The sequence below is a fragment of the Equus przewalskii genome, chromosome 6 (genome assembly GCF_037783145.1).
Source record: "Equus przewalskii isolate Varuska chromosome 6, EquPr2, whole genome shotgun sequence".
NCBI lineage: Eukaryota > Metazoa > Chordata > Mammalia > Perissodactyla > Equidae > Equus > Equus przewalskii.
The window spans coordinates 3,388,998-3,504,079 of NC_091836.1; the positions used below are offsets into that span (position 1 = coordinate 3,388,998).

General features: G+C 57.7%; 5 protein-coding genes and 4 long non-coding RNA genes across 17 annotated transcripts; 6 read left to right on the forward strand and 3 right to left on the reverse strand.

Annotated features, from left to right (window-relative positions):
- The first annotated feature begins 3,233 nt into the window (after positions 1–3,233).
- On the forward strand, positions 3,234–5,561 carry LOC103544329 (uncharacterized). Of its 4 annotated transcripts, none has more exons than XR_011540736.1 (7): positions 3,234–3,326; positions 3,453–3,520; positions 3,782–3,925; positions 4,038–4,089; positions 4,436–4,500; positions 5,035–5,253; positions 5,376–5,561. It is a non-coding gene; the product is annotated as an uncharacterized lncRNA (long non-coding RNA). The 4 variants fall into 4 exon arrangements; XR_011540737.1 differs by having other exon boundaries at positions 3,235–3,326; positions 3,429–3,520; positions 4,162–4,500; XR_011540735.1 differs by having other exon boundaries at positions 3,235–3,326; positions 3,429–3,520.
- Positions 5,562–14,286: 8,725 nt separating this feature from the next.
- On the forward strand, positions 14,287–21,379 carry FEM1A (fem-1 homolog A). Its single transcript, XM_070622672.1, has one exon. It carries the CDS (start codon positions 17,476–17,478, stop codon positions 19,459–19,461), a length of 1,986 nt encoding a protein of 661 aa, XP_070478773.1. The 5' UTR covers positions 14,287–17,475; the 3' UTR covers positions 19,462–21,379.
- A 7,143-nt stretch (positions 21,380–28,522) lies between these two features.
- On the reverse strand, positions 28,523–39,071 carry TICAM1 (TIR domain containing adaptor molecule 1). 2 transcript variants are annotated; one of them, XM_070622673.1, is made up of 2 exons: positions 38,969–39,071; positions 28,523–31,057 (listed from the first exon to the last, which is right to left on the reverse strand). In XM_070622673.1, the coding sequence occupies exon 2, from the start codon at positions 30,922–30,924 to the stop codon at positions 28,783–28,785; it is 2,142 nt and encodes a 713-aa protein (XP_070478774.1). In that variant the 5' UTR covers positions 30,925–31,057; positions 38,969–39,071; the 3' UTR covers positions 28,523–28,782. The 2 variants fall into 2 exon arrangements, with proteins under 2 accessions (XP_070478774.1, XP_070478775.1); XM_070622674.1 differs by lacking the exon at positions 38,969–39,071 and adding an exon at positions 36,001–36,221.
- LOC139083796 (uncharacterized) lies at positions 31,537–34,469 on the forward strand. Of its 2 annotated transcripts, XR_011540740.1 has the most exons (3): positions 31,537–31,982; positions 32,078–32,256; positions 33,404–34,469. It is a non-coding gene; the product is annotated as an uncharacterized lncRNA (long non-coding RNA). The 2 variants fall into 2 exon arrangements; XR_011540739.1 differs by lacking the exon at positions 31,537–31,982 and having other exon boundaries at positions 33,205–34,469.
- A 5,020-nt stretch (positions 39,072–44,091) lies between the features above and the next one.
- Positions 44,092–60,074, reverse strand: PLIN3 (perilipin 3). Of its 2 annotated transcripts, none has more exons than XM_070622677.1 (8): positions 59,844–60,074; positions 57,755–57,836; positions 54,396–54,594; positions 54,158–54,240; positions 52,318–52,603; positions 48,138–48,337; positions 46,613–46,738; positions 44,092–44,899 (listed from the first exon to the last, which is right to left on the reverse strand). In XM_070622677.1, exons 2-8 carry the CDS (start codon positions 57,818–57,820, stop codon positions 44,555–44,557), a joined length of 1,305 nt encoding a protein of 434 aa, XP_070478778.1. In that variant the 5' UTR covers positions 57,821–57,836; positions 59,844–60,074; the 3' UTR covers positions 44,092–44,554. The 2 variants fall into 2 exon arrangements, with proteins under 2 accessions (XP_070478778.1, XP_070478779.1); XM_070622678.1 differs by having other exon boundaries at positions 44,092–44,896; positions 59,844–60,055.
- LOC139083797 (uncharacterized) lies at positions 60,036–67,546 on the forward strand. Of its 2 annotated transcripts, none has more exons than XR_011540741.1 (4): positions 60,036–60,175; positions 60,415–62,020; positions 62,299–62,667; positions 66,180–67,546. It is a non-coding gene; the product is annotated as an uncharacterized lncRNA (long non-coding RNA). The 2 variants fall into 2 exon arrangements; XR_011540742.1 differs by having other exon boundaries at positions 62,611–62,667.
- A 4,793-nt stretch (positions 67,547–72,339) lies between these two features.
- ARRDC5 (arrestin domain containing 5) lies at positions 72,340–81,739 on the reverse strand. The gene is made up of 3 exons (XM_070622679.1): positions 81,359–81,739; positions 79,631–79,836; positions 72,340–72,906 (listed from the first exon to the last, which is right to left on the reverse strand). Exons 1-3 carry the CDS (start codon positions 81,609–81,611, stop codon positions 72,379–72,381), a joined length of 987 nt encoding a protein of 328 aa, XP_070478780.1. The 5' UTR covers positions 81,612–81,739; the 3' UTR covers positions 72,340–72,378.
- Positions 81,696–82,412, forward strand: LOC139083798 (uncharacterized). The gene is made up of 2 exons (XR_011540744.1): positions 81,696–82,041; positions 82,133–82,412. It is a non-coding gene; the product is annotated as an uncharacterized lncRNA (long non-coding RNA).
- A 2,119-nt stretch (positions 82,413–84,531) lies between these two features.
- UHRF1 (ubiquitin like with PHD and ring finger domains 1) lies at positions 84,532–114,865 on the forward strand. 2 transcript variants are annotated; one of them, XM_070622676.1, is made up of 17 exons: positions 84,532–84,770; positions 86,061–86,227; positions 94,658–94,924; positions 95,534–95,688; positions 97,870–98,085; positions 101,548–101,648; positions 101,767–101,953; positions 102,684–102,807; positions 102,902–103,009; positions 103,269–103,373; positions 104,398–104,504; positions 106,793–106,955; positions 107,027–107,164; positions 108,516–108,657; positions 108,725–108,882; positions 110,611–110,715; positions 113,341–114,865. In XM_070622676.1, exons 2-17 carry the CDS (start codon positions 86,075–86,077, stop codon positions 113,485–113,487), a joined length of 2,376 nt encoding a protein of 791 aa, XP_070478777.1. In that variant the 5' UTR covers positions 84,532–84,770; positions 86,061–86,074; the 3' UTR covers positions 113,488–114,865. The 2 variants fall into 2 exon arrangements, with proteins under 2 accessions (XP_070478777.1, XP_070478776.1); XM_070622675.1 differs by lacking the exon at positions 84,532–84,770 and adding an exon at positions 85,293–85,393.
- Positions 114,866–115,082: the final 217 nt, after the last annotated feature.

The window sequence follows — 115,082 nt, forward strand, 5'->3', positions numbered from 1 at the left end:
GCCCCTTCCTGTCTCTGATACTCCTGTCACTTCTGTAAAATGGGGCGTATCGTGTATGCTCTGCAGCCTAGAAGAATTGGAAGGCGAACCTTGGAATCCTAGGGGTAAAGGCTTTCTGTGCTCTCCTGGGGGTGCGCGGGGGCCCCCCCCCCAGAAGGCGATGTTGGAGGGGCAGCCATGAGGAGCACGAGCTCTGGAGCCACGAGACAGCTGTGTTCCAAACCCGGCTCTGCCGCTTGCTTCCTGGGCGGCCTCGGGCTGGTTCCTCAGCCTCTCTGAGCCTCAGTTTCCTCATCTGTAAAATGGGAACAACAAGAGTCGCTATCTTAGGGGGTTGCCCCGAGGCTTTAGAAATATTCAGCCTGGAGAGGGCTTGGCATGGAGCCCAGCACAAAAACAGAAGCTCTAGGAGGGAGAGAAAGAGAAGGGGGTAGTTTTCCTGTGTGATCTGCTCCTGGACTGGCCGCCTCTCTCTGATTGTGTATCCTGCCAGTCCCCCCCACCCTTGATCTTGGTCATCCTCCAACACGCCCGTCAGGGCCTGTCACACACACACACACAGGGCTTTTACGCTAACTGTTCCTTTGGCCAATATTTGCCCTTTAAATTTTCCCATCTCCTCCTCGCCTTTTCAGGTCTCCACTCACACGGCTCCGCCCCAGAGAGACTTTCCTTCCCCAACCACCCAGGCAGCCAAATGTTGGCCCTCGGGCCCAACGAGCTGCTGTTTTTATCAATAAAGTTTTATTGGCACACCGTCACACGCATTCACTCGCACATTCTCCCGGGCTGCCTTGGAGCCAAGACATCCGAGCGGAGTCGTCACGAGAGAGACCGGCTGGCCTGCAAAATTGAAAATATTTACTTTCCGGCCCTTTACAGACAAAGTTTGCCGATTCCCGCTCCACCATGTCCCCCTGGGCTGTTTCCTTCAAAGCAGGAGTCACTGTGTGAGATCTTCTTGTTCCTCTGTCTGTCCATTGACTATCTTCTGCACTAAATGAAGGACGAGAAACACAGCAGCTTTGTTCCCTGCTGTGTGTGCCCGGCACATAGCGGGCATCCAAGAATATTTTTGGGGGAGAGGATGTGTGCATAAAGTAGACTTGAGGGTGCACACATCTGGCCATGCTTTCTAGAATGCTGGGGACGTAAGAAACCCTCTGGACAAACGCTGGGTGTAGTGCACACCCTAGCAGAAGACAGTGGGCGAGCTGGATCTCAGGGTCAAGAAGAGAATCCTGGGGTCTAAGAGTCATCTTGTTACTACAAAGCCCGCCTCTCTGCAGAGGAGATGGGAAACATGGGACAACGGAATGCGACGCGTGACCCTGAGTTGGATCCCACCTTGGGAGGAAATGCCATAAAGGACGCTACTGGGATGCCTGGTGAAACAGGGATGCGGACTGGGGATCAGAGAGTAGTGCTGTAACAGTTTTAACTTCTTGGTTGTAATCAGCATGTTATGGTCACATAGGAGACTGTCCTTGATCTTGGGGACGCGCGCTGAAGTCGTCAGGAATGAAGGGGCAGCTGTGCGTGCAACTTACATGATTGGAACAGAGACAGACAAAGAGACACGTAGAGAAAGAGATAAAGATGCAGTAAATGTGGCAAAATGTTAACAATCGGGGGTGAATCTACGAAAAGATGATACGGAAGCTCGTTGCAGTATTCTTGCAACTTTTCTGTGGGTTTGATCTTTTTGTTTTGAAATAAAAAGGTTAAAAGAAAAAAATTAACAAACAAAGCGGCCATCCTAGGCTTCATTCCCGTTTCTTCCTCTTCCTTTTGCAGCCAGCTCCTTGCCCCTCCTTTGGACTATAAAGCTAGGACTGGCCTCTGAGCAGGAGGCAGAATGAAGGAGCTAGACAGTGTCTCAGATGAGCTCCCACAAGTCAATTTATTGAGTACCTACTATGTGTCACTCCCCCATGGGTTTGACTCAACTTTTCCCCAGGCCATCAATGGAGTTACCCCTTGGTTTGGGCATCTCTATGGACAAAAGCTAGGTGCCTTAGCTGACACTCCCGGTTCCCTGGGTGCTCTGCAGGCAGCCCACTTGTGGGCTCAAATTCCACAAAATGAGCAGCCTTTCAGGGGACTTTCGTACCAGAAAGAGCTCAAGCCAGGACACAAATCTCTCTATTGTCACAATACTATATTTGAGTAGAGTTATATTTTCATGTCTTCATGGTGGGCTGCTGAACTCATGTATGTGCCCCCATTGCCTAACACAATAAAAATCTATTGAGTAGATAAATGGGTGCAATGTCTCAGAAAGTAAGAGTAGCTATGTTATTGGAAAACTTACAAAGTCCAGACATCGTTTCTAGTGCCGTGCCGAGCTGCTTCAGAGCCTGACGCAAAAGAGAAATTCTACAATGTGGATCCTGTCTTTATTTAAAACTCTGATATTTTGTTCATCATGGATTTTTTTGCATTAATTTTGAATTCTTAAAACATTGCATTGAAATATTGCTTATCTTGACTCCTGAGTCTTTTTGGTGCCCCCTTAAGTTTTTCATGTGCCTCACTCACCATGGTCCTGATTGTTTCCAGCATGCAGTCCACACCATGTCATTAATTCCTCATCACAATGCTCTGAGACGGTGCTACCATGATCACCAATTCACAGCCGAGGAAACTGAGGCACAGAGAGGGTCGACTGTGCCCAAAGTCCCACAGCGGGGAGGAGAAAATCTGGATTTGAACTCAGGTCTCTGTGTTTTTTGGCTCAGAGCCGACTCAGTAAAGCAAAACAATAAACTGACTTATGAGTTGGGTTTTGGGTCAAGTAACAAAAAGATCTAGGCTGGAGCCCCACCTCTGCCCCAGGCTCCTCAGAGCCCTCCATCACCACGGACCTCAGTTTCCCTATCTGGAACCAGACTTCCATATTCTGAATGTGCCCTGTTTCCCCCAGCACAGTTTACTAGCTTTCTCTCTCCTGATCCAGCAATAGCGCAAGCTTGGGATGGAGAGAAGCAGGTACTGGCCAGGGCTTCTGAGCCAACCCAGAGCTCAGAGACCTAGGAGGGGTTTGGATCAAGTGGGGAAACCCTGGGGCCCACAGTGAGTGTCCCCTCCTCCTCCGGAAAACCCTAACCCAGTTTTTGGGCACATGCCAGACTTTTATTCTGAAGCCGAGGCCACAGCCTATGAGGTAATCTTTGGAGCTGCATTCGAGGCAGAGTCCCATTGGCTGGCTGGCAAAACCCCTCCCCGGGTTCCCGGCGCCCCGCCTTCCCCAATGCCCATAAAAGCGCATGTCCCCGTCTCGGTAGCCACTGGACACCTGCATCTGCCAACAAGACCGGAAGCAGGTGAGGCACACAGGGGAAGGACCGCGGCCGCGTGGGGGGTGGGGGGAGGGAGGAAGGGTGGTCTGAGGGCCCCGGGGCCCCGGGCATGGGGCTGGTTTGCAGGTCAGCGCATGGACGTCTTCCCAGAAAGTGACAAAGACGGCGAAGTTTGACAGTCTGGAAAGCGGAGACCAGACGGGCTGACTACCTGAGAGGTAAGTTCTGGAGACATGACGCGAGGTGGGGAGCAAGTATGAGTCCTGGTTGCTCCCTCTCCGTGTCTCCCCGCCTTGCCCAGGAAGAGGAAGAAATTCGGGGATTGGGGGGGGGGGTTCCAAAAAGTCAGAGGAACAAAGAGCAGAGGGCAGGGGGTGGGGCGAGCCGGGGTAGAGGGGGAAGGAAGTCAAGTTTTCTTCAGCGCAGAGGCTAGGACCGCCGGCCGCCGGCCGCGGAAGGAAATTGCTAATTTATTTCAGCACCGCGACTCCGGACAGCGCCTCTCGGGGTCCGGGATGGGACCCGCGATCTGCTTCAGCACCGGGGCTGCGGACAGCTCCTGGCGGAGGCCCGGGGCCCCTCCGACATCGTTTCAGCACCCGGACAGCGGACAGCTCCCCGAGGTACCCAGGAGCCCTTGTGCCTTGATGGGTGGTCAGAGGGTGGTCAGAGGTGCCCGGCGCTTTTGGAGACTTGCCCCTCATGGAATGGATTTTTCCACGAATTATTTTCCAGATAATAAGCAGGCGCGATGAAACCGCACGTAGAAATCTGTAATTCCCAGCAGGTGAGATGTCCAGTCGGTAGGAGTGTGGGTGAACGGGCGCCTGCCAAGATGACACTGTTGTGCTCTTTCCAGACTTCCGTGAGAAGCATTGTGCCAAGCGTTTTGCATAGATTCTATCATGCCATCTGCAATCCTAGGACACGGGTGTTACGATGCCCAGGTGACAGTTGAGAAAACTGAGACCCAGAGAGGGGCAGGGAATTATTAGCCCAAGGGCTCTCAGCCCAACAGTGAAGCTGCAAGTCAATCCCACATGCAGCCACTCCGAATTCCGTGTTTCTGACATGCCTGGGGGGGGGGGGTGGAGTTGGGGCCTTGGAGATCAGACCCTGCCTCTCTCCAAGAGGACCAGGAATGGAAAACAGGAGGCGGTGGAGAAGCAAGAAGCCCGGGTGTTCCGGCTTGGCTCAGGTGAGGGGAAAGGGCTGCGTGGGGCACCTCAGACACGGGCAGAGGGTGGCGCAGAAGACTGGAGCGGTTGTGGTCTAGTGCTGTGTGGAAGACTAGTGATTTTGTTGTTTTGACGTACTATGACAACAAATCACGGCTTCCTCACAGCGTAGGCTCCCGTCGACCTCCACTCAAGACGGACAGGCAAGGGTGTGGGACAGAGGGTCAGGGAGGAATCGTTTCCACCCAGGGGGCGGGTTGGCTAGTTCCGCGGGACAAGGGCAGGGGCGGGAATAAAACAAGGGCATGCACCCCACGAACACACGGCAATGTGCCACGTGTGGTGTTGGCCATGTCACTCGCATGCCCCCGCAGGCCTGGAATACAAACTATCTGACTCTGAACCCAGGGCCCTTAACATCTTACTACACTTTCCTGGGGGATCAATGAGGGAGCGGCATTTGAAGTTCTCTCCAGACCAGGATTCTACCGAAACTTTTCAATAAAAGTTCCAGCAGTGATCTTTTTTCTCCCCCCCCCCCACCCCACCATCAGTTCCAGGGGCCAATTACAGGACAGGTGTCCACTCGTGCCTGGTAGTTGTGGCATCATCAACGCCCACCCCAAATTCTCTGTGACATCCTAATGAAGTCAGAGACACCACGTCAAGCTCGTTGCAGCCTCAGAGTCCTTGCCTTTGCTGTTCCCTCAGCTTGGAATGCTCTGCTCCCCAAGCACCCCAAGGCTCCCTCCGCCTTCTTATCCAAGCCTCAGGTCACCAAGAGAATCTTGTCTCCCACCCCCCCCCCCCATAGCAAGTCTATATTATACATTCTCATAGACACGGGAAATCTCTCTGGCACCTAGTCCAATTCTTTTGTCTTATCTGTTTACAGGGCTGTCTGTCTCCCCCCACTACACTGTGAGCCCCTTGAGGACAGAGACTGTGTTTGTATTTTCCCAGCACTCATGCATGGCCTTGCACACAGCAGGTGCTCAATAAATGTTTGTTGAATCAGTAAAGGCATCAGAGGATAAAACAACGTATCAGTCAATAAAGGAATTTATCGTTTCAGTATGCACATGAAGGTCCTACTTCTTTCTCCTCGACGTCCCCCACAGAGATGCCACAGGGTGATGGTGGCCGCGGGTGGTTATTGGGGAGTATAATTAAATTTGTGGGCACTCAAGGGCCAGCCAGCCAACGAATAGCCCCAGGAGAGAGCCAGGCTCGTTTAATTAGCAATTACGAGGCATTGATTCCTCATTAGTTCCGGCAACCCCGTCTCCCTCCCCAGCCCCAGACAAATGAAATCTTTCTCTCCCCCAGGAGTACTGCCTCAGTGGGTCCATTAACAAGCAGAGAAAATATGATTATAAGACACCTAAACGCCAGAGGCTCTTTGTCAATGGGGTGGGGAGAATGGGGTTCAATGTCTGGGTTAAGGCTAATTGTGAGAGATTTTCCAGTATATTTAGAATCGCCCTCTGGGAATGGGAGAGCTATCAGAGAGGAAAAGGGACCAGGATACTGCCCTCTGGGGACCCCAATGAAAGAAGAGATTCTGCTCTGGTATTTCTGTGAAAGTTTCCCCTGGGTGTCTCATAATCACTCAAATTAATAATTTCAAGTTGAACACCCAACCCCCCCAACCCCCAGCTTGCACTTCCCGCCACGTCCCCATCAATGTGGCAGCCCCTCCACCTCCCAGGGGCCCCCCCCTCCCCATCCACCCTCCATATTCATCAAGGCAAGTCACTCTGGTCAGATTCATCCTCTTCTCCAGGGCTCTGCCTCTGTCACCGTCACCGCCTGGGCATCTCACAGTCTCTTCTCCCCTCCCCTCCAAACACACACACAGCCAGTTCACCCTCCACATACAGCGAGGGGTCTTTCCAGAACACAAATCTGGTCCAGTCCCGCCCTTGCCTTCAACCCTTCCAAGACGCACCTTGCCTGCATGCTAAAATTCAAATACCCTCACACACCCTGCGTGGTCCAGCCCCTCCCCGCCGAGAGCGATCGCTTATCATTTTCCCACCAGCTACACTAGACAACCAGCCCGTCCAGGAGCACCTCTCGCTCGGATTCTCAACTTTGATGTGAGGACGGTTCCCCTGGGAAGCTCAAAGAGAATGCAGATTCCCAGGACCCTCCAAGTTTCAATTAGCCAGAGCCAGGCTCTGGTATCTGAATTTTGGCTAGCTTCCCCACTGATTCTTATTTAGAGGAATCTTTCCTTTGATTAAAAAAAAAAAAAAGAAAACCCTGGGGCCGGCCCTGTGGCCAAGTGGTTAAGTTCTCACGTACCTGCTTCGGCAGCCCAGGGTTTCTCTGGTTTGGATCCTGGGCACAGACATCGCACCGCTCATCAAGCCATGCTGAAGTGGCGTCCCACATGCCACAACTAGAAGGACCCACAACTAAAAATATACAACTATGTACCGGTGGGCTTTGGGGAGAAGGAGGAAAAATTTTAAAAATCTTTAAAAAATAAAAACCCACCAACATTTTGTTTCTCCCAAAGACCTCTGGTGGGGGGCACCTCTGTTAATCTCACCAGTTACATATTTGTACCCCCGCATGCCCAGTTAGTGCTAGCACCCATAAGTATTCAGTTGAGCCCTTGTCACCTTCACCAAACACAGAAGCATAGAGGACACGCACACCTATAAAGATGAGCCATCTCCCAGAGAGGTGATGAGGGCATCAAACAACCTATTAAGCTATCTTATTATATTTGGTGAGGTCCAGTTACCTTAATTTGGGAATCCATGAAAGGAGAGTGTGTGAGACAAGTGTGGTTTATTTGGAAGGTGGTCCCAGAAAGCGGGAATGAAGGCACCAGAGAATGAGGCAAAGAAGTAGGGAAAGCCAGTCTAGGGGGATAGAGCCCAGTGAGTCTAACAGACCTGAAGTGACAGTGGCTTAAACAAGGTGGAAATTTATTTTCTTCCCATTGACTCAGCAATTCCATGTCTAGATTTACATAAAAGAGAAATGAATATTCATTTCCACGGAAAGAATTTTACAGAAATACGTACAACAGCTTTATTCGCAATAGCCAAGAGCTAACTGGTGAATGGATAAACAGACTGTGGTATAAGCAGACCGTGGGTTACTACTCGCAAAAAAAAAAAAAAAGAGCAAATTGATGATACAAACAGCAGCACAGGCGACTCGAAAAGTCATGCTAAACAAAAGGAGTTGGACACAAAAGGGTCGATACTGCGTCATCCCATCTATGTGACATTTTAGGAATGGGCAAAACTAATCTATATTGATAGAAATCAGAACTGTGGGTGCCTCTGGGGTGGGTAACAGGAATCAACGGGGGGGGGGGGGGGGCCCATTGGGAACTGTCCAGGGTGCTGAAAATATGATCTATCTTGATCAGGGTAGTGGCTCTATGGGTGTACACAATTGTCAAAAAATCACTGACCCATACACTTAAGGTCTATGCATTTTATTATATGAAAAATCCAACTCAATTCTTTTCAAGTAAAAAAAAAATTTAATTTATTTATTTTATATCACATGACTATCTGAGCAGTTCAGCGCTGGCTTGGGGGCAGCGCCCAGACTCCTTCTACATCATTGCTCTGCTATCCTTAGTGTGTCAGATTCATTCACGTGGCCCAATGTGGTGCACTAATTATTAAAATGTTGTCTGTTTTTTATGAGGCCAGATGCGCTCAGCTAAAAGTTGGGGGATTTAGGGTTGTGAGAGAGAAAGGAAAAACAGTGTTGACAACAGCTAGCGACCTCTGCTACAGATACATCAAACAGTTGGAAATATGTTGTGCACATTTTCCAAGCCAGTTTCCACCTGAGACCACCTGTAAGTCTGTATCTCCAGGATCGTATTTCAAAATAGAGCTGTAAGCTCCTGAAGAAGAAAGGCGTATGAATGAGCAACATGGTGGATCTGGTGGGCAGAACCACCTGAAAGGGACACCCATGTCCTGGCAGCTGCTTCAAGACCCTGGAGCGATAGACAAGGACAGAGCAAATGAAACAGACAATCCAGCCCACGGTGGATGCAACACACTTCCGAAAGCTGGGCTCAGATGGTGGACGACAAGGAGTTTGAAAGATGGAGTTATCTGCTTAGGTAACATTGAAGGAATGAACTGCCCGGGAGACTCATGGAGAACATTTGAGACCTTGCCTTTGAGGCACTATGTGGGTTGAAAGTTAAAATTAGTCAACCTTGGTGCCTGACTGTTTCTCAGAATTATAAGAAGTATTTGCAGGATGGGAAGAGCGAGAGACCCACATGCAATGTCTTGAGCACCAGGCAAAGTGGGTGCAATAAATAACTTCTAGTTTCATGATGGGCCTAGACACCTTTCCACGGGACAATGGGGCAAGGAGGCGAAGGCCGCTGAGCAGGGATATTGGGCTAGTTTTTCTCCTCTGTCGGCCTCAGCTTCGCCATCTGTAAAGTGGGGATTATGGCTTCTCTCTTCAGGCTGCTGTAAAGATGAAGGAGACAACGTATATAAATGCATGGCACCACGCCCAGCACACAGTAAGTGCTCAATAAATAACGATGATGCCAAGGACAACGGTGACAGATAAGTAGGTAGATAGGAAGAAAAATATAAAGGTGGATAAATAATGGGTTGCTAGATAAGTGGAAAAGGAGGAAGGAAGGAAGAGAGGAAGGAAGGCCGGAGGGAACAAGTCACCTCCATCCAGCGCCGGAGAGGGGTGGCGAGGGCAGAACTCAGGCGTTGCATCGTCCAGGGGCCGCTGTTTCTCTTGGCTCCGGTGGTGGTCGCCTCCCACCCGGGAGGGTGGGGGTAGAGAGAGCTCTGATTATATCCTGTTCCTTAATGGGTCCTTCAAAAGAGAGTGGCTTGGGTTTCCATGACAACAGGCAGGCAGCATCACGAGGAGATGGCTGAGTTCCCCCCCTACACACACATCTGGCTCTGGAATCTGGCCCCTTCCATCCTTCCTTTTCTGGATCCTGGGAGCCCAGCCTGTGCCCAGCCCAGCCCCGAGCGGGCAGCCGCGTGGGTTTTGAGCGCTCATTCACACTGGGACACTCAGAGCTCCTTCTCTTGGGCCCCAGCCCGATGAGACAGGACAGACAGAAACAGCACATGCCGGGCGCACGTGCAAAGCGAGGCAAAGGGGAAGGGCGCAGGGAGGGGGTCCCAGGGGCCTCCGGCTCACCCCCAGTTTTCCCCGTCACAGGTCCAGCCCGCCGAGGAGACGGGAAAGGCTCTGAGGTGGAAACAGGACTGGACACGGCGAGACTTCAACCGACAGTGACCACGCAGGTTACGGAACGTGCTCCTCGGGGCAGAGCCGGGGACCCTGACAGACGGCGGGGGAAGCCACAGTCGGAGAAATTCGTCCTCGTTTTAGCCCACCTGGTTCGGATTCAGCGATAGATAGTTGTCCAGAGAAGGAATGCGTGAGGGGCTTGCAAACGTTGCCGGGGAAAGGAGCTGCAAAGGAACCATGGAAGGCACCGGAATCCGACGGCGCATTAGAGGCTGGTGCAGCTCAGTGTCAAATGTCCCGATTTTGATCGGTGAATTGTGGTTCTGTAAGAGAACGTCCTTGTTCCTAGGAAACGTGCACCGAACTATTTAAGAGGAAGGGTTGTCAAGATTCCAACTTAGTTTCTCCAATTGTCCAGAAAAAAATTATAAATACGTTGTGTCTATATATTTTTATAATATATTATATTTTATTTATATAAAATATTATTTACAATATATTGTGCTTTGTATATGCTATATGATTTATAATATATTTTATACATTATATATTTTATATATTGTATGCATATGTAACATATTAATAATACATTATTGTATCTTGGTATAAATTATAAATATATTAGATAATATAAATATTATGTATCATATTATATACTTATGTACCATATTTATATACTTATATGTAACAAATATATATTATATAGACGATAGTTTATATAATTAGACTATACAATATGATAGTATATATGTGTATATATATATAGAGAGAGAGAGAGATGAAGCAAACGTCACAAGTTGCAAACCACTGAGGGATCTGGGTAAAGAATATGCAGGAGGGGCCGGCCTGGTGGCGCAGTGGTTAAGTGCACACGTTCTGCTTTGTCAGCCCGGGGTTCGCCAGTTCGGATCCCGGGCGTGGACATGGCACCGCTTGGCACACCATGCTGCGGCAGGCGTCCCACATAGAAAGCAGAGGAAGATGGGCACGGATGTGAGCTCAGGGCCACTCTTCCTCAAAAAAAAAATTTTAAAAAGATGACAGGCTCAAAGAAAAGTCTCTCTCTTCCTTGTTGTCATAAGGGAGCATGCTCTCTTGCTACTCAATAACACTTCTGTTAGACAGTAGCAGGGGGTCACCTCTTTTTTTTAATTATTGTGGTCATAATAGCTTATAATATAGTGAAATTTCAGTTGTACATTATTCTTTGTCAGTCACCATGTATAATGTGCCCCTTCACCCCTTGTGTCCACCCTCCACCCCCCTTCTCCCTTCCCCTGGTAATCACTGATCTGTTCTCTTTGACCATGCGTTTATCTTCCACATATGAGTGAAATCATCTGGTGTTTGTCTTTCTTTGTCTGGCTTATTTCACTTAACATAATACCCTCAAGGTCCATCCATGTTGTTGCGAATGGGACAATTTCATCTTTTTTCTGGCTGAGTAATATTCCATTGTATATATATATATATATATATATATATATATACACCACATCTTCTTTATCCAGTCACCCATTGATGGGCACTTGGGTTGCTTCCACATCTTGGCTACTGTGAATAATGCTGCAGTGAACGTAGGGGTGCATGAGTCTCTTTGAATTGTTGATTTCACATTCTTTGGATAAATACCCAGGAGTGGGATGGCTGGGTCATATAGTATTTCTATTTTTAACTTTTTGAGAAATCTCCGTACTGTTTTCCATAGTGGCTGCACCAGTTTGCATTCCCACCAGCAGTGGATGAGGGTTCCCTTTTCTCCACACCCTCTCCAACACGTGTTCTTTTTTGTCTTGGTGACTGAAGCCATCCTAAGGGGCATAAGGTGATATCTTAGTGTAGTTTTGATTTGCATTTCCCTGATGATCAGTGATGATGAGCATCTTTTCACGTGCCTGTTGGCCATCCGTATATCTTCTTTGGAAAAATGTCTGTTCATATCCTCTGCCCACTTTTTGATCGTGCCTTTTCTTTTAGTTATTTGTGTGAACTCTTTATATATTATGGAGATTTGAGGGTCACCGCTTAAGGCCCTCAACAAGAAAGAAGAAAGATATATCATGGCTGCCACTGACGTCAACCATCTCTGCTTGGAGAAGCAGTGACTAACATCGCTCCACCTCGCTCTCCCACCGGAAACTCCTCTCTCTTTCCCCAAACCTCAAATTGCGAGGGATGGATGTCTTTACAGTTCAGACGTCTGTAACAAGAAACAGAAAAACACTTCACCACAGACAGCGCAGGAAGCCGTGTGGACAATGTCTGTGTGTCCCTCAGCAATGTCCTATCTTGAGGGGGAAATTAAGAAGACTTTGTTGGCATGTCCTTTGGGTCCGTGTGTTTGGGTCTGGATCCCTCATCCATTGTGCTATAAAAAGAACCATTTGTGTAATTAATTTAGGGACTTGTAAAGAGAAGGGAGAGGCCCTCGTCTTTGGTAGAGAATTTTCCTAAAACGCTGTCCTGTCGGCTTGGAGCGACTCAGCGATGGACTGAGTGTGTCGTGTCTACACTGTGGTCCACCCTCCTGGCCTTTGCTCCTGCGTGTGGTTTTCAAACCTATCCACAAACTCATGGATATCCCTCCCGCATGGGATTCTCTCCCCTAGAAGTGGGCCACTCTTAGCAACTTTCTTCCAGCAAAGAGGATGGGGTGGAAGTGACACTGCGTGGCTCCCGAGGCTGCGTGACACCTCCTGACGTCTCCATCTGGAAACACAGTCACCTTGGAAGTTAGGGTTTCAATATATCAATTTTGGGCGGGCACAATTCAGTCCCCAGAAGTCACTAAGCTCGGGGTCATTGGTGAAGCCAAAGTAGACAGATAGAATGATCTGGAACACTGCTTTCATGCAACAACTCTGAAAAATCCCCGTCCGGGAAGAAAGCATCTTCCCACTTGCTCCTTCCCTCCCCGGCCAGGCCCCGTCCATCCGTCCCCCAGGCTGGCTCCTACGTGACCGCACGGCCCGTCTCGGGTGAGTTCCTACTGTCAGATTCCAGGCTCTTAAGAACGGGGTCTGCTTGCTCCCCGCACGTCACAGGTGCTCAGAATATCAATAAACACGGCTGAACGATCGAGTGGACGGGAGCCCGCATGCCAAGGACTCAGGCTGTGCCAAAAATCATGAATTCACCCGGTGGTCCCTTCGGGGACGCACGGAGGCTGTTTCTTAGAAACTAGAGCACAGCATATCTCTCCAGCGAACAGCCAGTTCCCCGGAGAGGAAACAGCCATAGTAAACACGCGCCGGGGGAGCCGTGCCATCGGGTTAGTCATTACAGACCCGAGAATTAAAGCCGGGAGCTGCATCGAACGCCGTTCCAGTCGCTGAGGCTGCATCGCGAGCTGCCCCAAAGCAGACGGGCTGGAAGCAATCGCCGGCCGGGGAAATTGGGCGGCGGGGCTGGGGGCTTCCTCTGTTGCATGCAGGTGGCGTCCACTGGTGGACGGCCGGTCTGGAAGGTCCAAGATGGCTTTTCTCACACGGGGGGAACACCCCAAGTGGGTGGCTGGGAGGCTGTCCCAGAGGGTCTACACGTGGCCTCACGAGCACGATGGGCTTGGCTGGGGGGTGGCGACCCCAGAGAAGCAACGGGAAGCTGGTGACCTTAGTCCCCTAGCTTCAGAAATCTCAGTGCCTCACGTTACTGAATTTGGGGGTGACACCCACCTCTGGGGGACGCAGCCCCAGCAAACGAACACCCTTGTTTGATTCCTTACCAGCCTCCCTTATGCCAGATTCCAGAGTGAAGGGGGTTTTGTCTATTTTTCTCTCGAACCTCATGAATCTGCCTAATCTTTGCCATTGCTCTCTCAGGCTCCCTTAGAACGTTGTCTCAGTTTTTCTGAATGTTTCACCTGTTTTTTCATTAAAAACAATTTCAAGTGCCCCGGGATCAGAGCCCCCAGCTGGGGTGTGGTGCGTCCCTGGCGGTCTCGGTGGCCTCTCGGTTCTCGGTGCCCCAGGAGCGCAGCGGCGCGGGCGGCCGGGCCTGTGCCCACACTGGCTGCCGCGCTTAGGGACGGAAAGGCCGCAGCTCAGGAGGAGGAGGTGACACGGGCCAGGACCAGGGCATCTCGGCCACCATCCTTCCGCGGGGCGGTGCTGTGTTAAAATGTGCTTCCTGGAACGGTCCCTTTATCCAGTCCCTTTATTGAGTACCTACTGCATGCAGGGCACTGTTCTAGAAACTGGGACGCAGCAGTGAGCGGGACAGATAGAAATCTCTGCCTTGCCCGAGCTGACACGGGAAGCAGGTGGGCTGAGAATAAACGTCAAACTATGTCAATTTGCTAACAGGCGATGTTGCAAAGCGATCTGGGCTCTGGGGAAAAAAAAAATAAGCAAGGCCAGGGGGTCTGGGGAGAGGGGGCGCTGGATTTAGGGTTTGCCCATTTCCGGGGTGTAAATGCTGCCACCAAGGGGGGTTTCAAGCTACGCCAGGGGAGTCACAGAGCGGGAATGGGGACGACACGGGCAGAGCGGCACCGCCATGTGGTATTTCCAGCATGTGGGTGCAGGGGGGTGTAAGTCACCTGGAGAACGAGGAGGGGATGGGTTTTGAGTGTTTATCACCTTTGTTTCTGTATGACCTGTTACGTTTTCAGTCTATGTGAGTTAATTTTCAATACTGGCTGGGGTTAACGTCTGGTTGCCGAAAATCCTGGAGATTTAACAATCAACTCTAGGGGCCAGAACACGCCAGCTCCAGCACGGCCCGGATGGAGGATCCTGAAGAAGATTGAGGTCCTGATACCCAGCGGGGACGGTGACGTGGAAGTTCAGTGGGCGCATGTCCTTACTCTGCTCTACAGCTGAGCACAGTGGGGAGCTCGGTGCTCTGGGTCCCCCCAGATCTCTCCATTTCCCCTCTGTGCTCTCAGTCTTCCTCTGGAAGGCAGATGAATCCCAGAGAAGCTCCTCCCCCTTCCTGGGGACCCCCTCCCTCACCCCAGATTCCTCCGCTGTGTCATCCTGTCAATTCCCCCCCCAATGTCATTCAACCCCGCCCTTCCTCCCCTGGCTGTCCCCTAGAACCGGGCCACTTAGGATGCATTCCCATCGCATGGCAGAAGATCCAACATTATAGCGGCGGAAAGAAGATAGAAGCTACGACGTGGATGGACAACATGGATGTCGGTGACGTGAGCCAGACACAGAAGGACACACACTGTGTGGTCCACTCACAGGAGGTCCCCAGAGGAGCCACAGCCACAGAGACAGAAAGTGGATGGGGGGCCAGGGGCTGGGGGAGGGGTGGGAGTCAGTGTTTCATGGGGACAGAGCTGCAGTTTGGGGAGATGGAAAGTTCTGGAGACGGATGGAGGGGATGGTGGCACATCCGTGTGAATGTGCTTCATGCCGCTGAGCTGTGCACTTAAAAATGGTTACAATGGTAAATTTCCTGTTATGTATATTTTACTCCAATTAAAAAAAATAATTAGAGAAAACACACAAATATTTAGTTACCAGTAAGTGCACTGGAGTAGGGGTTTTAACAGCAGGAGATTATCTACGTAGAACACGGTACAATTCCACCCTGTGGAATACTATACAGCCATGAAAAATATTGTTGGAAAATGCATGTCATTAGAATGTCACCTTCACCAGGTCAGAAGTTTTTGTCTGTCTTGCCCACTATCAGTACCCCGGTGTCCAGAGCAGGACCTGGCCCCCAGTGGGCAATCTATAAGTGCCCACCCACAGGAGATTTTCTACATAAAATGTGGTGCCTGTTGAACGAACGCAAAAACATTCAAGCTAAGTGCAAAAGAGCAGGCAGCATAGCACCTGCATTTCCTCGATCCCCAAGTGGCCACTTTTCCATATGTTAGTGTTTCAGGAATGAGAAAAAGCCTGAACTGCACTTAACACAAAACCATGCGCATGTTTAGGACGGTGTGGGTGTTTGCTTTTTTTCGTTTTTGCCGTGGAAGAGCTGTAATTAAATCGAAGTTGTTCTTTTCCACCATCTACGGCAGTCAGGGATGGAGGAAATTCAGATATGCGCGCAAAAAGGATGGGAGAGTCAAGAAATGCTCGGAGATCACCAGCAGGTCTGTCTCGGCCTCCAGTCCTCATATTCACGCTCACTCCCATTTCCAGAAGAAACTCACCCCCCCAGCCCATGGGAGGCAATCTGTCCCCGCCTCTCCCTTCCTGGTGCTCTCCTTCCTTCTCTCTCCGTTACGTGCATCGATTCTGGGACTCCACCAGCAGGCCCTGCATCCCAGGAAGCCATTTCGGAGTGGGTTATGGACTAAATGTTTGTGTCGCCCGGAAATCCATACGTTGCAGCCCTAAGCCCCACGGGATGGAATTCGGCCGTGGGGCCTTTGGGAGGTGACGAGGTCACGACTGGACATCACAGCTCCTGGTCCTCGGGCCGAATGACCCCACCAGCCTCCCTGAGTCTCCAGTCTGCAGACGGCAGATCCTGGGGTTTCTCAGCCTCCATAATTGCACGAGCTAATTCCTACAACATATATTATATATTTTATTTACATATATCTCCTCTTGGGTTCTGTTTCTGCGGAGACCCCTGACGGACACAGCCACCCAGGCTGCGGCACTTGTCACAGGAGCCCGAGCTGACTCATACGGAGCGCTTCCCGAAGATCCACCAAGAAGAATGTCCGTGGCGCCAGGGAGGGCGCCCAGGAAGCGCCGGGTCAAGGAATCATCCAGAAGGACCTGAAGTCTCGGCTGAGACCTGAAGAAGGTCCAAGAGGTGGCCAGGTGAAGCAGGTGCAGAACGGGAGGCGTAAGAGAACACCGTGGGTTTCTAGAACATTCCGGGGCATGCCAACATGCTTCAACTTTCCCATGATTCTCAGTAAATCTGGGGCAGGCAGAAGCCAAGTGGAGGCGGGAGAGGGTTGGGGGTGAGGTGGGACCCCTCGACCCCCAACCTCAAGTGGTGGGGTTGGGGCTTTGCCCAGGACCCCGCGCTCCCAGGGGCCTCACAGTTGCTCTAATGCCCTGCTGTCTGTCCCCTTTGAGAAATTCCTAATCATTTTTGGACAGGCAGCTCCACATTTCCCTCCTGCGCTTCGCCCTGCAAATGACTCAGCCGATGCTGCGCGGGTTCAAATCCCGCCCCCAGCTTTTCAATTGCTCCAACGTGCTCGCCCCACCGGCTTTCCAGCCTCTCCCGAGCGCCCCCTGCCGGCCGGCGGCTCGGCCACGCCGAGCCCAAATCAGGCCTTCGCCTTCGTTCTCGCTCCTGATTGGCTCCGTGTCCCTCGCGAGGCCTTTGGGGGAATGTAGTCCTTTGGCCCGCGCCTGCGTGTCCCGTTGGCTCGAGCGCTCTGACAGCCACAGGAAGTACGTCACCCAACCTCCCCGGCTCCCACAAGCCACCGCGCTGGCATTGCGCGACAGGAATTGTAGTCCTCGCGATGCCCGTCTGCGCCGCCAACCGCCGCGATCGGAACAGCAATTCCCACCCTGCACCCTGCTCCCAGCTAGCGGCGACGGATCCCGCTCCCTTCTGGGAGTTGTAGTCTCCACAGCTCCCCGTTCCATCTCTTTCCTACGGAAGGTGCCGGCTCAGAGAACTACATTTCCCCGCACGCTCCCCTTCGCCCAGGGCGCCGGGCCGCGGCGGCCATTTTGTTCCGCCCGAAGAAAAGCCCGTAAGATGGCGGCCGGGGAGACGGTGAAGGTTGCCGCCGGCCCGTCCGGGCTCTAGCCCGCCGTCTCTCCGCGCCCCGGCAGCCGGCGCATGGCCCGGCGGAGGCCCGGAGCATGGACCTCCGCAGCGCCGTGTACAAGGCGGCCGGCGCCGGCAAGCTGCAGCTGCTGCAGAAGCTGCTGAGCGGCCGGAGCCGGGAGGAGCTGGAGGAGCTGACGGGCGAGGTGGCGGGCGAGGGGACGCCGCTGCTCATCGCCGCGCGCCACGGCCACCTGGACGTGGTGGAGTACCTGGTGGACCGGTGCGGCGCGAGCGTGGAGGCGGGCGGCTCGGTGCACTTCGATGGCGAGACCATCGAGGGCGCGCCGCCGCTCTGGGCCGCCTCGGCCGCCGGTCACCTGGCCGTGGTGCGCAGCCTGCTGCGCCGGGGGGCGTCGGTGAACCGCACGACGCGCACCAACTCGACGCCCCTGCGCGCCGCCTGCTTCGACGGCCACCTGGAGGTGGTGCGCTACCTGGTGGGCGAGCACCAGGCCGACCTGGAGGTGGCCAACCGGCACGGCCACACGTGCCTCATGATCTCGTGCTACAAGGGTCATCGCGAGATCGCGCGTTACCTGCTGGAGCAGGGCGCGCAGGTGAACCGGCGCAGCGCCAAGGGCAACACGGCCCTGCACGACTGCGCCGAGTCCGGCAGCCTGGAGATCCTGCAGCTGCTGCTCGGCTGCCACGCGCGCATGGAGCGCGATGGCTACGGCATGACCCCGCTGCTGGCGGCCAGCGTCACGGGCCACACCAACATCGTGGAGTATCTCATCCAGGAGCAGCCGGCCACCCAGGAGGCGCTGCCGGGGCGCGAGCGAGGCGGGCCCGGTGGCGCGGCGCAGCCCCAGAGCGGCCTCCGCTCCCGCCCGGAGGAGCCTCCTAGCGGCGAGTCCTACGAGAGCTGCTGCCCCACCAGCCGCGAGGCGGCGGTGGAGGCCTTGGAGCTGCTGGGCGCCACCTACGTGGATAAGAAGCGGGATCTGCTGGGCGCCATGAAACACTGGAGACGGGCCATGGAGCTGCGGCACCAGGGGGGCACCTACCTGCCCAAACCGGAGCCCCCGCAGCGCGTCCTGGCCTACGACTATTGCAAGGAGGTGAACACCGCCAAGGAGCTGGAGGCGCTCATCACCGACCCCGACGAGATGCGGATGCAGGCCCTCTTGATCCGCGAGCGCATCCTGGGTCCCTCGCACCCGGACACGTCCTATTATATCCGGTACAGGGGTGCCGTGTACGCCGACTCGGGCAATTTCGAGCGCTGCATCCACCTGTGGAAGTACGCCCTGGACATGCAACAGAACAATCTGGAGCCCCTGAGCCCCATGACCGCCAGCAGCTTCCTGTCGTTCGCCGAGCTCTTCTCGTACGTGCTCCAGGACCACGCGGCCAGGGTCAAGGGCAGCGTGGACACGCACATCGGCTTTGCAGACCTCATGGGGGTGCTGTGCAAAGGGGTCCGGGAGGTGGAACGGGCCTTGCAGCTGCCCAAGGAGCCCGGGGAATCGGCCCAGTTCACCAAGGCCCTGGCCATCATCCTCCACCTGCTCTACCTGCTGGAGAAAGTCGAGTGCACGCCCGAGCAGGAGCATCTGAAGCACCAGACCGTGTACCGGCTGCTGAAGTGCGCCCCCCGCGGCAAGAACGGCTTCACCCCTCTGCACATGGCCGTGGACAAGGAGACCCAGAAGGTGGGTCGCTACCCGGTGGGCATATTCCCCTCCCTCCAGGTGGTCAAAGTGCTGCTCGACTGCGGGGCAGACCCGGACAGCAGGGACTTTGACAATAACACCCCGCTGCACATCGCGGCCCAGAACAACTGCCCGGCGATCATGAACGCCCTCATCGAAGCGGGGGCCCACATGGATGCCACCAACGCCTTCAAGAAGACGGCCTACGAGCTGCTGGACGAGAAGCTGCTGGCCAAGAGCACCATTCAGCCCTTCAACTATGTCACCCTGCAGTGCCTTGCCGCCCGCGCCCTGGACAAGAACAAGATCCCCTACAAGGGCGTCATCCCTGAGGAGCTGGAGGCCTTCATCGAGTTGCACTGACCCCGTCCTGAAGGGAGAAACCGGGAGGGGTGTAGCCCACACCGGTCCTCGTCCCCTCTTGGTGATGTTTCATGTGGCGCGAAGTGAGAACGGCTCTCCCGTCTCCAGGGCCCTTCACCTCTGCAGAGAGCGGGAAGGGAGTTAGCGAGCTGCTGGTGCTAGGAGCCTTCCAGATCTCGTGCTTGGGGGTCTGTCTTTCTCTGGAGTACACGCACCCGTCCTTCATTGGGAGGAGACGCTCAACTTTGCACACATCCCGTCTGCCGTGGTTTGGGGGAATTTGGCCTTCTCACCTCGAGGCAGAGGGATCGAAACCATTGCCTTCCTCCCCTCCTAGACACAAGAAGAAGCCGGGAATCAAGTCCGTCCTCCTTTGCCCTTTACGTGGCTGGATTGACGTGGCTGCCAAATGCAGTGTTAGGACTGGGGGCTCCCAAGGTGGGAAGTTAGAGGCTCAAGAAACAAGACCAGCTCTCACTTCATCCGGCACCATCTGGACTGTTTCCCTCCCTCGTTGCCGTGGGCACGGCTGCGTGGGCAGGGCTCGCTGCCTGGGCAGCCTGCCACTTAACGTAGCTTTTGGCTGGTTTGGTGTTTCGTTTACTTCATAAGTGGGCAGGTTACAGGCCTTGCGCGGGAGTCCTGAGGTTTTGCTGCCATTTTGGTTTTTTTTTTTTAAAAGAATTTTGTTTGTCAGACTTGATCAGTTAATGTCACCCAGCGAGGGTTTGCTGTGCCTGAGGTGGCCGAGGCCATCAGGAGTGAGCTTTATGACATGAAGAATTTGGCGAGGGAGGTGGACATCCTTGCCATCGGTCCCTAAAACACAGGTGACTGCGTTTCTTAAAACTTCGTGTGGGCTTCCTGACTCCCTGTTCTCGTAGGAAGAGAAGTATTTTCCAAACAGCAGAGGAGCCAGGCTTGGCGCGAGTTGCCCTCCAAGCAAGAGCTCGCATGATTGGCTTGGGGGTCGGTTTTCACGGTCTCTGAATTAGAACCCCAGGCCGCTTCAGCCTCATGCGTTGCATATAAATGCACGGTTTCATGATGGGCGTATCCAGCCCAAGTGACTGTAGCCACTTTTTTTTTTTTTTTAGCTGCTCAAGGACCCGAATCCAGGTCTTCCTGAGAAAAGCCCAAGGACAGCATTAACTCCATAACCGAGCTAGAGGAGACAGTGAATGTGGAGAATGAGTTGCCAACAAAGGGGTCACAAAGTCTTGATTTTCTGTCCCCTGGGGTATAACATGCCCGCACTAGGGAACCCGACTCGGTGAGATTTTTCTTAGGTGTGATACTGCATCCGTCCTGGCAGGCCAAAGGAGACTGTTCTCGGCCTGCTTGGAGAGCAGCAAGTCGCAGAAGGGGACGGAAGCAGCGGCCCCCACAGCTCAGGAGAAGGGTCACTTTCAGGACAGCAGCATTCGAATCCCGTGCCTCTCATGCGGCCACACCATGGGGCAGCTCCATGGAGGCCCTCAGAAGCCACAGCGGGTCCCCGATGTCCTGCCCTAGGAGGAAACGAGGTCTCGTTTGGATTTGCAGTGTTAGTTAGCACATTATTTATTTACAGGACCAGGTTTTACCTCCCACCGAGGCGGGAAACGCAGCCGCCATTCCTCCCAAAGCACGGAAGGAAGGAACGAGGCGGTTCCAATGGTGAGTCTCAGGCGCCGAGGTTTAAGTCGATAAAAAGACGCCATTGGAAGAGAACCGCCTGACAGTTCCTTGCTGGCGTGGGTCGGGGGAAGGCGGCGGGAGGGGGCCGTGGGGAGTAAGAGGCCCTGGGGCTGGTCCGTGGAAGGGACCGTCCCTCAGGCCACCGTCTCACTGGAGGAGTTTGCTTACATGCTGGGGCTTCGTGTCCGAGTCCTTTCGGAAAACGTGTTACTGCATTAAAAGAAAAAAGTGAAAACCACCGACTTAGTCCAGACCCCAGCTTTGCGGGAAGGTCGCCACGGGAAGGTGGTGGCGTGACCCACCTGGAAGGCAAGGAAGGGCTGAGGGAACAGCGTCCTGGCCCAGGAGGTCCCTCCGTCACCTTGGTGGGCTTCCTGGGGCTGGGGAGAAAATTCGGCCCCCCTTTTCCATGCCCTGCCGTGAGGGGCGTGAAGTCCTGGTTTTCCCCACGTTGGCGCAAACCCCTCCCCCAAAAGCATCACCCCATTAGTTGGTCCTTGAGTAGTTGAAGTCCCAGGGGCCCGTGTCACCAGCATGTTCCGAGGGGTAAGGATTGAGCGGTAACCCCCGAGGCTGATGATCTCCCCACGTCCTCACCCCCGTTGTGATGGGGACGTGTCGCCTCCTGTAGCACATTGGGTTGGAGCGTCTCCACCTCCTGGTGTCATTGGGGACCCAGCATCTCTTAACAGCCGACACCCAGCAGTGGGAATGTGTCCCTGCCTCGAAGGAGTGGAGTTGGACTCAGTAGGTGCCCTCAGAGCCGTCTCCCAGGAGACTTGTAACACTAGCGAGCTTTTATTGAGCTCTGACTGGATGCTGCCACCATCTTTTATGGTTCCGTGGGCCCCCTCATTTACTGCTCACAACCGCTCGGTGAACTAGGCATTATGATTATTCCAGTTTTGCAAGTGGGGGAAACTGAGGCTATTAAGAGTTGTTATGGGACCCGCCAAAGAGGAAAACTGATCTGAGCCAAACACTCTTTACAAGCCCACACCTGCAAATTGTGACTTTAGCCTCAGATTTCAGGCAAAACCATCTTAGAACAAAGCCCAGGTGGGTTTCAAGTGAGGGTTGATCCAGCAGGTCAGGACTGTTCAGAATGAGCTGGTTCCCAGGGGATGTCCTGAGCTGGCAGCCAGCAGAATGGAAGGCATCTTTCCGCCAGCCCGAGGCCTGAGGTTCCCTCGAATTGGACCAGTCACAGGAGCCTGGGAGTGCAGTGTGCTGATAGGCCCAACCTGGGCCACCTCGGGGGTGGGGGGAGCCCACCTCCCCAGGCATCTGCACTCCGGGTGAAAGTGGAGTTGCTGGAAGATGGGGGAGCAGAGGCCCTGGAGGATGGCAAAAAACCCTCCGAGGGTTATTGCCTGCCATTTGTCAGTGAGAAGAACAAGCTCAGAGAGGCTGCGTGGCCTGCCCAAGGCCACACAGCCAGGATGTTGGCCCACGTCACTGACAGATGGGCAAACCGAGGCTCAGAGAGGGCAGAGGTCTGCCCAAGCTCACCCAGCTAGGAGGCCTCGGGGTCAAGGCTGAAGCCCGAGGTTGGGGGTGTCCAAGAGCGAGCCACCCACCCCCCAGTGGGAGCCCCCACCCCACGCACTGTCCCTTCACACACACTTCCTGCTGCTGCAGAGCTGACCCCAGCCTGAGGTTGTGCCCCCTCCCTCCTCTGCTTGCTTAGTGCCCCCCGGCCTTCTGGAGCCCCCGGGGTGGGGCCGTCTGTGCTGGTTACCCCCGAGGGACCCCCGTGTGGAGGGAGCGAGTGAATGAGTGAATGCCACTCGCCTCCAGGAAACCCAGGCCCGCGGCCTCCACAGCCCGGGCAGCAGCCGGGCGGGGGGAGTAGCCCTGGTGGCCTCGTGCCCCAGGGGATCCAGCGCTGTCATCTGAGCAGTGTTTACGGAGCGCAGCGTCCCCGGCCGAGGTTAAAGATAGCACCAGAGTCACGTCCCCGCCAGGAGGCCGGGCACTTGGGGCGGGGGGGGGAGTCCAGGGGGCCCTGCCTCGTCCCTGGAGGGAGGCTGGGGGTGCGGATCCCTCTGGCACATTCGGTGGGGACACAGGGCAGGCCCACGGTTGCCACAACACACGTTAGGCCAGCGCCAGCCCTCCGGCGGGGGCGGGGACGGGGACGTCCCCTCCCGTGACCCCAGCACCTGTGTTTCTGCTGAGTCACAGAAGCGACACCGGACCTCAGCGTGGGACGGGACCCTAGAGACTCCCCAGGGCAGCCCCCGCCCTGCCCTCTGCCCTCATGCCCTCTAGTCAGAGCGCATCAAGCAAGGATCGTCAGCCAGTGTCGCCTCCTCCATGAAGCCCTCCCAGATGGTTGGAAACGCAGCCCCGGCCATCCCTCCCCCTCCACGTCCCCACTGTGGGTTCCCTTCTCAACCCTCATAACCTTAACCCCTATAATTACCTTTTTCTTTACCTCCTGGTTCCTTCTTCCGAATGGCAACTACACCACCTCCTTCCCTCCTGTGTCCCCGGCGCCTCGCAGAAGGCCTGATGCACAGTAGCTCACTGAGCGTTTGTTGAATGACTAAATGAACTCACGTGGCTTGTTCACAAAGCAAGGAGGCCGGTGTGGCCGGATCAGAGTAAGCAGGGGAGAGGGCCGGGGTGCAGGCTGACCGGGTGCGCCCTTGAGGCCCCGGGGAGCCCGGTTTGGGTTTTCTCTTTGGGGCGATGCCGAGGAGGGGCCAGCGCCAGCCTCCTGTTTTGTGAGTTAAGCTGTATCGACACTGTATCACGCTCACCGACCGACACCCATCGGGCCCGAAACCTCCAGAATTTCTACTGATGGAAAAAGCGCGTCCACCCCAATCTCAAGTTTCACCCTCGGGAGCTAGAAAAAAGCGCAAATTCAACCCAAAGCGAGTGGAAGCGAGAGTGGCCCCCAGTGAACCAGAAACGGGCAAATGGAAAGCTGGTTCTTTGAAAAATGGGATAAAATGGAATGAAACCCACGTTGGGGGGGGGGGGGGTCCGGATTCGCGCTCATCCAGAGACCGCGCATGCGCACTGGGCTGCGGGTGGGGAGGGGAGGATGGTCAGGACGCCGCGCACGTGGCCTCGGGGGCATCCCGCCCCCTCCGCTGCCTCAGTTTCCTCCTGTGGGCAACGGGCTTCACGTCCCATTCAGGGGCTTTCAGTCCAGTCGCGGGGTCCCTGCGACCGTCACCCCCGCTGAACTCCGGGAGAGAAGAAGAGGGTTGATTGACAAGCCGTCTAAGGGGAAATGGGAAGGGGCAGCAAACACCCCGAGGCCGGGGGACAGGGGGACACAGGTGGGGCTCGGTGGGGGGACCCCGGAGGATGTCACACGGCCCCACGTGACAGCAAGGGATGGGGACGGGGACCCCGCACCTCTCCCAGCCTGCCGGCCTCCGGCGTCCAGGCGGCAGCACAGAAGGGGACGGAGAGCCCGTGGGGGGGCGTCTCAGGGGGACCCCCGGGCAGGACAGGAGATGGGGCCAGGCCCCCCCGAGAGCTCAGGCAGCTCCTTGTCGTGGGCAGACGACAACTTTCTTAACTTCTCTGGGAAACGGGGAAGTCTGCGCGCGTCCCCGAGGCCGCGCGGGGGGCCGGGCATGCGGAGGGCTGGCTGTGTGACCTAAGGCGAGCGGCCGGCCTCTCTGGGCCCTGGTCCCGCACAGCAGCAGACGGAATGGGTTCCGGAGACCCGGTGAACCGGGATGTTTCTAACGAAGCCCCTGTCGCTGTCACGGAGGCCGGCAGCGGGGGACGGGGCGTTGACCTGGCCGGGAACTCGGCTGTCTCGGGGGTCCCTGCCCCCCGCCCCGGGCTCTCGCGGGAGGACGTCCCTCCCCAGCCCGGGGCTGAACCCGCGGTCCCACAGCGCCCCCTGGTGGCGCGCGCGCTCATCGCAGCCCCGTCTGGGTCCCCAAGGATAACGGAGCGTCCTGTCCCCGGGGTGGGGGGTGGGGGGGGTCCCCACCGCCGAGCTGTGCACCCCAGGAAGGGCAGGACGGAGTCTGCGCCAGGCAAGCCTGTGTCCCCCGAGTCTGGAACCATCCCCGGCATACAGTAGGCGCTCAAGACATACTGCTCAACGGAGGAATGAATGAATGGATGTGGAAGGAAGGGAGGGAGGGGACGGTCACCAGCGGGCGGGAAGCGAGCAGGGCCCGGTGGGTGCGACTGTAAGTGAATTTGAAATAGGGGGCTCCGAGAAGCCCCCGTGAGAGCCAAGATCTGGAGGAGGCGCGGAGGGAGCTACGTTGGTGTCTGGAGGAAAAGCATTCCAAGCAGAGGGCACAGCCCGTGCAAAGGCCCTGGGGCAGGCTCGGGCCTGGCGTGTTGGGGGAAGAGCGAGGAGGCCATGTGGCTGGAGCAGAGGGAGGAGGCGGAGGGAGGGCAGGGAGGGGACAGGGCAGGTCGTGCGGGGCCTGGGGGGCCGCGGAGGACTCGGGTGCCTTTTAAATTTTGACCCACGGGAACGTATTCCTCGGGATGCCACATTGCTTGTGGGGAGGGGGGTGGGCTCTGCCACCTCCTCCGTGTCCCGCCAGGCAGCGGGACAAGCAGACCGTGCCGGCGATGCCGATTTGCAAGATTCAAACGCAGCGCCCGCCTCAGTTCTGCCCGGGCCAAGCCGAGGCCGCGCCTGTGCTGTGCGACACTGGGCCAAGCGCTACCCTCTCTGGGCCCAGAGACGGGAGAACGTTTGTCAAAGCTCTCACCATGTCAGAAGGCCCTCAGTCCAGGCAGGGACACCGCTGTTGACCTCGGAAAAGAAATCCTCTGTCACCCAAGCACGTTTCACGGCTTTTAAAGACGGGGAAATTTTTCAAAAATTCTCCTCCTCTTTTTCTTTACACTGTTTGGCCCAGAGTGGACGCGGGGCTTCCCCAGGAAACACCCCAGTCCCACGTGGCCCCGGGGGGTTGCTGTCCCGGGAGCAGGTGGCGGCCACCAGGGGGCACTGGGACCACAGGAATTGTGGCTCGAGCCCCCGACTCGGGAATTGTGGCCCCACCTGGAGTTGCCCTGTCCTCCAGGCCATCGCCCATGCTGTTCCCACCTCCAGGAACACTGTTCCTTGCCCCTGGCTCATTCCAACTTATGTCTCTGGGCTCGGCTTACTCCCTCCTTCCAGAAGCTTCTCTTAATCCCCCCGGGCTGGCCGGGGTGCCCTGTGGGCCCGGCAGCCCCCTGCCCCTCCCGGCTACAGCCTTGATCACGCCGTCACTGTCTCTGTCTCTGCCGCCGGGCCACACACCCTGAGGGGACAGAACGAGGTTGTCTCGGGTCACCTCAGGGGGGTGACCAGGCATCACCGTGCCCACAGGGCCTGCACACAGTAGGAGCTCCATAAATGCTGGTTGGCTCAGTGGATGGATGGATCCACACCCTCCCCACTCGCTGCCCGTTGAACTTCCCCAGGGACAGGGAACAGGTCTGTGTCCCCAGCGCCTGGCACAGGCCCGCACACAGCAGGCGCTCCATAGTTATCTGTCTGAAGGATTCACTCATTGAGTGCTTGCTGCATGCCGTGCCCCATGCTCGGGTTCCGAAAACACCGCAGTGACCCAGGCGGACCCCTCCCGGGCCCCTCGGGGTGGGCGCTTGATAACAAAAAGAACAAAAATACTTCAAAGAATTGAGAAATCGGTCGACAGACGAGCAGGCTGCACAGGCTCGGGCTGGGCTAGAACCCAGCAGAGACGCCTGGCCCTTCCACCTCCCTGCGAAGCCTACTGAGGCGCTGTGTGACCTTGGATAAGTGACTTCACCTCTCTGGGCCTCCGTTTCCTCCTCTGTGAATTGGGAGGATGCAATGAGCTCATCTGGCTTAGGACTTTCAAAATGACCGTCCTTTAAAGATGCCGGGGTGATGCAGGGACATGTCGGTCTCCCCTCCCTGCCCCCCGCCCTGTTCCCTCTGTTCCAGCCACACCAGCCCCCTCACTGTCCTGCCCCAGGGCCTTTGCACGGGCTGTTTCTTTACCCAGATCACCCCCCCGCCCCAAGCTCTCCCAAGCACGGCCATTTCCTTCTCTTCCTCCAGGTCTTGGCTCGAATGCCATGCCACCTCCTCCAGGAGGCCCTCCCTGGCCTCCCGGGACACCCCCATCCCCTGCCCTGTTTAGTTCCTCCCAAGTCCCTTCACTTTCCGAGATGCTCTTCCTTCCTCCTCGCATGACTCATTCGCGGCTCCCTCCGGGCCCACGTGCGCCGCCGCCCCCCCCGCTGCACCCCCGCTGCCCGGGACAAGCCTGGCACACAGTAGGCGATCAAGAAATGGTTGGGGGGGGGGGGGTCCCACGGCCGGACCCCCGGTTCTCTGCCGCTGGCGGTGGCCTGGAGGACCCGACACCTGCCGTGGCCACGCCCCCAGCCCCCCCTCCCCGCCCGGAAGCCCGGCCCCGGGGCTCCCCTGCCGGGTTTCGTTTCAGGGCGCCCGCGTGAGTCAGCGGCTCACACAGCGGGCGGTGCTGGCGGCGCGGGTGACTCAGGTCGGGGCGCCGCGGGTGGAGGAAGGGCCATGGGGCATCCGCGCGCCCCCCGAGCCGCCCTCCTTGCAAGTGGGGCGTCTTCAATGACAACGTCCTTCGGGGACCAGGAGTCACCTCCTTGAGCCTCGCTCCGCCCCTTCTGTAAAATGGGCCCAACTGGCAGCCGCTTCCTCCTGGGCGGGGGGGCGGGGGACCATTTTTTGAGGATTCCAATCGATTCGGATATTTAAAGGAACCCCCAGCATCGATGACTGGCGAGTGTCCGCCAAGCCAGGCTTAGTTCTCTTCTTCTGCAAAGGTCCGCACCCCTGAAACAGATGCCGCCCCCCGCCCCGCCACGCCGTGCCGAGCACGCGCGGTTCGCGAGCACCCACACGGTCCCTGCGCTTTATGGCGCACGAGGCGCTGACGCCCTTGGGACACCGGCCTCGTAAACCAGCTTGTCCCATGAGACAGCAGAGGCTCAGAGAGGTGAGGACGCTTGCTCAAAATCACACAGCGGGACCTGAGCCCAGCCTTGGTGGGGGCGTCAAAGCAGATCCTCCTCCCAACCCCCGCCCCCCAAAAAAAGGGCTGCAGCCGAAACTGCTAAATGTCCCCCGTGTCATTGCCCTTCACCTCTAGGAACCGAGTATGAGAACCAACAACTTTAGCCGAGCGCACAGCTCATCCGAAGACTACATTTCCCAGCGTCCCTTGCAGCCGGAGAGGGGCCATGTGACTACGCCCTGACCAATGAGGTGAGAGCAAGCGGCGTAACTTCCGGCTCATGCCAATCAGGGTAGGGAGCGCGTTTCTCCATTCCGGTTCCCTTTTTGGGAACAGTCATCAAGTTTTTATCTCAAGACGTCGCCGGGCAGAGGTCTCCCAGGAGAGAACGGCGCTGGAAAAGCAGTCAATAAATATTTATTATAATTAAAACACCGTCACCCTATCCCCCAGCCCCTCCCCCCATCCAGGGAGAGAGGATCTGGGCCCCCCAGCAAGTCATCGGGGTCATTGCACTCTGTCCTGAGAGATGGAGGTCTTCCCGCCAACGTCCTGGAAGCGGCGGACGACCCCATGTTGCACTGCGCCCCCGGAAAGGGAGGAGAGGGCCTCTGAGGTCCAGCCCCAGGGGGCCCGAGGTCATCAGGCCCCAGTCACTTGGTCACTCCCCCTGCTGAGTGTTGTCCTCGGGCGCCTGGGTCCCCCTCTGGCTCCACATGTGGTTGTTGAGCCCCAGCTGCACCATCTGCGCGTGGTGGATGATGAGAGGCTGCAGCCCCGGGCTCTGGGGGGGCACAGGTGGGGGCTGCGGGAAGGCGGGGGGCTGGGGGAAGGCGGGGGGCTGCATGATGGTGGGGGGCTGCGGGAAGTTGGGGGGCTGCATGATGGTGGGGGGCTGCGGGAAGGCAGGGGGCTGCGCGAAGGGTGGTGGAGGGGTGCCCGCCAGCCGCGGAGGCGGCTGATGGCCGGGCCAGGTGGGAAAGGCTGGGAAAGGCTGGGCTCCCCCGGGCACCTGGCCCCCAGAAGGCCCCTGAGTCCCCAGTGACATGTGGCTCCCAAAAGCTGCCTGCAGCTTCTCCATCTGCGCCTGCCAGGACAAGCAGCTCTGGAAGTACGTGGAGTAGGCGGCATTCAAGGCCGCCAGCTGCCGCCGCTCCCCGTCTAGCTGCTGGCTCTGCGCCCGCAGGGCCCGGGCGTCCTGTTCCCTCCTCCAGTTGGCTCTGCGGGCCCGCAGCTGCTGGAGCTTAAAGGTGCTGGCCACCTTCCTGGGGAAGATCCGGGAGTGCTCGTCCAGCCACACCAGGCCGGAGAGCAGGCTGGCGGTGTCGGGGCTCAGCTGGGCCTGGGAGCTCTCCAGCGGCAAGAAGGGGACCACGCAGTCCTGCCAGCCGTGCCGCGTGAGGCTGCTCATGAGCGCCTGGCTGACCTGGTGCAGGCTCATGCGACAGTCGAAGTTGGCGGTGAGCAGCAGGATGGTGAAGGCCGAGTGGTCGATGGCGTCCTGCAGGCAGCGCAGCGCCCCGCGCCCCGGCACCTGGAAGTCCTCGCAGAAGGTGGCCCCGTCGGGCACGCCCAGGGCCTCCAGCCTCTCGCGGACGCGCAGGGCGATGGGCTCGTCGGCCCCCGCGTGCAGGACCACGAAGTTATAGAACTTCTGCTCCGACGGCTGGGCCTCCGGAGAGGCGGGACCCGGGTTGGAGGGGGCTGGGCGAGCGGAAGGAGGGGTGGATGGAGGAGGGAAGGAGGGGGACGTGGTGGGGGCCGAGGGAGTCGGTGGGCACGGCTTGGGGGGTAGCCGAGCGGCGTCTTCTGCAGGAAGCTGGGGTGGCGTCGGGTCCCTGACGGGCCTGGAGGGCGAGGCGAGAGACGGGGGTGCCGCCGACACTTCCGTGCACTCCACCGGGTAATGGGTGCCGGTTTCTGGAGCTTTCGGGGGGTCGGCCAGGCCAGCAGGCACATCCGGGGTGTCCTCAGGAAGCCGCAGGGCTGGGTGGCTTGGCAGCACCGGGGGGCTGGCGGGCTCCCCCGACGGGGGCCAGCTCATCTCCTCGGGCTCCTGGCAGCCCGTGGGAGCGGGCTCAGGTTCCACGCTGGCCCGGGGCTCGTCACACAGCCTGCTGGGCCCGTGGGGACCGTGCTGCAGGCTGAGGATGCGCATGGTGGGCGACTGGCTGATTTCCAAGGCGCTGGCCAGGGACACCGGGCTGCCGCCCGACCTCAGGGGACACCCTCGGCTCCAGGCCGACAGGTCCTCGATGGGCTGCGGGAGGCTGCGGGTCCCGGAGGGCGACGCCGAGGCCGGCGGGAGGCAGCCCATATCGGAGTGCAGAGGCCCGAAGTCCACGGGGTCCTCAACGATGTCCCACCCACACCGGTCCCGGGCCTCGTCCTGGAGCTCCCCGAGCCGGTGGTCATCTCTGGAGCTGAAAGCACGGAGGGCTGCCAGGTAGGCAACATCCCGCAGAGGCTCCGGGCACAGCTTCTCCTCGCTGAGCAGGTGGTACAGCCGGGCGACGGCCCAGGACAAGTCCGGGGGCTCCTCCAGGTCCTCGGCGCCGGCCATGCCGGCCCACCGGCGGGCCACCAGCCGGGCCACCGCGTCGGCCTTCAAGGCCTCCAGGGAGATCCTGGCCTCGGTCTCCTGGCCCAGCTTCAGCAGCACCATGGCGTGCAGGAGCTCGGCGCCCCGGCAGCCCGGCCGTGGGCTCTTCAGCTTGTGCTTCAGATACAGGAGCTTGTCGTGGCCCGCAGCGCCGAGCAGCTCAAAGGCGCCGGAGAGCGACGGGCCCGGGCCGGCGGCCATGGGCGCGGGGGGTGGCGGCCTCGGGCGGGAGAAGCCCCCGCTGGGGGAGGCATGTTCCACGCGGCCCGCCGCCTTGTACGCCTGGCGCCTCCTCCCCGCTCACCGGACAGGTCCCGGGGCCACTGGAGCAGATCTGCAGGGAGCAGGAAAGACAGTTACCAGCAGCTCGCAGGGTGACTTGGGAAGACGTGACCCCACCCCCCCGAAAGCCTATGTGTCCTCCTCTGCAAGAGGATGGCAGCCGACACTTGCCTGGTGTCACCCAAACATCCACACTCCTATTTTCCCCGTGTATAGATGAAGAGAGAGAACAGAGAGGTCAAGGCACTTAGCCAAAGTCACACAGCAGTGAGGGACAGAGCTGAGATTTGAACCCAAGCAGCCTGGCTCCAAGGCTGTGTGCCTGATCACTAGTCTACACTGCCCACAAGGCTAATAATAAGCCCATTTATGGGGTGGTTTCAGGGAATTGTGTTGTGTTAACATAAGAAAGTCCTAAGCCTGATCACTGGAGACAGTAGGTACTTAATATGTGTTTGCTGGCCAGGCTCCCCAATGGCCCCCAGGGACCCTGCGTCTATATTCACAGCCTTTGCAAATTCCTTCCAACAGCGTGCCGGAGTCAACCTACGGGATTGACAGAATACGGCAGAAAGGACGAGGTGTCCCGGGTGACAGTATAAAAGACACCGGCTTTCTTCTTGGTGACTCTTCCTCTGGGTGACTCTGACCACGATCCCATGAGAGACACGTAGCAGAACCACCCCATCCACCTGGCCCCAGATTCCCGTGGTTTTAAGCCACGAAATTCTAGTGTCATTTGTTACGGAGTAATAGCTGACTGATGTAGGTGGCGTTATCAATAGGGTGCGCTAACCATTGCCGAGTGCCAGCTATATGCCCAACAGTGCTGCCAAGAGGCTATTTCCTCTTGTCTCCATTTCTCATGCCAAGTGGGTTCCTACCGCAGGCCCTTTGCATGTGCCATTCTGTCCACTTGGAGCGCCTTCTCCCCACATCTTGGCCTGGGTGACCTTAATCTCATCATCAGCTCTCGGGTACGAGGCCACCACCTCAGGGGGGCCCTCCGGGAGCACCCCGGTTCCCCAGCTCAGTCCATCCACCCCACGTCACCCTGTTCCCCCTACAACAGAATCTGGCCCCAAATATGGCTCGGCGCTGACGTCAAGGCCTCCTGGACACAGAGCTGATTCATGGTTGATCCGTCACGGAGTTTGTGGCACAAATGACTCAGCGTTTTTAACACATCGTGTTGAGCCGATGTCCTGTGGTCCCCTGGGGCCCCGGGCCCAGGGGGATGATTCCAGGAAGGTCAGAGGGAGCCCGGGGGGAGCTGGTGTCGGGGGCCGGGGTGCGAGGGGGACCTGACTGCGTGGACCGGGGAGCGGGGCGGCAGTGGCGTGGCCCCGGGGTGAAGGATGTAGGGAGGCGGGCGGCCGTCTGGCCTTTTCAAAAATGGAAGCGGCCTGGTTGTGCTGAAATTCGGATGTTGGGGGCGGGGGGCGACAGCAGAGACCCAGGAACTGGAGGTGACTTTCTGGTGTGGGGAACGGATGAGCGACAGATAAACGGGAGAATTGAGTCTGCCGGCGGGTGACAAGTGCCACACAGGAAGCTGAGGAGGGGAGGAGGGCCGGGAGCACCAAGAATGGGGGTGGGTGTTGGCAGTTTCCAACAACGGGGTGTGAGAGGCCTCGAGGAGAAGACAGGTTTCAACAGGACCTAAAAACGGACAGAGTGACCCATGGGGACATCTGAGGAAAGAGTTCCAGGCTGAGGACACAACAAGTGCAAAGGCCCTGGGGCAGGCCTGGGCCTGGCATGTGGGAGGAGCAGCGAGGAGGCCCGTGTGGCTGGAGCAGAGGGAGGAGGGAGGGCAGGGAGGGGACGGGGCAGGTCGTGCGGGGCCTGGGGGGACCTGACCTTGGACCTGTCTAGATCCGACAGCCACGAGGAGAAGAGCTGGTGGGGACCACAGCTGCTCCTTTTGCTAGAGAAACCAGAAAGGCTGAGTTTCAGGAATTGCTACGTTTTGCCGAGTTGGCGATCCAATTGTTCTTTTCAATTCAAATATTTTTATGAGAATTTGTGAACTTAACAAAAAAACCATGGGCCCCCCCGTGGAGCAAAAACTCAAAACGCGTTTGTTGTCCAATAAAGAAACGAAGGGTGTGAGGGGGAGGAAGGGACGCACAGGGAGCACTCACTTATTCATTCATTCATTCATTCATTCATTCATTTGAGAAGTAATTTTTACAGATCTGAACAGACCAAGACAGAGAGAAAAAAAAACAGCAAAAAATAGAAATAGGAAGAAATGTGGCAGCGTGGCTTTCCTGCTATTCTTCAAACTCACCAGGCACGTTCCTGCCCCAGGGCCTTTGCACAGGCTGTTCCCTCTGCCTGGAACCCAGTCTGCCCCAGGGATCCCCTCGGCTCACTCCCTACCCTCCTTCAGGTTTGCAGTCGAGCCCGTCCTGACGACACTGTGACAACTGCCTAGGACAGGGAGTCCCAAAGTCCAGCCCGGGGGCCGTTTTTGTCAATAAAGTTTTATCGGCACATGGCCACACCCACTCATTGACGTATCCCTTTCCACGGGCCCCTTCCAGGCTACAGCGGCCACAAAATATCCTGAAAACATTCATTTTGGGGCCGACACCTGGGCTGCGAGGCAGGCACGTGACTTTTCTCCATGCTCAGAGGGCCAAGCGTGACTGAGATCGCAGCACGGGGCTGGTGTCTGGCAGCGCAGCTATTTGGCGCCAAAGGTCTGTAACCCTAAGAACCAGAGGCCTCTCTCTCTTGAGCCCAGAGAATTCTTTGGGGACGTAAATTGTGTCTTCCTCCAAATTCTGATGCGGAAGCCTGACCCCAGGACCTTAGAACGTGACGGTGTTTGGAGATGGGTGTTCACAGAGGTGATTAAGGGGAAATGAGGTCACTGGGGTGGGTCCTGATCCAAGAGGACTGGTTCCCTTGTAAGAAGAAGAGATGGGGACACAGACACGCACAGAGGGACGACCAACGAGGACACAGGGGGGAGCCGCCGTCCACATGCCACGGAGAGAGGCCTCGGAGGAGCCAGCCCTGCCGACACCTCGACAGCGGACTCCAGCCTCCGGCCCCGGGACGACGATAAATTTCCGAGCTTGGAGCCCCCCCAGCCCATCGTCCGTCCCCTGTGTGGCGGGTGGCCCCCGGCCACGCGTGCCTCCCGCGCTTTCAGATGCGGCTGCAGCAACCGAAGAGAAACGGAATTTTCCGTCCCACTCATTTTTCATTCGTCAAAATCGAAATGCTCGCTGTCGAGCGGTGACATATTTCTCCCCCTTCAACACGACTTCGGCGGCATCGAATTTCACTTTGTCGAAAACACGGCGTCTGGGTTGAGTTTGGGTAAAATGCAGGCCAGATTTTGACGAATTCATGCCCAAAAGGGGCAGGGACGATGCCCCCAGGGGGAACGCAGGACGTGGATCCCACGGTGACATATTAGGATCAATAAAATGGATCAGAATTAATTCCTGATGTTCGATTCTCCTTTTGTCCATGTGACCGCTGGGAACTTTTAAGGGACCCACTCGCGTCCTGTTCTATTTCCGTCATGCGGCCCAGGTTTCCATGTCGGCGCCACAGTTGGTAACACTGGGGTCGTCGGCATTTTTTTGGCACAAGGAAATGGAGGCACAGAGAAGTTGTGGGAGCAGCCTGGGGTCACACAGCTTGTCAGGGGCCCAGCGGGACTGGAACCCAGGCTGCCTGGCTCCGGAACACCCTGAGCCCATGGTCCCCGAAGTGAGTCACCACACACTCCAGCCTCCAGGGACCTAGTTTGAATTGAAAGAATCTTCCGGAAAGGAGGGCAGCCGGGGGAGTGCCGGGGAGAAGCGGGAGATGGAAGCCGCCGCCCATAATCCAGGTGCAAGGGAGTGACAAGAGAAAGGCGGATATACAGCCTCTCGTGTCTCCAAGGGGACCTCACTATCAGCCACATAAGGGGATAAAAATGACGATGATCTTGGGGCCAGCCCGTGGCCTAGTGGTTACATTCCATTCACTCTGCTTTGGTTCAGTTCCCGGATGCAGACCTACACCGCTCGTCAGCAGCCAAGCTGTGGCAGTGACCCACATACAAAATAGAGGAAGATCAGCACAGATTTTTAGCTCAGGGCCAATCTTCCTCAGCAAAAAAAAAAAAAAAAAAGATGACGATCTTATATTCAGGTGGGACCACAAGTTGGCCACATATTTTGAAAGTGTCAAGATATGTATTGGAAATACGGTCTGACGGCCGCTCAACAGCCATGGTCCTCAGATCAACTATTCTTTCTACCTCCTGGCAGCTCCTGAGAACAGCTGTGTATACAACTTAAAAAAACAGACGTGTGTTGGCACACGCCCTCCGATTTTTAACGCATAAAGGGCACAGCAGATCAAGCGCCCGGGCCTGGCTGAGTGGGGCTGCCCGCCACGGCCGGCTTCACGCCACGTGCACCCCAAAAACCCATCAAGTTCAATCCGTAGGATTCGCGTGTGATTCTGGGCTCAGCTTATCCACCAAGAAAATATGAAAAGGAAAAGAAATGGCTGCAAACTCCCACCTGCCCCCCGGACGGCGAGGGGATCGCGAATCCAAATAAGCTGCCGGCACCGAACATGGGGGACCCCATGGGGAGGACTCAGGGTGGGGGCTGGAAAACGAGGCCCCAATGGGCGGGGTGGCCCCACCCGCATCCCTGCAAATCTCAAATGTCCCCCCGTCTCTCCTCTCCCCTCCCTGCTGACCAGCTCGACCTCTGACCCCTCCGCGGACTCTGTCCCCGAGTGTCCCCCACCCGCTCCGCCCAGCTACCACCCCAGCCTTCCGGAAACACGGCTTCCACTCTGCCCTCCGCCCCCAGGGACAAAGTCTGCCTGGCATCCCGGGGGAGCGGGCGCCTGGGGGGGTGGGGGAGCGAAGGCATCCACCTGGGTGGGGCCGGCCTGTGGGTTTCTCAGCCTCAGTTTCCCCATTTGTCCATCGCCATGGGTGACGAGCTCGGCAGGACATACCCAGGGCTGTTGCAGGTGCCAAGACGGGCAGACCCCTGTCCTCAGGGCGCCCGGCCCCGTGGGGGCGACCGATAATAGACGACAGAGGAAGCCATCGTGGAGGACGGAAAGTGCTGGCCAGGAGACAGCCAGGGTGTGGGGTGGGGCCACGACGGAGGAAAGTTCCGGAGCCTGGAGATCAAGGGTGGCCTCTGGCAGGACGTGACACGTGAGCTGGAGACCTGAAGGAGGTGAGGGGGCCATTCGGGCGGATGTCTCGGGGAAGGGTGTTCCAGGCAGAGGGAGCAGCCTGTGCAAAGGTCCTGGGGCAGGACTATGTTGAAGGAACAGCGAGGAGGCCCGGGTGGGGCAGGGGCAGGGCATGCAGGGCCTGGTGGGTACTGACCGGGAGGACTTCGGTTTTTACCCTGGAGGGCTGCGGGCAGAGGAGGGCAGGCCCTGACTCAGGGGCTCCCGGGCACCCTCTCCAGGTTGCGCGGGGAGGACAGACCGTGTGGTGCGAGGTGGGGGTGGACGAGGGTGGAGGTGGCCATCGGCTCAGGTGAACGATGACGGCGACTGGAGCAGGTGGGAGGGGAGGGCGTGGCGGGTTTGTGGGTAATCTGGAGACTGGGAGCAGCAGAAGCAGGGGCACCTGGGAGAATGTGTGAGCGGAAGGATGTGGGAGGAATGGGGTGGGGCCAGGAGGGAGGGATCGGGAGCCCTGGGCATGATTCACTCGATCCGGTCCTTCCAGAAAGCGGTCCCCTCCCCACCGTCCCCTCCTCCCACGCTCCCTCTCCTTCCAGCCTCCCTGTTCCTCAAACACACACGCGAGCTCCTGCCCCAGGGCCTTTGCACTGGCTCTTCCCTCAGTCCAGAACACCCTTCTCCACACAGCCACACCGCCGGCCACACCGCCGGCCCCCGCCTCCTTCAGGTCTCAGCTCAGAAGTCACCTTCTCATCAAGAGCGACCTTGGCCGCCCCGTTTCAGGCAGCAGCCCACGCCCACATGCTCTCTGCCTGATTTTTCTCCTTGCAAATTCGCGCCACCTGACTCGACTGCCGTGTCCCTTAACGACGGGGATGCGTTCGGAGAACGGCGTCGTTAGGCCACTTGGTCACGGTGCAAACATCACAGACAGGACTCACGCGAATCTCGATGGCACAGCCTCCCACACGCCTGGGCTCTAGGGCGCTCCTCTGACCAGGCCACCAGCCCGTAATGCGGTCCGGCATTGACCGACACGTCATTGTGCGGCGCACGACTGGACCGACGGACCTGCTAATGATGCTGACTGTGCATCGCTCCACACAGAGTGAGCACCCCTGAAACAGGGATGTTCACCCGGCTTGTTCACAGCTGTATCCCCAGCGACTGGCACACAGTAGGTGTTCCATAAATGCTCAGGGACTGAAGAAATCAAGGCTCGGACAGAGTGGCGCCTGGCACACAGTGGGCACGCAAGAAATGCTTCCTGTTTCTGAATCCTCCCTCCCCAGCAGGACAAAACATGTCCTGTCTTCCACCAGAGCTGGCACACAGTAGGGGCGCAAGTCGCTCCTTCCGGCTAATTAGGAAATGTTCCAACGGGACGTGGAAGGCAGGCAAGCACAGCCAGACCGTCTCTGAAAACTGTGTGGGAGCCTGAAGGGGCTTTATTCACTAAGTGTTTAGTGGGGACCTACTATGTGCCAGGGACTGTTCGAAGCAATTGGCAAGCCTGTGAGTTAGGACTGTTTGCCCGCTTACAGATGAGAGAAGAAGGCACAGAGAGGTGGAGTGACTTGCCCCAGCTAACGCAGGAGGAAAGTAAAGGGGAGAGATTTAGACCAGGCAGCCTGGCTCCGGGCCCCCGCCCTGACCCACTGAGGGCCTACTGTGTGCACGCCCGTCCTTCCCATGCCTGGATCCAAGGACTCCTGGAGGCAGGCTGGATACCCGCCTCGGCCTGTGGCACACATGTGGCCTTTGACCATTCACACTGTGGGCGCTGTGGGCCAACACACTGAGCAGCGGCTCCTGGCATACAGCAGGTGCCCCATAAACGCGAGCTGAAGAATGAATGAACACCCCTTATTCGCAGGACGAAACAGAGGCCTCCGGCAGTTGGGGGAGCCTGTCCCACCCCCCACCCCGCCCCCAAACTCTGGAACCCACACCCCAGACCTCCAGCCGGCCTCGGTCACAGCGTGGCGCCCCCTGCACCCCACCCCCAACCTCCTGCTCGGCCACAGGGACAGGGAAGAAACGGGGCGCCAGGACCTCCGCACCCCGGGCTCTGCGTGGCCCAGCGGCCAGGACCCAACCAGCCCCAGGCCCCAGCGGGGAGGGTGCGGGGAGCCCCTGGGAAAATGGGGGCCTGGGGAAGGGGGGTGGGGCGGCGGGGCGGGAGGAACCCGGGCTGGGCAGAGACAGGCCGAGAATTGGGCAGAAATCAGAAAAGAAGGGGAGGAATGGGGGTGGAGCTGGGGAGGGATCGGGGTGTGTGTGGAGGGATCGGGGTGTGTGTGGAGGGATCCGGGGTGTGTGTGGAGGGATCGGGGTGTGTTTGGAGGGATCCTGGGTGTGTGGAGGGATCCTGGGTGTGTGTGGAGGGATCCTGGGTGTGTGTGGAGGGATCTGGGGTGTGTGTGGAGGGATCCCGGGTGTGTGGAGGGATCCCGGGTGTGTGGAGGGATCCGGGGTGTGTGTGGAGGGATCCGGGGTGTGTGTGGAGGGATCCGGGGTGTGTGTGGAGGGATCCGGGGTGTGTGTGGAAGGATCTGGGGTGTGAGTGGGTACCCAGGGTGTCGGCGAGGCCCTGGGCCACCGGGGCGGGGAGCTGGAGCGTTAAGGGGCCCCCGGACACGCGGCGCGAGGACGCCAGGAGCCCGGAGTGGGCAGCTGGCCTCGAACCCGGCACCCTCGGGCCCCCCGCAGGCCTTGGGGTCACGCCCCCCGCACCCCCGGGCCCCCGGCCGGCCGTGGCCCCTTCCCCACCTACCGGGCTCCGGGGCGGCCGCGGCGCTGCAGTCGCGGGGCTGGGGCGCAGCGCGGGGCGCACGGGCGCAGCTCCTCCCCCGGCGCCGCCCGCCCCTTCCGTCCCGGGGCGGAGGGAGGAGGTGAGGTCACAGCGCCGCCGGTCCCGGGAAAGTCCCCTCGGCGCCCCGGGCGACGCCCTCCACCGGCTGCCACCCCCAGCGCCCCCGGGCGCCGCACGCGGGGGACCACGACGGGGACCGGGGCCAGGCCTTTCACAGTCTAGGGGGGACGCAGATGAGAAAGCAATTTCACAATTAGAGGATCTCAATTAGTGATCAGTGCTTTCCAGGAAATAGGACCGGCGTGGGGGTGGGGGGGTCTCCCCAAAATTGGGAAGCAGGAGAGTGGGGGCCACCGTGGGGGGGGGGGGCTTGGCGACGCCCGCGGGGTTGGAACAGGGGCAGCCAGCCCGACTCGGTGTTTGCAGATGCGTTTAAATTCGCAGGGGTCCTGGCCATTTTTGGGGTCCTGGACCCCGGGTGGGCACAACCACTAAGCAGAGTCAGGATACGGGGCCCCGGGCCCATCAGAGTTTTGGGGGCCCACGAAAAGGTTTTCATTTCCTTTAAAATCAGAAAGAAAAAAAAAATCCAGCCTGCATTATGTTCGTCTTTGTACCAAGGAAGTCATAAAATGTCATTTTTGTTATTATTTTTTTTAATGGAGGAAAAGGTCCAGGAAAATCGTAATGTTGGGTCCCCTTGTCAGCCTGGAGCCGCCCAGAAGTTCTTCTCCAAATGCCATTTGTTAGACGCAGAAAACGGGAGGCGGGAGGTTCCAGGGAAATCCCTTATGTCGAAATACATTCGTTAAGCGACTTTTTAAAGACCGTTTGAGGATCCATTGTTGGATGAATGGATAAACAAATCCGGGATATGGATTCAGCGGAATATTACGCAGCCGTGAAAAGGAAGGAAATCCTGACTCCTGCTCCAACGTGGATGGACGTGATGCTCAGGGACGTGAGCCAGACACAGAGGGACACACACTGTGTGGTCCACTCACAGGAGGTCCCCAGAGGAGCCACAGCCACAGAGACAGAAAGTGGATGGGGGGCCAGGGGCTGGGGGAGGGGTGGGAGTCAGTGTTTCATGGGGACCGAGCTTCAGTTTGGGGAGATGGAAAGTTCTGGAGACGGATGGAGGGGATGGTGGCACAACCGTGTGAATGTGCTTCATGCCACTGAGCTGGGCACTGAAAACGGTTAAAAGGTAAGTTTTATGTTATTTTACAGTGAAAAAAAAATTTAAATACTCATAAGACAATCACTTTAAAAATACTTTTGAAATTGAGCGATCCAGGAACAAACAGCACTTGGGGACAAATCTTTAAATTTATCACCACTTTCAGCAGCGAGATCCATAAGGACGGCGATTTTGCAGTGGCGACAAGTGGCCGCCATATTTCGAGCCACCTGCAGCCATGCCATCGATATGAAGATATCTGTGGCTTTCTATGGGGGACCACATCCTGCCGGTGCCTTCCTTCAGAACTGAGGAAATGGCAAATATGGGTCAGAGTCAGTGAAAACAGAGATGTGGGGTTTTCCCCCCGTCAGTTCACAGACACCCCGAATTCCATCCTTAGGGCCCCTGAGAGGTGCGTGGACCCCAAGCCAAAGCTGGCACCCAGGTTCATGGGACGGCGGTGCAAATGGAAGTTAGATGGAATGCTAAGAGCCCCCCAACCCCACCTCCCCGCCACAGCCTCTGACTTCGTGTCCGTCTCCACTGAGGGAGAAATTTTATTGAGTACCTACTGTGTACCAGGTGTGTCTAGGCTCTGGGGATAGATGGTGGCGGTGGGGGCAGTGGGGGAAGTGGGCCCTGCCTTTGGGGCCTCCCGAGCTGGCGGTGGAGAGGGCATTAAATCCATCTTCCCCAGGGCGGGCCCCGTGGCCCAGCGGTGAAGTTCTGCTTCATCAGCCTGGGTGTTAATAATGACATCATGCCACCTCGCACAGAAGTGGGATGTGGTGGCGTCCCACATTGAAGGACTCACAACTGGGATATACAACTATGTACTGGGGCTTTGGGGAGGAAAAAAAAAAGAGGAAGATTGACAACAGATGTTAGTTCAGGGCCAATCTTCCTCACCAAAAAAAAAAAAAAAAAAAAAGTAGTGCATCCCTTTAAATCCATCTTCCCGTGCCTCTCTCCGCATCCTGCCGGATCATCAGGAATTTTGGGAGCGTTCAATCGGGGCCTGTCCCCACGACAGACAGATCGTGGTGGTCATCTTTGATCCCCAGAGAATAAATATTGTTGGCATTTCGGGCCAGATCATCTAGGTCACAACTACTCACGCTGCCAGTTGTAGCTCGAAAGCGGCCCCAGGTGACGCGTCAATAAGTGGGCGCGGCCGTGTGCCAATAAAACTTTATTTACAAAACCAGGCGTGGTTCAGATCCGTACTCTGACACTCACCAGCTGTGAGGTGGGGCGGAGGACGAGCCCGCGGAGCTGTGCCTCAGTTTCCCCCCCAACACAGAGATGACCACAGCAGCTGCCTCCTGGGGTTGAGAAAAGGATGAGGTGACTTTTCTCTGGGGCGTCTGGGGAAGGGGGAACTGCAGGGACTGACTTCTCCTCGGCCGTGGGGAAGATACAGTCTCGCTCTTAATACGTCCTTCTGGATTGTTCTCCAAATTTGTGTTCCCTGTTCACCGGCCCCCCCGGAAGTGAATGAACGGGCTCATTTCCCGCCACCCTCCCCCCCATCCCCACCACTCGCACTTTCTCTTTCTTAATTTGTGTCGTGGGATTGTTCAGAGGCACCAAACCAAACAAATCTTAAATAAACAGCTCAGCGGACTTTCGGGTACGTAACCCTCTCCGTGGCCAACGCTCCCAGGAGGACAGAGGTCACTTCCTGCCCCTTGGCCGTCATTACTCACCAGAGCCGATTTCTCCCGTCACGGTTTAGTTTCACTCGTTTTGAAACTTCATCGAAAGGCCATCAGACCACAGAAGGCTTCTGCTCGCAAAACATCACGCCTGGGAGTTTCACCCGCGTTGTCGCGACGATCAGTCACTTATCCTTGTTCTTCGCTGTGTAATATTCCGAGGCGTGACCTCTACCCTGATTGGTTTATCTGCTGGCTTCTGGATGCACACTTGGGTTTTCCCCCAGTTTGGGGCTCTTTGGAATGAAGATGCCATGAACATTTGGGGGCAAGTCCCTGTGTGGACATCTGCGCACGCTGAACTTGGGGATAAACCCAGGAGTGGGAGGATTAGAACATAGGGGGGCTGTCCCATGCGGCTTTGTCATACAGATTTATAAATTCCTGCCCGTCAGACCAAGGGTCCCCAAGAGAAGGTGACATCGCCCCGCCCTTGCTAATGAGAAAGAATAGAGGGTCATTGCTGCTCTCCAGGGGGCCTGGGGGTGAGCCAACGTCCCCCTCTCGCCTCCGAGTCTCAGTTGGGGACAGACATCGCTGGCCCATCCCATCGCTCCAGCAGCGACACCTGCTTCCCTGACCCGCCCCCCCCAGAACCGCCATCATCATCCACTGGAGATGTGCCCACGCACAGGACGGGACCGTGGCTTCCAGAAGGACCTGCCAGCGTTTCCTGTGACGAGTCAGACGGTGAATAGGTCAGACCTTGCAGACCACAGATGGTCTCTGCTGACAATTTCTCTCTGCTTTAAAACGCTTTCAAAACGTAAGGGGCTGGCCTGGTGGCACAGCGGTTGAGTTTGCATGTTCCGCTTCGGCGGCCCAGGGTTCACCAGTTCGGATCCTGGGTGTGGACATGGCACCGCTTGGCAAAAGCCATGCTGTGGTAGGCGTCCCACATAGAAAGCAGAGGAAGATGGGCATGGATGTGAGCTCAGGGCCAGTCTTCCTCAGCAAAAAAAAAAAAAAAAAAAAAAAAAAGGAGGATTGGCGGCAGATTTTAGCTCAGGGCCAATCTTCCTCAGAAAAAAAAAAAAAAGAAAAGCCTGTGATGTCTCATCTCTCAGAACCGGAACAGACACAAGAGTAGTATGGATGCTGTGACAAATCCAGTTGCCTCGTGACATCGAAACGGACTTAACAAGATATGGGGAGAAAATCAGCTTAAAACCACCAAGTTAGTGCCAACATGTTAACACGGCAACGGCCGACTGATACACCCCGTTTTGTGGATGGACCAATGAAGGGCCAGAGAGGGCAAGCGGGGCCAGACAAGCTCCCCAGCAAGTCGGGGTGCATGCCGAAGGACGAGCACCCAAACCCGCCCTCTGGGCCCTCTAGGTTTCTGGGGCCGGCACCCCAGGGTCTGAGTCCAGTTCCACCACTGACTGGCTGGGAGACTTTGAGCCGATTACTTGATTTCTCCCTGCCTCAGTTTCCCCATCTAGAAGATGGGCACACGAGTAGCACCCACCCCGGATGGTTGAGATGAGGATGGAGCTGACATCCACCAAGTGCTCAGGACAGCAACTGGCTCGTGGTGACGCTGAAAGGAACGGGCCCATTCGGGGACCTCAGGGACTCACTGAGTCAGAGGTAAGAAAACAAGAGTTTGGGATGTGACCAGCTAACGCCGTGGTTCTCACCTGGGGCAATTCTGTCCCCGAAGGGGCACTTGCGGATGTCCCAGACACTTGTGGTTGTCACAACTTGGGAGAGGCGGGGCACGCTCCTGGCACTGAGTGAGTGGGGGGCCAGGGATGCTGCTCAACACCCCACAGCACCCAGGATGGCCCCCCACAGAGAATGGTCCGGCTCCACAGTGCTGAGGGGGAGACCTCCTGAGATAAGGCAAGTACTAGTCTTTTTTTTTTTTTTTTTTTTGGTGAGGAAGATTGGCCCTGAACTAACATCCGTTGCCAATCTTCCTCTTTTTTTTTCTCCCCAAAGCTCCAGTGCATCGTTGTATATTCTAGTTGTAAGTCCTTCTCATCCTTTTATGTGGGACGCCGCCACAGCATGCAAGTGCATTTCTGACAACTGAGGCGCTGGGGGCCAAACGTCAAGCCCAGTAGCAGGGCCGGCCCTGTCCTGTTCACACTGTTGTGCGCAAAACAAGGCAGGTGCCAAGAAGGCCAACACAGAGATGCCAGAAAAAACCAGACACACATGGCCTGCGCTGGGCTGCAGGTAAAATTTATTAAGGCCACTCTGGAGTTGCACCCATGGCTCACGGGGAAGGGCTGAGCCCCGCTCTGTTCTGGAGCACGTCTTGCCAGCTCAGCCTCCACCCCCTTTGCAGACCAGAAGTGCAAGTCCGCTAGCTTACGGGGGCCTGGTGTAGAAAAGGAACTGAGATACAAGAATCATATCCCTGACTTTTAAGGAAGGAAAAAAAAATTTTTTTTCTTTGGAACCTTCTAGAAAAAAATTTTTCCCAGAAACCTCATCGCAGTGACCGAGGAGGTGAGGTTCCGAACGCGTTTCCTCCGAGCTCAGAGAGGCTGAGGGCCTGGTCCTCCGTGCGGAGGACGTCAGGGTCCCGCGGTGGCAGCTGAGATGAGCTGGGAGGACCAGCAAAAAGGCGCGGCGGGCGAGGGGTCAGGGCTGCTCGCGGCCCCCCGGGCCCCCTTCCCGGCTCTCCTACTTCTGCTCCTCCGGGGCTCTCTCGACGATTCCGGGCGCAAAGGGTCCCACCAGCCACATGATGGGGACGTTCTGGGCCACGTACTCCACCATGCGGTCCAGCGCCTCCCGGGCCTCGGCCACCCGCTCGCGGCTCTGTGTCAGGACGCCACTGGACAGGTCCTGGAAGGAGTGGACGCCCGAGAAGGTGGCCTGCAGGTCCTCGACGTGGCAGCGGGCCTGCTGCAGCTGGTCCTTCACGTGGGCCGGCAGCCCCTGGATGCTGGAGCCCAGCGACGCGCAGGTGGCCTGGAGCCGCTGGGCCGCGTCGCGGAGCATGGCGAGCGTGTGCGACTCCACCTGCTGGCACGGGAGGGTGGGGACCGTGAGCGCCGTTTGCGGGTCGGGGGGTGACTAGATCCCAAGCCAGGGAGGAAAACGGGGCCCCACCTCCCACCTCTGGGAAAAACCTTTCCCTGGGGGAGGCCGTCTACACGGCGGTTTGGAATACCAACTCTCTGAGGTTCGAACCGGGTGACGTATCTACGGGCCAAACGGAAAGCCAGGCAGAGACATTTCTCCAAAGATACGCCGATGGGCAGGAAGAAGGGGAGAAGGTGTCCGACTGGTCATTAGGGAAACGCGGCTCAAACCCACCGTGAGCCCCACTCCACCGCCCCCCCTGGGATGGCTAAATTCAGAACAGACAGTAGCAAGTGTTAGTGAGGACGGGGCGACACTGGGAGCCTTGGGGACGTTGTCAGTGGGACGGTCACTTTAGAAGACAGGCTGGTGGGTCCTCAAAATGTTAAACTATAGAGTTACCACGTGACTCAGCGATTCCACTCCTCGGTGTCGACTCAAGAGAAATGAAAACTCACGTCCATACAGAGACGTGAACACAAACGCTCACAGGGGCACGATTCACAGGGCCAAGGGTGGGGACACCCCACATGTCCATCAACAGATGATGGATAACATGAGGCAGTCCAGCCACACTGGACTGGACTATTATATTAATATGCTGGAATATTACGCAGCCATGAAGAGGAGCGAGGCCCCGACACAGCCGCACGTGGACGGACCTGCACACACGACGCTCAGGGAGAGAAGCAGACACAGAAGGACACGCGGCGTGTGACCCCATTGACGGGAAACGTCCAGAATAGGCCGATCCACAGACAGAGAGCGGGCTCGTGGGGGCCAGGGGCTGGGGGTGGGCTGGGGGTGATGCTGATGGGGACAAGATCTCCCTTTGGGGGATGGAACGTTCTCAGTGGATTCAGGTGATGGTTGCACAACTCTGCGAAAATACTAAAACCCCCTGCATTCTACACTTTAAAAGGGTGAATTATACAGGACGTGAATTACATCTCGACGAAACTGTTTCTTAAAAAAAGTACAAGATACTGAATGTTATATCTCAATAAAATTGTCTTTTTTTAAAAAAAAAAAGGAGAGGGAAGGTTTGGAAGAGCTTTCTAGGCAGAAGCGGAGAGCGGTGGGGGAGCCCGCGGTCTAGACGGGGCCTTGAAGACGCCCGGGCCGGGAGGAGGCAGGGTGGGACCTTGTCCTGAGCCATCAGCTGAGGGCTGCGGCCTCAACCCCGGGGTTTGGGGGGAGACGGCTCGGGTGGGTCTGGACGCTGAACAGTCATGCGTTGACAGAGACACTCACGCCATCTTTATAAACATCACCTTTGTCACCCTTGCTTTACGTGTTGACTCTCTGATACACATCTGACTCCCATACCAGGACGGGTACAATTCAGTGACTTTTAATATATTCACGAGGTTGTGCAAATACTGCCTCGATTTAATTCCAGAACATTCCATCTCCCCCAAAAGAAACCCCCATCAAGCATCGCCACCAAGCACCCCGTGGTTCAGAAGCAACATCCACACCCAAGTGTGGGAATCAAGGCGGGCTTCCTGGAGGAGGTGTCACTGCATCCTGAAGTCACGAATAGGGGGCGAGGCCAGGGAAAGCGTGCCAGGCAGGTCAGCCCACCCAAGCAGAGGTGTGGGGAGGGAAGTCGGGGTCCCAAGAACCCATGCCACCCCCCGCGGTGGGTACCTCCGGCTGGGCCGGGTCCTCCTCCGTGCCCGGGAGCTGCTTCTTGTTCCAGTTGAGCCACATCTGGTGCAGTTTCTCCTGACCCTCCACCAGCTTCTGATCAACTCCCTGCTTGACCGTTTCCATCTGGAGCAGGAGGGAGAGGGAAGGGCTGGCTGGGCACCCACCCACGGCCGCCACCCCCCCGCGCAGCCCCCCACCCCCCGGGGGAGGCAGCATTCCAGGGGGAGCCGGGGGATAAGGTGGTCTACAAAGGGGAGGGAGGGACACTGTTGTCACACGAGGTCTCTGTCGCTCTGGTGACACCGGCTGTGAGCTTTGGCTTAATCGACACACTCACGGCCTGTGCTGTAGTTGCAAAAAAAAAAAAAATGCGGCCACAAATTCTGTGGCTCCTCTCATTTTATCCGTTTCTCCTCCTCCTGATCATAAATTTTAGGTCACGCATAGTTTACTACAATCAAAAAAAAAAAAAAAAAACAGGGCGAAGATAGTACTTAGAGGAAGCGAAGCAAAGAGGAAAAAAACTAGGAATGTAGCTCTTCAGAGAACAGAATTAAAAAAACCCTCAGTGGGGGGATTGGACCACAAAGAGGCAGGAGGGGACAACTTGGGGTGGTGGAAACGTTCCACATCTTGACTGCAGCGCTGGCTACGTGACTGCTTATATTTGTAAAATTCCTCAAACTGCACATTTTTTAAAAGGGGAGGGGCCGGCCTGGTGACGCAGCAGTTAAGTTCACACGTTCCGCTTTGGCGGCCCAGGGTTCGAGGGTTCAGATCCCGGGTGCGGACACGGCACTGCTTGGCACGCCATGCTGGGGTAGGCGTTCCACATATAAAGTAGAGGAAGATGGGTATGGATGTGAGTTCAGGGCCAGTCTTCCTCAGCAAAAAAAAAGAAAAAGAAAAAGAGGGATGTTTATTGTATGTAAATTATACCTCAATAAAACTGACTTGAGGCAACAAAATAAAGTGCTCATGCCTCTCGGCTGGGTGCTCTCGTGCACCTGGACCCCTCAGAGTCCACTAGGGGGGAAGAGACCGAGCTGGCTTCCCGGAGGAGGAGCCCACCTGCCATGGGCTGAATCGTGTCCCCTCAAGTTCCGGTTTTGGAGCCCTCAGCCCAGCCGCACAGGATGTGGCTGCATTTGGAGAGGGGTCTTTGCAGAGGTGATTAGGGGAAAATGAGGTCACTGGGGTGGGTCCTGATCAAACAGGACTGGGTCCTTATAAGCAGAGATGAGGACGCAGACACGCACAGAGGGACAACCACGAGGGGACACAGGGAGGAGCTGCAGTCCACACGCCAAGGACAGAGGCCTGGGAGGGTCCAGCCTCAGTGACACCTGGGTCGTGGCCTCCAGCTCCGGTCCCTGGTCGGGGGCGCTCTTTCCAGCAGCCCCTGCAGGCCCATCGGGAGAGGCCCCTGGGGTGGGTGGGGGTGGGGGTGTGGGGGTGCCCCGAGGGAAGGTCCCCCCAATGTCCCCCGGGTCACCCGCCCCCCCCCCCCCCGGGGCCTCACCAGGCTGAGCGCCTGCGCCAGCTGCTGCAGGGTCTCCTGGGCGCCCAGGCGCGCGGCCCGCAGCTTCCCCAGCGAGTGCTCGTAGGCGCGCATGCGCAGCCGCTCCGACAGCGAGCCCAGGCGCACGTAGTAGGTCTGCTGCTGCCGCTGCTGCTGCACCGGCGCGATGTCGCAGCCGTCCAGGGACGTGGCCAGGCGGGCTGCGGGGACAGCACGGCTCAGGCTCAGGGGTCCCGGGGTCCCCGGAGCCCCCGGAGCCCCGCGTGGCCCCGCCCTCGGTTCGCTCCATCCGCGAAATGGGTCTGAGGCCCCCCAAACGTCCCGGGACCACGAGGCCTCAGCCCAGCGGGAGGGTCTCAAACTCCGGCCCGTGGGCCGCGGGCGCCGCCCGCCTTTATAAATAAAGTTTTATTGGCACCAGTCACGCCCACGCCATTGACCTGCTGTCTGCGCTGCAAAGCCGAGCGGTCGCAACAGAGACTGTGGCCCCAAAAAAAGCCAAAAATATTAATCACCCGGCCCATTAAGAAAACGTGTCCTGCGCCCGGCTGTACCTGGAAGAGATTTTGCCAGCAAGCCTCAGTTTCCCTTTCTGTGCAACCCTCCAAGTCAGAGCTGCGTGGACTGTGAAATTTGGGCTACCTTGCGCTCAAAATGAACTTTTGGCCGCTTTTATGATCTATTTATAGTGGGCAAGACGGCTTTCTGCTTCTGGTGAGTGGTCAAGTTTCTTTTCTAAAAGGATGTGCAAAAGTCACGTTCAAGCACAGGGACGGGGACGCATGACATGAGATAACCCAGGCGATGGGCTTTGCCCGGGCAGGAACAGCAGTGCTCCGACGATTAAGCGAAATCTCCCTTTTCAGCCACATATTTGCGCCTCCCCTCGGGTCGGGCACCGTTCCGGAAACAAAAGACGGGGGGGACAGAGAGCGACAGAATCCCACACGCAGCCATCAACTGGGGGCTCAGTCAAGGGAAGCCTCCGATCGGGGGATTCTAGTTGTTTCTACGAACCTAACGGAATTCTGGGGTCATGTTCTTCTGTGTGGGGCCAGGTCATGGCCATTTTGGGCTTTGCAGGCCAGGTCGTGCCTTGACCACTCAAACTCTGCCACTGTCACAGAAAAGCAGCCACAGGTGCAATGCAAACAAGTGGGCGTGGCCACGTGCCAATAAAACTTTATTTGCAATCGCAAGTGGGAGGCCGGAGGGACGTGGCCCGCACGGCGCTCTCAGGGGTTGGACACCAAGGGCAGACGCAGGCCCATGTTCCAGGCCTGGCTCATGTCCCCCCTTGCTCCCAGCAGCCCCTGCTTCTCCTCCTGCCTTCAGGGGCTGGGAACCGCCCCCCCCAGCTGCATCTTACGGGGTCTGGGCACCTACTCTGCGCCAGCAGGTCCAGTGGCATCTTGAAAACACCGAGGACCCATGACAAGCTATGCTCAAGCCACATGCTGTGGGGCTCAAGGTCGCACCAACCCCGCCTGGATCACCTCGTCCCTCCAGAAAGCAGGGGACACCACCTGCCCCCGGGGATCCCCAAGAAGCAACGCGGGACTCAGAGCCCACGGACGGGGGCTCCCAGTGGCCGAAAATAATGCGACAAAGGACGCATGCATAAAATAACGCATCAGACTAGAAAACCTTCCCGCTGGCGCCCGGAGGATGCTGGTGAACCGGCCAGGATGCGGTGAAAATAAAAAATGGACCAACCCGGAAAAGGCCCTGAGCAGACAGAGCCCGTCTGGCGACAAAGTTGCATTTAGCGTCTTTTGCAAGAGACCCACTTGGCCTGCGTCCTTTCTTGCTGAGGCCTCTGAAAGTCAGAAGCCAGACTTGAACCATTTCCAAGGGCGCTGGGAGGCGACCGCTGGAAACTCTAAGATTAGACGCGGTCGCCGTGCGGCAGAGACAGCCACCGCCTCTCGCGACAGCAGCCGCCTGGTCAACAGGTTTGGACTGGGGCCCCAGGTCTGCAGACAGTCTGGCGTCTGCACCGCGATTCCCATTCATCGTCCCGCTGTTCCCGAACCACCTGCTCCTCCCCACAACCTGTGCCTCGGGGCCACCAAAACAGCCCAGAACTTTCTCCAAGGAAGCTGCCCACTGAGAGAGGAGGAAGCGAAAGCCACACGCGGCAACCCCGGCAACCCGGCAACCCCGGATGGAGGGAGAGGAGGAGAGGAGGACGCGGAGCCGCTCACCGCCCCTGGGGGACCACGTGACCCCATTTATCGGAACTTCTAGAACAGGTCCAGCAGCCTGTTCTCCCCGGGGCCATTCGGCCCCTCCCCCACAGGGACGTCTGTGGCTGTCACACCTGGGGGAGCTCCTGGCATTGAGTGGGGGGGGGGGACCAGGGATGCTGCTCAGCCCCCCACAGCGCCCAGGACGGCCCCCCAGAAAACGAGCGGGGCCTGAATGCCCACAACGCCGCACCTGGAAAACGCTGATCTCGTCCAGATTCAGCTTTTCTCAGTTGTCTCCTATGTTTGGCTTTTTTGTTTTTTTCCCTTGGAAGATTAGCCCTGAGCTAACATCTGCTGCCAATCCGCCTCCTTTTTTTTTTTTTTTTTTTTGCTGAGGAAGACTGGCCCTGAGCGCACATCCGTGCCCATCTTCCTCTACTTTATATGTGGGATGCCTGCCACAGCGTGGCTTGCCAAGCGGTGCCATGTCCACACCTGGGATCCGGGCCGGCGAACCCCGGGCCGCCGAGAAGCGGAAGGGGCGCACTTAACCGCTGCACCACCGGGCCGGCCCCCATATGTTTGGATTTTCATTCAAACAAACCAGCCCTGGCCAGAGTGGTCAAGAGGCTCCTGTACCCGGGCGGAGCATGGTGTCTGGTGACACTTGACCCTCGGGGGCCATCACTGCAGGGGACAGCAGCATCTGTGACCTTGAAAGCCCCTGGCACATGGGCAAAGGATGGCTGTCTCTAGACGGCAGGGACAACGGCCACGGGTGGGAGGACAAGCACAGACCACGAGGAGGACTGGCAGCTTTGTCCCCCGTTTGTCTATTTCTCTTCATTCCTGCCGTCACCCGGGGCCCCCCAGCGGCGCTCCCTGGACCAGCACCCTCACCTCTGCCCTGGTCCCTGGCTCCTGCCCCTGCAAGACTGTCCTCCCTGCAGCTGCCACCAGAGGGCGCCCGGGAGCCCCTGAGTGGGTCCCGCCTCCTCCACCTGCAGCCCTCCAGGCTCCCCTCCCTCAAGGAGAAGCCGAGTCCTCCCTGCGGCCACCAGGCCCCACAGCACGACCTGCCGAATCCCCTCCCCGCCCTCCCTCCTCCCTCTCCCCACCTCCCTCTGCTCCAGCCACAGGGACCTCCTCACTGTTCCTCTCACACACCAGGCCTGGGCCTGCCCCAGGGCCTTTGCACTGACCTCAGCTCAGCTCACTCCTTCCCTCCTTTCACGTTAGGATCAAACGTCACCTCCTCAGAAAAGCCTACTCAACCCCCCTCCTCGAATTCTCCCCTTTAACCTGATCTCTATCTCCTCTAGACTGTGAGTCCTACAAGAGCAGACTGCCTGGGCCCCAGAAGATGCTTGGCACACAGTCGGTGCTCAAGGGACAAACGGATGCCTGGGGGTGAAGGGGAGACAGAGAAGAGATTCCCAGTGACTTTATTCAGGGATTTGAGCACCCGCTGAGCGCCAGGCCCCATTCTAGACACGGGGACAAGTGCCGAAGAGAAAGAAAGAGCCAGGTTAGGGGGGCAACGGGGGGTCAGGACACAATACGTCCTCGTTCAGGACGAGGGAGGTTGCAATTTTAGAAACAAGAGGCCTCATCGAGGAGGTGGCATTTGAGCACGGAACTGGAGGTAGGCAGGGGCAAGCCATCTGGGTGTCTAGGGGATGGAACAACCCGTGCAAAGGCCCTGGGGTAGGAACATGGTCAAGGATCTGCAAGGAGGCCAATGGCTGCAGTAGAATGAAGGAGGGGAGGTGGGAGCCCTGGAGGGCTGCAGGCGGAGGACGGGGGACCGACTCAGGGGCTCCCGGGCGCCCTCTGGTGGCGGCTGCAGGGAAGACAGGCATGGTTGGCCAGGGAGGAGGGGACGGTGCTGGTCACGGCCATGATAATGGATGGGAGGAGAGGTGGCAGGAACAAGACGGCCAGCTCCAGGTGGCCGAGAGGAGCCCCAGGCCGCGGGCCGCACTCACCCAGCTCGGCGTCCGTCATGGGCAGGTGGTTGTCCACCCATTCCTCCGACTTGCCCAGCACCGTGTCCACGCCGCTGAGCACCATCTGGCCCACGCGGGAGCCCAGGACCGACTGGACGCCGCTCGTCACCACGGACTTGGTCATGTCCACGCCGCTCTGCACCGCGCCCCGGGTCGCGTCCACCGCCTCCGTCACGCGGGTGGCCACCATGTCCTTGGCGCTGGACACGGCCTCTCGGGCCCCCGACACCTTGGACGACACGAGCTCCTTGGTGTCCGCCAGGACCTACGGGACAGGCCAGCATCACCATGTCCATCCTCCTCTATAGCTGGGGAACGCCCCCCCGACCTTCCACCTCCAGGGAGGCCGAGAGGAGGAGCGCCAGCTCCCGGGTGACCCCAGGGGGTCAACGTCGAGTCCAGGGTCACAGTTAAGGCCGCGTGCTGTGTAGCCAGAGGGCCTGGGCTGAGTCCCTGGCTTGATACGTGGTCGCTGTGCAGCCTCAGGCAAGTCACTGCACCTCTCTGTGCTGCCACTTGGTTCCATGCTGTTATGGGCTGAATTGGGTCAGAATGTGACTATTTGGAGGTAAGGTCTTTAAAAGAGGTGATTAAAGTAAAAGGAGGTCATTAGGGTTGGGCTCTAATGCCATCCGACTGTGTCACCGAGGGGAGACCCTGTGAGGACACAGCGAGAGGACAGCCATCGACAAGGGAGATGCGGCCCCAGGAGAAACCTGCTGGGCTGACCCCTGGCCGGGACTTCGAGCCTCCGGCACCGTGAGAGCAAAGCCCGTCATCTGGGCCGCCCGGCCCGCGGCCCTTGGTCACCGCGGCTCCAGCTGCCCACGGCATGGGGTCAGCGGGGCAGCTCGGGCACGTCCGCGTGACCACGGAAACGAAAGACGCTCCGGACAGTGACCGTGCCGATCGTGCACCGAGAATTGCAATCCCGGCCAGGCAGGGAGTCCGCGTGCTAATTAATAATTAATAATTAAGTCCCTCAGGACGGGGGTCCTCAACTGGGGCTGGTTCTGTCCCCCAGGGGACATCGGGGGACGTCTGGGGACGTCTGTGGCTGTCACATTGGGAGGGGCTCCTGCGTCGAGTGGGTGGGGCCGGGGATGCTGCTCCGCCCCACACAGCGCCCAGGACGGCCCCCAGAGGTGCCCCAGCCCCCATGTCGCTGCGCCGAGGGGGATCCCAGTATTAGAGATGCTGAGACTAAGCAACACAAGGACTTTCCGCAGGTGTCCAGACATTCTGTCCCTGACGTAAGGTGCCAGGTCTGTGCTGTCGGATGTGGGAGCCACGACCCGCGTGTAGCTATTTACGCTTAAAATCATTAAAATTGGCTATTTGAAGTTTAAAGTTAGACGTTTCAAATTTAAAGCCATTACCTAAAATTTTCAACTAACGTTAACTATTTAGAATCTAACATCATTACAACCAGTAACTGAGTTCCTCAGTCCCACCAGCCACATTCTAAGGGCTCAGAAACCACATGGGGACGGGTGGCTTCCATATTGGACGGGACAGAGAATGAACACGTATTATCGAGGACGTCCTACTGGAAGGCCTGAGCCAGCACGACCTTCTTTGAGTGGGATGGGAAGGCCTCTGAAGAGGTGACATTAGGGCAGAGACTTTGAAAGCCTGGTCCATGAAGGAGGAACAGCACGTGCAAAGATCCTGGGGTAGGACTGAGGTGGGTGTGTTCGCTGTATTTGTTTCCCCCGCCTGCTGCTCTGGGCAAAGTGGGAGACACGAGGGGGTTCGGGGGTGAGCCCCCTGCACCCCCCACCCTCGCTGGGGGTTCCCGATGACGGAACTTGGTTACCTTCCCTGTCTCTTGCTGGAGGATGGGCAGGCTCTCCTCCAGTTTGTCCAGGCCCCTGTGGGCGTACTCGCTGGCTGACGCAACTGCAGGAGACGGGGCAAGATGGAAATCGGACGGTTGGCACACGTGAGCATCTCTCGGGGGCCCGGGAGGGCCAGCCGGTGCTGGTTTGGGGGACCAGAGCTAGAGATGGGGCAGACCCCCCACCCCGAGCCACGCTGCCCGGGCCCCCACTCACTCTGGGGCTCCAGCTTGGAGAGGATGGGCTGGGCCCCGCTGACGGCAGCCGCTGTGAGGGTCTTCACGCCCTTCTCGGCCGCGTCACACACCGTCCTCACGTGCGGGTGGCTGTCCTTGGTGGAGCCGTAGGCCGCCGACACCATGTCGCAGGTGGAGCTGACGAGGGGCAGGCTGGCCACACGGTCCACCACGCTGGGCTGCACCGGGGAAGTGGCTCAGGAGGGCTGGGCCCGAAACCCGGGGTGTCCCGGGGTTTCAATCGCACTCCCACCCGGCTCACCCTCGTGTCGCATCCACGCGGTTGCACAAGCCGGGAACTTCGGGGCCTCCGCTGGGCGCTTCCCTTATGTCACCCCCGACCGGGCACGCGACACCCCCTGTGTGGCAGGCGTGACCGAGCCAAGAACCGCACCCGGACGGAGCCCGGGGTCTAACACTGGGGTCTGCAGACTCCGGCCCCCCAGCCATGGGCCACCCAGCGTCTGACATTTTCCTTCTTGCCTGGTTTCCTCCTCATGGCTCGACCGAGACCCCGTCCACACGGCGGAAGTTTCACCACGTTCAGAGCGCACAGCGAGGCGGTTTTTAGCGTATTCGCCAGGTTGCACAACCGTCACCACTGTTTCCAGAATTTGCATCTCCCCAAAAAGGAACTCGGGACCCACGGACGGTCGCTCCTCGTTCTGCCCCCCCCTCCGGCCTGAGCTAATTGCTGTCTCCGTGGCGTGGGCTATTCTGAACCTTTCATTAAGTGGAAACATCCGTGGTCTTTTTCGTGTGGCTTCTTTCACGCAGTAATGTTTTCAAGGTTCATCCACGTTGTCATGTGTTTGGGCTTCTTTTTTTTTTTAATTGTCTTAAAATACATATAACATGAAATTGACCATTTTCAGGGCACAGCTCAGTGGCATGAGGCCCAGTCACGTGGTCGTGCCACCATCCCCTCCACCCATATCCAGAACTTTCCATCTCCCCAAACTGCAGCTCTGTCCCCATGAAACACGGACTCCCGCCCCTCCCCCAGCCCCTGGCCCCCCATCCACTTTCTGTCTCTGTGGATGTGGCTCCTCTGGGGACCTCCTGTGAGTGGACCACACAGTGTGTGTCCCTCTGAGTCTGGCTCATGTCACTGAGCATCATGTTCTCCAGGTCCCTCCACGTTGGAGCAGGCATCAGGATTCCCTTCCTTTTCAGGGCTGCATAATATTCCACTGCTACCTACTTTTACAAATGAAGTGTTCTTGGCACATGGCCACCCCCACTATTTACATGTTGAATGTGGCTGCTTTCATCCTGCAGCAGCAGAATGGAGTAGTCAGAGCAGTGCATCTGAGCCTCAGTTTCCCCATCTGTAAAATGGGTAGCTCACCCTCATCCTGAAGGAGTTGTGAAGATCATGGGCGTGCAGGGGAGACCCCGGAAGAACAGTCGACTCTCATGTGCAACTGTTCACAGTTTTAACTCCCTTAATTGCCAGTCCTGGGCAAGGGGGAGTGTTATGCCAATTTGACAGAAGGGTAAACTGAGGCACGGAGGGGCTAAGTCAGTCACCCAAGGTCACCAAACCAGCCAGTGGCAAAGCCGGGCCTTGGTGGCAGCCTGCCTCCACGGTTCATCCACGAGGCCTCTTTGGAAGTTAACCACAAATTTACCCCACGATCCAGCAGTTCCGCTCCTGGAAACCGACCCTTCTGATGAGAAGACCCGCCCACAAGAGACTTGCACACGAACATGCACAGAGCCTCCTTCACAATGGCCAAGAGGAGGAAACAACCCAAATGTCCTCAACTGGTGAGAAGATCAAGAAAATGTGGTATAAAGTACATTTTAAAAAACATATGTGACGGCCGGCCCGGTGGCATAGTGGTTAAGTCCATGTGCTCTGCTTTGGCAGCCCGGGGTTTGCCGGTTCGGACCCTGGGTGTGGACCCACCTGCTGCTCATCAAGCCACGCTGTGGCAGCATCTCACATAGAAGGACTTACAACCAGGATATACAACTCTGTCCTGGGGCTTTGGGAAGGAAAAAAAAAAAAAGAGGAAGACTGGCAACAGATGTTAGCTCAGGGCCGATCTTCCTCACCAAAAAAAAGAAAAAAGAACTATCCTATGACTCAGAAATTCCACTTCTGGGTAGATACCCAAAAGATTTGAAAACAGAATCTGGAAAAGAAATTTGCACACCCACGTTCACAGCAGCATGATTCACAAGAGGTAAAATGTGGAAGCAACCCACGTGTCCGTCAGTGGATGACAGAGAAACACAATGTGGTCCATCCAGACAATGGATTATTATTCAGCCTTAAAAAACAAGGAAATTTGGACCCAGGGCACCACATGGATAAACTCTGAGGAAGTGATGCTCAGTGACATGAGTCAGACGCAGAGGGACACACACTGTGTGATCCGCTCACAGGCGGTCCCCAGAGCAGAAGGTTTTACTTTTATCAAATGATTTCATGACTCTATTTACACGAAACGTCCAGAACAGATGAATCTATAGACAGAGAGCAGATTAGCGGCGGTCAAGGGCTGGGGAGAAGGAATGGCAGTGAGTACGCGTGGGGCCCGCGTTTCCACCTGGGCCGATGGAAAGTTCTGGAATTCAGTGGTGGTGATGGCTGCACACCGTGAATGGACTTAATGCCCCGGAACCGTACGCTTCAAAGCGGTTAAAACAGTCTATTTTCCTGTTATGTGTGTTTCACCACAATTTTAAAAAAGGAACGAAGCAGAGACGCATCGCACCACACGGACGAACCTCAAAAACGTCACGCGCAGTGAAAGACGCAGACACGGGGGTCTCGTGTCGCGTGTTCCCGTTTCGGCAAAACGTCCTCAACAGGCAGATCCAGAGACGGAAACTCGATGGACGAGTGGGTGCCGAGGAGGAGGCGGGGACGGGGGGTGACCGCTAATGGGGTCTCTTTCGGGGGAGACGAAAAATGCTCTAAAATGGCGCAACTCGATAGTTTACTAAAAACCAGAGTTGTCCCCTTCGTCGCGGTGAATTTTAGGATACGTGAACGGAACCCTAATAAAGCTGTTTATTTCAAGGGGCCTTTATTTAAACTGGGGAGGGGGAGGCGGATTAGGGACTGAGTTCCCAGAAGGAGACCCCTAACAGGACATCCAGGGACAAGGACCATTCAGCTGGGGGGCGGCCAGCCAGTTTCAACCAGAGCCGAACCCCAAGCAAGAGCCATTGGGATTTCCAGTTGTCCCCACCTGTTACGGGGTCCCATTAGGGGTTTTGGCGATGGCGCTCCCCCACCCCCTGCTCAGGAGTGATCCACATGCGCTGCCACGGCACCTCGGTGTGGCCAGCCTCACCCCACGGATCCCAGAGCTTCCTCACCTGCTGGACCGGTTCCTCTGCCGTCACCTGGGGGCTGGCAGTGGCTTCCGTCCCGTTGGCAGACATTTCTCGGAAGCAGGCACTGTGGACAGACGGACGGATGGACTAGTCAGGGTACAGCCCACTCTGCCCCTCCCTCCAGGGGCAAGTCCAGGTTCACACCTGCCGTCTGACCGCCCCCCTTTCTTAGAGCCCTACCTCTCAGCCACTAACGCGCTCCGGTGGGCCTGTCCTAAGCAGGTGCTGATTCGGCGGGGCCGAGAATCTGCGTTTCTAGCAGGATCACCTGACGCAGCTGATCCCGGGCCACACCTCGGGAGGCCAGGTCTGGGCACATCCCCCCCAAGGGCTCCCAGAAGACACCTGTGGTGCCAAAGCTCTGGGGATGGCCATTTGCCAGTCGCTACCAGCCTTCAAGAGCCCTCTCCCCTTTGACCCAGAAACCTCCCCGTGAGGACAGTCCCACACGTGCACTGCCAAGTAGGCAGAGGTGTGTACCTGTGTCGGCCACAGGACACTGGAAACAACCTGGTTGCCCAACGGAAGGGGACTAGAGAAAATAACAGCTTGGCTCGGGGCAGCCGCTCAAGACACGTAACCGACACGGACCAAGATAGTGTCAAGACCCAAAAGGCGCGAGTGGGGCTCGTTTTGCTGGCATTTGCACAGAATCTTTAGAGACACAGGGAACTGTTAACAATGGCCAAGGACAATCAGGCAGCCCGGGCAGGCCCCTGACTTTCGAGCCAGGTAGATAATATTACCCGTTCAAAGCAAAGATAAGCTTTAAAAAGGAAAAAAAAAAAAGTTAGAGAGACGGTGCCTGGCCCCACTGCAGACCAGCCAAGTCAGATTCTGGCCGGGGGCTCCTAATGCACAATTGCAGGTGCGATGGGGGCCACAGGTGCGCCCCATCTCCCTGGCCAGGTGCGAGATGGGGTCTAGCGCTGGGACTAGTTTCCAGGAGGCGGGTGACAACCATTCCCAGACTGGAGGAGAGGCTCTGCCGGTGGCGCTGAGCTGGGCCCCCGGCACACAGTGGGTGCTCAATCAAGAGACCCATTTCACGCCACTCTGGCTGCCTCGGACAGACGGCTGAAGCCAGCCAGGAAGGCGCACCTTGCTCGTTACAAAGGTCCCCCGAGTGGGAATTGGGGCCTGGAGGCACACGTGCCCCGGATGAGCATCACCTAAGTCGCCTGCAGTTCCCCGGAGCCTGAGCTCACCTGGGCGCCTCAGAGATTCTCCCTCCCGCCCCTTTTATCCACCACCCCCTCCTGGAACCGGCTGAAGCAAGGGCTGCGGGTGTCAGCGCATCCTTGGGGGGCTAGCGGCCCGCCTGCCGGTGGCCCCAGGGGCCGGAGCAACAGCTGGCTGGCCTCATGGGCGCGCCCAGCTGCAGCCAGGAAAGTTCCCGGAGACGGAGGCCCCAGGCCGGGCCCCTCATCTCAGCCCCGACAAAGGTCCCAAGGACTCTGATCCGGGACCGGGCATCGCCCCCGCCGGCTTGCGCGACCCACTGGCCACGCCCACCCGGGAAGGGGGCGGGGCTTCCCAGAGCGCCCCAGGGTGGGCGGGGCGGCAGGGGGCGGGGGCGGGGCCGAGCCCCCAGGCGGCTAAACCATTTCCAGGGGAGGGGGCTGCCCCCTGGTGACAAGGGATGGAGGGGGCTCTGAAGACCCAGGGAGGACGGCACCAAGGAAGCTGGCCTCCAAACGGCGTTTCCAAAGCGAGCCCACTTTTTGAATTTGGAGACGATGCGGTTTGGGACCGAGCATTGGCCCCCGACCCCGCCGAAACTGCCACTCCTGGGGGAGGGGCTCTTTCACTACCCGCCCCCCCTGAAAGTCCCAGGAATTGAAAGGAGAGCGTTTGAAAGTCCAAGCTAGTTGCAGAAGTTGGATTTTGGGGGGCGTGGGCGAGGGGTGGGGTGCTCGGCCCGGGCTGGAGACCCCTCCCCAGGCCGCACAGAGGCCAGCAGAGTCCCCCGGGGAGCCCCTCCCCGCCCCTTTCCCCGCCTGGGGCGCCCCACGACTCGGCCGGCCCCGCGCCCATCTCAAGCGGACACCCTCCCGCCCCCGCCCCTCACCGCGGGCCGCGCGACGTCCGGAGGGCAGCGGCCACGACTTCAAGGCCAGGTCCGGAACCGTCCTGGGCCGCCCGGGGCCCCGCTTTTATACTCGGGGAGGCGGGCGCTCGGGAGTGACGGGGCGGACGGCCAATCCGGTTAGGGGGCCTCCCGCCACCAGGCCACGCCCCTCGGCCGGCCCGGGACGTTGGAGCCACAAGTCCGGGGAGGGCCGGGCGCGGGGTACAGCGCGCGCCACCGACGTGCCCCGCGTGGGGAGACCCTTTACGACGTCGGCTCCAGCCAGGGACGCCCTTCCCCATCTGGGGACCCGATGAGCCTGGTCCTGGGAGGTGAGTGAGACCCGATTCTGGGGTCCCCCAGCCCCGCTTCTCTAGTGGCCGTGCCTGATGCCCCCGGCGCCCCCCACCCTGGGCACGGGGGCGAGGGAGCCAAGCCCCCGATCCAGCAGTGGGAGAGCTTTAACGACAGCGGTGAACCGATATTTAGCGCCTTCTGCCGGCCCTGACCTGCATCGTTCCCTTTGCCCCCCCCAACACTATCTTATCCCTTTATCATCCCCGTTTTGCAGATGAGAAAACTAAGGCGCAGAGACAGTGAGCCAGAGGCAATGCGGGGAGCCTCTCCTGGATCTTTGACTCCTGGATCAACCCCTTCCTGAAGCAGCCCCCACTTGGATTTCCTCCCCCTCCCAAAATATCCTTTATCCTCTTGGTCTAGAAACTAAAGTCTCAAACTCAGATGGTCCCAGGGGCCAGGCAGGACACAAAGGTCTCTGCTAGACGGGTGGCAGCATGCCCTGCCTAGAGGGGGCAGAGTGTTGCCCTGTAGGAGACGCACCCAGGGCTTCCCAGATCCACGGGAATCCCAGACAGTGGAAGGGTCCTGCCCCTTGGAAAATGGCTGGACCAAATAAAACCCAACAGGGGCTGTATCCAGCCCAGGGTTTGTCACCTCTGCTAAATGACGTTGGGTAGGGTGGGACTTCTGGAACCTTGGGAAAGAACATGGAACAAATTGGGTGTCTGTGACTCAGCGTGTTTTTCTGAGAGGGTGTAGGCCCGCTGTCAATAGGGCTTTCTGAGATGTCCGGAATGTCCAAGCAGAGAGGGCTGGTGGAGAACGTGGGGGCTGTGGGGTTTGTAGGGTGATTGGAGGAGGCCTGTCTGAGTGCCAGTGGAGCACAGAAACGAGGGAGGTAAGAAGCAGCCACTTGGAGACCTGGGGCAGAGTTCCTGATGACAGGAACAGCACATGCAAAGGCCCTGAGGCTGGACCGTGGGTGGTGAGTTGGAGAGGCAGCCAGGAAGCCGGTGTGGCAGGAGCAGAGTGAGCGAGGCGCAGAGCTGGAGGTGAAGGCCTCAGGGCTGCATAGAGCTCAGAGAGGGGAAGTGACTTGTCCAAGGTCACCCAGCTGGAAAGTCACTGGGAGATGTGCCTGGTGGCCTTCAGCTTTGGAGGCACTCAGTGCGAGGACAGGGCCAAAATGTCCCAGTTCTGATTCGGAAAATAAAGTCCTGGCGAGTTTGCTGTACATCTTTCGAACAAAAGGAGCCACGGCCCCCTTCCTGGGTGCGGGCACCCACCCCTACCTCAGTCCTCTGGGGGCGCAGTCACGGGCATTTGCCACTGCGCATGCGCACCTGTGGGTCGGGGGGGGGGGGAAGAGCGCCACTGCCCCCTCCTCCTGGAAGCCCTCCAGCCTACTTCCCAGGCCCCCCCTGGCTCAGGCTGCCCGAGAAAGTACAGGCCGCCCGGTGACGCTGGAATTTCAGGTCGCCCCCAAAATGCATTTGGGGGGTGAGCATGTCTCGTGCCATATTTGGGACATATTTAGACTCAAAGTCATTCCTTGTTGATCTGGAATTCAAGTCGAGTGGGACATCCTTCTACTTTGCCGCTTGGCCTCAGTCTGATCACCCTCCCCGCAAACCCGCGGCCCCCGCTCTGCCCCAGCCTGTCGCCGCCCAGCCTTGGGGCCTCCCTGAGGGCAGGAGCCCGGCCCTGGGGGTGAGAAGTGGCCGCTGTTCCGGGTCGTTCCTCAGAGTCCAAGTCGGACGTCGGCCCCATTTTCCGGAGGAGGAAGCGCAGGACCCAAGAAGACACGGCCTTGGCCCCGGTCACCTGGCCGGAGCCGGGCAGCCGAGCGGGCTGGACCCTGGGTGTCTGTCGCCCAGGTCTGTGTTTCTGAGGGCGACTCCTCCCGCTCCTCCCCTTCCTCCTCCCTTCCTTCTCCTCCTCCCCTCCCTCCTTCTGTCCCTTCTCCTCCTCCTGCCCTTTGACCCCTCCGCCTTCTCCTCCCCTCCCCTCCCCCCTCCCCCTCCTCACCTCCCCTCCCCCACCTTCCAGGGGGAGGGCTCTGGATCCCCCAGTTCTTTCCCACCCCCCGGGCCCCCCCCCCCCGCCGAGCCTGTGCCACAAGGTGGCGCTGTGCTCCCGGCTTGGTCTCTGCCAGGTCCGGTGTCGCCCGGCCGCCCCCTGACCGCCCCCGCCCGTCCACCGACCCGTTTGTCCCGCGTCTCCTGTTACGAGTGGGGACCAGCGATTCAGCGGATGTTCAGTCCTTCCACAGACAGTTATTAAGCGCCTGCTGTGTGCTGGGCAGCACGGGATGGGCAGGGCCACGTGAGACGTTTGCCACTGGGGGCCCCTCCCTCGGTGAAAAAATGTGACAGCTGATCTTGCGCGACTGCACTGGGGTTCTTTTATTTGTCTTTTTCTCCTGATTTTGAGACATTAAAATGAAGCCATTCTGTGGGTCCCTCAGAGTGTCACGGGCCCTGGGTCTCCTGTGTCTGATGGATGACCCGGCTCTGGTGACCAGGTGGGTAAAACAGAGGGTGAGGGGCTGGCCTGGTCGGGTAGAGGTTAAGTTTACCTGCTCTGCTTCAGCGGCCCAGGGTTCGCGGGTTCGGGTTCTCGGCATGGACCTATACACCACTCATCAAGCCATGCTGCGGCAGCGTCCCACATAAAATAGAAGATTGGCACAGATGTTAGCTCAGCGACAATCTTCTTTAAGCAAAAAAAAAAAAAAAAAACAGGGAGATTGGCAACAGATGTTAGCTCAGGGCTAATCTTACTCACCAAAAAAAAAAAGACAGAGGGTGAGCAAGGCTGTGCTGAAGGGGTGCTAGACCCAGGAGGGTGGTTCTGGAAGGCCTCCAGGAGGAGGTAATGTCTAAGTTGAGGCCTGAGACATGAATAGGGGTCAGGCAGGTGAAGACACTGGAAAGCTGTTCCAGGCAGAGGGAACAGACAGTGCAAAGGTTCAGAGTAAAGTTGGAGGGTAGAACGTGCAGGGGCTGGGGGCTGTCAGGGAGGAGAGATGGAGCAAGACAGGTTGGCAAAGGCCAGGCTGACTGAGCCCTGAGGGTCCTGGGGAGCCACAGAGGGTTCTGGAGCAGGGTCAGCCAGAGCATTCTGAGATCCCTTGGCCACCCTGTGGGTGAAAGTGACCTGGAAGGGGAAATCAGGTAAGTCCTGCAGAGGAGGCGGGACCAAGACGGAGGCAGGGGGACATGGGCGTGCTGGAGGACGATCCAGGCCCAGCGGCATTGATTTGCTCAAGGAGAATTTACGAAGCGCCTGTCGTGTGCCCTGCCGGGGCTACAGCAGCGAGCCAGACAGAGAACCCTGCCCCCAGGGAGGGAGACGAGCACGTACATGACTCCAAATAATGCATTCCGGAGTTTGCCGTGTGAGCTGCGGAGAAAAACACAGCAGGAGGGGAGGATGGGGAGCCTGACTGGGCTGCTGTTTTAAACCAAGTCAACCAGGGAGCCCTCAGTGAGGGGGACAGAGGAGCTGAGACCCAGAGGGGAGACGGTGGAGCTAAACGTGTGGCTCTCTGGAGGAGGTGTGCTCCACGCCGTGGGAACAGCCCGTGCAAAGGTCCTGGGACAGGACCAGGCCTGGCTGGAGAAATAAGAGGAGGCCATGTGGCTGGAGCAGAAGGAGGAGGGGGAGAGAGGGAGGAGGGAGGGCAGGGAGGGGACGGGGCAGGTCGTGCAGGGCCTGGGGGGCACGAGGAGGACTCGGCTTCTCTCCTGAGGGAGATGGGAGTCCTGGAGGGCTGTGGGCGGAGGAGGGCGGGATCTGACTCAGGTTGGGGTGATGGGAGAGCAGGAAGCTTTTGGGCAACCACAGCTCCGAGCGGCTGGAGGAGGGGGCTGGGAGTCGGGGTTGGTTGGAGCCCATGGCGGAAGGGGCCTTCATGGCGGGAGCACCTGTCGGATTCAGAGCAGCCGAGGGCCCCCTTGGGTCTCTGGGGAAGGAGGGGTGGAGCCTTCGAGAGGCGAGGAAGGGCAGGAGGGGGACAGACGGGAGTCGACGGCCCCTGGCCGGGTCTGCAGGGCAGGTGGCAGATCGGAGGGCCTGCAGAGGGACGGTGGACAGGCCAGGGTCCAGAGGGGAGGCCGACACGGGCCTCTGGCTGAGCCCCCGGCGGTGGGGGCGGAGGGGACCGCGGGGCCGTCCCCGAGGCTGGGACCCGCAGAGGCACAAGTTGAGGGGGCTGTTGACGAGCTTCTTTTTGCTCCCCCAGCACCCCCTGACCAGAGTGGCAGATTTGTCGAATAAAAATTCAGGCCCCACAGATAAACGTGCGTCCCCGAGACGCTGCGGTGGCATCGGTGTGTCCCGCATATGGCGAGGGACCCACTCCTGCTGTTCATCTCCCCGCGTGGCCTGTGTCTTTTCTGGCAGCCCCACCCCAGCCGGGACAGGCCAGCCGCGTCTCTCCCCACGCAGCTGTGGCTCCAGCCCGCGGGTGGACCGTCCCCAGCGGTGGCCCGATGGCCAGAAGGCCAGGTTTTGTCTCCTGGGGCTGGCTCGCCGTGGGGAGCCGGGGTCTTTTAACATGCAGGCCCCGGCCCGTCCCCGCCCCCCGCCCTGATGGCGCCAGCTGCCCGCTGTCCCCTGCATGACGGTGGCGGTTTTGGGGGAGGGGAGCGGCTCTGAGACCCACTGTCCCCTGCGCCAGCGCGTTCCAGACCGGGCAGGTCCCTGAAATGCCGCACCAGGGGGCCGGGCAGCCGCAAAGCTTCCACGTGGCCTTTATCTCCCCCGCCCCCCGGGTCCTGGTGGCCTGTCCAGCTCAGAGCGGGACCTCTGAGGCCCCCGGGCTTTCTGAGAAGTGTGCAGGCAGCGCAGACAGACTTCCTGGTCCGAATGTGCCGGAAGGACAGGCTTAGGGCCAGCTCACTGGGAACTGGATCCCCCCGGGGCTGCAGCCACCCCCCGACCGCCCCCCACACTGAGTGGCCTTGTCTGGGGTGGCCGGGCCCGGCGGCTCAGGCCATGGCCGTCCGGGTGCCAGCTGCCAGGATGTGCCAGTCACGTTGGCAGGCAAGGAACACGCCGTTCTTGGCTCCCCGGCTGCCCCTTTGTTCCCAGATGGAGGTGGGGGGCTGTCGTCCAGGCAACCGGTCCCTTTTCCCCCCCAAACAGTCGCTCGACGTGAAGATCCGAGGCAGCTCGGGCCTGGGGTTCTGGCCAGAGAGGGTCCCCCGTCACCCAGGGTGGCAGAGGGGCCCCGTCTCCGCGGCCAGCCCAGCCTGCTCGGAGCTCGTGTGGCCCAGACGGTGGGGAGGCCGAGTCACCCCCTTGCAGTTGGAATGCGGAGGTGGCAGCAGTGGGGGAGGGGGGACATTCCCGGCGGTGGCAGCTGCTGGCCACCGCCCCCCCCAGCCCTGCGTCCCCAGAGTCGGAGGCTGCAGCTGGTGTGGGTGGCTTTGGTTCCGGGGGGATGTTATTTTGGGGGGGTGGGGGCGAAGGAGCCAGGAGCCCCTCCCCCCCAGGGCAGGAAGTGGGGCGGCCCCAGCTGCTGTCTCCCGTTGGCCCACCTGGCCTGGTGGGCACCGCACAGGAAGTGTTCCCAACGCCCGCCCGTGTGGTCCCCTGAATCTGGGGCCCGGAGGGGAGGCAGCCCGCCGGGAGGGGGCAGGGCCCGCTGTTGCAGGTCTAGAATCTTCCAGAAGATCCCAGCTGGGAGAAGAACGGCCCCCGTGGAGGGAGGGCAGTGACTTTGGCTGAGCAGTTTATAGGCACCAGGTCATTTAATCCCGAATCTTTGGGAGGGAGGCACTGTGGATGAATCTGAGCCTTACAGAGGGGGAAACTGAGGCTCATAGACAGAAGTGACTCGCCCAAGGTCACACAGCAAATAAACAGGCGAGCTGGGAATCTCATTAGCATTTAACCGCAGACCCACTAACTCAGCATGGGCCTCCGACCCTATAATGTGGACAGGGGTTCAATATAGAGTCTTGTCCATGTGAAAAAAATAATAATATTAATAAGTTATTATTATTGAATAGTATCTCCATTCTACAGGTGAGGAAACTGAGGCCCAGAGACTCAGATGAAGACTCGAGCCCACAAGGCCAGCACAGCCCCTCTGCTCCACTGGTACACAGCCCCCTTGTCACAATCAGGCCTGCAGGGGCTGTGCTGGCTCCGCCCTCCCGGGTCCCCATCCCGGCTCGGTCACTCACTGATGCCGAGGGAGCCCGGCCAGCGATGTCACCCGCCTCCGCTCTGCATCTCTGCGCTGGGTCCCTTCCTTCTTAGCCGGAGCAGTAAAGGCTGTGGTTCGGGGAGGAACAGAGCTTTCCATCTCCCCAAACGGAAGCTCTGTCCCCATGAAACACTGACTCCCACCCCTCCCCCAGCCCCTGGCCCCCCATCCACTTTCTGTCTCTGTGGATGTGGCTCCTCTGGGGACCTCCTGTGAGTGGACCACACAGTGTGTGTCCCTCTGTGTCTGGCTCACGTCCCTGAGCATCACGTCCTCCAGGTCCGTCCACGTGGGAGCAGGTGACAGGATCTCCGTCCTTTTTTTTATTGGTCATCAAAGGCATCGAGGCCTCCTTGCGCCCTGTCTTGGATCGCTTGCTCCAGCGGAAGCCAGCTGCCATGTTGTGAAGACACCTGAGAAGCCCACGGACAAGGAACGGAGGCCTCCCGCCAACAACCATGGGAAGGAGCCATCTGAGAAGTGGATTCTCCAGGCCCCGTGGACCTGTTATCACAATCGCCTTTTGAAAAGCTCTCTCTCTGGCTGCTGTGTGGAGAATGGACTGTAGGGGGCAGGAGTGAACGGAGCTGGCTTGGAAAGTGGCTACTGCAACCGTCCAGGCATGCATGGATGGTGTCCTGGATTTGGGTGGCGGCAGGGGACATGGATGAAGTGGATGGGTTTAGTGGTTATTTAGGAAGCAACACAAATGGGACTTGGGACAATAAAAGGTCGTTGATGTCCCGCAGGTGGGGCCTTCCTTGCAACAGGGAGCTGAGGAAGGAGCAAGTGGAGGTAGAGATGGGGGAAGAGGAGATGACGGGTTTAGCTGAGGCCACCTTGAGTCTCTGTTCCTCAAATGTCCAAGCGGCCACCATAAATGTAGCTCCTTGTCTGATAAGAGTAGACTACAGACTCAAGCTGGGGTGAATGTGCGCACCCGCGGGACACATGGCAATATCTGGGACATTTTGGGGTGTCACAACTTGAGGGCCAGTGGGGGGGGCAGGTAGTGCTGCTGACATCTAATGGGTAAGAGCTGAAGATGGTAGTCAGCATCCTGCAATGCACGGGACTATCCCCCCTAAAAGGAATGATCGGACTCCAAATGTCAATAGTGCCGAGGTGGAGAAACCCTAAGATAGACCAATGGCTGGAATAAACAATTCCCAGTTTCAATAAAGTTTTATTCGTCGTGTATGCGGCAGTCAGATGCAGATGGAGTCTCCTGGGCACCTCCCCTCCCCAAGGAGCTGGCCAAAGGGGAAAGAAAACAAGACTCGCAAGAAAGTTTCTAAAGGATCTGGCCAGAAATGACTTATATCACTTCCTCTTACATCCCATTGGCCACGTCAGTCACATGGCCGTGCCTGACTGCAAGGGATGCTGGGAAATGTAGTCCAGCCATGTGGCCGTCCTTCCTCCTTCCAGGAAGAAGGGAAAGAGTCTGATGGAAAACGAGCCAGTCTGTGCCACGGTATTATTACGATTGTCCTAATCGTTTCTGTTATTATTGAGACCTAGCAGCTTCCGGAACATATTTCTGCTTCGGTGTTCTCTCTCAGTTCGATTCCATCCCCAGGGTCAGCGGAGTGATTTTCAAACCTGTTTTCTCAGATCCTTGCTCTCTATCCTGTCTCCAGAGAAAAGCGCTCCGGACGTTTCCCCATAAGCCATAGGGTCAAGCCCGGTGCCCTTGGCCTAGCATTGCCAGCATTCAAAATGTTAAGCAAGCAGCGGGATGTGGGCATGTGTGGCAATGAACCTTGAAGGTCATCCGTATTTCAGGACCTGGTGGGGGAGGGGGGGAGTATCTTCCTGGCAGGGTTGGAAGGCTTCCTGGAAGAGGAGGCATCCATGCTGAGGCTCTGAAGGAAGCAGACGCCAAAAATCCAAAATGCTAGGAGCGGGAGAAGAATGAGGAGGGTGTGGCATCAGGCGAGTCAAGGGGACAGGATGTCTGGGGAAAGAGGAACGGTCCCCTATAAGGAATGCCGGAGAGAGAGTAGAAAGATAGCAGGGGTGGGGGTGCAGTGGGAGAGCTCCTCTCTGCAGAACAACGCAGGTAGCAGATATGGAAGGAATCCCCGAGATAGAGAAGTCATCATTTTGCACCCACCAGGGTGGGAAGTGATCCATGCAAGGGGCGTTCCATGGATGCAAAAGTATTGGGTGGAGAGCTGTAAGGGAAAAGGGCGTCACACAGGCTCAGAGCATGCTTCCCGCAGATTGCTTGTCACTTACGAAGGGGAACAGACATCTGTAACAGAAAGATCCGGTCGACACGCCCAGAACCAAGCGATCAAGGTTCACGTCGTCACCGCTAACGTGACAAACCAGCATCGTGTGCCTCCTGGTGCCATGCACTGGGGAGGGCACAGTATCGTGTCTGAACGCTCACTGCCAGAAATGCATAGTCCCAATCTAGTCCTGAGGGCCCGTCGGGCTGTGGGAGATCCTACAAGACAGCCCGCCCAGGGCTCTGAACCATGAGACGTGAGACACACAAAAAATGCCGGGGGATGCACTAGGTTAAAAAAGAGAGGAAATAGGTCTAATAAGAAAATGCAACATGTGATCCCCACAGGAGCGTGTGTCCGTCTCCTACCGCCTTACTTCCCCCTTCAAAATCACAACTATAAAAGATATATTGGGGGGCTGGCCTGGTGGCATGGTGGTTAAGTTCACACGCTCCACCTCGGTGGCCTGGGGTTCACGGGTTCGGATCCCAGGCACGGACCTACACACCGTTCATCAAGCTGTGCTGTGCTGGCATCCCACATATAAAACAGGAAGATGGGCCCAGATGTGAACTCAGGGATGATATTTCTCACCCCCCCAAAAAAGATATATTGGGTGAGAATGTCATATAATGCAGCTACTGTAGAAATCACTAGAGCAATTTCTTAAAAAATTAAACTTAGAATTGCCATATGGTCCAGCATTCAACTTCTGGGTATATACACAAAAGAACTGAGAGAGGGGCTCCAAGAAATATTTATTTGTACACCCGTGTTCATGGTGGCATTTTTCACAATAGCCAAAAGATGGGAACAACTTAAATGCCTATCCATGGATGAATGGGTAAACTCAATGGGGTCTGCCCAGACACTGGAATATTACGCAGCCGTGAAAAGGAAGGAGATCCTGACATCTGCTCCAATGTGGATGGACCTGGAGGACGTGATGCTCAGTGACGTGAGCCAGACACAGAGGGACACACACTGTGTGGTCCACTCACAGGAGGTCCCCAGAGGAGCCACATCCACAGAGACAGAAAGTGGATGGGGGGCCAGGGGCTGGGGGAGGGGTGGGAGTCAGTGTTTCATGGGGACCGAGCTTCAGTTTGGGGAGATGGAAAGTTCTGGAAACGGATGGAGGGGATGGTGGCGCAACCGTGTGAATGTGCTTCATGCCACTGAGCTGGGCACTCAAAATGGTTACGATGGTGAATTTCATGTGATGTCTATTTTATGACAATAAAAAAGATACAGAAGACCGTGGGGCCATTTGAATAAGTGGCATCTATATGGGTGACGGTGTCGCCTCTGTGGAACCCGAGAGCGATCACGGTACCGTGGTCGCCTAGGAGAAGCTGCGAATTCTCCGGATGTGGGGTGGAGCGTGAGGCAAAAGGATGAAGTGAGATGATGCTCCAGCTTCAGAATCCTTTGGGGGAGAGAGAAGGAGGGAAAGGGCAGAGACGACCCGTGTCCACGCTCGGAGACCGCGGGGCAAGAGTCCCCGTCTGTCCCGTCACTCTTGCAACTCTTTCCTGTCGAACTGGAATTTTTCCGAATAAAAAGTCTAAGAAGATGCAGTAAAGACAAGGGCGGTGAGGCGACCATCGGCACGGTGACACGGAGGTCGCTGGGGCCTCGTTGGCGAGCTGCTGGGGTGGCGGGAGAAGCCGGTGGGAGGGACCCAGGGGCCACAAGGCGTCAGCAGCGTCTGGCCGGCTCTTGCTGGGTTCCGGGGCTCTGAATGTGGCGTGTGTTCTTACTCTTTTAGTTTCCTCCAAACCCTAGGGGTGAATGCTATCGTTATGTCCATGTTACAGAGGGGGAAACTGAGGCTCAGAGAGGCGGAATCTCTTGTCCCAAAGCTGAAGGAAGTAGGGATAATATAGTGAGGCAGAATAACCCAAGAATGAATCTCAGTCCCTGCTCCGAAGGTGCCCCCTCTCCGGCCTCCGACATCCCACCTGGGAGGGGCCGTCGCCAGCTGGCTTACAACCCACTTCTGGGTTCTTGAAACCGGGCTTCCCACCCCGCAAGATGAGCGCATTCCTGAACACTGTTGTTATTTATTCATTCAACAAACACTCAGGAGCTGAGGCAGTGCTGGGGCCCCGTGGAGGACTCTGCTGTGGTTCCCCTCACCTTAGTTGCCCCCCAGGCATAAAGCAGAGTTGGACACAGGCCTTTGCGGGGTGTGTGGTCAGGACTAGATGGAGGAAAGGACTGGGGAGCTCAGTAGAGAGTGAGAGGCAAGCCTGGAAGGCTTCCTGGAGGAGGTGGCATCAGCTCTGCAGCTTTGAAGAACACAGCTCTCTTGGACTGAGTTCTGGGGATGGGGGATGGCCTCTGGAGCCTCAAGGATGCCCAGGCTGGGGCTGAGGACATTGGGGCAAGCAAGACCACCCCCATGTCCCCCCTCCCTGCCAATTAAAAGCCTTTTTGCGAGTTTCCGGGAAGCGGGGCAGCCAGAGGACGCCACCCCAGGAAGGTCACATCCCCAAGCCAGCAGGGGCACACCCCCACGCTGACCCACAGCAGCCCCATCCAGGGAGCCTGGACTCCCACCCCACAAGCTCTTTTGGAGACCCCCCCCCCAAAACATGGCCAAAAGTGAGGGGTCTGTCCTATGAAATAAATAATCATAATTAGAAAAGAAATCATTAAATCTGTGCATCCTATCCGCCCCACCTTCCTGCAAAAAAAAGTTTGATGTAAAACGGTGTCTCAGTTGGCACTACTCTGCCTTGTCTTCTGGAATCTTCTGGAACCTTCTGGTCCACCATCTGCACACTAACAGAGGGCCTGCGGCCTGGGTGAGGCAGGTTGGGTTTTTTGCACCCTGCTGAGGCCTGGAGAAACTGTCAGAGTTATTAGCCCAGGAAGATGCTCTGTGGACCACGCCTTCATTCCTGATCACGCGGGGCCCTGTGGGCCCCAACACGGGCTGTGGGGACCCCACGGAGATCTTAAGTCGAGGAACGAGGTGGCCTCATTTGTGACGGGGGTCTTCTTGTTGCTTGGGAATTGGGTTGCCAGATAAAACACAGGACCCCCAGTTAAACTGGAACGTCACGTAAACGAGGAATGATTTTTTTAAGTATAAGTATAGCCCAAAGATGGCGTGGGCTATACTTATGCTAAAAAAAAATTCTCGTTCTTCTGAAATTCCAATTTAACTGGGAATTCTGGATTTTTATTTTCGGGGAGGACAGATTGTGGGGGACCAGGGCCAGGAGCCGGGATACCCGGGTTCAGGTGACCGCGCTGCTCCGGTGTCCCATGATGATGGATGGGACCAGGTGGAGGCAGAGGAGGGGAGAGAAATGGGAGGATTTGGGGTGGATTGGGGAGAAGGAGTCCCCGTGGCTTGCTGATGGGCTGGACGTGGGCGGAGGTGTGGCCCCGTTACCTGAGGGAGGTGGGGCAGACCGTGCAGGGCTGTGAGGGCAGGACGGACCTGGGTCAGAGGCTACAGACGCAGCCCAGGGGCTCAGCAACTACCTGCCCTCGTGAATTGCCCCGGCCCCGGGTCTGTCCCCCTCGGCACAGCTGACGTGGGGACCGAGTCACTGTCTGTGGACCGTCCTGGGTGCCTCGGGGGCTGAGCAGCACCCCTGGCCATTCAGTGAATTTTCTTGGGATCAGAGACATGGATGCCCACGTGGCCGGGACTCGGAGGGGGCACCCAGACTCGTCCGAAGGCCATCTGTGCCCGACCAAGAAAGGGCAGCCGGTAGCATCTGATAAAGCTTTTAATATTTAGAAGTTTGGGCTTTTAATTCTGGCGCTCCGGGCTCTCGGGTACCACGCCCGCCTCCGGGAGCTGGCAGCTGCTCGAGTCCCGGGGGGCGCTGGTGATGATGATGGGCACAGTGACCTTCACGCTGCTCAGCGACCAGGGCAGGTGGACGGTGCCCACCAGCTCGTAGTGGGTGGTCATGATCCCGCCGTCCCGCGCGCCCCCGCTCACGGACAGCAGGAGCGGGAGGTTGAAGGCGCCCACAATCTTGGTGGTGGCGAAGGGCGCGATGGGGGTGTTGGCCTCCTGTCGCAACAGCTCGCTGCTGTCCACACGCAGGCGCCGCTCCGCCTTGGGCGTGAAGCCCTCGTACTGGACGTGGCCGTACAGGGCGACGACGACCGTCTTGATGCACTTGCTGGTCTGGTTGTTGATCTCGGTGGTAAAGGCGACCTTCTCCCCCGGCACGAAGCTGTTCTTCTCCATCTGGATTTGGAGGGAGATGGTGCCCTGGCTGCAGCAATTGTAGGAGACCTTTCTCTCCGCCTCCACCAACAGAGGGTTCTAGAAGAATGAGGGGGGATGGACAACCATGAGCAATCGAGGCCACTTGCCTGCCTGACATTCCACCATTAGAGCAGCCTTGAGCCTTAGGGGACTGTCCTGATAAGAGACACTGAGATGCCGTCTGGAGCCGTGGGGATTTTGCACCCAAAAGCCTGGAGTGTGCCATCCCCCAGCTTCCTCTAAGCAAAGCCATTTGCCACGCTGAGTATCACTTCCTTATCTGCCAAACAGGCCTAAGAAATCCACAAGACCCTCGCTTCATCTCCACCTCGGTGACTCAATTGCTGTGTGACCTTGAACAAGCCGCTTGACTTCTCTGAGTCCTGGTTTTCTGGAAGACAGGGAATGTCTTACAGTCTTAAGTCCCCGACCTAGGGCTTGCCCAAGGAGTTCAGACTTGAGGAGAAGATATGATGGGGTCTGAATCGGGGAAAGAAAACTGTGGAGTTGAAATTATGTCACGTGTTTGAAGAAGTGCCTTACAACACAGCTATTCCAGCAGCCGGTCAGCGGCCGGATTGCCAATAAAGCCACATGTACATTATGTTTAATGTGTGGCTTGGGTAACATTTTGCTTTTTGGGAGTTTAGAAGGATTCATTCCCTACTTTTTCTGCGTTCTGGTATCTTCTTCTAGAGGAACTTGATACTTTTTACAAGAGTGTGTGTGTGTGTGTGTGTGTGTGTGTGTGTTGTTCCCTTCATACCAAAAAACAGGAAGAGAGAGAGTATAGTGTAACAAATATTTCCAAACTCCCCTCCCACACCCCCGTCCACATCAAGTGGGTAACCTGAAATTGGCCAAAATGGGGGTATTTCCGCCATGGAAATTGGCAAATGGCGCCAGAGCCGGTTGTTAGGTTTCCCAGCACAGCACTGCCCGGTCCTACTATGTGCTTTATTTCTCGCCATTCAGGATTTGCCCCGATTTGCCTCAGATCTCGGCTCCTCTGAGAAAAAACACGTCCAGGTTGTACAACCGTTTGAATGGACCTAACGCTCCTGAACCAGACGCTAAAAAATGGTTACAAGGGTCAATTTTGTTAGGTGTGTTTTTCCACCATTGAAAATACAAATAAATAAAATAGCTGAGATGGAGCGGAACCTCCTGTGTCCCCCAGATGCCGTTTGCTCTCCTCCCTCCTCAGCGGTGACCGTTGCGCTGAATTTGGGGTTCCTGTGCACTTTTTAAAGGCTCTTTAACGTGCTTAGGAATGCAACTCAGGCATGAAAACCCCGCAAGCTAATGTATAACTTGGTGCGTTATCAAAAGGGCGCCTCCCGTGACTTCCACCCAAGGCAGGAAGTAGAAATTCACCAGTTTCGCCCCCAAAGTCCCTCACGCGTGCCCAGCCCCGCCTCGACAACGACAAATATCCCGAATTTTATGGTCATCTCTTTCTCGTAGCTGATACATTTATTCTCATACTACCTACACGGAGGGACCTACACGAGATATACTGTTCTAGAAAAAATTGTGTAAAGAATAATAGAAACAAGTCCAAACGTATCTTCTAACCAGTCTAAGAAATAAAATACTGGGGCCGGTCCTGTGGTGCCATGGTTAAGTTCGCACGCTCTGCTTTGGTGGCCCTGGATTCGAGGGTTCAAATCCTGGGCTTGGACCTATGTACTCATCAAGCCATGCTGTGGTGGTGACCCACATACAAAATAGAGGGAGATTGGCACGGATGTTAGCTCAGGGCCAGTCTTCCTCACCAAAAAAAATTAAAAAAAGAAAGAAAGAAAACATTGCCAATTCCGACTGAAATCTCGTGGGTTCTGTGTGCTTTCAGTCTGGGCTCCCTCTCCTTCTTGGCACAGCCGGCCGTCACCTGAATTGGGCATTTGTAATCCTCACGTGAATTTTTATAATATCTAGGGATCCCTCTATTCACGGTAGAAATATATAGCATTGTATTCCATGTTTTAATCCTTTGAATAAATCAGGCTGCAGATATTCTCCAGCAACTTGCTATTTTTGCTCAACGTTCTGTTTGCAACGCATTCGTGCGGGTGCCTGTCACTGTCATTCATTTGTTTTCACGAGGGCAACTGAGTGTGTTGGAAAATAACCTGTTCACTCATCTCCCCCGTGATGGACGTTTACGTTGTTGCCACGTGTTTAATGTTTTCAGAAGGGGCATCCTGAAGACGTTTTTCTTGGGCTGACACCCGAGAGTTGCTCTGGGGCCTGAGTTGGCCAACTTTTTCTGCGATGGGCCTGATAATAAATATTTTAGGCTTTGCAGGACCCATAAGGTATTTGTCATATGTGGTTCCTTTTTTTTTTTCTTTGAGGAAGATTGGCCCTGAGCTAACATCTGCTAACATCTGCCACCAATCCTCCTCTTTTTGCTGAGGAAGACTGGCCCTGAGCTCACATCCGTGCCCATCTTCCTCTACTTTATATGTGGGACGCCTGCCACAGCATGGCTTGACAAGCGGTGTCATGTCCGCACCCGGGATCCAAACCGGCGAACCCAGGGCTGCCAAAGCAGAACGTGCACACTTAACCGCTGCACCACCAGGCTGGCCCCTATGATTCCCTTTTTTTTTTTTATCCACAACTCACATTTAAAACACAGATTTTATTATTGTGGCAAAGCACACAAATCTATACGTCTATCTGCGTCTAGATGTAGATATACAACTGCTGATATTTCTGATTCTGTTTAGTCTATTCACTTAAAAAATGTTGACTGTGACCCTCTGAATTTAGTTTTCTGTTATTTCTAGTTTATTCTATCCTATTATTTAGTTTTATAGAAAACTAAAATTTTATTATTTAATTTTTTTTTTTTTTTGGTGAGGAAGATTGTCCCTAAGCTATCTATGCCAATCTTCCTCTACTTTGTATGTGGGTCGCCACCACAGCCTGGCTTGACGCATGGTGTAGGTCTGTGCCCAGCATCAGAACCCGTGAACCCCAGGCCACTGAAGCAGAGCGCGCCAGACTTAACCACTATGCCGTAGGCCAGCCCCAAACTGAAATTTTGTAACCTACCAAATTAATTTTTTTCTGGTAAATTCTATTCTATTCTATGTATTTAATACTACTCTATTTTGTCCTAAACATTGATTTTATAAAAATAAAGTTCATGGCAACCCACTAAATGGATATTTTCTGACATATTCTATTCTCTCATTTTAAAAAGTTGACCGCAACCCGCCAAACTGATTTTGCCTGCTATTTCCCATTCTACTTATTTGAATCTCTGTTCTGATTTCTTATTTTATTTTTTAAAAAATGCAACCTATGAAACTGATTTCTTTCTATTTTCTATTTTGGTCTTGCCTGTTCTCTCATTTGGTAAAAAAAGAAAAGAAAAGAAAAAATGTGTTGTAACCCACTAAATTGATTTTGCAACCCGCAAAGGGGTCGTGACCCCAGGTTTGAAAAACGCTGCTCCAGGTGGGCTGTCTGGCCCCTCAGAGACCTGGGGCCGACCCCAGACCCTTGGTGACCTCCTCACCTCCGCCCTTTGCCCCTGGGGCCTGCCTCCCCAGGCCTCCCTGCTTCCCCTCTCGGGTCAGGCCCTTTCATTGGAAATCCCTCCAGTCTTATTCGAAAATTCGTCGCATGCGTTAGGACCCCGCAGCCATTAAGGATCTCCGTGCCCTAACTCACGGCTGGGCCTGTCGTTCTGTCCTGGTCCTGGAGGAGATGCCAAGAGGAACCAGTGGTGGCCCGGGGGAGACCCCCCACCCCAATGCCAGGCCGGGCGGGGTGGCCAAGGGCCCCCAATTCCTGAGAATGTCGGGGTGCAAACTCAACCTTGGATTTATGTCCTGGATCTGGGAGTTTTCTGGACCCGCACAGTCCTCTGGCTTATTTGCAATTTTGGAGGGGTTCCGTCATTCAGTCGATTTGCACGCACTTGGTGCCAAGTGCAAGGAGAAGCCGCAGCAGTGGGGACCCACCAAGCGTCTGCCCTGGTCGGGGAGATGGATGCATCCACGGGATGCAGACAAGGAACCAGGGCGTTTCCAACAGGGATGGAGAAGAGGCTGTGGCGGGACCCAGAATGGGGTGCTCAGGGGGTCCGGGTGGGGGGCTCCCTGAGCATCGATGGTCAGGCAAGGTTTTGGGGACAAGCTCGTCTCCCGAACGGTCCCCACTGCTGGAAGGCGGGATGGGCCACGTCGTTCAAAACCCCAAAGGTACAAAGAGTGGGGGGGAGGGGGATGTGGAGAAATCGGGACCCACACGCACGGCTGGAGGGGATGGGAAAGCGGGCGGCCACCACGGAAAATGGCCTGGCGGGTCCTCAAGAGGGGAAACGGTTACCATCCAACCCGGCAATTCCATTCCTGGGCGTCTAGTCGAGAGAAATGGAAAACACGTCCCCACAAAGCTTTCGTCACCAGGAAACGGAAACAACCCAAATGCCCATCAGTGGATGATGGATCCACACACACGTGTCCACCCTACACGCCGGAATATTACGCAGCCGTGAAGAGGAGCGAGGCCCTGACACAGCCGCACGTGGACGGACCTGCACACACGACACTCAGGGAGAAAAGCAGGCACAGAAGGACACATGGCGTGTGACACCCATGGACGGGAAACATCCAGAACAGTCAGATCTACAGACAGAGAGCGGGCTCGTGGGGGCCAGGGGCTGGGGGTGCAGGTGGGGGTGACTGCTGATGGGGACGGGGCTTCTTTTCAGGTTCACGGAATGTTCTAGAACTAGATAGAGAGGATGGTTGTGCCACTACGGGAATGTACCCAAACCCACTGAACTGCCACTTTCAGTGGATGAATTACAAGGTACATGAATTATATCTCAATCAGGCTGTTAAAAAAAGAAAACTGCAAGGGGAAGCGTTTGGCCGGCCGCCCCCCGCCCTGGGGACGGCGTCCGTTGCCCGTTTCTCTGGTCTCCCTCCGGGGACGTCTGTCGCACCTGCGAGGAAGTGCGTTTCTTGTTTTTATCACCAACGTGCCAAACTAGACCTGCTGCTCTGAACTTGGCTGCATTCGCGCCACCCGGTACCTAGGAGATCCCGACAGGGCGAGCCCCTCCGTCTGTCTGTCCGTCTGTCTGTCTGTCATGTATTTACAGAACATTCCTTTGATGCCATCCTCCTACTTGAATCCCCTTAGCGACGAACATTTAGGCGGATTCCGGTGTTTTGCCACCACAAACGGTGCTGCCAGAGGTCACCTCACACACGTGAAGGGATATCAGGAGGAGAAGTTTCTAGAAGGGAAACGGCTGGGCAAAGCGCATGCTCATTTGAATCTGGATAGGTGCGGCCGAAGATGTGGCTTTTGAGTAAAGGTGGGAAGGGTGAGGAGCAAGGATAGGAAGGCTGTATGTAGTGTTCCAGGCAGAGGCACGGCCCGTGCAAAGGCCCTGGGGCAGGCCTGTGGGAGGAACAGCGAGGAGGCCCGTGTGGCTGGAGCAGAGGGAGGAGGGAGGGCAGGGAAGGGACGGGGCAGGTCGTGCGGGGCCTGGGGGGCAGTGGGAAGGACTCCGGCCTTTACCCTGTGGGCAGAGGAAGGTCATCACCTGTCTCCCTCTGGCTACTCTGAGGTCAAGACTTAGGGGTCAAGAGTCTGCCTTTACTTGGACCAGAGCAGTGGCCTCTGCCCTCCTCCCCCAGCTCCTGCCCTCCCCCTGCCCCCCATGGTCTATCCCCCCCAAAGCAGCCAGAGGGAGTCAGGCACCCAGAGAGGGGACGGAGCCAGCTCGGGGTCACACAGCACGTAGTGGGTCGGGCCAGCCTTGAGTTGGTCTGCTCCTCTCAGGGCTGACCCACCCCTCCCAGCCTCTCCCCATCCTGGGACCCTCCTGGACTGTCCCCTGCGGCTGGCCAGGCCAGCAACGATCCTTGTGATGCAGATAAGAACACCGACGGTGGCAGCAGCGACAAGGTTTACGGGTGACGCCCAGGCACTGGGCGAAGCCGAGGCCCGGCATTACCTCCTCTCACTGCTCCTTCCATGACCCAGGAGGCCAGCACTGTCTCCATGCCCATTTTACAGACCAGGAAATGGGGGCCCAGAGAGGGAATGCCACTCGCGGAGGGTCACACAGCAGGTGGGTGGTGGGCACTGAGATTATAACCTGCGCCTCGGAAATGAAAAGGCCAGCCCCCTCTGCCACCACATTTCTGATAACAAATGAGTCCCCCGGGGGAGGTGAAGCGACTTTGGCCAACGTTGCTCCACCCGCCCCAACTTCCGCCTTTGCACCTGGCCTCCAGAAGCCAGCCAGAAAACCTCCGCAGGGCCCTTCCTTCCCGCGGGACCGAGGCCGCCCCCTCTCCTGGCTTTGTGGGGTGGGGAGGTGCAGGGGGGCACCAACTCCATTGTCTGGGGGCTCAAAGGCCCCCCGAGAGTCACAGCATCCTGGCCTCTCTCTCGCTCCGGGGGTCACAGTGGACCTCTGCTCGGGCTTGACTGACTGCGGGGTCAAGGGCATTCAGGGCCAGATTGTTCTTTGCAGGGGGCCATCCTGGGCGCTGTGGGGGCCTGAGCAGCATCTCTGGTCCCCACCCACCCACTCATGCAGGAGCTCCCCCCACAGTGCGACAGCCACCGATGTCCCCAGACGTCGCCCAGTGCATGACAGCCCCTGCCCTGCCTTCTGATGCCCCTGTATGGGGGCCTGGGGAGCCCCCAGCATGTCGCCTTCTGGGTCCCCTGCCCGCCCCCTGCCCCCCTGCCTGCGGGGCCCAGCCCGGCCACGCTCCGCCCCCGTGGCTACCTGCGCCGGGCTCTCTTGGTGGCCATCCGAGGTCCCTTGAACCAACAGGTACATCCTCCTCTTGGCCAGGACGTGCTCCCGGCCCATGCAGGAGGCCTGTATGAAGTAGGAGACGTGGCCCGTTCTGCTGCTGAAGGTAGAAGGAAGCCTGGGAGGTAAGTTGAAATGGAAGTCAAAGATGTGGCTGCCTGCACTTAACCAATTATCTGAAAGCGAAACACACCAACGCCATCAGAAGGTTCTGGAAGTTTTTTTGGGGGGGTTCATTTTTTTTTTCTTTTCTTCCTCTTTATTTACTCTGTTGGCTGGGAGGTTTTACTAGACTCGGCCTGTCTGTCCCTGGCAGCTAGGCTGGACTCTGCATTCCGAGCGACCCGCACGGCCCCTGAAGGTCCATCGCACGTTCAGTCAACAAACACTTCCTGAGCGCCGACTGTGTGTCAGACGCTATTTTAGGCAGCGTTGACAGCAGCGAGCAGGGCAGGCAGAACTCGCTGGCCCACATACAGTAGGTGCTTAATATTTGCTGATGGCCTGAGTGGCGACCGAGGACCGTGGAGGGATCCCGCCTCCCCCACTTCTGGGACCTCCAAGTTTTATTATTTTTTTTCTTGCATTTCTGCAAAACCCTCTCCTTATGGTGTTTTCCCCTCCTGACGGTCAGCCTGAGGACAGCAGGGACTGTGTTTTACTCAGTGATGCATCCCCAGCCCGTGACACAGTGTTGTACACAGAAGGGACTTGATAAATGTTTCTGAAAGAAACGAAGGAACCCATCGAAGGCTTGGGCTGATGCTTTTGAGGGGAAATGCCTGGAAATGGGAAACAGTCCCCCTCCCCCGGATGCTGGGGGTGGTCCGTGGCGGGGGAGTGTTTCGGTTGAACGAACCAACACTTATTAAGCACTTACTGTATACCCAGCCCTCTTCTAAGTCCTCCACATGCCATTCAATCATAGCATCCTCAACATAATCTCATGAAGTGGGATTTTTTTCCTGGTCCTGTTATCCCGACGGGTTAACAGGGACCCAGACGGGCGACATAATTGCTGAGTACTAAGCCCGGCACGTCGCTCTCCTCGCCCAGGGCTGCTCCGCCTCCCTTCACTCAGATCTGAGCTCTGAGCTCGGCGGTCGCGTCTTGGGAGAACCCTCCACGACGGCCCTATCTAAAATTTAAAAATCTAAAATTAAAGTCGGTTCGGGCCAGCCCTGGCCAAGTGTTCTGCGTGGCAGTGGAACCCCAGGACCAGCCCCCTGGACACATTTTGCAAAGGACGGGTCCTTCCTGACCGCTCAGGTCCCGTGATGTCTGTCCAGACTTGGGATCTGACGCTGGTGAAAGTGGGATTAATTCGCCTTCTGGCCTGGGCTTCTGTCTCCCGTCTCTTTCCCTGTGCTCACACGAGTCCTTATTTTGTCCCCTCGGGTCTCACTGCCAGAGGGAGATTTCATCCATAAAATTAAAAGAAAGATGTCTTATGGGCCTCCCAAAGGTGGACATTGGCCCGAGCATAGAATTTTTCCAAGCGGACAGCTTTGAACCTTCATTCTGAATATCTGGCTTCCGCTCAGTTCCTTAGTCTTGTTATTTTCACGTTATGTGTATCTGATGGTCATTGTTCTGCACGGCTTCCCTTCTAGGTTTGTTGTTCGACTAACAGATGTGTTTCCCTTCCAGACCCAGCTTCCTATCATGGCTAGGGTTGGCTGCCAGCCTCGCCCTTACCCTTCACGGGGAACGTCTTTGTCTTATGCACGTAGTCGGCCTTGTTGTTGCAAATAACATCTCTGCTGTAATCGCGGGAGGCCCCGGTTTCTTCCTTCCACTCCACGTAACCCCGTCCCACGAGCTCCACCTTCACGACGGGGTTCACCAGGGTGCTGTTCAGGGTTAGAACCACCTGCCCTTTGACGCTGGAGCCCGCCAGGTAGATGGCATCTTTGGGCAGCAGTAACTCGATCGACTTCACCACAGACATGGGGGGTCGGGGCGGGGGGAAACATTCTCCCCTCTCCCCCAGGCCACTGAGATCTCCTTGGTCACAGCGAGATCACCTGTCTGTGACATCAGCCAGCCAGGGTTCCGGGAAGGGGTCCCCCGCGGCCAGGAGGGGAGGCAAGGGTGATGTCTGGGGGGGCCGGATGGTAGCTCAGGATCCCCAAATTCCTCACTGGTTCGTGAAATGGGAGCCTGACCGCTTTTTCCTAGGAAATAACAATTAGGAGGTCCTCAGGCTCCCGGCCACGTCGGGGACACCTGTCCTCACGCCTGGGGGTTGGGGGCCCGGAAGGGAAGAATTTTTCCAACCGCTCTGGCGAGGCTGGCATCACGGGCTCCATTTACAGATCGAGAGGCAGGGGGAGGGAGACCAGAGGCGTTTTCTGCTCCATCGACGGCCCCCCAAGACGGTACGCGCACCCCACGGGGCCCACATACCGGTTTGGGGTCACACGCAGACGGACAATCATTGTCATTTTAATGGCTCTATATTTACACCAGTCCGAGTTAGAAAAAGCTCACGGAGATTCTGGACGTGAAATCGAGTGTGTTCTCAAGATGCTGGGAGCACTGTGCGCGAGCCACCTAAACGCGGACCCCGCCGTCAAGCGCCATCTTCCTGCACGACTGACCTTTCTCCTGACCCTGCGTCTCCTCATTGGACGGGAAGTCCCTCCAGGGTGGGACTTAGTCTCAGGAAGGTCTGCTTCCGCCGGTGTCTGCCAGACCCAGGGCATGGTTTGGATGAGGCAGGTTAATAAAAGTTTGTTGAGTGACTTAATGACCTTCGAGAGCACGCGTCGTGTTGCAAAAGGGAAACCAAGACCCTTCGCTCTCTAGGCGTTATTCCCGGCCACGGCCCAACGGGGAGGGACACTGAAGAAGAAGAGGGGCTAGGAAGTGTCCATTCTCCCGATTCTGGCAGACCTCATTCATTGTCTCTATTGGTTCTTGCTTCATTTTATGTGATATCTTTTGTGCACATCAGTATCTCGTCTCCCTAACTGGTTTGTTAGCTTCTTTCGGAGATGTCTGCCATGGTCTCTTATTCACGTTCAATTAACCAAAGCAACCTCTCTGACTTTCTCGAAACGACTAGAGAAATGAGGCCCCCAAGATCTTTTCTGCAAGGAAAGCCAGACCCTCCCTCTACGTTTCTTCAGACATCCCGGGAGCCTGGGTGATGATGCCCTGCAGCGAACAATGTATTCCCTCTGTGGGCATGTTGAGTTTTTGCAACAGCAGGCACACACAGACGAAATGCCCTGACCAGGAACAGGCCGGCTTCCTGCGCCTGGTGGTGTCAACTGGAAAGATCTCCTTTTCCCCTTTAAACTCCTGTAGGCCTGGTTGACACCTGCCCACCCCCATGACGTGGTCGCTGTGTGGCTGAGGGCTGAGCATCCAGAAACGCATTCGGCGGCACAGATGGAGTCCAGAAGCTGGCTGTCACCACGCCAACCTCTGCCCTGTGGTCACATCTCCCTCTCTGCCTCTGCCCCTCTCTTTCGCTTATTAGGATCCCTGGTGTGACACTGGGCCAGCCCCGATAATCCAGGGTCATCTCGCCATCTCAAAACCTTTAATGTCGTCTGCAAAGTCCCTTTTGCCACAGAAGGGACCACATTCATAGGTTCCAGGGAGTAGGATCTGGACATCTTTGGGGGACCATTCTTCTGCCATCTGGGGAACAAAAGGAGACCTGCCAGTGCCAAGACAGAAGGGACTCTGTGCCAGAGGAAACTTGTAAAAACATAAATTGGAGCTCATTATTTTTCTGCTCACAGCTCTGCCATGCTGCTCACTGCTCTCAAGAGAAAGACCAAAGTTCTCTTGGTGGCCTGTGAGTTCTGACACGACACCCCTCGGACCTCGTCCCCTCCCCTTCTCCCCTTTGCTGAGTCTGCACGGCGACACTGGCCTCCTTGGTGCTTGCCCTGTATACACACACACACACACACACACACACACACACACCTAGTTCCAAGCCTTTTCCGGCCTCCAAGCTTGTTATTCCCTCCTGGACCCATCTGTCCTTGGTTTCTCATCTCAAATGTCATCTGCTCAGAGAGGCCCACCTTGTCACCTCAACCAGAAATGTCCTCTCCCCACCCCCCACATGGCCGCTGGTCACTCTCCAGCTATTGTCCCGTCTTCGTTGCAAGTAGTATCTGAAACGATGGGTTTTACTTATTCATTTCTTGCCTGTCCGCTGGGGCGAGATTTTACTCTCCCGGAGACCGCCAACAGGGCGGTCTTGCCTACCCTTGGCTCCCGCCCCCCCCCAGCTCTGAGCACCCCGTCCAGGCGCTTTGTAGGTGTCCCGCCGGGGGTCACTGTGTGTCCGCCAAGGCTGGCCAGAGCGGAGCAGGGAGGGCGGAGGGGGCAGGGCGGCCCTGCCCGCCTGGACAGCCCGGAGAAGGCGGGAAAACGAGGCGGGAAAAACCAGCAAACAAGCCCTGCGGGTGGGTAGGGTGGGGAGCACTGGCCGGCCCTGACGCTAGGCAGTGGGGCTGGGGGCGATCAGGCTGGCCATCGGGGTGCAGACGGTCTCCCGGGGTGGTCCCCCACATTCTCCTGCAGGGTTTAGGTACTGATTCGGCCTTCCTTGCCCTCCTGGTCAATGCGTGCCCGGGAAGGGGGGCCGCGGGAAAGGACTTTAGAAGGTCAAGGAGTCTCTATTCTAGGGGTCCCTAGGGATCCCGGGGGGCACGCACAGTGGGGGGGGGGACCCAGGTCCCGCCACCCGGCCCCATTGCACGCTGGGCGCGCCCAGCAGAGCGCGCAGGCCTGGGCGGGGCCGTGGCCCGCTGGGCGGAGGTGGGGGGGTGGACAGAGGCGGGGGGCGCCCCCCACCCCCTTTCTTGCTTCCCGCCACTGTGGCAGCCAATCACCAGGCAGGCGCCCGCCCCCGGCGCGGCCTCCCGCGGCCCCGCAACTCCCAAACGCCGAGTTTTCGCGGGAAAAAAATCAGAGCAGCTGGCAGCGCGGCGGCAGCGGTGGCCGTCCGGGCGCTCGGGGTCGCACGCACGTCCGCGCGGGGTCCGGGCCACGCACGCGGCTCCATCGCCATCCCCAGCCGGGCCAGGGGCGCAGGCAGGCAGTCAGGCAGGCGAGCGGATCGGGGCCGGCCGGAGAGGTGAGCGGCCGGGCGGCCCGGGGTGCCAGCCGGGGCCGGGGAGACCCGGCGCACGGGGCGCGGAGACTCTGCCCAACTCTCCGGAGCGGCCCGGGACGCGCGGCCAGCACGGGCGCACGCGCGCCCCTGCCCCGGGGGCCGCCCTGCACGCGTCTCGGGCTCTGCCCTCCGCCCCGCCGGCCCTTGGGAGTCGCTCCCGGCGCCCCGGGGCTCGGGCCGGGCGAGCCGATCATCCCCGGGGCCGCGCGGGGGTCGCGCCGGCGGGGTGGGGGAGGGCCCGGCGCGCCGCGGGGGAGGATGTCAGGCTCCGCGCCTGCGCGCGGGGCGCCCCGCGATTCAATTGTCGCGCCCGAGCCCGATTTCGCGCGCCCTTCGTTCCCCGGGCGCGTCTGGACCAATGGGGAGCGAGCGGGGCGGGGCGGCCGGGCGCGGCGCAGCCAATGAGCGAGGCGGCTCAAGTGAAGGGGGGCGGGCCTTGGCGCGCGGGGCCCCTCGGCCGGTCCCGGCGGTGGGGGTGGGCGTGGGCTCGCTGGCGTGGCCCGCGCGGCCGGGCGGGAGCACAAGAGGGGCTCCGGGGCCGGGGGTCGGGGGTCGGGGGCAGACGGGTCGGCCGCGGGGCCGAGGTGAGTGGCGCGGCGCGCGCGGGGCCGGCCGGGACGGGGCGGCCGGTTGCCATGGCCACCGCGGGGCCGGCCGCGTCGCGCACGCGCGCGCGGGGGGGGACCCCCGGGGGTCGGGGGCTCGCGGGTCCCGGGTGGGGTCCCCCCGCGTCCGGTCCCAGTTGGTTGAATTCCCCGGGACTTCTAAAGTTGCAGCCCGCGCCGGACTTTTGGGTTTCTCTTTGGCGTCAGTATTCATCCAGGAAGGGAATGAATGAATGAATGGATGAACGAACGAACGAATGAATGAGCGAACTCGGCCCTTCCCGGTGTGGCTGTGTCCTCCTGGCTCCTCTGGACATCGGTGTTTTTTTGAACTCTGTGAAAGGCGGGAGGGGGTTGGAGGGAGTGGTCCAAGATGCCTTTTGCCCCCTCCTCTTAATTTCTTCCTGCTCTTCCATCCTCCGCCGGTGCTCGTCCTTAATGCATTAACTCTTTAATTGCCCTGCCAGGCCCTGGGCCAGCTCTGGCGATCAATGGGGAGCAGGGGGCTGGGAGGGCGTTCCGAGAGTTTCCTGGTGTCCCCAGGCTGGACAAAAGCCAGAATGATGAGCGGAGAAGGGCACAGCCCGGTGGAGGCGGAACTGACCCAGGGGTTCCCCCTCTCTGCCCCCCCACCCGCGCCCCCCAGCACCAGCAGACACCATGTGGATCCAGGTCCGCACCATGGACGGGAAGGTGGCCCACACCGTGGACTCGCTGTCCAGGCTGACGAAGGTGGAGGAGCTGAGGAGGAAGATCCAGGAGCTGTTCCACGTGGAGCCTGGCTTGCAGAGGCTGTTCTTCCGAGGCAAGCAGGTAAGCCCGCCCAGCAGGCCGCCTGCCCGCCCGCCCGCCTGGCCGGCCAGCACCTTTGTTCTTGCCTCGTCCGGGCACCGCACATGCACTGGCCCCCCCCTCGTCCGGTCCCGCTTCACGTCTCCACAGAAACCTCGAACGCTCGAGCCTGGAACAAAGGCTCGACTCGCACGTGGACACACCGGGCGGGCAGCTGGCACCCGAGTCGGCAGCGTCTGGGCTCTGTAACTCCCTTGTTCATTTTTGAAGCTCCCCTCCGAACAGTTTCTAGAAAAAGAAGTTGGAGGTGGCCGACAGAGGGCTGATGCATTTCGAGGAAGAGCCTAGAATGGTTATTCCAGCGCTAGCACAGAGGAGAGAGGGGGTTTTCCTTTGAAACACACGCCCATGGCCCCACCGCCTGCACCTCGTTAGCGTTGACCCCACAGGCTCTGTTTTCTAGAAATTCCGATCAGCTTATTCGGAGTCCGGAGGCGGTGTTTGCTGAGCAGGGCTTTCTGCTCCTCTGGCCCTGCTGTCTGGCGGGGCTGCGGGAACTGGGGCTTGCACCTTCTGGGGGGGTCGGCTGGCCCGGCTCCTTTCTTTGCTCTCTCTCTCCCTGGCCCCTCATTTAAGCCATTTAAAATGGCCACCCTTGCTTTATTGGCTGCCCACGTTTGGGATGCTTTCTCCAGTGGCCCCGGGGTGGCTGGGGGAGGGGGGGTGGGGAGGTTCCATTTTTGTCGGTGTCTTTGAGGGGGGATGCTGCTGTGAGGCAGATTCCCAAGCCGGGCTAAGATGGTTCGACAGAAAGCGTCTGTCCTGGCCGTTGGGGCCATCCCGGAGTCCGTAGGGACTGGTGGAGGAGACGACTGGATTCAAAGTCTTCAGTTGGGCTGTGTGCGCCCGACTTCGTTGTTGTCGCGTGTTGAACCGGGGACTGCCGCCATCTGGTGTCTAGATGGAAAAATAAACACCCCGCGCCCGCCCGACCAGGAGTTTCGGGGGCTGGGACGGGCTTGTGTGCTTACCCGGAAAGAGACGCGATGATCAGTTTCCCCTGGGGGCTCGTGGCGCCCTTGGAGGGCTGGAGCCCCTTCCTGTGACTTGAACGTCCTCAGAATCCAGTGACACCCCCCCGCCCACCGGCCTGGGGAGGGGAAGCCAGCCTGCAAACTTGGTGGTGTGGCCTTGCCTTGGCGGGCGCTGGGAGTGGCGCTCCCCCCACTGGGTGCCGTCTTTCTCCCGCCGCCTCCAACGGTGGCTCGTTTTGGTGGCATCCAAACCAGTTTTCATTTGCCCCTCGGTCTGTTCGTTTAGCACAAGGCCCTTCCCCAGTTTCTGAAAACCTGCGTGTGCGTCCGCTGAACAGCGCATGGCCGAGTTCAAAGCGAGTCGGATCGAGTCCTCTCAAGTTCAAGGGAGCGAATATTTTTGAGTGCCAGCGACCTCGGGCACTGTGCGTTTTAATTTTCACCTTTCAAACACGCAGGAAAGTTGGAAGAACCGTGAACAGCTAAACACTTTCCCCTAGATTTTAGCAACGACCTTCCTCGTATTCGCTTTATCATGTAGCGTTCTTTTCTATCCTCGCCCCGTCCACGAATCCGTCTTATTTTGGAGGGTGCATTTCTAAGTCACTTGCAGACGCTAGTTCATGTTGCCCGTAAACACGTCAGCCTGCCCGTCGTTCACCGGAGTTCCATATCTGTTTGTGGTTCTTGTAGGTAAAATTTGTATCTAGTGAGAGAAACACGTTGTAAGCAGACCATTGGGAGTTTTGACACTCGTCTACACCCGCGTAACCAACTCCTGTCTCCCTCCATTGGTAACGTAATATTTGGTCCGTGGAAAAGTCTTCGTAACGTCCGTCTCAGTTACAAAGCGTGATGGTGACAGGAGCCCCTGTGTGCGTTACACGCGTCCATCGAGGCTGCAGTGGTCAGGATGTCGGTGAGGAGACAATGTGGCTTTTATAGATCTCTGAAGGTCCCGTCTTCCTGTGTGACCTCTGTGGCTGTTGCTCATTGTCCTTCCCACTCGGCCGCCTGGTGAGGGAATGCAGAGTCGTTGCTGTCTTCCGGGTAAGGGAGCCAGGCCTCGGAGCGTGATGCAATTTCCTCAAGGTCGCACGGCTAGGAAGTGGCCCGGCCGCTGGGACGTGTGGACAGTGCCAGGAGGGTGTGGGGGACGACGGTGCGCCCACGGCAGCCGCCCCGAGCGAGTCACGGCTGCAGACAGACCGGGCTCCTGGCGGTAGAAAGCAGCGCCATCTCCAGTGGGTGCAAGAGGACGGTGGTTTTTCACAGAATGTTCTAGAATGTTCATGATCCTTTTTTTTTTCCTTCCTCCCTTTTGAAAGAAGCAGGGCCTTGCAGTCCCAGGTCGGCAGTGAGGTTGGCTGAGCCGCTAAAGCAGAACACAGTCGAGTCTTTCTTCAGGATATGGGAGGGTTTCGTGGCTGGCTTGTTTAGGCTGAATAGGTTGGCGGTTATGTCGCTTGACTGGCGGAAATGCGGAGACGAATGGGGGCAGGGACTCCGGGCGGCGGGCCCAGCCTGGGCGAGAGCCACCGTCATCTGGCGCCTTTTTTTTTTTTTGGCTGCCCATGAAAACAACAATAGCTGTCATTCGTGGCGCCTTTGACGGGCCCAGGTACAATGCTTTGACATCATTTTCCCCCGTGGCCACTGGCTCTGGCCAGTGACTCTGCTCCCACAACAAACCTCGGGGCTAATTGTGGCCCCGCCACGCGTGGGCATGGTGCAGATCGAATTCGGGGAGGACACGGACACAGATGTGGAGGGCTGAGCCCTCGCCTGGGTGACGATAAAGGCGCAATAAATGATATAACTCAGAGTGTCCCCCACTGCTGACATGGGGGCCAGATCAGTCTCCTGGGGGGTAGTGGGGGGGCGCTGTCCTGGGCACTTCAGGGGGTCAAGCAGCCTCTCTGGTCCCCACCCTCTAGATGCCAGAGCACCCTCAGGTGTGACGACCACAGATGTCCCCAGACATGGCCCCTGGGGGGCACCGTCACCCCTAGTTGAGAACCACTAATTTCATAGATAATCTAGGAAAACAACTAAAGAGGCTGTGTTGGGGTCAGTCTGAAAGAGCAGTTGAAACAGCGGCCTGCGGGTGGCCTTGCGAGGGCCACTCATGTCACAGTGCCCCACCTAACGTCCCTGCCTTGAACGCCGGCCCGGTTTTCCCCGAGGGCAGATCAGGCAGCAGGTACAACAGGTCCCCTCCCAGAGACCTGGCCTTCGGGTTGCGTGAGGGAGGGTCCCCTCCCCGGGGACAGCTCCCAGCTGGACGCCACGCCCTCCCAGCCAGGGCTCAGCAAACCTTTCTGTAAAGGGCCCGAGAGTAGATACTGGTCTCCGTGGGGACACTCCGCTCTGCCACTGGGGCGGGCCAGCCCCCATAGATAGCACACAGGTGAACGGGCCTGTTCCAACAGGGTCCCAATAGAGCTTTATTTACCAAATGGCCACAGGCTGTCGTGTGTCACTTAGACCCCGCGCTGTGGTCCAGCCTCCCCGGGTGAGTGCTGCCAGGTTTCCTGTTAGGAACAGCACGGCCCCGGAATGTTCTAGAACACGTCCCCCGGGGCGCTGGGTTGCAAGAGTTTTTCAAGGGCAAGGGCTCTGGAACTGTTGGGTCTCGGGGCCCCTTTCCACCCTCCAAAGCAATGGGGCCCCCAGGGAGTTCTTGTGGCTGCGGACCGTGTTGTTTCTATCGTAGTGGTCCAGCCTGAGGGCACGTGTGCAGGCCCTTTGAGGTGTTGGGAGCCTGTGTCCCCCCATGTCACATAGGCAGGCTCCTCTGTGCCCCCGTGAGCCCACAGGAGTGACGACGGCCGGTGGCATTGTGGTGTCATCACGACAAAAGTCTGGGCCTCGCAGACCCCCAAAACGCCACCCCAGGGTGTCTTCTCCGCCGTGCCCAGCAAGGTCAGAGGGCAGAGTGCACTTGTCACCAGTGATTTGCCCTCTGTGTCCCTGACAGGCTGGGACGTGCGAGGGGGTCATGCTCTCCACTCTGCCTGCTCCTCCCCGAGGGGAGGTTGTACCCCCTGTGCCACGTCTCGGGTCCCGCTCCCTGCGTTTTCCCCTTGCCTGTCCCTGTCTGTCCGTCTGGCCGGCCCGCGCCTCCGGTTGCTACAGAGGCTGGAGGCCGAGGAAGGCGGGGGGCCGGGCTGCAGCCCAGGAAGAGATGGCGTGGTTTTCTCTTCCTTCCCCCCGTGCGCCCAGCCCATCAGGCCCTCCTGGTGCCTGCTTCCCCCTCCGGCCGTGGGTCCCTCATGTTCAGAGCTCATACTGAACATGGGGTTGTGGGACCCCATGTTCCCGGTTTGCGTCCCCTCCACCTCTCGCTGAAATTGCTGCTTGGAACCGCCCCGGGAACCTCCCCTTGCAAACCCAGTGGCATCGGTTTCCTGCCTCTGGGCAGCACGGGGCCTCGTGACAAGTCCCCCCGAGATGTCACAGGGGCAGAAAGCGGACAGAGTCGGGGGGGGGGGCGTGTGGGCTTGTTATCCGAGTTCCCAAAAGGACCCCGCGTGCTTGGTCCTCACATCCCTGACGTGTCGGTTCAGCTTTTAGCCGATGCGCGCGGGGCGGAATTCCAGATGTGCGGAAAGCTTGCTCGATTGAAAGAGAGAGACACACACGGGACGTCAGTGTCGCGGCCGCTTTGCCTCTGGGCCTGAGTCTGCTGGACCTGGTTGTCCGCCCCAAACCGCGCATGTGTATTTTACTACAGGCGATTTAAGGGATTTTCAACAGAAATTTGGGGTCATAGAGGATTGTCACTTTGGGTTTATAAGCGCAGCTCACGTCATTCAGTTTTTATGGCTTTTATTAGCGCTGTTAGCCTCCTTTGGAATTTTAGGATCTTGATAAGGAACTCGACCTTAGAATGTTCCATCACTGCGCACGGGACGCCTTGGCGTGGAGCAGCCCCGGGCCCAGCCGCTCTCCCCCGTGGTTCCCGAATGTTCGGGCAAGCAGAGTAGGGGAGAGGCCCCTCCCCTCCCCGACACCCTCTCGTCATAGCAGACAGTTATGCAAGCTTCAACTGCGGGGGCCCTTCTGGAAAGTTCCAGAAGCGGCCTCAGGAAGCCGCCAGACCAGCTTGGGAATTCCATCCCGGAGGCGGGGCCCCGGGCCAGCCCAGCCTCGCCTTTCTGGCCTCCGCAACCCCGCCTGCCCCGTGGGGGCCTCCTCGGCACCCTTGTCCCCGGAGGCACGGAGCCCAGGCCCGTGAGCATCCGGGCAGGTCCAGAGAGGGGCTTCGTGGGGGGAGCATTGTGGCTGGAAAACCCACGAGAGGAGCGTGGGGGGCTGCAGCCGGGCTCCCCACCTCTGCTCCATCAGGCCCCGCCAGAAGCAGCATGAGAATTCCTCCTGGCATGAGCGTCCGGGCCACATCGGCCACAGCCTTCCGCCTCGGCCTGACCCTCCCCCCGCCCCCCGCCCCCCAGCTCCGGTCAGGGGCGTCCTGTCTGCTCCTCAGCTCTTCCGCATCTCTCCAGAATCTTCCCACCGGCCTTGGATCCGCGTGTCCCTCCCGGCCCAGCTCCCTGCCTCTGCCCGTCTGTGGTCCAGGGGGCTCGCTGCATCTCCCATCCTCTGACATCGTCCTCGTTCCCCTCGACGTGTGGGAGACGCGTCTGATCCACTGCGTTTGGCTGTCACGCACAGCTGTGTGGCGTTCCTCTGTGTGAATAAGCCACCGTTTTGCTTGCAAATACACACCGGTGTGCACATCCCTCAGGCGTGCTCGGGGGACGGTCTGTCTGCTCAGTGGTTCCCTCGGGGGTGATGCTGCCCCACTGGGGACACTTGGCGATATCCGGGGATGTTTGTGGTTGTCACGACTCGGGGTGCTCCTGTCATCCATTGGATAGAGGCCAGGGATGCTGCCCAGGACGCCCCCACCCCGAGAGTGACCCGGTCCCTGATGTCCCAGGGCTGAGGGGCGTCTGCCTGACCTCAGAGGAACCGGGCCTGGGGTGCCAGCGTCTCGTTCATCCTTTCTGAGGCCGTTTGGCTTGCCCTCCGCTGCCCTGCCTGTCACGGTTACACTGGGGACACTTGTCTCTCTGTGTATTTAAGTTAATAAACTTTATTTTTTAATGCAGTTTTAGGTTCATAGCCAAATTAAGAGGAAGGTACAGATTTCCCACATACTCTCCACCCCACACGCACAGCCTCCCCCACTATCTACCCCCCCCACCAGAGGCTGCTTTGATGACCGTCGATGAACCTGTGTGGACATGTCATCATCACCCAGAGCCCGGAGCTGACAGTAGGGGTCACTGTCGGTGTGGTACCTTCCGTGGGTTTGGACAGATGTAGAATGATGGTGTTCACCGTCACAGTGTCACAGGCTAGTTTCACTGCCCTGAACATGCCCTGTGCCCCCTCCGCCCGTTCGTCCGTCCTCTCTCCCCCTCCTGGCAGCCACTGATCTTTTTAGCGTTTGCATAGTTTTGTCTTTGCCAGAACGTCCTAGAGTTGGAATCGTATATATGTAGCCTTTTCAGATGGACTCTTTCCTTTAAAAAAAAAAATACTTTTATTGAGATACAATTCTCTTACATACAATTTACCCATTTAAAATATGCATTTCAGTGGCTTTCTGTATGTTCATGGAGCTCTGCGGCCATCACCACAGTCCATTTTAGGACATTTTCGTCACCTCCAAAGAAACCCCATCCCTATCAGCATCACCTCCACTCCCTCCCTAGCCCCTGGCCCCCACGAGCCTGCTCTCTGTCTGTGGATCGGCCTGTTCTGGACGTTTCCCGTCCATGGGGTCGCACGCCGTGTGTCCTTCTGTGTCTGCTTCTCTCCCTGAGCGTCGTGTGTGCTGGTCCGTCCACGTGCGGCTGTGTCAGGGCCTCGCTCCTCTTCAGGCTGCGTCATATTCCAGTGTGTGGAGGACCACCGTGCATGGATCCGTTCATCCCCTGATGGACACTGGGGTTGTTCCCACCCTTAGGCTGCTGTGAACGTGGTGCACAGGTTGACTTGTCTCTTCCTTCCCATCCGTGTCACCTCTCCGGTGTCATGCCTGTCCTGTGTTGACGCCGTGTCTCACCCGCCCCGGCCTCCCTCTGGTTCCTGGGCACATGGTACCTTTGCTGGGTGGACAGGTGGCGTGGGCCCTGGTCGTCCTGGGTGGGGTTCCGAGGGGCCCGGAAGCTCCCGCAGCTGTGAGTGTTGCCGTGTTCACATGCGCTTTTCTCGGGGAGAGGGGTCATCAGATCGTGGGTTTGTGATGGATAAAAAATTACGATGGCTGTGAAGGACTCTGGATTCTGGAACCTGCCTTCCCTGGCCCCCAGGGGCTGTTTGCATATTCATAGCCATCAGCCCTTTGAGCCACTGATTTTGGTGAAAATGAGGCAGCAGCGAAAGCTGACCTTTTGTATATCTGTGGTCCCTCTCTCTTCTCCCTTTTCTTCAGGGCGCTGCTTCTGAACCAGGTCGTTCTGCCCTCAGGGGACACTGGCCTATGCCTGGGGACATCTGTGGTTGTCCTGGGGCTGCTCAACCCCCCACAGTGCCCAGGACGGCCCCCCACAGAGAGGGACCCGGAGCGTCAGGGCGGAGACCCGCCTTAGGGGCCTCTGGGTAGAACAGAATGGGCCTGAGGGTCCTGCTCGGGTGCTGATGGCCCGGGGCGCAGTTTTTAATCAAAGGAGAGCCCTCGGCCTTTTGTTCTCAGGGCTCCGGCTCCTTTGCACGCACCCACCCACCGGGTCAGGCCCAGGGTACAGATGGGGGGAGCCGCGCCAGCCACAGGCTCCCATGTCAGCGAATGACAGTGGGTGGACTCGGGAGAGAGGAGTCGACAGAGGGTGGCGTGATGACCAGAGAGGCTGCTGAGGACACGAGAGTTGAGCTAAAGCCTTACAGAGGGAGCTGATGACCGTGGGGCGCTGTCTCCTTGGGGTCACGCAGGCCCTGGGGACATCGGCCGGGTCACTCTCTGGGGGCCGCCGTCCTGGGCGCTGTAGGGGGCTGAGCAGCATCCCTGGCCCCACCCACCTGATACGAGGAGCTCCCCCAGTGTGACAGCCACAGATGTCCCCAGACGTTGCCCAGTGTCCCCCAGGGGCAGGACCGCCCTCAATCGCGGACCAGCGATAAAGGCAACGCGTGTCTATTGTACCAAAGTGATGAAACACACAAAGTATTGAGAAAACCCCCCAGATCCCTGGTGCGCGTCCACAGCATGGCCGGGGTTGAGCTGTGTGCTCACTGTATGACACCAGGCGTCCTCGTTTGAGAGGCTTTGGGGACAGTGTGCACCCCCCGGAACGGATACGCCGTATGGTCCCACCGTCCGTCCTGGACCGTGCCCTCTGCTCACGGTGTGTTCCCGCCACCGGCCTCCCGCGGGCGGGTGATGTCCCTGTCCGTGTGTCTGCAGATGGAGGACGGCCACACTCTCTTCGATTACGACGTCCGCCTCAACGACACCATCCAGCTGCTCGTCCGGCAGAGCCTGGTGCTCCCGGCCAGCGGCGGCAGCAAGGAGAGGGACTCTGAGCTGTCCGACACGGACTCCGGCTGCGGCCTGGGCCAGAGCGAGTCTGACAAGTCATCCAACAGCGGCGAAGTGGCCAGCGAGGCGGACGGGAAGGCGGGCCTGGCGGACGACGACACGTGGGACGAGACGGAGCTGGGCCTGTACAAGGTGAGGTCCCGTGGGAGGCTCGGGACGGGCGTGCTTCCCGGGGGCACCCCGCACGCCCCTCCATCCCTGTGGCCGGGCGTCCCTGGTCCCGCTGTGACAATCTCCTGCGGGTTCCTTGGCTGGAACACATGGTCCTGGGTCCATGATTCCTTCCTGATCCTAAGTCAGATCCGTGTCCTGGTTGCTGCTCTCTGCTGTGGCCTCTGCTGGGTCTGTAAAATTTCCAAATTGGCTGCCACCTCTAAGATCATGAAATTTCACAGAAAGATCTAGGTTCCCAGCTTCTCTTGAGAAATGATAGCCTCCAGGGGACACTCGGCAATATCTGGGGACATTTGTGGTCATCACGACTAGGGATGATCCTGGCATCGAGTTGGGGGGGGACCAGGGATGCTGCTCAACCCCCCACAGTGCCCACGACGGCCCCCCAGAGAGTGACCTGACCCCAGTGGCTGCAGTGCCCCGGCCGAGAAGGCCCGGTGCAGGCACGTGGCTTTGCATCGCAGCCCTGAAGCCCCTGGTGCCCAGAAACCAAAACGGGCTCCTGTCGGCTCTGCTGGCCACGTGTTCCTGCCCCGGGGCTGGTGAGAGAGCTCCTTTTCCCCTCAGGTCAACGAGTACGTCGACGCTCGGGACACCAACATGGGAGCCTGGTTCGAGGCGCAGGTCGTCAGGGTGACGAGGAAGGTGCCATCCCAGGACGAGCCCTGCAGCTCCAGCTCGACGCTGGAAGAAGATGTCATTTATCACGTGAAATATGACGAGTGAGTCCTGGCGGGCGGGTGGGTGGGCGGGCCTGGGGCGTCGGCTCCACATATCCGGGACCTGGAATTCAGGACTGCTGTGGGGACGATGATCAGGATTCAGGGGCCCCCACCCTCAGGCTCCCGACCCCACACGAAGCCACCCCTGGGGGCCCAGTTCTCCTATTGTATTTTTCTCCTATTACGTATCACCATATGGAACCATGTTATGTGTCTGTATCTCTCCTCTACTGGAACTCACAAGCATCTATTGAGCGCTTACTGCATGCCAGGCCTGTGCTGGACACAGGAAGGGCCTGTCTGTGAACGCGGGGTGTCTCAGCATCCCCCAGGCAGGCGGCTCCAACCTGAGCCATTTATTCTCTCCGGTTCGGGAGGCTGGAATCCAAGATCGAGGTGCCGGCAGGGTTGATGCCCGGTGAGGGCTCTCTGCCTGGCTTCTAGACGCCCGTCTTCTCACCGACGCCTCGAATGCCTTTCCGCTGTGTGTGCACGGGAAGAGAGGGCGCTGTCGTGTGGCTTCCTGTTCTCGTGAGGACACCAGTCCCATCAGATCAGGGCTGTAGCATTATGACCTCATTGACCTTAACTGCCTTCCTAGAGGCCCTGTCTCCAAGTACAGTCACAACAGGGCTCAGGGCTCCAGCATATGAATTTGGAGGGGATACTATTCGGTCCATACCGCCTGCGCCAGCTTCTGGCCCACCCTGCAGCTTAGCTTTGTACAACTTTCTGGAGTCACTGGATGAGTGCATCGCAGGAGCTGTAAGATTCCCATCGAAATCCGGCCCCTGGCCTGTGTTTGTCAATAAAGCTTTATCAAAACACGTCCACGTGCTTTCGTTGACACATCGGCTGTGACTGCTTTCCTGGTGACAGCAGCAGAGCGGGGCGTTTGCGACAGAGCCCTTCCAGCTCACAAAGCCGAAAATACTTAACCATCAGGCTTTTTATGGGAAAAATTTGGCAGCCCTTGTTTTTGGGGTTTATTGGTGAAAATAATGAGCCCCAGGCGAGACTGCTGGTCATGATAGATTTGGGGTCGTCCCCCTCACAGTCGAGGTTTAGCTTCATTGCTGGTGGAATATGTTTCTTTTAGGCCAATTATTTGATGCCTTTTTTGAGGCTGTTGGAATATTGTGCATATTCAGAATAATGACTTCCTGCTGCAGCCTAATATCCACTTTATTGTATTTACATAAATGGAATAACATACATCAGTCTACAAAAATCATCTTCAATACATGCCTGTGGGAAAAGGTTCCCCCCCCCAAATTTCCTCCTGGATCGGTGTCCTAGGGGACCCATGACAGGGAACCACAGGCTGGCTGCTTATCGTCGCAGTCTGTCAGAGTCCACGATCCACTGCGGCCGGGGCCGTGGTCCTTCTCCGGGGCGTCCTCTGCCTCCTCCAGCTTCTGGTGGTGGCTGGCAGTCCTTGGCTTGTGGCCTCTTCCCTCCAGTGTCTGTGTCCGTCTTCAAGTGTCCTTCTCCTCTGTGTGTGTGTCTGTGTCTGTGTCTGTGTGTCTGTCTGTCTCATTCCGTCTTCTTATGAGAGCCCCTGTCACTGGATCTGGGCCCACCCTACTCCAATGTCACCTCATCTTAACTTGGTCACCCCTGCGAAGACCCTACTTCCAAATAAGGTGCCCTTCACAGGTATGGGGGCTTAGGACTCCAGGATATCTTTTTGGGGGGCATACCTCGACCCATGGCACCTCTGTATTGGAATGTGTCTTCCATGCCTGTGTATTTCTTTTCTTTTTTGAGGAAGATTAGCCCTGAGCTAATATCTGCTGCCAATCTTCCTCCTTTTTTTTTTTTGCTGAGGAAGACTGGCCCTGAGCGAGCGTCCGTGCCCATCTTCCTCTACTTTATATGTGGGACGCCTACCACAGCATGGCGTGCCAAGCGGTGCTGTGTCCGCACCTGGGATCCGAACTGGGGAACCCCAGGCCACTGAAGCGGAATGTGCTCACCCAAGCACTGCGCCACCGGGCCAGCCCCAATGCCTGTGTATTTTTGAAGCCAGCAAATGAGATGATCGGGGAGGGGGCTTTCCGTGCTGCTGTGATGAGAATAAGTGTCGTGTGCGTCCTTTCCCTCCTCGGCTTCTGTCTCCTGTGGAGGGAGTGACGCCGTACGTTGCCCCGGGATCTGAGCGTGTGCTTTTCCTCCCAGCTACCCGGAGAACGGAGTGGTCCAGATGAGCTCCCGGGACGTCCGGGCTCGAGCCCGAACCGTCCTCAAGTGGCAGGAGCTGGAGGTGGGCCAGGTGGTCATGCTCAACTACAATCCCGACAACCCCAAGGAGCGTGGCTTCTGGTACGACGCCGAGATCGTGCGGAAGCGTGAGACCCGGACGGTGCGAGAGCTGTATGCCAACGTCAGGCTCGGGTGAGTGACGCGGCCAGCCTCCGGCCTCCGCCTGGCCTCCCTGCCTCCCTGCCTCCCCTCGGGACTCCAGCCCTCCTTCCTGGTCGCCGCTGGTGATCTTTCTGACTGACCACCTCATGGCCCTGCGCAGGGGGCCGTCTCTGAGCCCCCAACGGGCCGAGATTTCAAGCTTCCTTTTTGTCCTTTTATTTGTTTTTCTAGTTTGGCAAATAGGTAATACACTCAAATGTGTCAAAATACAGAAAGTAGCAAAGGCCACATGGTGGATATTCTCCCACCTCTCTGTCCCCTGGCCACCCCTTCTCCTCTCTGGAGACATCGCTGTTTCTGTCACCTTCCAGGGACCGTCTGTGCATCCACAAGCGTAAACATTTACATACATAAACCCGCACACAGAGGGGTCCGCTGTTCATCGGGGCTCAGCACACTGCAGTTCACAGGTCACCGCTGGCCCTCTGCCCGTTTTGGCAGATAACGTTTTCTTGGCACACGGCCACGCCCATCCGGGTGTCGATTATCCGAGGCTGCTGTGGTGGTGCGAGGGCGGAGCTGAGTAGTTGGGAAGGGGCCGTGGGGCCTGCAAGGCCGAGAAGATGCATCGTCTGGCCCTTTGTGGAACATGTTTGCCCAGCCCTGTTCGCCCTTGCTTTTGTGTGTGTGTCTGTGCATTTAAATAGAAATAACAGAAAACTTACCAGCTTAACCAGTTTTCAGGGCCCAGCTCAGCGGCATGAAGCACATTCACACGGTTGTGCCACCATCCCCTCCATCCGTCTCCAGAACTTTCCATCTTCCCAAACTGAAGCTCTGTCCCCAGGAAACACTGACTCCCACCCCTCCCCCAGCCCCTGGCCCCCATCCACTTTCTGTCTCTGTGGATGTGGCTCCTCTGGGGACCTCCTGTGAGTGGACCACACAGTGTGTGTCCTTCTGTGTCTGGCTCATGTCCCTGAGCATCACGTCCTCCAGGTCCCTCCACATGGGAGCAGGTGTCAGGATTTCCTTCCTTTTCATGGCTGCGTAATATTCTGTTGTATGTATCACATATATACATGGACATCTGGGCAGGAGTGTCCTAAGCACAGGCCCGGCAAGCACAAAGGTCCTGGGGCGGAGCCCTTCCTGGTGCATTTGTGGCCTAGCAAGGAGGTTGTTGGACTGGAGTGGAGGGAGAGAGGAATTGAGACTGGACGCCTTCATGTATCTGGGCTTTGAGGGCATGGTCGGGAGTGGTCCAGAACCAGTGTTTATTCTGTGTTGCTGGCAACCATCGGAGCATTTGAGCACAGGCGTCTCACGCTTTGACCAATCAGGAAAATTGGAAACGGGAAAATAGAGTTTTCTCCCTTCTCTTTTCTTTGGGTTGATTTTGCTTTTTCTGGTTTCTTGAGGTAACAACTTAGACGATGTGAGATATTTCCTCTTTTGTAATGTGAGCATTGAGTGCTATGAATTTCCCTCTCCTCACTGCCTTACCTGCTTCCCACTTATTTTGCTGTGTTCTATTTTTCTTTTTATTAACAGTTCTACTTTTTAATTTCCTCTGAGACTTCGCCTTTGGCTCCTTGCTTATTTAGAAATGTTGTGTTTAATTCCCAAATGTGCAGAGATTTTTGCATTGTCTTTCTGTTATCGATTTCTAGTTTGACTTCCTTAGGGTCAAGGAACATACTCTATAGGATTTCCTTCTCTCTCAATTTGTTGAGGTTTGTCTTTTTGGCCCAGAATAGGGTCTGTCTTGGTGACTCTTCTGTGGTCGCTTGAAAAAAAAAAACTACATTTTGTTGTTGGGTAGAATGTCCTATTTGTATCAGTCAGATCCTGTCAGCTGATTGTGTTGTTCGCGTCTTCTAATTCCTGCTGATCCTTTGTTGGTTGCTGAGGGAACGTCGCAGGGCCCAGCTGGAACTGTGGGTTTGTCTGTTTCTCCCTTCAGCCTCGTAATCGTGAGGCTCTGTTGTTGGTGTGCCCTCACTTGCGATAGTTAAGTTTTCCTGGTTGAATCAATTATCCTTTTATCATTAGATTATGGCCCTCTTTTTTTTTTTTTGAGGAAGATTGGCCCTGAGCAAACATCTGCCAATCCTCCTCTTTTTGCTGAGGAAGGCTGGCCCTGAGCTAACATTCGTGCCCATCTTCCTCTACTTTATATGTGGGACGCCTGCCACAGCATGGCTTACCAAGCAGTGCCATGTCCGCACCCGGGATCCGACCCGGTGAACCCCGGGCCGCCGAGAAGCGGAACATGCGAACTTAACCGCTGTGCCACCGGGCCGGAGCCCCAATATATAGCTTTTAAATCTCTTTGGTCTTTAGGTTTCCTGCATTTCCTTTTTCCTCCTTTTCCTCGGCACTTTGTTTGTCAAGGAAGCCTGGCCGTGTGGAAGGTGCACAGTCTGGATTTTGCCGGCTGCGTCCTCGTGGTGTCGTTTCCTCTGTTCCTGTGTCCCTGGGTTTCCTGTGAACTGGCGGGCGGATCTGGACCCGGGCCGTCTAGTTCCGTAGACACAGGCCACGTGTGTGTCGGGCACTTGACGTGTGGCCAGCACACACTGAGACATGCCACAAGTGCAAACACACACCGGATTTCGAAGACTGAGTGCCAAAAATGGATGCAAAATAGCTTGTTAATAATTCCTTAATATTATTACATGCTGAAGTAATATTTTGTGTACACTGGGTCACATAAGTCGTACTTAACTGATTCCGTCTGTTTTTAGTTTTTGAATGTCGTTGCTGGAACATGTAGAATTACACACATGGTGTGCATTTGTGGCTCGCATTCACTTTCCACTGGACGTGGGCGATGTAGGTGTTGGATTGATCCCTGAGGGTCATTTTAACTTAGAGGAGCTTTTGTGCCTTTTTTTTTTTTTTTTGGGTGAGGAAGATTGGCCCTGAGCTAACATCTGTTGCAATCTTCCTCTTTTTTTTCCCTCCCCAAAGCCCCAGTATATAGTTGTATATGCTAGTTCTAGTTCATTCTGGTTCTTCTGTGTGGGATAGCACCACAGCGTGGCTTGATGAACAGTGGGTAGGTTGGCACCCAGGATCTGAACTGGTGAACTGTGGGCTGCCAAAGCAGAATGTGTGAACTTAGCCACTCGGCCACGGGCCCGGCCCCGGCTTCTGTGTTTTGATGTAGGCCGATTGAATTTGCCTTCATGGTTTCTGCACGTGGGGCCTCGTTTCCTCAGTCTTCCTGCCCCCTTAGAATGTATTCTCTCCAACGCAGTGTGTGATGGAACCCTGGTTTCTGTGCTGTTTTCGTCTTGCTTCTGCTTTAGCCGGACTTGACCTGGCAAGGGGAGAGCTAAGCGAATGCACGAGGCCCCGAGATGCCTCTCCACTGGTGTAACTAAAACCCGAGGTGCTATGGGAAGTGCTGGGTGGCACAGTTGCTCCCCGAGATGCTGGGTGGGCCCGGCGTGCTGGAATGTTCTAACGTCTCGCCCCTCACAGGGACAATTCTCTCAACGACTGTCGGATCATCTTCGTGGACGAAGTTTTCAAGATCGAGCGCCCAGGCGAGGGGAGCCCCGTGGTCGACAACCCCATGAGGAGTGAGTCCGGGCCTGCCCTGCCGTGGCTCCCGCGTCGGGCGTCGGGCGTGGGCGGGTCTCCTGTCCCCTCCCTGCGTGGCCGGCCCTGCCCGAGCTGACCCCGGCCTCCCGCGTCCAGGGAAGAGCGGGCCCTCCTGCAAGCACTGCAAGGACGACGAGAGCAAGACCTGCCGGGTGTGCGCCTGCCACCTGTGCGGGGGCAAGCAGGACCCCGACAAGCAGCTGCTGTGCGACGAGTGCGACATGGCCTTCCACATCTACTGCCTGTGCCCGCCGCTCAGCAGCATCCCCAAGGAGGACGAGTGGTGAGTGGACGCCTGGCCGCTCCCGCGACGGGCTCGGGGCTTCGGGCGCTCGGCCGTGCGGGTCGGGGGGCCGGACGGTGCTGGGAAACGAGCTGACACGAGGCAGGTGAGGGAGCCGTCCTGTTTCCAGGTGTGGCCTGGGCCTCCAGTAAGCGCAGGGAAGGGGGCCCGGCAGGTCGGAGGACAGAGCCAGGCCTCCCGCATCTCCTGGAGCATCCTCTTGGCCATGACGCTCTTGGCGCTCGTACCATAACTGCCAGCGTGGATAGGAAGGTGGCAATGCGCTCGGCTCTGGTCTAAGGACACCAACCTGTTAACGGAGCTGTCGCTACAGCTCAGAGGTGGCTGTTGTTCACACACCCCGCACCCCCGCCTTGCGGAGATGGGGAAACTGAGTCACGGCCGCGAGAAGGTGCCCGTCTACGTGTGTTCCCCACATCCCGGCTGGAGGGAGGCCCCGTGACATCCCCAGCGGGAGAGGGGTGAGCGTCTGCCGTCCAGTAGACTGTTCTGTGTCGGTGGATGTGTTGCTCTGTGCCGTCCGCTGTGGTCGCCACTCGCCGCGTGTGGCTGCTGGGCCCTTGGAGGCCCACACGTCAAGGAATGGCGTTTCTTCCTTAATTTTAATGAATTTAACTTTGAACATCCTTCCCTTCTTGGACAGCGCGGGATGCAGGCGGCGGTGGGAGTGGGGCGGCCGGGGCGGGAGGTGACGTCCCCGTTGTCGCAGGTACTGCCCCGAATGTCGGAATGACGCCAGCGAGGTGGTGCTGGCAGGGGAGAAGCTGAAGGAAAGCAAGAAGAAGGCGAAGATGGCGTCAGCCACGTCGTCCTCGCAGCGGGACTGGGGCAAGGTGAGGTGGCCCCTTGTGCACTCCCTGCGTCATCCCCCCCACCACCGTCCTGTGGCGCTCACACTGCTCTGCCCTCTGTCTCCCGAACCCACAGGGCATGGCGTGCGTGGGCCGCACCAAGGAGTGCACCATCGTCCCCTCCAACCACTATGGACCCATCCCGGGCATCCCCGTGGGCACCATGTGGAGGTTCCGAGTCCAGGTATGTGCAAGCGTCCTGAGGCTCTGGGGCCCGGCTGGCGGGCACTGGCCTTCCAGAAGCCCCTCCACCCCGGAGGGGGGGCCACCCCTTAAGCAGGCGGCAGGGCAGGCTTCCGAGGTGGGGCCTGGGCCCAGCTGTCTGTGGAGGGGGGCTCGTCACGGGCGTGTCCGCGTGGGGGAGGCGGACGGAGGAGGTGGAGGCGGGGCCTCCTGCAGCAGCCCATCCAGAAGGGACATTTCTCTCTCGGTGGCTTTCGCAGGTCAGCGAGTCGGGGGTCCACCGGCCTCACGTGGCGGGCATCCACGGCCGGAGCAACGACGGGGCGTACTCCCTGGTCCTGGCCGGGGGCTATGAGGACGATGTGGTGAGTGGGGGGGGTTTGTTTTATTTATTTTTTAATTGAGATCAATACAGAAAACAAAATGCACCATGTTAACCATTTTAAGGGCATAGCTCAGCGGCATGAAGCACATCCACGTGGTTGTGCCACTATCCCCACCATCCGTCTCCAGAACTTTCCATCTCCCCAAACTGAAGCTCTGTCCCCATGAAACACGGACTCCCACCCCTCCCCCAGCCCCTGGCCCCCCATCCACTTTCTGTCTCTGTGGATGTGGCTCCTCTGGGGACCTCCTGTGAGTGGACCACACAGTCTGTGTCCCTCTGTGTCTGGCTCACGTCACTGAGCATCACGTCCTCCAGGTCCGTCCACGTGGGAGCAGGTGTCAGGATCTCCTTCCTTTTCACGGCTGTGTAATATTCCAAGGTGTGGATGGACACACTGTGTGGATCCATTGTCCTTGATGGACACCTGGGTTGCCTCCACATTTTAGCTCTTCTGAATCATGCTGCCGTGACTGTGGGTGGGCAAACACCTGTTTAAGACCCTGTTTTCGGTTCTTTGCGGTGGATACCAGAAGCGGGAGTGCTGGGTCACAGGGTAATTCTGTTTTTAAAGATTTTATTTTTTCCTTTTTCTCCCCAAAGCCCCCGGTACATAGTTGTATATTCTTTGTTGTGGGTCCTTCTGGTTGTGGCATGTGGGACGCTGCCTCAGCGTGGTCTGATGAGCAGTGCCATGTCTGCGCCCAGGATTTGAACCAACTAAACGCTGCGCCGCCTGCAGCGGAGCGTGCGAACTTAACCGCTCGGCCACGGGGCTGGCCCCTAATTCTGTTTTTAGTTTTGAGGAGCCTCCCTAGTGTTCGCCGCGGCCGCTCCGCTCTGCATTCCCAGCGGCCGTGCGCAGGCCCCGCGACTCCACACCCTTGCCCTCACTTGTCACTGTCTGTCTCTCTGATGGCCGACGTCCTGACGGGCGTGGGGGGCTTGTCTTCAGTGGGTCCCTCTGCGTGGAGGGTTCAGCCTGCCCCCCTCATCTGTTTCAGGACAACGGGAACTCTTTCACGTACACGGGAAGCGGTGGGCGAGATCTTTCCGGCAACAAGCGGACTGCGGAACAGTCTTGCGATCAGAAACTCACCAACACCAACAGGTTCGCAGAAACGGGTTTTCTTGTTTCTTTACCAGCACGCGTCTGCCTCATCCTCTGATCGTTCCACAGGGGATGGGGTTGGTTCTGTTTTGGGGTGTCCTGGGAAGTTAGGTCCCCATTGAGCCTGTGGTGGACATAGGGATGATGAACATCCGTTTCTTCCCTTCTCTGCCTCTGAAGACTTGTGACTTATTCAGTAAATTGAACTTTTTTGTGTGAAGAAGATTAGCCCTGAGCTAACATCTGCTCCTAATCCACCTCTTTTTTTTTTTTTGCTGAGGAAGACTGGCCCTGAGCTAACATCCGTGCCCATCTTCCTCTACTTTATATGTGGGACGCCTACCACAGCATGGCTTGATGAGCGGTGCCATGTCCACACCTGGGATCCCAACTGGCAAAACCCGGGCCAAGGAAGCAGAACGTGCGAACTTAACCTCTACACCACTGGGCTGGCCCCTAAATTAAACTTTTTAATTAAAGTATTAAAGGAAACTTTTTCCCTAAAAGGCCAGATAATAAACATTTTTGCCTTTGCGGGCCACGTGGTCTCTGTAGCAGCCTCGCAGCTCTGTCATCAGAGCACACGTGAGTGACTGAGCATGGCTGTGTACCAATAAAACTTTATCAGCAAAACCATGCAGCAGGCCAGAGTTTGCTGACATGTGATTGCAGGGGAAGGAAGACATTTTAAGCATAAAAAGCATCTTAAAGCTCAAAGGAAAAGACTGATTTGGTGACTTCAGTATTATAAATTACATCAATAAAACCCTGAAGTAAAATGAGAAAGCAGATGGCTATTTGGGGGTAAAGTCTGCCACAAAAATGACACGTGATGGTTATGTCCTTATATATAAAGAGCTGTTGCAAATCAATAAGAAAAACTAATAGAAGCAAAAAACATGCAGATCTTTCACAAAAGAAATGCAAATGTCCAAGCACCGTGGAAAATTGTTCAGTTTTAGTAATCAAAGAAATACAAATGGAAACACTAGTGAGGTACCATTTCTTTCTCCTGTAAAATTGGCCCAAAATTCTAAAATGTTGAGGAATGCCAAGTTGTGGACTAGTGTTCCAGGGTTGGCAGAAATACAAAGTGGTACCATCTTTCCGGAAAGCTCTTTGCCTGTATGTAAAAAGAGCCTTGAAAATGTCGTTAATGGGGCTGGCCCGGTGGCGTAGTGGTTAAGTTCGTGCACTCCACTTCAGTGGCCTGGGGTTTGTGGGTTCAGATCCCAGGCGTGGCCCTACACACCACTCATCAAGCCATGCTGTGGTAGCGTCCCACATACAAAGCAGAGGAAGATGGGCACAGGTGTTGGCTCAGCGACGATCTTCCTCACCAAAAAAAAAGAAAAAAAAAAGGAAATGTCCTTACTCTTGACCCCATGATTCCGCTTTGAAAGTGTTCATGAGACACAAGGAGGTAAAAACGTCCTGTGTAGCAAAACTCATCCTGTCATCATCTAAAACAGCAAATCTCAGTAACTAAAGATCTGTTTGTGAAAGGGGTAGGTTCATCGTGCATTTATCTGTCTAGTGGAATATTTTAATTTCAGTAGCTGTTAAAAAGCCCGTTTTCAGAACAGCTTAGGAGCTAACGTTAAGTGATAAAATTGGGACACAAAACTGAGAAATCTGTGCTTTCAAAGGTGCTGTGTGTCTGTGAGAACACACACGGTCGCGGCTGTCCCCTCCCACGGTGGAGATGGCACCATTGCAACGAAGTGCGGAGCCTGCCCCCGGTCCACCTTCCCCGGGCCTCGTGCCCTCCGGCGGCACGGACCGGTCGCCGGCCCATGTTTGCGTGCCGCCTCGTTTCTTTTCTCAGCGGCATCTTCCCCACATGGTGCGTTAGCGTCTTATGGCTCCAGTAACAAAATGCCACCAACTGGAGCATTTAAAACAGCAGGGCTGTCTCCTCGCCTAGTTCTGGAGGCCCCATGTGGGCAGGGCCACGCTCCCCCTGAAACCTCCAGGGAGGGTCCGTCCTGCCCCCTCCAGCTTCTGGTGACCCCAGCCACCCTTGGCGTCCCCCCTCCCCAGCCTCCGCCTCTGTCTGCACGTGCCCAGCTCCCTGTGCGTCCGTGCGTCAGTTTCCCATTTCTGAGAAGAGCCCCGGTCATGGGGTTCGGGGCCCCTGCTCCTCCGCTCTGGCCCCCTCTGCGCCTGACCCCCTCTGCACGCACCGCTTCCCCAGAAGGTCACGGCCACAGGTTTGGGGGGCTGGGACTCGGTCCTTTCTGGAGACCGCAGTCCAGCTTAGAGCGCGGCCCCGCCTGTCCCCGCAGGGCGCTGGCCCTCAACTGCAGTGCCCCCATCAACGACCGCAAAGGGGCCGAGGCCAAGGACTGGCGGGCGGGGAAGCCAGTCCGTGTGGTGCGCAACGTCAAGGGGCGCAAACACAGCAAGTACGCCCCCACCGAGGGCAACCGGTACGACGGCATCTACAAGGTGAGCGGCCGGCCCGCGCGCGCCGCGTCCCCCGTCCCCAACACCCCTGACGGGGCCCCCGCTCCCTGCAGGTGGTGAGGTACTGGCCCGAGAAGGGCAAGTCCGGCTTCCTGGTGTGGCGCTACCTGCTGCGGAGGGACGACACCGAGCCGGGCCCCTGGACCAAGGAGGGCAAGGACCGGATCAAGAAGCTGGGGCTGACCATGCAGGTGCGTCCACGCCGGGCCCGCTGGGGCCACCGGGTCCCAGGTCTGCTGGGAACCCAGCCCTGGGTGCTCCTGGCTGATCTGGCGCCTAATGCTTGCACAGCCCGGACCGGCGGGCGTCCTGCTTTGAGCTTCATCATCGCAGTCGGTCACTGGGGACCACGGCAGGTGCCAGCCCCAGGGGCGCCTGGGCGGCGAGCACCTGGTCGGCGGGCAGCCCTCCTGGGTTTCTCTCATCTGAAATGACGTCCAGGTCCCCAGCTGCTCGCGCCCTCCCGGCTGTCCCTCCAGATTCTTACCCGGCGGGTGGCGTTCGAGGTTTGCTCAGTGAGCCAGAGCTCCTCCTCGGGGCCGTGCTGGTGGAGGGGCTGGTCCCAAAGCAACTCGGAATTGGGTCATTTCTCTATTCCGGCTGCTTTTCTCTCCTCGCTCGGCTCCTCACCCCACGCACCTCTCCCAAAAAAGAGCAGAAACAAACCAAGAAATCCGGTGGACGCCGAGGCTAGATGTGTCAATAAGGACAAATAAACGGTCCCTCCCGCCAGCCACTCACGGCTTCATAGCAGCGGAATCTGCCGTCGTCCCGGCGTTCACCCAGCACGGGAATCTGGCTTTTTTGCCCTGTAATTATGGTGCTTTCTGCTCGTCACGGGGACTTGCTTTCCCCCGAGAACTCGTGCTGCGACTATTTAAGGCATCTTAATTGCCCTTGAGAGTCTGACAGCGCCTACCCCCTGGGGTCACAAAGAGCCGTCTTCCACACAGTGTTCGTGCCACAGGGAATTCCGGAAGCTGAGGAACTGGGGACAGAAGCGGCCATGGGAGTGGGGTTTTCAGTTCTGACTTAAGTCTTTGTTGCAACCTCATGTGGCTGAGGAAGCCTGGAGGTTTCTCCGTGCGACCTTGGGGAGTCAGACAAGCTCGGAGGTGCCTCGGGGATGCGGTTCCGGTCCAACACGGCCTGTCGGGACCTGGAGCCCAAGAGGCCTCCGAGTCGGTTGCCGAGCTAAGGCCCTGGGGCCAGTTATCTGTAAATGAAGTTCTCCTGGGGCACAGCCAGGCTCCTCGGTGCACAGGGCGGCTGTGGCTGCTTTAGGGCCGTGGCAGCGCTGTGTCCTCACAAAGCTGGGCATATTTACAACCTCCAATCGAAATCATCAAGGTAGTCAGACCATCTGATTTGTGGGATCGGATCCTCAGCGTTTCACCTGAGGCTCTGGAGTTAAGTGGAGGCCTCAGGTGGGGCCTGCGTGGGTGCGATGATGCTATGACTGTAGGAGGGAGGTGGCGGGGAGTTAGGGTTCCCCCCAGGGCCACCCCCGCTCCAGCCCGGGCTCCGCCCTCTCGCACTCAGTACCCGGAGGGCTACCTGGAGGCGCTGGCCCGGAAGGAGAAGGAGAACAGCAAGAGGGAGGCCGAGGAGGAGGAGCCGCAGGAGGAGGAGGAGGGCGGCCTCACGTCCCCCAGGAGGGGCAAGCGGAAGAGCAAGTCGGCAGGTGGGTGTCCCCGTGGGTGGCCGCGGCAGGCGCGCGGGCCGGCTCTCACCTCTCCGCTCCGTCCCAGGAGGTGGCAAGAACGGCGCCGGGTCCCCGCGAGGGACGCCCAAGAAAACCAAGGTGGAGCCCTACAGCCTCACGGCCCAGCAGCACGGCCTCATCAAGGAGGACAGGAGCAACGCGAAGCTGTGGGCCGAGACCCTGAAGGCGCTCAAGGACGGCCCGGTGAGCCCCCGCCCCCGCGGCCTGCGGGCCCACGTTGCTTTTTTTTTTATTGTGATAGAATAAACAGAAAACTCACCATCGTAACCATTTTAAGGGCACAGCTCAGTGGCATGAAGCACACTCACACGTGGTTGTGCAACCATCCCCTCCATCCGTCTCCAGAACTTTCCATCTCCCCAAACTGAAGCTCTGTCCCCATGAAACACTGACTCCCACCCCTCCCCCAGCCCCTAGCCCCCCATCCACATTCTGTCTCTGTGGATGTGGCTCCTCTGGGACCTCCTGTGAGTGGACCACACAGTGTGTGTCCCTCTGTGTCTGGCTCACGTCCCTGAGCATCACGTCCTCCAGGTCCGTCCACGTGGGAGCAGGAGTCAGGATCTCCTTCCTTTTCACGGCTGCGTAATATTCCAGGCTGTGATGGACACACTGTGTGGGTCCATCATCCGTTGATGGACACCCGGGTTGCCTCCACCTCTTGGCTGTTGTTTCTCACGCTACTGTGAACACGGCCGCACACATGTCCCTTCGAGCCCCTGCTTTCAGTTCTCATGGGTCTGTCCCCAGAGATGGGATTGCCGGGTCTGTGGTCATTCTGCGTTTGGCTTTTTGGGGAACCGCCAAACTAGGGCTGTCTTTTTCTGATCCTCCTGCCCCGGGTGGGGTAACATTGATGAGTCACTGCCACTGAGTGGCTTAGCATCCTCTGGCCACTGTCCCTGCCTGGTGGGGGCCGGCTTTCCTTGGCTCTTTCTGAGTCAAACCCAAATCCTACAAGCCGCGGCCGATCTGTCGGTTCCTTCCGACGCCCTCGCCCTCTGGACTCCTCCTCCTGGTCCTCCCCTCGCGGGTCTCTGCCTGGAGCACTTTGCCCATCACCCTTCTGGCTCAGTCTCCCTGCTGCGTGAGTTTCCTGCAACCAATGAGTCTTTAGGGACCAAACCCAGGTGAGGGCAGGGCGGGTCCCGGAGGCCCCAGGGGAGAATCGTGTCCCGCCTCCTCCAGCTTCCAGAGGTGCCGCGTCCTGGGCTCGGGGCCCCTTCCTCCATCTGCACGGCCAGCAGCGCAGCGTCTCCATCTCGGCCTCTGACCCTTCTGCCTCCCTCTGATCAGAACCCTGGGCCCCGGGAATCCAGGGTCGTCCCCATCCCAGGGGCCTCGACTTAGCCCATCTGCAGAGTCCCCTCTGCCTCATGAGGTGACACGTCCACAGGTCCTGGGGTCTGGATGGGGCTATCTCAGGGGCCATGGTTCAGCCATCCCATGTGCCTCAGGTCCCCTTTTCCCTGGAGCGTTCATTCTCTGACAGCCTGTGCTCAGGGGCATTTCCGTCCTCGTCTGTCCTGTCTTTGGTCCCCCCACCGGGCTCTGTTTAATCCTCTGCTGGACCCTGGTGCCCAGGTGGCACGAGCAGGATCAAAGGTGTCGCAGTCTAGTCCCAAGATGGGCTGCTAAGGCGCAGCCTTGACCCCGATGCTGGCCGGGCCCTGTGCCAGCTCGTTCCCTGCTGTCCCCTGTCCCGCTCACACCCTGGCCGTGACCCCGGCCGCCTCACTTCCTCGTCCTCAGATGGGAGTCTCGGCGCTCCTGCCCGCTGGGGTCGGGCGGGGGGTGCAGCACGGGGACCTGGGCAGGTGTTTCTGAGGGGCCGCCCTTCCAGAGGGTTTCGTCAGGGCGGCCGCTCGCCCCGGCGCCCGGAGCCTGCCCGGCTCACACGCTGTCCTCCAGTTTCAGAAATTCCTGAGTAAAGTGGAGGAGACGTTCCAGTGCATCTGCTGCCAGGAGCTGGTCTTCCGCCCCATCACCACCGTGTGCCAACATAACGTATGCAAGGTGAGAGGCTTGGCGGCCGGAGCTGGGGCGGAAGGTTCTGGAAGGATGGTCTGACCTCTTGGGTGGGTCAGCTTGGCTTCCGCACGCTCGCAGGCTCCTGGGCCCCCGGCCCTTTGCAGGGCCTCATTATCTGCTTTCAGGGCGGCCTTTATCACGGGTCCCGTCGCCCCGCTCGCCTGCCCCTCGCCCTTGGTGCTCAGATGCAGTCTTCGCCCCTCCCACTGCCCCGAACTTAAGTGTCACCTCACCCCGTGACCTCCAGCCACACCGGCCCTCTGCCGTCGCCCATCTTCCTTAGCAGCCGTTCACTGGTCTCGCCTCCCCCTGGGACATGCTCGCCCAGCCTGGGGTCCAGGGTGGCAGAGGACGGGCTGCAGTCCTGGCCTGGTGATAATAATGATTGTTAAGCGGGCCGTGGGCTGCGATGGAGGTGTGAGGTGCTTCTCCCCTAGAGTAGCAGGAAGGAAGGCTTCCTGGAGGAGGTGGCGTCAACCTGCCACCGGAAGGGGACTTGGGGCGGCATCCCAGGCAGGCGGAGTGGCATGTGCAGAAGCCTGGACAGGCAGGCATGTGGGGGCGGCCGAGGCCTGTGGGGGACGAGGGGTTGGGGAGGGGGGCCAGGCGGCAGGCCTGTGGGCTCCGGCCGGTGGTCAGTCTTGGGAGGGAAACGATGGTTGAAAGAGAGATTGGGAAAGGCTGAGATGGGGCCAGACCGGGGCTCCCCCTTGGCGTTGCGGACACTGGGGCCAGGTCATCCTCCAGGGGGCCGTCCTGGGTGCTGTGGGGGGCTGAGCAGCATCCCTGGCCCCACCCACTTGATGCCACGAGCTCCCCCAGTGTGACAGCCACAGATGGCCCCAGACATGGCCTGGTGTCCCCTGGGGGCAGCATCGCTCAGTTGGGAAGCGCTGCTCTGGGTGGGTGGTTCCTCTGGTGTCTTCCGGCCACAGGCCATCAGGAGGAACCTGTGGGCAGTACAAGCCCACAGTTTCAGAAGGGACTGTCCCCGCCCCCGGTCACCCTTGGCCTCTGAGCTGCTGCCAGTTCTGCTCTTGGCCTGGCCCTTGTCCTCGCTTCAGGGCTCTCCGTCCACTGCCTGTCACCTGCCTGAGGAGGGAGGGACTGAGTGCCTTCAGCTGTGCGGCCGAGGGGAGATGCCCGTGTCCCCTGAGGCCGTGTGAGGCCCGAGCAGAGGCTTGGAGGCTTGTCAGGGGCGGGCGACAGTGCGTCTTTGGGGTCAGTGGCCCGGGTTCTGCCCCTCCCGGCCACGCGGCCTTGGAAAGCCACCCGACCGCTCCGAGCCTCGGCCACGTCCAGCAGAAAGGGGCAGAGCAGCAGCTTCCCAGGCGGCTCCTGGCTCCGGGGACATGGCGGGAGGTCCCAGGCCGGGCAGGAGGTGTGGGGGCTCGCCTGCAGCCGTGGACCGGGTGTCCCGGGGTCACACGGGTCCTTAAAGTGCCAATGCTGTGAAGGAGGAGGCCGCTGGTCTGTGTGTCTGTCCCTGTGACAGGTGTCACGGCTCCACCTGGCTGTCCCAGCGCCTGGCTGTTCTCCCCTCTCTTAAAAAATTTTTTATTCAAGTAAAATACAGCATAAAGTTTACCACTCTGACCATTTTTAGCTGCACAGCTCAGGGGCACTAGGTACCTTCTCATTGTTGTGCAACCCTCCCCAACATCCGTCTCCAGAACTTTCCATCTCCCCAAACTGAAGCTCGGTCCCCATGAAACACTGACTCCCACCCCTCCCCCAGCCCCTGGCCCCCATCCACTTTCTGTCTCTGTGGATGTGGCTCATCTGGGGACCTCCTGTGAGTGGACCACACAGTGTGTGTCCTTCTGTGTCTGGCTCATGTCCCTGAGCATCACGTCCTCCAGGTCCCTCCACGTGGGAGCAGGTGTCCGGATCTCCTTTTTCATGGCTGCGTAGTTTTCGAGGGTGTGGATGGATCACACTGTGTGTGTCCATCCGTTCCCAGACACTTGCGTTGCCTCCACCTTTTGGCTGCTGCCACTAATGCAGGAGTCCCAGGCCTGATTTGGAAGGTGGACTCAAATCTTCATTGTCCTGAGCAGAAAAAACTACATATTGTCTCTGGAATCAAGACTATAGATTTTATATTGAGAAAAGTGCTCAGGCGTTTTTAACAATAGGAAATAAAAGCCACAGCCTGTGTCCCTCGGTGAGACGTGCGGTGGCGTCAGCAGGCGTCTGCTGTGTTGACCTTTGGCTCCCTCGCCCAGTCGCCTGACGCCATCCTCAGGTCTGCACACCTGTGCAGGTGCCCGCGTACCTCTGCCCTGTGGCTGGCATCCTCCCTCTTGCTCTGACTGGGACGTTGCCTGTCCAGGGCCTGTCTGCCCCTGGGAGGAGGTGCCTTGAGCCGAGGCACAAGTGACGAGAGAGCAGAGGACAGACTTGTTAGGTGGCGTGACCTGCAAGTACAAAGGCCTGGGGGCCGGGGTGAACTTGGAGTCTTTGAGGGGCTGTGTGGCGAGTGGTAGAAAGTGAGACTGAGGGTCAGGAGGGACCTCTGGCTCTTGGGAGAAGTCAGTGACTGCTCCCGACTCTGTCCCCGGGACGGTGGGTGGCATTTCTCACCCGCCTGCTCTCTCTCTCTCGCAGGATTGCCTGGACCGGTCCTTCAAGGCCCAAGTGTTCAGCTGTCCGGCCTGCCGCTACGACCTGGGCCGCAGCTACGCCATGCAGGTGAACCAGCCGCTGCAGGCCGTTCTCAACCATCTCTTCCCCGGCTACGGCAACGGACGGTGATCCTTAAGCACTTCTTGCTGGGCGTTTTTTTTTAAAAAAACGTGTCCAAGCGGGGTCTTCGGCCCCGGTTTTGTTTTTAGTGGGCTTAACTTAAACATGTAGTTTTCCCTCCACCCCCTAAAAAGCCTCGTCTTCCTGGTCAGGTTTGGTTTTGTTTTTTAATCTATAAATTTTCCGGAATCTGTATGATGGCTCAAAATAAGAAAGAAAGAAAGGCGGACTCCTCCAGTGTTTTGTTTTAAAGAAATACGAAGTTTGCGGTTTGCCAGCAAAAAGCAACAGGACAGTTTCGCTTCTGAAGACGGAGCGAGAGACGACTTGGCGTGAAGGCTGCTCATGTCCCCAGCGTCAGGGTCTCAAGTTCCCGCCGCCGACCTGCAACAGGGCGCCTGGCTGCCCAGAACAATCTTCTCAAGGTGTGTGGGCCCGGCCCCCAAAGGCGACAGCGAGCGCATCTTCCCGACGGTGTTACGTGGCCTAAAACCAAGCACGGTGCTGCCTGGCGGTGGCATCCTGGCCGCGTGGTCCCACCGCCATCCATCGTGACTTGTCTAAAGGAAGAGGGACAGTCCTGCTGAGCTCGGTTAAAACTGTCGCCACAAGGTCGTCCCCACCGGACCCGTCTGCTTTCGTGCCCGAGACCCGCACGCAGAGCCCCGGGCGCCCCCGTGTGAGCAGCGTCGAGGCCACCCAGAGCCATCTCCGCCGGACTCCCCTCTCCGTGGGGCTGGCTGCGTGGCCACGCGCTGTTCCACCTGGAAGGGCATGGAAGTATTCGCACGAAGCCATGTTCAAGTGCCTTTGGTCCTTTCTTTCTTTCTAAACACAGGGCTCTTTGTTTTTAGCACTGAATTGTCGAAAATGCCAACCAGAGTCTCAAACTGGTCTACCCAGTTCTTCCCCCGCCCCCCTGGGGGCGTGTTTTGGGGGGAGGTTTCGAGTTCTGCTCATCCTTTCGATTGAATTTGCAACCCGCCAATTTACAAGGGGGATTTTTTTTTTTAATTAAATAAACACTTTTTCGAAATGAAATTTTTTTTTTGTAGTTACTGTATATGTCCCGAGAAAGCTATAACTCAGCGTTTGGTTTTGTGTCTTTTTGTTTTTGTATTTTGGGGGATGATTTGCTAATTTTTCTAACTCTACCAAAGTTTGCAGCCATACCTCGGTAGAACAGGAATATTTTAAATCCTACAGCTGCAGACGAACTGGAGCGATATGGTCTTACAACTTTTTTTTTTTTTTCTTTTTTCCTCCCTATTATTAGGTTCTTAATGGATTAGGAAGAAACAACACGATCCTGTGTAGGCTTTTCCTAGAAAGTTCCATGTTCTTTGTCCCGACTTTAGGCTCAGAATAAATGTCTTTTACAAATGCATTGGGTCGTGTCTTCTATTTGCAAATCGCTCGGAAGCCCAGCAGACACTTCCGTCCGTATTATCTCGTTTTCTCGTCACAAAACCCCCCCCAAAGGCAGACTTGGCAGAAAGCATTGCTCCCACTGTGCAGATGGGAAGACTGAGGCCCAGCACATAAAGGGCCCGGCGGTGGTTCTTCCTGCCGCTCAGCAGGTGTTGGGCTCGACAAGTCAGCAA

Coding starts and splice junctions, on each gene's coding strand:
- TICAM1 (XM_070622673.1), bottom strand. CDS start 30,924: ATGGCCGCCGGCCCGGGCCCGTCGCTCTCCGGCGCCTTTGAGCTGCTC.
- UHRF1 (XM_070622676.1), top strand. CDS start 86,075: ATGTGGATCCAGGTCCGCACCATGGACGGGAAGGTGGCCCACACCGTG. Junction 86,228..94,657: donor TGTTCTTCCGAGGCAAGCAG/GTAAGCCCGCCC, acceptor GTGTGTCTGCAG/ATGGAGGACGGCCACACTCT. Junction 110,716..113,340: donor GCCAACATAACGTATGCAAG/GTGAGAGGCTTG, acceptor TCTCTCTCGCAG/GATTGCCTGGACCGGTCCTT.
- ARRDC5 (XM_070622679.1), bottom strand. CDS start 81,611: ATGTCTGTGGTGAAGTCGATCGAGTTACTGCTGCCCAAAGATGCCATC. Junction 79,837..81,358: donor AAAGACGTTCCCCGTGAAGG/GTAAGGGCGAGG, acceptor TTTCGCTTTCAG/ATAATTGGTTAAGTGCAGGC. Junction 72,907..79,630: donor ACCAAGAGAGCCCGGCGCAG/GTAGCCACGGGG, acceptor TCATTCTTCTAG/AACCCTCTGTTGGTGGAGGC.
- PLIN3 (XM_070622677.1), bottom strand. CDS start 57,820: ATGTCTGCCAACGGGACGGAAGCCACTGCCAGCCCCCAGGTGACGGCA. Junction 54,595..57,754: donor CAGAGGAACCGGTCCAGCAG/GTGAGGAAGCTC, acceptor TCCCCGGTGCAG/CCCAGCGTGGTGGACCGTGT. Junction 52,604..54,157: donor TCCAGCAAGAGACAGGGAAG/GTAACCAAGTTC, acceptor CCTGTCCCGTAG/GTCCTGGCGGACACCAAGGA.
- FEM1A (XM_070622672.1), top strand. CDS start 17,476: ATGGACCTCCGCAGCGCCGTGTACAAGGCGGCCGGCGCCGGCAAGCTG.